Source organism: Dromiciops gliroides, chromosome 3 (assembly GCF_019393635.1).
Source record: "Dromiciops gliroides isolate mDroGli1 chromosome 3, mDroGli1.pri, whole genome shotgun sequence".
Lineage (NCBI taxonomy): Eukaryota > Metazoa > Chordata > Mammalia > Microbiotheria > Microbiotheriidae > Dromiciops > Dromiciops gliroides.
The window spans coordinates 332727160-332849055 of NC_057863.1; the positions used below are offsets into that span (position 1 = coordinate 332727160).

At 36.9% G+C, this 121896-nt stretch overlaps 2 protein-coding genes across 6 annotated transcripts; one reads left to right on the forward strand and one right to left on the reverse strand.

Annotated features, from left to right (window-relative positions):
- Positions 1–5068: 5068 nt before the first annotated feature.
- Positions 5069–51079, reverse strand: EAF2 (ELL associated factor 2). The gene is made up of 6 exons (XM_043990416.1): positions 50881–51079; positions 42598–42692; positions 35121–35257; positions 22086–22231; positions 16242–16502; positions 5069–5357 (listed from the first exon to the last, which is right to left on the reverse strand). Exons 1-6 carry the CDS (start codon positions 50984–50986, stop codon positions 5311–5313), a joined length of 792 nt encoding a protein of 263 aa, XP_043846351.1. The 5' UTR covers positions 50987–51079; the 3' UTR covers positions 5069–5310.
- A 109-nt stretch (positions 51080–51188) lies between these two features.
- IQCB1 (IQ motif containing B1) lies at positions 51189–121010 on the forward strand. Of its 5 annotated transcripts, none has more exons than XM_043990413.1 (15): positions 51189–51386; positions 53713–53794; positions 56724–56829; positions 57585–57747; positions 66903–67032; positions 70468–70561; positions 74731–74830; positions 76972–77144; positions 79477–79583; positions 83600–83709; positions 91342–91484; positions 99791–99939; positions 116617–116748; positions 118413–118569; positions 119997–121010. In XM_043990413.1, exons 3-15 carry the CDS (start codon positions 56730–56732, stop codon positions 120224–120226), a joined length of 1788 nt encoding a protein of 595 aa, XP_043846348.1. In that variant the 5' UTR covers positions 51189–51386; positions 53713–53794; positions 56724–56729; the 3' UTR covers positions 120227–121010. The 5 variants fall into 5 exon arrangements, with proteins under 5 accessions (XP_043846348.1, XP_043846346.1, XP_043846349.1 ...); XM_043990411.1 differs by having other exon boundaries at positions 51189–51374; XM_043990414.1 differs by lacking the exon at positions 53713–53794.
- Positions 121011–121896: the final 886 nt, after the last annotated feature.

Sequence of the window (121896 nt, forward strand, 5' to 3'; positions counted from 1 at the left end):
TTAAACTGAAACTAGTATTATAGAATATTGAAACACACATAGGTGACTATAGGTAAAATTCCTAATGAGTTACAATTACCTAAATATATGCATTATATATGTAAAAAAAGAAATAGCATAGCTGTTCTTTTTCTTGTAACAAAGACCTACAAACTAAAGGGGTACTCACAAAATAGGGAATGTACAAAAATATTGTATATGAATGGTATATGGATGCAATAGAAAATTATTGCACTAAAAGAAATACCAAAAGGAATGTTTTCAGAGAAACCTGGGAAGAATTGTATGAACTGATATAGAATGAAGTAAACAGAACCAATAGAACTATTCATACAGAAATAACCATATTATAAAAACAAACAAGGTATAAGACAATTTAAGATCAATGCAATGACCAACCACAACTGTAGAGGACCCATGATAAAGCATGAAGCCTGCCTCCTGAGCAAAGAATGATGGACCCAAGGTGCAGAATGAGACATGCATTTTTGGCCATAGCCGATATATGGATTTAGTTTTGCTTGAATAAAAGTAGATAAGTGGCACAATGGATAGAGCACTGGCCCTGGAGTCAAGAATAGCTGACTTCAGGGGACCGCTAGGTGGCACAGTGGATAAAACACTGGCTCTGGATTCAGGAGGACCTGAGTTCAAATCCGACCTGAGACACTTGACATTTACTGGCTATGTGACGCTGGGCAAGTCACTTAACCCTCATTGCCCCCCTTCCCCCCCAAAAAGAATAGCTGACTTCAAATCCCACAGCAGAAACTAATTAGATATAGGTGGGGCAAGTCACCTCTGTTTGCCTCACCTATAAAATGAGGATAATAATAGCACCTATCTCCCAGGGTTGTTGTGAGAATCAAATGAGATCATAATAAAAATTAAATAATTATAAAATAATAAAATAATTATACAAACACTATAACGTGCTTAGCACAATGCCTGGCACATGGTAAGCTCTATCTAAATGTTAACTAGGAAGAGAAGAAAGAGGAGGAAGGCTATGCTTTTCCTTGTTAAAATTTAGGTAGTAGTGAGGGAACTAGTGATGGCATTGCTCCCCCCCCCCCAAGATAAAATAAATAAAGGAAGGGCATTGAAGCATTCTTTAAGATGCATAGATAGGAAGGAAGAGAAAGAAAGTTCAAAGGGAAATACTGACATGTAAGCTTCGAAAGTAACATTGAATTAACTTTTTTAAAAGCAAGCGAAATATAAAAGACAAATATAATCTTTTTCTGTTCTATTTTCTATACAAAAATATTCTTTCTTTGGGAGGTGTATTTGTTAAACACAAAGTATTTTTTTTTTAATAAAGCAAATATTCTGTTTCTTATTAGCCATTTCAGCAAGTTGCTGAGAGGCTCGTGAGCTCTAGCTTTGGGAGTTCAAATTAAAGAATACCTTTAAACTAGGGTACTTGTACCCTTTGGGAAATCAATTTGCAAGCATGAGTTGGGATGGGTTTATCTTCACTTGGGGGTAAAGCAGAGGAGATAAAATAAGATTATATAGTAAAGTCATAAAGTACCATATAAATGTTAGCTTTTATTACTACCTCTTCCTCTTTCCAAATTCCTTACCCCAGCTCCCAAGGGAAAGAAAAAGTTCAGTTACAAAAGTCCAGCTTGTTTTCTGACTAAAGTATTAATGATTAAGTTAGAGACCATTGCTCCCAGAATTCTCGTTCTCTCTAACTTAGTTTGACGAACATCTCTTGGTGTGAGCAAATGGATGGTTAGAAATTATTAGCCAAGTTAGCCAGGGTCACTGCAGGTGTCCAGATGTTGTCTCATCTCATTGCCCCAGGCCTAGTGGATAGCCACTAGGGAGCTGAAGAAACATTTTTCTTTATTATGCTACTTCTCCCTCAAAATGAGAGAGATACTATAATATGGATGCCTCGGACCAGCATGAACATGTTGGTCAATTTCTGCAGGCTATCATGGAGCTGCTGTTCCTTCAGGAGTGAATGTCTATCCAATGGATGCATTGGCAAGTTTTTATTAAGTGCTTTCTTATGAGACAGGCACAATGCTAACTAATAGGGATGCAAATAAAGGCAAACAAAGCAAAAAATAAAGCAAAAAAAAAACGTCCCTGTTCTCAAGGAAGGAGCAGCTAGGTGGCACAGTGGATAAAGTGCCTGCTCTGGGAGTCAAGAAGACCTGAGTTCAAATCTAACCTCAGACACTTCCTAGTTGTGTGACCCTGGAAAAGTCACTTGACCATATTTGCCTCAGTTTCCTCATCTGTAAAATGAGCTGGAGAAGGAAATGGCAAACCGCTCCAGGATCTTTGCTAAGAAAACCCTAAATGGGGTCATGAAGAGTAGGACATGACTGAAAAATGACTGAGCAACAAGTCCTTAAGGAGCTTACATTTCAATGGAGGAGATACATCCAGTCTAAATGGGAGGCAGTCCCAGTGGGAAGGCACTAGCTTGGGTGAGGGTGGCAGTTGTTTGTGGGGGATCAAGTGGAAAGGGGGGAGTGGGAAGGGCCTCTTGCAAAAATGGGATTTAAGCTGAATCTTGAAGGAAGCCAGGAGGCAGAGGTGTGGATAGTAATAAACTAATAGTAATAACTACCACCCATATAGTGCTTACTATGGTCCAGGCACTGTACTAAGTGTTTTACAAGTATCTCATTTGATCCTCAAAACAACCCTGGGAGGTAGGTCCTATCATTATTCCTATTTTGCAGATTAGGAAACTAATTTGCTCAGGGTTGCACAGCAGTGTCTGCTGTGGGATTTAAATTCAGCGAAGATGGCCGGTATCATTGGACCATAAAGTTTATAGAGGGGAGAAAAGTATAAGAGGACTGGAAATGTAGGAAGGAAAGAGGTTGTAAAGACCAAGCTTCAGAATATATTGGCATTGCCTTCATGACCTCAGATATAGATGAAATGATTCCCAGTTGTCGTTTCCATGGGAATCAAACATTTTCACCCATCCTATATTGTTTAGATAAGGTCTTGAGAGTGTCCCTTCTTTCAACATCCTTCCCCATCTGGTCCTTGTGTTTGATAATGAGTAATAAGATTGGGCAGTTTCTAAGGTAATTCACAGCTTCATTTGTTATTTTAAGGATTATGACTACCTGGCTAAATTCTTGGTAAACCACCATTGCTACCGTTCCAAGTCCCATTAGATGTGGATGCAAAGTACCATTTTGGGTTGTGAATGTTCCCTACCCCTACTAATTCTCTTGATCTCCTTATATTGGAGATATATCCTGTTGTCTCAAAACCCCCAAAACTCAAACCATAGAGTTCCTTCTCCTTCCCCTTCCTTTCCCTATCTCAACAACTCTTAGGTAAAGGAAAGTTAATCCTGCTTGCAGGCCAGGCACTTTCCTATGCATTTCCCCACAAAGGCTAACTAATTGTCTAGTTGTCTGGAGAAACTTCTGCCTCAGGGCCCCCACAGTCCAGATTGGTGATTGGCTATCCTGGACCATTATTATAAGAAGTAGTGCTTCAGAAAAGACCCAGACAAGTTTCACTGAATTCCCCACAAGTAGGTCCAGTTCATGCAAATAATGGATCCCCTGAAGTGGTCTCATTATTTGAATTCATATTGCATATTTCCAAGGGGCTGGAAACAATTACCATAATTTATATAGTTGTAGCTTTGAATAGTGCGAGTTTGAATGCATAGGACCACTTTTGGGGATTTATTATTCAAACTATTTGAGATCCAAATGTACTCTTAACCTTTTTACTCTTTACTCCCCACTATCACACACACCTCTCCTTCATATCCCATGCAGCTCTGGAACCATGAACCATGATGAAATCAATTCTGCCATTGCTCCTAGGTAGAGTGCATCAATATACTACCCTATTCTTTTACCTCCACTCGCCATCAGTTCATCTTTCAAGGACCAAAGTGCTTTTCCCTAGCCATCACTCCCTTTCAGGTATTTTTTCATTAGTCTTTGATTTTGAATTGATATGCCTAGCCCTAGCTCAGTACTTGGCACATGGAAGGCAACAGGCTTCATCATTCATCATTAAAAGAGCTAGTTCTCAAAAGACTAGTGATCAGAATATACATTCATTTTCCAGACATAGCCAATGTGTGATTTGTTTTGAATGACTAAACTTGGTAGAAGTAGGGACTTTTATTTGAAGGGGAAAGGAGAATTCGGGAGGAGGTGAGAGGTAGTCTATAGTCAAATAGATGGAAGAGATATGGCCTGGAGGCTTTTTACCAGCTCTGGGATTCTACCAACCACTTTCTTCAACTGAATTAACATTCCATCCAAGAACCCACCCTATGGCCTATGACTCAGTGGCTCTAGCTCCTAGTGAGAAAGGGGCCGTGGCACTGGAAAAGGAGAGCAAACTTGAGATAGAGTTTGGGGAACTCCCAGAATGATCAGAAAACCCCAGATTTATCCTCCTTTCATTGGGAAATCTCATGATCTTTCAAGATTGAATCTCCCTGGCACTCACTTCTCCTTAGTACCCTCTGACTGGAAGACAAGGTGATGAGTTCCAGAGCCTCTATTTGAGGCTGGGGCTCAGCACAATATTTCTTCTCGTTTCCCACCAGCTACACTGCTTTGGGGCTTCTATGGAACTCTCCTTCATGCCCCTAACCTTCTTCCCCCATTAGATTGTGTAAAATCTTTGAGGGCAAGGACTGCTTTTGTTTTATTGTATTTGAATCCCTAGCACTTAGCACAGAACAGGTGGCTAATAAATATTAATCGATGATTTTGGAAGGACTGTGACTCTTGCCCTGAAGAAACAAGCTGTGGGTGAAAGAATTTCAAATAGAAACTTGAGGAGTCCAGGAGTCTCTGGGGCAATTGTTCCTGATGGTGAGGAACTTTGGAAGGCTAATGCTCATAAATGAAACATAATTTAAGCTTTTTGACATTAGGTTGTTTATTTTTTCATCTCATAAATCAAATAAGGAATTTATGTTGAATATGTAAGAAGAATGAACAAATTGTTTTCTGTGATCCATGTATTTTGTTTCACTTTAAATTTATGTACATTTATTTCATTATTACCAACCAAAATTTCAAAAATAAGAGATGGCAAATATAAAATACAATCTATAATTATAATATTTTACTATGAATCTAGTCCTTTAGAAAACAAAAACCCAAAATAGATTAAAGCAGTTTTTCCATATAACAGCAGAAAATTAAGAATCAAATTACATTTCCATTATCATCAAAATTGAGACAATTCTCAGTCTTGAGAAATTTTATTCTTAGTGCAAAACAAATTCTCTCATAGTCTAATATTTTAAAAATATTTATGTTGAGGTCCACAGTTTTTTCACTCATCACTGTCACTTCCTGATTCACTCAGCTGCAAATCGTTTCCTAAAATAAAAAAGAAATGGAAAAACTAATTTCATTGCAATTTTTTTAAAGATCAATTAAAAATAAATAAGATCAGATAAAATGTGAACTTATACCTCATTATTTTCAATGGATATTTTTCATAATAATAACACTAATATTTGCATAGTGCTTTATATTTTACAAAGTGATTTACATATATTATCACATTAAGAATGTTTGCTTATTTTAAAATTTGAAATTCAAATTTGCTACTGACAAATGTTAGTTTACACATATCACTTAACATTTTTTGTCATTTTAGTTTATCTACCAATATCATCAATGTATTGCAAAATAAAAATATTCTTCATGTATTATACATTTGATTCTTTTTCTCTGGGACTTTTTACTGAGAAACTATCAGGGAATCGAGAAAAACCTAGTTTAGATGACCACCTTACATTGTTTCGAAACTAAGACTGTTGTTTGAGGTTTTACTTGATGATAGATATTGAAGATACAGAGACTCATGCCAAGTGGTATTATCCTCTAGAGAGCAATGTGAGGCCTGGTAGCTTAGAAATGGTTTAGAAATGGGGTGCTACTACTGATCTTCATTATTATTGCCTATGAGGTCAGGAACGTGGCTTTGGAAAGCCACCTAATATAGTTCCCTGACACATTCTACATGAGGTTGTGTTAACCAGCTTTTAAAAAAAAGTGCTTTTACCCTTTAGTCGTCATATTCTTGGTCTTGAATTGTTTTGGTCATGTCAGGCTCTTCCTGACCCCTTTTGGGGTTCTCTTTGCAAACATCCTGGAGTGGTTTGTCATTTCCTTCTCCAGATCATTTGACAGATGAACTGAGACAAACAGGGTTAAGTGACTTCCCCAGGGTCACACAGCTAAGAAGTATCTCAGGCTGGATATATCCTGATCTCTTGTGAAATACCAGTTAAGGTCTCTAGAAAAGCATTGATCTTATGAGACCAGCAGGGAACTACACCAAGGAAGAAAAGAACTCCTATTGGTGCCAGAACTTGTAAGTTATCCTTTTGACATGTGTTCCCAACAAATGCAACTCACTACCACTGTGCTTTAATTTTGAGCTGATGCATATATAAACAGTTAGTATTTGATAAACCTATGCTTTAAAAACACTCTAAGGAGAACAGAAGATCAGAAGGGAACAAAAACAGGAAAACAGCTTTGAAAATGACATTGAATTTATTTGCTTTTTTAAAAAGCAAGCTGTAACGGAGAGATTTGTTGGTTTCACGTATATTCATTTTTATGCTGCTTTGCATTTGGAAGTGTTCTCTTTTTTTAGTGCTTAATAAATTTAAAATAAAATAAAATTTAATTTTAAAAAACATGGTGGAATCACTTTTAAACAAAAACTGCTGAGAAAATTGTGGCCAAAATAAATGTTTGGTTCCTACCATACTTTAAAATAAATTCTCACTTGTGTCAGCAATCTACATATTAAACACATGAATCCTAAAAAAAAAAATTAAGAAAAAGCAATGATATTTATTCCAATTGTAGAGAGGGGAGACATTTTAATAAAGCAAAGAGGGAAAAAATTGGAGGAAAAACTGATAAGCTTTATTATATGAAGATAATAGTATTTTGCCCAACAAAAATCAAAATATCTAAAATTGAAAGAAAAGAAACATATTGTGAGGGTGGGGATAGGGAGGAACTACTTGTGGTAAATATTAACTATAAGATTGGCTATCTAGAATTTCATAATAAATAGTCCTCAGTGAAGAAACGTCCCTGACAGACATGAACAGAACATTTTTTGTAGGAGAAAATACAAACCATTAATTACATGAAAAGATGTTTGGACTGTGAGTAAAGACAACTTTAAAGTGTGACCTTATAATCCTTAGAATGTTAAAAAATAGTAATAAATGTTGGAATTCAGTACCGAAGCTGTGAAAAAATAGTTCTACTATAATCAATTTCTAGAAATTTCTCCTAAAAACCCATTAAAGAATAAAAAGGCCTATCTGTACAAAAATATTCACAGTTGCTTTAGTTGTTAAAGCAAAACAATAGAAATAACCTGTTATCCCACATCCTCTCCTTTGTTCCAGCATTGGAAGATGAGGTGGCTCTCTTCCTTGATTTCACAAATTTTCCCATTTCTTTGAAGTTACCATATTTTTAGCCATTGCTCAACTATAGGGAACTACATTTTCTTTTTCCAGTTCTTTGCTATCACAACAAAGTAGTACTATGAATATTTTGGTATGTATTGCATGTTTGTTTCTTTTTTTGGTATGAATTGGACCTTCAACTTCGTTGGAAGTTATATCAAGTTGGGAGGTTTCTGGGTCAAGAGATGTGAACAATTTAATTTTGCATAATTCTAAATTGACATCTAGGATGTTTGAATCACTTCACAACTTCACCAATAGTGCATCAATATCCTTATCTTTCTATAGCCCCTCCAATTTAACCCTTCCTATATATTGTCATCTTTGACAATTTGCATGAAGGTGAAACCTCATTTGCTTTCCATTTTTGAAGAATGTTTTCATGTGGCCACATAGTTTGCAAATCTTTTGAGGACTATTTGTTCATACTTTTCACCACTTATCCATCTATTGGGAAATGACTCCTGGTGTATTTGTGTGAATTGCCTACATATTTTTGCTAACAGACTTAAATAAGTGATGTTTGATGCAAATCCTTTTCTTTTAATTGTTTTCATTGATTTCATATGTGTAGAAGATTTTTAATATTAGTCAAAGCTGACTATTTTATCTTTTATAATCTACTTTATAACTTATTTGGTTAGGAATTCTAACTTTCACTATAGTTGGGACAAGATACTTGATTTTGTTCTCTTCAATTAAAAAAATGTATGATGTCTTAAATTATGAGTCATGTATTCATTTAGAGCTTAGTGTGGCATGAGGTATACACTGCTTGTCTAACTTTAATATCTGCCAAAATTCTTTCCATTTTCCTACTGTTCTTGTCATAGATGGAGTCTTTCTTCCAGTATTTAATTATGTTGGATATATTAAATATACTAGTATTTTTGATTGCTTTTATCTCATATATCCAATCTGTTCCACAGATGTATTTTTAAAATTAATACTTATTTTTTGATGACTACTACTTTTTAGTAGAATTTAAAGTCTTACAATGATATGCCTCCTTCATTCATACTTTTTCTCATTACTTTCCTTGCTATTTTAAATTTTTTCTTCTTCTAAATGAATTTTCTTAGTATTTTACCTAGTTCCCCCCCCCCATTTTAGGGATCAACACTAGTAACAAAATTTGGTTGGTATAACAATATATCTGCAAATCAATTTTGGCAAAGTCTAACCATGAATTTCTCTTCAAATATTTAAATCTCCCTTTATATCTTTTTTTTTCCTTTTTTTTTCAGTGAGGCAATTGGGGTTAAGTGACTTGCCCAGAGTCACACAGCTAGTTAAGTGTTAAGTGTCTGAGGCCAGATTTGAACTTAGGTCCTCCTGGCTCCAGGGCCAGTGCTCTATCCACTGTGCCACCTAGCTGCCCCTTCCCTTTATATCTTTAAAGAGTTTTGGAATTGTATTTATATAAATTTTTTGTGTTTTGGTTGGTCAACACCTAGATAGTTTAGGATTTTCAGTTATTTTGAATGGATTTCTTTTACACTTGCTTCTTACTGGCTTTTAAGTATAGTATAGAAAAACATAATTATTTCTGTCAATTTTATTTTGCATCTTGCAACATTTCTGTAGCTATTAATCATTTCAGCTTGTTTCTAGGGTTTTCTAAATACATCACCATGTTTTCTGCCAAAAGGGATAGTTTGGGTTCCTTTTTTATTGATGCTTATACTTTCAATTTTGTATTGTTCCATTACCATAGTCAGGATTTATATAATTATTAAAATAATAGATGGGAGAAAAGGCATCCTTGTTTTACTCTTATTTGTATTGATTATTTTTCTCGGAATATTGCCAGCTTTTGGTTTTAAATATATTATATGAGTGGTCCTTTTTATACCTATGATTTTTAGGGTGTTTGACACATGAGGAATACATTTTGTCAAAAGCTTTTTTCTGTAAATATTGGAATATTCATGTGGTTATCTTTGTTGTCTATAAGAGCAGCTATGCTAATTATTTTCCTAACACTGAACCATCCTTGTATCACTGGCATGAATCCAATGTATAGCAAAATTATTTTCCAGTTATATTTCTGGCGAAATAATATTTTATTTTAAAATTTGCATGAATATTCATTAGTAATATTGGTCTATTACCACCCCTACCCCCCCCCACCCCAATTTGTTTCTTCCTGGTTTGGGTATCAGGACAATATTGGTCTCATAAAATGATTTTTATCAGGTGCTTTCTGTTTATTTTTGATAATTTTTTGGTAAAATTTGACAGTAATTATTCTTTAAATGTTTGATAAAATTCACTTATAACCCCATCTGACTCAAGACTTTTTTTTCTTTTGGCATTTATGACTTGTTTGATTTCTTTTTCTAAGAAAAAGTTGTTTAAGCTCTTTATTTCTTGTTTTGTTAGTTTGGGAATTTTATATTTTTGCAGATGTTAATCAATTTCCCTTGAAGTCTCAGTTTCACTGGCATACAATTGTGCATAGTAATTGTGATAGTTTTAGTTTTTTTCCTTTTCATGAATTTGCCTTGTTCACTTTTTTTTTTTTTTGTGAGGCAGTTGGGGTTAAGTGATTTGCCCAGGGTCACACAGGTAGTAAGTGTTCAGTGACTGAGGTCGGATTTGAACTCAGGTCCTCCTGAATCCAGGGCTGGTGCTCCATCCGCTGTGCCACCTAGCTGCCCACCTTGTTCACTTTTTATTTCAGTAATTTTGTTTTTTTTTCCTTGCTCATGTTACCTAATTTTACCTGAATTACCTAATTCTATTTTTTCAAAACAGCTCTTAGTTTTATCAGTTCTATATTTTCTTTTCAATTTCCTCTATTTTCAAGATTTTTTAAAAACCTATTTTTTGGTTCCTAATTTGTTTATTTTCTAGTTTCCAAAGATTGTATACTCAATTCATCAGTCCTCTATTTATTAATATAAGCTTTCAGAGATATTAATTTTGTCCTGAGAATTGCAAGAACTGGGTCCCAAAGGTTTTGTTATTTTGTTTGTTTCATTTTTATCATCACTTTAAAAATAATTGTTTATGTTAATGGTTTGTATGATTTATTCTTTTTATCGTTATTCAAAATGTCATTTGCTCTCTCTTCTCTAGGTGTTTATGATACTATTCTCTCTTCATTCTCTTCTACCTGTTTGAATCCTTAGTTTCTTTTGCTGGATCATCATCCACACACATACGTATCACACCCCTTAACTGTGGATATATACCAAAGCTCTATGCTGTGATTCTTTCTCTTCTCTTTGTATAGCATATTCCCTCTCTCTTGTAGGTTTCATCATCAAATTATATTTATTGATAAATAAATTGAGGGTTTATGATCTCTTTGTAGATGAATCCCCAAACTATACATTTATCCCAAGACTCTTTTTTTGATCTCCAGTCACAAATCTCTTACTACCTAATGGATATTTTATTCTTTTTTTTTTCTTCTTTTCAAGGCAATGGTGGTTAAGTGACTTGCCCAGGGTCACACAGCTAGCAAGTGTCAAGTGTCTGAGGTCACATTTGAATTCAGGTCTTCCTGAATCCAGGGCCAGTGCTTTATCCACTGCGCCACCTAGCTGCCCGCAATGGATACTTTAAATTATATGTCCCAAAGATATCTCTAACTAAATATATATTAAACTGAACTTCTTTTCCCAAAAACTTAGTCCCTTTCTGAACTTCCCTATTTATGTTAAGGGCAACACCGTCCTTCTAGGCTGCCAGGTTTGCAACCTTTCTATTATTCTTGACTCCACCCTCACCACACATATGGAATCAATTGCCAAATCTTATCAATTCTAACTCCATAATAATTCTCTATGTCCCCTTATCTTTACTAACAAGGTCACTATCCTAATTCAGGGCCTCTTACCTAGATTACTGCAATATCCTCTTACTTGGATTCCTTGCCGTAAAGTATCTTCTCTCACCAGTTCACCTTCCACACAATTTCCAAAGTGATTTTCCTAATGTGTAAGTTTCACCATATCATTCCTTGAGCTAAATATACTCAAATGACTCCCTATGGTTTCTATGATCAAACTTTTTTTAAAAACTCAAATCCATTCATAACCTGCCCTAACTTACTTTTCCAACCTTATTTCATTTTTTCTCACACTCCAGTCTGGCATTACTGTTATTCACATATGACATCCCACTCCCTAGCTTCATGACACTGCATCAACTTAGCCCTCATACCTGACTCCCACCTAGCGTTGGTCTCTTGGAATCTCTCATTTTCTTCAAAACTCTTCTCAAACATCACTTTCTACATGAAGACTTTCCTGTTACCCCCAGTTGCTAATGCTCTCCATTCCAAAATAGAAGGTAATTACAGAGGAAAGACACTGGTTTTGTAGAGGGGAAAGATCATTTAGGAAAGCACGCTAGACCTCCTGGGGAAGATTGTGCTTGACCTAAGTCTTGAAGGGAGTCGGAAGTAAGGAAAAAGCTTTCCAGACATGGGGAAAACCCTTGAAAAGGTGTGGATCCTAGGGAGCAGCTAGGTGACACAGTGGATAAAGCACTGGCCTTGGATTCAGGAGGACCTGAGTTCAAATCCAGCCTCAGACACTTGACACTAGCTGTGTGACCATGGGCAAGTCACTTAACCCTCATTGTCCCGAAAAAAAAAAAAGAAAGAAAGATTGTGGATCCAGGAGACGGAGAGTCCTGTTTGAGGAACAGCAAGCATACCATTGTAGTTATATGATAGAGAACGTGGTAGAAGACTGCAGAGGAAGAAAGGTGGAAAGTTATTAAGAATTTACAATGCCAAAAGCAAGACTTTATATTTGATATATCTGAGGTAATCCAAAGCCACTAGAGTTTATTGAATAGAGTGGTAGCAAGCTCAAACCTCCATTCTAGCAGAATCACTTAGGCAGGTGAGCCAATGATGGATCTAAATCAGACTTAAGGCAGGAAATAGAAGACTATTGCAATGGTCCAGGTGAGATGTGATGAGGACTGTACTCGGGTGGTAGCTATGTAATTAGATAGAAAGGAGTGAACAAAAGAGGTGTTGTGAGTGCAGAAATATGAATTGGATATGTGGGCTAAGTGTGAGTGAAGAGTCAAAGATATCAACTAGGTGAGTGGGAGGATAGCAGTGTTTTCAAAAGCAATATGAAAGTTGGAGAGTAGTGCCAGATAATGGAAGTAGTGAGAAAAGAAAATAAGATAAATGTTGTTTTCTCTATTGCCATTAGGATAAAATATAAATTCCTCTGACATTCAGAGCCATTCAGAATTTGATTCCAGCCCCTCTTTGTAGGATGATTATATATTACTCCCTCTAAATAAGACCAAACTCTAGCCAAACTGACCTACCTGTTCCTTATGCATTATTCTATCTTCCATCTCCATGCCTTTTGCAAAGGCTGTTCCCTGTGCCTGGAATTCTCTATTTCCCCATTGCCATCTCTTGGAACCTCAGATCCCTTCAAATAGTACTTCACCTGAGTACTACTTCCTTCTAAAGGCCTTTTCTGATTCTCTCAGTTGTTAGTTCTTCCATGCCCCATACATACACCATCAGTGTATATTTATTTTATAGAGATCATATATACTTATTCATCTGTCAAAATGTAAATATACCCTTCCCAGGCCACACTGCATCCTGCAACATTCCCTAATGCTGCACAAATCAGATTAAAAAGTAATTGGGGGGCAGCTAGGTGGTGCAGTGGTTAGAGCAGAAGTACCTGAGTTCAAATCTGGCCTCAGACACTTAACACTTACTAGCTGTGTGACCCTGGGCAAGTCACTTAACCCCAATTGCCTCACTAAAAAAAAAATTTTTTTAAGTAATTGGGATATATTTAACAAAATAAATTAGAAATACATTAGACCATAGATAATGTTAATAATTTCTAAGTTGATATGAAACAGGAAAGGATCCTCATATACATGGGTTTCTGAGTTTGACACTATTACCCTAGAGGTCAGTGACAGAATGCCTTCTGTCCTTATAGCTCCCACCAATGTCTCACACAGGATCTGACATACAGTAAGTGCTTAACAGATGCTTGTTGATTTACTAATTGATTCTATTCTGGATCTGATTATACTTAATAAATTGCTGGGGTAGAAATTCCAGAAACCTTGAAACAAACTGAGCATTCTATTTTAACATTTGTGGTAGTGGAAAGGAAAGATGTGCTTAGTTTTACATGTCCCATTCATTTTAGGAGAGCCGGTTTCAATGGGTTCAGGGAAGGGAAAGGTAGGTACTTAATGAAACAAAATTTTGCAAAGGAAGTCAGCTCTCCTAAATACTCTCCTTAAGGAAACTTTGAAGACACAAAGAAAAACAATACCACCAAAAGGAAAAGGGAGAATTATCAGATGTGGATGGAAAGAGACCTCACTACTCTTTTTTGGATTAAAAAACAATCTCATCCAGAAGAGGGAAACAAGTGGTAGAAATCCCAGGATGGATACAAAGTCATGGAATAGTCTTGTAAGACTAATGTCAGGAATGTTAAAGCTGAGCAAGCCAAGTTAACAACAATTCATGGTATTTTAAAGCAGTACTGAAGAAAAGAACAAAAGCATTGCTTGGAGTAAACATCAATGATAAGATAATGGAAGAGACAGAACTGCTCAAATCTTGTTTTGTATCTGTTTTCTATGCCAGAAAGAATAATCTGTCCTGGAAAGGATAGAAAGAAAATGGCTAATAGAAAATTGATGCCAAAACTAGTTATCCTTCATGTGGTATAATATCCACTGAAACATTCAGCTGAGAAATGTGGCTGCCTATAGTAATGAGTGTATAAAGCCATTAAAGAATAAATTAAAATAATTTCATAAGCATTATTATGATATTATGAAGAAAAAGTCACAGAACTGTATTTCCACAAGGCCATTAATTGTATTAGTATATGGCTCTTCTAAGCAAGAATGTAAACTGGTTTATGCTTAATTAAATGGTACAAATTCATATATAATCAATTTCTTTAATCATTCACATATGGGTTTATCCCAAAGCAACTTTTTTTCAAATGTTAGGTATAGTATCTTATCATATCTGTAATTTGGTAACATTAACAAAACTTCTGTTTACTCTAGTTCAATAGGTATAGGAAAACTAAACAAATATTACCTTTCTACCCCTGGGAAGGTCTGAAAAAGACACAGCAGGAATTTAGATAAGCTTCCTTTTTAAGCTCATACTCTCTATTGGTTTTAAGAAATGGGGGAACATAGAAGAAGCTGAAGGAGAAGGCAGTCACAGAAGCCTAACAGGATTCCAGCTCTTTCTAAGTCAAATTCTGCCACTGTAGTTTTATTATTTATGTTGCTGTTAATATAAAACTTAATTAATTTGAATTAGGTAATTTGAAATGTTGATAGCTTATTATCATGTAGGCTTTTTATAAAGAACAATATTGTAGTACCTATTTTTTTGGGGGGGTGAGGCAATTGGGGTTAAGTGACTTGCCCAAGGTCACACAGCTAGTAAGTGTTAAATGTCTGAGGCTGGCTTTGAACTCAGGTCCTCCTGATTCCAGGGCCAGTGCTCTATCCACTGCGCCACCTAGCTGTCCCCCATAGTACCTCATTTACTTATAAAGTTAGGTAAATAGATAGTCATAAATACAAGTTGTGCCTATAAAGTAATGCGTTCACATCCATAAGGTTTATGTGAAAGTCTAATTCACTGATTATAATGATTTTTCTCTTTCTACCTCACACCTCTTTCACCAGCTTCTTGCCATACAACATTTAGCATAGTGCTTGGCGCATAAGCCCTTAATAAGGTGCTTGTTAAATGACTAAAAGCTGGGCATTTATAGTCAAAACTCTGAATACAACGGAAGACAAGGATTGGACTAACTTAGTTTAAACCAAATTAACCCTATAACCTCCTCAGTGGTGCTTTATTGATACATGATATACTTAGGCTAGTTGCCTTAAGTGTTCTTAAAAGCTACTTTTATTACAAGCTGAAAGATGTATAAGAATACAAACTATAGGGGACAGCTAGGTGGTACAGTGGATAAAGCACCAACCCTGGATTCAGGAGGACCTGAGTTCAAATCCAGCCTCAGACACTTGAAACTTACTGGCTGTGTGACCCTGGACAAGTCACTTAACCTTCATTGCCCCCCCCCCCCCCAAAAAGAATACAAACTATATACAGGAAGAGTAAACAGAGTCCAACTTAGGCTCACTTTGGAGGTATCTTAGAGAGTCCCAGTGTTTTAAGTACCCCTCTTCAATGACCTAATCCTGCACCAATACACTGAAATCCAGCGTGTTCCATCAGGTCCCTTTTACCACAGTTTATCGAAAGCCTTCATTTTCTTTCTGTATCCATTCTTCTTTTCACCCTATCCAAACTGAGTTTTCCCATACTACCTGGGCCATATATGTTTTCTGACACCTCCAATTCCCAGTTCAGAGAGAATGGTATCTGAAGCCTGTCTTTCCTAAACCTCTAGCAAGTCCAACCTAATCCATAGCTACTAGAGAATTCTTTTTTCTCTCTTAGTTATGATTCTCTAACTTCTATCAATTTATTTAGATTTCACCAGTTTTATCTACTCCTAATTGCTTACTTATCAATATAAATCAGCATATAGTAACATAGCTACTTAAGACAGATATACCAAAAAAATAACATTTTCTCTTTCCTCAAAAAACATGCAAGCAGATCTATGTAACATGGACTTTTCACCACAGCCGTGTTAAATGTTGTTTTGTTTTGTTTTTTACCAAAAACATCCTGGGAGATTTTTCCCTTCACTCTTTTCTTTAGTGAACTTACTTAATGTATTCATCAGAAGGCCACTGCCATCCTGAGATCTGTTATGCATGATCTCCATGTCAGGAACCCATTGCTGTGCATAAGCAGATGAGGTTTGATGGCCTGTTGCATATTTTACTGAGCTAGAATGAGAGAGTTCACACCCATCGTCTTCTGAGTCAGTAGAACTATCTTCACTACTTGAAGATGAAGAACTCTGGGATTCTGAAGAGCTATCAGAACTAGTCATCTGGTCCATTATACTGGCTTCTGCCTTCAGTTCTGAAAATAAAATAAGAAATGAATCAATAAGCTGAAATTGAGAGCTAATGAAAATTTAAAGGTGGTAGCTATGAAATTATTCATGAAAAATGGGTGACTATCCATTACCAGGACACAAGGTATTATATAAACATAAGCCACTTTTTAATGTTGATTAGGATAATCAAAATTATAATCTAACATGGGCCATGAGCAATACAGAGATCTATATTCCATAGAACATAAATGTGTGCTTACATTAAAATGTTGACTCATATAAAACATAATGAGTGATATGAAAAAGAGATATAAAGATATACTTGAAAAACAGAGGATAGCTATATTATTTTCAGTAAAACAAGCCAGATTTATTTGTTATTTTTAAAACTATGCTTATTTTTAGGATTCATTTAAAAATTTTTGAATTCCAAATTCTCTCCCTCCCTGATGCTTCTCCCCCACCCACTGAGAAGGCAAACAATATGATACCCACTATATATATGAAGTCATGCAAAATATAATTCTGTAAAAGCCATGTTGCCCAAAAAAGGCAAGAAAAATAAAGTTTAAAAAATATGTTTCAATCTACACTGGAATCTCTCTGGAAGTGGATAGCATTTTTCATCATAAGTCCTTTGGAATTGTGATGGATCATTGTGTTAATCAGAGTAGTTAAGTCTCTCAGAGTTGATTATCATTACAATATTTTTTAGTGTACAATGTTCTCCTGGTTCTGCTCAATTCACTTTGGATTGGTTCATACAAGTCTTCTGAAGCCATCCCCTTCATCATTTCTTATAGCACAATAATATTCCATTACAACCATATACCACAACTTGTTCAACCATTCCCCAATGGATGGGCATCAACAGGGGATATAGTTTGCCTTAGTTTCTGTGTGACATGTACATATGATATGTTTAACTCTAATGCAAAAGCTTGAGAAGAGTGACAATTTTTTCAGTTCTTTTGCTCTTCATAAAGGACCTATGATACAGTATTAAATGTCTAACAAAGGCCAAACACACATAAAATATTAGTGCAGGAAGAGAACTTGGGGAATCATCATATCTAGTAGAATACCTTCATTTTTCACCTACAGGAACTGAAATTTAGAGTGATGAAGTACTGTCAGAAAGCTAGATCATGATAGAGGGAGAACAATTCCAAATTGAAGGCTCTTTGCACTAGATCATCCTGTCCCCAAAATATCTCTTATCCCTAAAATATGCTAAAATAATACAAAATTTTCTCCAGTGAAAAATTCTCACTAGAATTCCCTCTCTTATGCCAGATAGGTATTGCTTTGGCAATGACAGAACTATAGTATGAATGAATCAGAAAATAATTCAGTCAAAGAAATGGGAAACATACCCCAATAAAATTGTAAAATCAGATAGGTACAAGACTGAAATAAGAACAGTGGTAGGAGTGGTACTTTATGATTCTTAATTTCTCAGAAAAATTAACAATGGAAGAAATTTTATGACAATATTTTTGGCTTTGGATGTTTCTCTCCCCATGCATAGATATCAAACAAAATCAATAGGAGGTTTTAATCCAATAAAATTAATATGATTTCAGATGAGGATAAAAGGAGAAATATAAGTGATATCATTGTGGAAATACACAATAGATTTCCAGGTAAAAGAATATAGATAATGCACTGAAGCAAATTAGCAGTGATTGAGAACTTCAGCTACCTAGATGTATATCTCATTTTGTTCAACTTGAAGCATCCCCAAAATATATGAATTGCTAATAGCTGTTTCTCTCAGAAGCTTGGGGGAAAATGAGGGAACATGTTACATATGGAAGTGACAGGAAACAAATTCAATTCAATGACCAAAAATTATTAAGCACCTACTACATGCCCATCACTTCAGAGTAGCCAAATAAAGGAAAATTGAGTGTAGTTAGACATTTCCTCTAGTTTTAAAAATGGGGAAGGGTAAGGACCTATATATACAAAAATATTCACAATTTGTGGTGACAAAGAATTGGAAATTAAGGGGCTGACAATCAATTGGGGAAAGGTTGAACAAGTTGTAGTATATGACTGTAATAGAATATCACTGTTTCCATGGAATGGCTGTCTGGGAGGGAGAAAAGAAACTATGGTGATGTAAAAAAAAGGCATCAATAAAAACTTATTTTTATTTATTATTATTATTTTTTTTTTGCAGGGCAATGAGGGGTAAGTGACTTGCCCAGGGTCACACAGCTAGTAAGTGTCAGAGGCCGGATTTGAACTCAGGTACTCCTGAATCCAAGGCTGGTGCTTTATCCACTTCGCCACCTAGCTGCTCCCAATAAAAACTTATTTTAAAAAGATAAGAAAGGAAACATCCTTAATTCCTGAGACAATACCCAACTTATAGTCTAGGGGGAAAACTAAAGCCAGAAAGTACCAGGGAGTAAAGTTTTGGTCTTACATGGAAATTGATTCATTCAATGATTATATTCTCACAACATGAGAAATGGAGATTGGTTGTCAGAGGCAGGTCTAAGAGTGACCTACTACTAGGAATTGAAGAGATGTTAACGTCATATAGATTAAAAAACAAAAGCTTCCTTCAAAGGTGTTTAGTTATAAGGGAGAGAGAAAGAGGAAAAATGGATATGATTGTATGATTTAAAGCTGTCTCCTGACTACCTTTTTCTCCGGACTTACAAGACCATTAGAAATCCAATAGGTTAGAGGCTTAAAAAAGATAACTCAAACATTCTACAACATACAGTACAGAAGTATTCTTTAAAAATTGGCTAAATGGCCAATTTTGGTAAAATACTTTCCCATTAATTTCTGTCAAACTGTTGGAGGGTCAGAAGGTAGAGAGAAAGAACTTCTTCCACTAAATTCATCTACTGTCCATGGGTGAACTGAATCTGATTCAAGTGCCCCTTCACTCTAGATTGAGGAGGTAAATAGAGACAAAAATGATTCCTATATTCCTGGGAAAGAGGCAGCAGAATTAATGTCTCTGTGAAATCTTGGAAGAAATATACAGAAACTCATGCTGGAAGAGCTCTGATGTCTGAGGTATTAAAATAGTATATGATTACTGAAATGATTATGGGTGAGAGAATACATATATTGAGAAAGTATTGTGGTGTTTTAAAAGGGGGCAAATACAAATTATTAGCTGTGAAAAATAAAAGAAATAGTATGCAATCATGTCAGAAAAAACTCAAAAGCACTCTGTTATACAGAATTTTTATATTATATAAAAGTTCCTTAAAATTAAAGTAGGGAAGAATTTGGGATGTTGATACATCAATTCAGTTGGAGAGAATCAAAGAATTGTAACAAGCTGGTTATCTATTCCAAACTATACCCAAAGTATTAATACTATTGAATACTACTGATAACAGTATTCCCAACAAGGGACTGTATGTTAGCATATACACACATGTATAGTTATTTATAGACATATACAATATAATACATATATGCATATACATATATATTGTATATATGCATCATATATATGTATACTGACAGGGTTATCCTAGAATCTTTCTGAATTTTCAAAAATTTAATGATTTTAGACTATATGCTAATACATCTATTAATGGCAATTAAAGGTAGAATTATTGAAATTTAGGACAACTATATAATGTTCTAAAGAACACATATTCTTATTCCAAATCCTATAGTAAACAACAGATGCTATCATAGATGAGATGACAAACCATACCCTGTGACTGTCAGAGTGGAAGCCCATATTAGACATCAAAAGAAAAATTGAATGTGCCTTTTGATAATATTTATGGATTGTTACTATCATACTTATAAATTAATCCAATTTAAAAGGCAAACTTTTCAAGTTCAAAAGTGGCACAATTACTAAATGAAGACTTGTGTATCAGAACAAACTTGCATAGTGATTGGCACATAGTAGCACTTATCAATGTTTGTTGATTGACTGACTGAATATCCAGTTTTCTAGGGCACAAACTACATTTTGCTCAAAATTCCACGAAGGCACCTAAGATCATTCTGAGTTCAACAAAGGAGGAAAAATATTCCAACCTCAGAAATCAGTGTACTCTCTGGTGTTTATGTTTGTATTTACGCAACCATGTTACTTACTACACATGTGAAAAAGAGAGCACCTTCTACGAATTTAAGAAGAATTTGCTTATCTTCCAATGAACTGATTTTATCTACTTTTTCAGCAAGGTCTTTTTCCTATCCCACCTTCAAGTACAGAGCAAGTTGAAATACCTAGGTTAGGAACTATGAAAGGACAGGCATAAATAGTTTTTTAAAAAGAACTTTTCAGTTTCACCCTCCTTGGTAACAGGAAGGTTCATCTTGGCCAACTCTGGGGTAACAGGCAAAGATAAGAAAAATTTCTCTCAGTCCCTTCCACACCTGGATCCCCTGACTGTCTTCTTTTTACCCCTTGATTTTGTCTTGATGACACTTGGATCAGGTTAGAATCTAAGCAATGAAACTGTTAGTATAATTGTTTTTGTTGCCCTTGCTCTTGATAAATCCCAAATTCAGGATCCCACATGGAACTAAAAGCTCTGAGATCTGTTTGCCTTCCCAACTCTGCATGATCTGGAAGCAAGAGAGGTTTGAGGCTATGCAGGAATTTGGTCTCTCATGCCAAATGAGAATAAGTAAAGGGAAAAGAGGGGAGGGCAGAACATCATCCTATCTGAGACCAGGGAAGAAGCAGTTGCTAAATGCTTTGGGGTTACTGCCAAGTAAAGCAAAGGACATAAGCTGGAGAAAAGTGAAAGGCATGTTCTCTTGCTTCTGGCCAATGGGACTATCAACACCCTGAGGAGAGAGAAATGAAACATTCTATTGCTGATGATTGAGAAGAGGTCAATATTGGGAAAAAAAGCTGTACACTGCTCTGGTCTATTTGTTTTTGACTGAGAACACATCCCATTTATCTATTGTTGCCTTCCTAGTGAGTAACGTCTTACTCATCCTCCAGCCTTGAAGTGGATCCAGAACCCAGAAAAGATGTTCTTCAAACAAGACATGTGTATTCAACATTACTTCTTGAAAAAAGGAAACTGTACATTTCTCTGCCTTTGTCCACAATCACATATTTGCTCTCATACCCATAAACTTTGGGACTAAGAAACCTGTGGGGTGGCATAGTGGTGCATCAAAGAATATAGCATGTTTAACATGATTATAATGCCTATGTCAGAATGCCTGAGGGCTTCAGGAGGGGAGAGAGAAGGGAGGGTGGGGGGAAATTTTGGAACTCAAAATCTTACCAAAATGAATATTGAAAACTATCTTTACCTGTAATTGGAAAAAAAATCCAAAAATACTAAAAAAAAACGTGACTAAAACCAAACAACCCCCCCCCCCAGAATAAGCTAGAGACTAAATGATATCCTAATGAAAAGGCCAACCTTATTTTAAAGAATAAACTATTATGTATAATAATAAAAAAGAACATAGCTTAAAATTTATACCTAACACGATTCTATCATGGTTGGGAAAAAATATCCTGCATAGAACATAAATAAAAGTCCTACAATCTTTAAGTCAAAGCTACATTTTTTACTTGTAATGTTCACACACACACACACACAATTATACATGATGTGATTCAGTTTTACCTCTCTCGATATCATCCATAGGAGATTCTGGAGACATTTTTTCTTTTGGTGGAGACTGTTTCACATTGTTTGATATTTTAACTGCATTTCTCATTTGTTGTTGCTGTTGTTCAAGTCGAGACTGAATTTTACTGCTTCCTTCAGCTCTGCAAGTATGTGGAAGTTCCCCAAAAAGAAAATATTAACAATTCCAATGTAATATGACTCTTATGATATTCGTATAATTAAACACTATGTTTTTCCCTTAGAGGTTTTGAATATAGTATTCAAATATTAAAAGTTCTAAATAATTAAAATTACAAAAATAAAAGGTGAAGAACGCTCCGTCAAAATTCCTTTTAACATTAAGCTGTTTGAGTATCTAGAAGTCTAGGGAACAGAGGAAAATACTAGATTGGGGGGGAGAACCTACCTCTAAAGGAATAAGCATTTATTAAGCACCTACTACATGCCAGGCATTGTGCTAAGCACTTTTGCAAATATTACCTCATTTGCTTGTTCTTTTTTTTTTTTTTTTGGTCTTTTTGCAGGGAAATGAGGGTTAAGTGACTTGCCCAGGGTCACACAGCTAGTGTCAATTGTCTGAGGCCAGATTTGAACTAAGGTCCTCCTGAATCCAGGGCTGGTGTTTTATTCACTGCACCACCTAGCTGCCCCTTATTTGCTTCTTATAATAGCCCTGTGAGTTGTGTTATTATTATCCCCATTTTATGGTTAAGGAAACTGAGTAAGACAGAGGTTAAATTATTTGCCCAAGTCACACAGCTAGTAAGATTCTGAAGTCAGAGTTGAACTCCTATCTTCCTTTTAATGAGATAAACTTGCTAAGTGCTTAGCACATTATTTGGCATGTAGATACTCTATAAATGGTTTTTATTTTCCCCTTCCTTTCCCTGCTCTAGACCCAGCATCCTATCCACTATATTGCCTAGCTGCCAGAATCTTCCTTACTGGAAGATGACCTTGTGAACTTCAGAGCGTCAAAGGATTTGGACATTTTAATCAGTATCCTAACAGCATCCCTGATAGGATTGTTGGTAGCAGTGAGTCATTAGGAATCAAAGACAAACTACATGCACTGAGAAAAGGTAGCTTCAAGACTAAAAGGAGCCTAGCAGAAAGCTCCTTCATGCCTAAGGGGAACTTCATATATGCCTTCCCTCTGATAATTATCCCCAATTTATCCTTTACATGTCTTGGTTGTAAATAGTTGTTTTCACATTGTCTCCTCCATCAGACCATGAGCTCCTTGAGATTAGGGACTGTCTTTTGCCTTTCCGTGAATCCCCCCACACAGTATCTGGCACATAGTAGGGGTTTAATAAATGTTGAGTGACTCCATGAAGGGGAGCAAAAGAATCCTAGTAACCAGAACTTGTTAGTCACCTCTCTGCCACATGCACCCTATAAGACTGAGGGCACTTTCCTCTGGCCTGTGTGAATGAGGGCTGGAAATAGAATGTGCTAGGACATGACCTTGTGAGCTTAAAAAGACTGGAAGAGTCACTAAAGGTGCAAAAATTGGAGTCCATACCAGAAAATGCTGGAACTGAGCTCAGTGCTCTTGAAGAGGTCCTGAAGAGTTACCTGCTTCACCTAGCCCAGCAATGAATGGATCAAGCAGGAAGCTTAGGTGCTGTGCCCTACTAGGAACGGAGCTAATCTGCCCATCAGCTTTGTTGAATTCTAAAGTGAACTTGGTGGGGGCAAATGCTTCATAGCAAGCATGTTAAGTTTGAATCCACTCTCTACAGGGATCAAGGTGGGAGAGAGGAGAATAGCTCTGGTTCAAGAAGATACTATATCTTCTTTTTTTTTTTTTTAGCGAGGCAATTGGGGTTAAGTGACTTGCCCAGGGTCACACAGCTAGTAAGTGTTAAGTGTCTGAGGCCGGATTTGAACTCAGGTACTCCTGACTCTAGAGCCGGTGCTCTATCCACTGCGCCACCTAGCTGCCCCGATGCTATATCTTCTAAATAAATATCCTTTTGCAAAGTCTAATTGAGGTCAATTGGTTGAATGATATTGGGACAAAAATCGTTGGGGATTGATACTTGGGAGAACACACTGCAATGGGGTCTTGAGCTGAGAGCTTTTTTTCCAATGGAAGAACCTCACAGCAGTACCCATTGGACCTGGATGACTCTAAAGAAAGAGATGTAGCCAGCCATGCTTTGGGAACCCAACCTGCTAATATTTAGTCTAGAGACTATACTGGCTACACCTATTTATGATGAAAAGCTCTTGAATGGCAGAAACTGTTTCATATTTTGTCTCTACATCTGCAGCATCTTTTGGGGGTGGGGGACAGTGAGGGTTAAGTGACTAGCCCAGGGTCACACAGCTAGTAAGTGTTAAGTGTCTGAGGCCGGATTTGAACTCAGGTCCTCCCAAATCCAGGGCCGGTGCTTTATCCATTGTGCCACCTAGAAGCCCCCATCTGTAGCATCTTACACAGTGCCTGTAATATTTTGCACAGTGCCACACAACAGGCACATAATAAATTCCTGTGGATTAATTGGAAAAAAATCAGTTTGTTAATCTTCCATCTAGATCTTTAAATGAATCTATATCTTTAGTATATCAACAAAAATGGTTAATAGAATCTGTTGCAAATTTTTAAGGACTGATGAAAGAGTTAACCATGACCCCTTCCTTTTCCCACCTTCTTAAATCTAGTCAATCACTGGTTCCTTCCAGTGTAGTCTTTTTCCACACGTGTTTAGTTCTTTTCATTTCTATTGCTAATATTCTTAATAGAGCCTTTCATCACCTTGCAGCTAAGTAGCCCAGCAGATGGAGCCCTGGGCCTCAAGTCAGTAAACCTAAATTGAAATGCAACTTCAGATACTACCTATGTGACCCTGGGCAAATTATTTAACCTCCATTTGCCTCAGTTTTCTCATCTGTAAAATGGTAATAACAATAATAATAGCACCTATGTCCCAGGGTTGTTGTGAGGATCAGATAAGAGAATATTTATAAAACACTCAGTGCCCGGCACTGTCAGAGGAATGGGAACAAAGCTCAGCTCAAGTGCTACTTCCTACATGGGGTCTTTCCTAGTATGCCCCCAGTGATCCTCCCCTCCAAAAAAAAAAATCTTTTAATTTACCTGATATTTTTATTTATTTCTGCATGTACACATTGTTTCCCAAATTGTATATAGTAAGTACTATTGAAATGTTAACTATTCATTGTTATCATGACTTGATATAACCTGTCATCTGATCAATCGTTTCTAGCATCCTGCTTTGAATGTATGTATTACTCTACTCAAAGAGATTTAATAGCCCTTACTAGGATGCTAGGATGGTAGTTTTAGAGCTGGAAGGGAACTCAGATGCCGATTAGTCCAAACTCCTCATTTTATAGATAAGGAAACAGGGCCAGTGACATTAAGTCACTTGCCCAGAGCTATACAGATACTAAGTGGCAGAGCTGCAATTCAGACCTCAGGCCTCTGATGTGAAATCCAGGGTTCTTTCTACTGCACCATGTTATGCTCCTCACTACCTAGAGGATCAAATCCAAACTCCCTGGAGTGGCATTTAATGGACTCCATTAAGTGTTCTCTTCCTGAATGGAAGAAACACCTCAAGGAGAAAACACAGAAGAAAAAGATGCTAAAGAGAATTTGGAGAAACCGCTCTCCTTCACCCCTCATATTCCATCAGTTGCCAAGTCTTGCCAATTTTACTATGACAAAATTTCTTATAACCACCCTTTTTTCTCCAGTCACATATCCACCAGTCGAGTCCATATCCTTATTATCTCTTGCCTGGGCGATTACAATAGCCTCCAAATTGGTCTCCTTGCCTTCATTCACTTCCCTCTCTAATCTCTTCCACACAGCTAATAAATGAATATCCATAAAGCATAGATCTGATCAATCCACTTCCCTATTTGATAAGTTCAAAGGACAAAATATAAAGGTAGGCCGTAGCCTACCTTTCCAGACTTATTATTTCTTATTCCCCTCCATATACTCTTATCAAGTCATGCCGGACAACATGCCATCTCATGGGACCTTCCATTTCTTGTTTCTCTGTTTTTAGGACAGACTATTCCCCATGCCTGGAATGCACATCCTCCTTAATTTTTTGCCTTGTTGAATTCTGGCTTTCTTCAAAGCTCAGCTCAGATGCTACCTCCTACAAGGGCTCTTTACTATTATGTCCCCAGTTGTTAGTGACTCTCCCCCTCTGAAAAAAGTAACTTTTTTATTTACCTAGCATTTTATTTACTTCTGGACATTCTTCTCTAGCCTCATTAAATGGGCTCCATCCTTAGCCCAGAGTCCATTGTATTAATTCATTGTCCAAAAAGCCAAGTCCTATACTGACATGATCTTCTTAGCCAACTATTCACTTTCTGTATTTGTCTTCCTCTAATAAGTCCTTCTATTCATACACTAGTAATAATGAAGACACTACTTATGCCCCAGGTTATTCTGTTCCCTCCTCAGTATTTCATAATATTTAGAGATACTTTCCAGGTTACTTTATGTATAATCAATCATTTCTTCATGAACTCTAGAAGTACAATAGTTGTCCATTGGGTTTGACAAATCTCAACAAGCAAACATTTCCCAAGGAAACAGCAAGAACAAACCCTTAATGCTCTGTAATCACAATAGTCAAATTTGGCTCCAGAGAAAAGAAAATATATCTCCCACCCTGCTTTTTGGGTGAAGGGGAGTATGGAAAATACAAGTGTGGAATATTGTATATTTACTGTCAGGCTCGGAGTCAGTTGGTGGGTTGGTTTAGCTTTGTTGAAATGTCTTTTTTTTTTCCTATCCAGGTCATTCTTTATTCTCCTTAAGAGTTCAATATCTCGGGTCATGAAACTCTGAGGGTTTTCCCCTCCCAGACTGATTTCTTTAATGAAGGCAACCTAGGCCATCTTTTGCCTCAATTCTTACCTAGCCTTTAATCACTGAATGGGTGTTGTCTCACTGCATCCTGGGTCATCACCAGTCATCTTGACCTATGTCTTGCCACTGGACTCCAATAACTCTGGAGGAGAGAGTTGGGCTGATGACTTTGCACAGCCCTGCCTCCCTTAAATCTAACTCACTTGCAAATCAAGACATCATCCTTTTGATGTCATTGGTCCTCTTTGAGAATGAAGGATGAGCAACAATGAACAACATCTGGGCTCACAGTCTGTCTCTCTATCACAACCCCAGCCCTTACACTAAGAGCCTTTAATTTATGTGTTAATGTCCCTTTAAACACCCTTGCATCCCAAATTAAACAACACCAACCCCCATGATCTCATACCTTCATTCCACTTCAATCATACCCTTGAACTTGCCATCACCCACAAGTAATCTACCCAAGAATTCTGAAGTTCCTCTAAATAACTATAATTTCCTATCATTCTTATATCTTCCCATGTGCCACACACCTCCTAAACCCATTTTTTGTTTTCACTGTGACCATATTCCTCTGTCTCTGAGACCATCACTTCTACTGGCTTCACTTCTCCCTTCCTGATCTTAACCCATTAACCAGTCCAACACTATCCTGTCCTCTCCAATCCCTTGTCCTATCTTCATACATACTTTACCAAACCACAGTTCTGTGTTACTCCAATCCTTCCAATACTATGGGTCTTATTCACATGCTGCTGACCAGTATTTTTTAAAAAGCAGTGAAAGTCACCAACTGACTGTGCCCATTATCAATTCATGCCATCCTATCTCAACTAGGACCTCACTATAACAAAGCAATTCTTTTTACTAATTTACCTAATTCATTCTCTATTCCACTTCTCAGAGCAGTTGCTCCAAATGCTTACTTTTCTTTTCTCTTCAAGCCTCTCATATTATCATCCCATACAACTGAGGATCTTTTCTTATTGAGAAAACAGAGGCCATTGCCATGATCTACCTCTTCTTCCATTCCCTACGTTCTACTTGTCTATGCACCCATCACCCCTGCCCCAGACATTGTTACTCATTCTCTCCTCATTTATTCTGCTCTTTGATGTAGGGATATGCCTTTTCTTCTACAAGGCTAACCCCTCTACCTGTTGCCTTGATTCCATTCCTTCCCATCTCCTCTGGAAGATTTTCCCTACAGTCATCACTCCCATCTCACTCCCTCATATTCAAGTTCTCTCTCGTTAGTGACTCCTTCCCTGATGGTTACAAGTATTCCCAGGACACTCTTATCCTTAAAAACAAAACAAAACAAATCACAGTAACTCTACCATCCCCTCTGTCTTCCTTCTGACTTCCTGGTTTAAAGTCCTAGAAAGAGCTTTCTACACTTGTCTCCACTTCTTTTCATTTCCCTTCTCAACCCTTCTCATTTTGAAAATTCTATGGCTCTAGAATATTACAGAAAAAGATAACAGTAAGCATAAAAATATTATTAGCATGCCCTAACTGGTTTAAGTTTTGTAGAGCTCCTTATATTCAGTATAGTAGAGGCAATTGGGTAGAATCGTGAAGAGAGTGCTAAGCTTGAGGTCAGAAAAATCTGAGTTCATATCTGGCTTCATATGCTTATGTGACTCTGGGTGGGTCATTTAGCCCCTGACTCACTTTCCTCAACTGTAAAATGTGGACAATAATGACACCTACCTTCTAGGGTTGTTGTAAGGATCAAATGAGATAATAGTTGCAAAGCAGTGCCTAACATATAGTATATTACAGTGTCTGACATAGTAGATGCTTAATAAATGCTTGTTTCCTTCTTTCCTTCCTCCTTCCCTCCCTTTCTTCCTTCCTATATTTCATTAGTTCTTCATAACAATCCTATGAGGGAGGTATGGTTATTTTAGAGATGAGGAAACTGAGGCCAAGAAGAGTTAAGTAACCTGTCCAGGATCACAGAAATATCTACTGTAAGATCTGGGTTTCCCTAATATACCATGCTATCTTTCTTCATATAAGTATGTACTTTATTGGCCTATAAAGGATACAGGAAGCATGAAGGAGTTTAGGGATACCCAAGGTTTCTGTAAGACTGAATACACTTCATAGTATAAGAAATACTTTATTCTACAGGCAGTGAGTGTAAAGTGAGAAGAGTTAAGGACTAAGTCTTAGCTGATGTCTACATTTAGTAGTCAAGTTGAAAAAGAAGTGTCATTGGAGGAAACAGTGAAAGAGTAGTCATTGAGGCAGGAGGAGAGCTAAAATAGTGTAGATTTATAGAAAACAAAGGAGAAAGAAATTTCAAGAACAAGGGGGTAGTTAACAATCTTGAATGCTACAGAGAGCTCAAAGAGGATGAGGACTGAGAAAAAAGTTACTGAATTGGTACTGAATCTGGTGATTTGGAAGTCCTTGGGAATGCCATTTGCCATTTCTCTTTCTCCCTCTCTTGCTCTCTCTCTTTCCCCCACCTTTCTGGTCCTCTCCTTCTAGTTCCAGTTTCTTTCAGTAACCTCAACAATTTCCATAGGCCCAATTATTATCTCTATGAAGATAGATCCAGCCCTAGCCCTTATCCTGAGCTCCCTTCCTGTACCAATAACTGTTTTTTGTTTGTTTGTTTGTTTGTTTTAGTGAGGCAATTGGGGTTAAGTGACTTTCCCAGGGTCACACAGCTAGTAAGTGTTAAGTGTCTGAGGCTGGATTTGAACTCAGGTCCTCCTGACTCCAGGGCCGGTGCTCTATCCACTGCACCACCTAGCTGCCCCTCTGTTTTTGTTTGTTTGTTTTGTTTTTTACCAATAACTGTTAATTGGATATTTTGAACTGGATGATAGCCATCTCAAGCTCAATATGACCAAGCCAGAATTCATTATGGTTTCCTTAAAATCTACTCCCTTCCAAATAAATGTGGATATCACCCAAGACTTAATCCTTGATTCTTTCCAATTTACACTCCAACTTACACTCCAATTTACACTTTCCAATTTACACTCACTTACACAATTTACACTCTGTAAACTTGTCTTTCTTCTAAATTTCCCTATTTCTTAAGACTTCCAGGCACCCAGGTTTGCTGTCATCCTTTACTCCTCTCTCTCCATTATCAGATTAGTTGCCGAATCTTGTTAATATCACTTTCACACCATCTTTCACATCTCTCTCCATTAAATGGTTCTGATTCTAGTTTAGGCCCTAATTACCTCCTAAGGCACAGGTCTGACCATGTTAACTATCTCCCCTGCTTATTAAGTTCCAGTGGCTACCTATTGCCTCTAGGAGTAAATAATAACTTCTTCAAAGTCTTAGTTCCAGCCTACATTTCCAGACATATATTGTTATTTCTCTTCATAGTTTATGTTCTAAAGGAATTGGCTTATTGTCCTTTACATGATATTTCATCCCTCATCTTTGTACCTTTGCCTGAAATATACTCCCTCTTCACTTCTGTTGCTTAGAATCACTAGCTCTCATTCATTCAGCTCAAATGCTACCTCTTATGTGAGGCCTTTCCAAATAATCCCCTTCCCTAACTTCCTCCCCTCCCTTACCTTGAATACATTTTGTATCTACTGATATATGTACATGTTGTCTCTTTGTATGGTAGGCAAAATTCTTGCTGGCAAGGGCCAATTTGTTTTCATCTTTGTCTTTGTATCCCTATACATAAATAATACTTGATAAATGTTTCTATGTTAACTGATAGATTGTTAATGGATAGTGTAGCCGTGAGTTAAACTTTAGTTGACTTTCTGATACATTTCAGTTGACTAATGGGACATTTTTGGTAAGGGTGCGAGGTGAGAAGAGCTGAAATAAAAAAGGAAGTTCTAAGTGGATATTAAGTAGAATTGCAAAGGTATAACAGGATTTTCTGGGACTCTACTGATCTCAAGGAATACAGCAACCCACCTGGTTGATCACACAGGCCCAGCTGTTAAATCCATTGAGATTAACAGAAGGAACCACAAAATGCAGGTGGCATATCCTCAGTCGGACCCCCACCTTCCAGGAAGGGTCTGGAAAGAATTAAAGAAATAGTAAAGAGAGAGGTACAAAGGTCCGCCACAGAAATATACAGACATACAACTGTGGAAAGAATTGGAGGAAAAGTGTAAGGAGATGTTCCTTCTTACTCACTTTGCCTGCTACTCAACTACTTCAGTGAAGGGTTAAGACACCTATAAAATCAACTGCTACAGAAATTCAGTCAATTTGTACTTAATCCAAAGAGTATTAAGGACACCTTATTCATTTTACTTCTTCAAGGTGAAATAACTGGAACATTAAATTCTCCCACCACCAATGCTTTTTACTCAATCATGAGAGGACACCACAAAACTGAAATATATCTGACATTTTAATTTTACAAATAGTTTGCCACTTTGCTATTACTCCTAGGCCAGACACCAAAATTATTCAGAAGAGACTATAAAACTAGAAAACATGTAAATGCAGAGTTTTCTTTTCGGGGGTACCCTTGCTTGGCTCTAGGTTCATGTCTTTAAGGGTTATGTCTTGTTTTCCCTTTTAGGGAGTTCTATTATATTTCTTTTCTTTTTTTTTGCAGGGCAATGGGGGTTAAGTGACTTGCCCAGGGTCACACAGCTAGTAAGTGTCAAGTGTCTGAGGCTGGATTTGAACTCAGGTACTCCTGAATCCAGGGCCAATGCTTTATCCACTGTGACACCTAGCTGCCCCGAGTTCTATTATATTTCAATGTTTCAAAATCCAAGGTCATATTGGAGCTATTTTAATTTCAGTGTCTTCTCATCTTTATCCTTTCTTATAATTTGGTGTGTTGAATTTGACTGTTGTTCTAAGTAGCTGATGTTCTGAATAGCCATTGATAAATAATTTGATATTGACTTTCCTCATTGATAACCCGTCTTTTCCTGTCAATGTATATAGTCAATTTCATTTTTAGTGATGTTATTCAATCCTCCCTATTTCCAGCTAATATCTTCTTTTTTTATCTAATATCTTCTTACTCTCATCTTAAAGTATTTATGATATTCATGGATAATTTCGAGTAATCTACCAGATCTTGTATTTTTAATACCAAAGCATCTTTTCCAACATTTTTTGGCCATCCTACTCTTTGTTCACCTTCACTTTAAAGTCAGCAAATGTTGAGGTATACATTAATTTCTCTAGAAGAATGTAAAGTTTGTTATAGAATATTTCCTATCATGTGACAGTTGATAGTACACAAACTGCAATTTTCTTCATGGTAGTCTTTATTTTGGTTATCATAAGCATGAGATGAGATGATCAAACATTCCACAAAATTGAATTTAGAAAGAACAAAGGATGAAAACAACATCCAAATTAGAGCCTGGAAATAATCTTCCCATTTCATTGCAACATCTTTATGTGTTCTGGTTTAATTTATGGCAAGAATATTGATATGGTTCCTACTCTCCAGTAATATTTCAACTAGTTATTTGTCATTCAGTTGTTTCAGTTATGTCCAACTCTTTTTGACCCCATTTGGAGTTTTCTTTTGTTTGTTTTTGGTTTTTTGTGGGGCAATGAGGATTAAGTGACTTGCCCATGGTCACACAGCAAGTAAGTGTCTGAGGTTGGATTTGAACTCACATCCTCCTGAAAACGGCTGGTGCTCTATTCACTGCAACACCTAGCTGACCCCCTCTCCAATTTGGGATTTTCTTGTCAAAGATACCGGAGTGGTTTGCTACTTTCTTTTCAAGCTCATTTTACAGAAGAGAAAATTGAGGTAAACAGAGTTCAGTGATTTGCCCAGGGTTACACAATCAGTAAGTGTTTGAGTCCAAATTTGAAATCAAGTTTTCCTGACTCCAGGCCTGGGACTTTATCTACTGTGCCACCCAGCTGCCACAATATTTCTACTTACTGTTTAGAAACCATGATATTAGTTAACAAATTGATTACCTATTCACAAGAAATAGCTAATCACTTGTGTGGGGAGTCATTTCTGAATCAGCTGTCTGTGTGTAGTCAGATCACTGACTAGTTAAAGCAAAGATTGTCATGAACACCAAACTTGAAAAGAGAGAAGGTAAGTTGAAGTAATGAAAGGATGGGGAGGGGGGGGGCAGTTACTCATAGAAAAGGAAACAGAATGACAAATTATATATGGCTCACAACCCTTTACCATGGGAAGATCATAGATCCACTACAGTATTAAAAAATATTCTTGAATCATGACTCTGGGTCATGGAATGCAAATTTTGGTCCATCTCACCAAGGTAGAAAGATTTCAAGTGTGGGCATAGTCTAAAGAAGACTTATTTGTTGTCTAAGCAGCAACCTAGAGAAATTTAGAACTCTTCACCATGTTGGTCACAGGGTGAGAAATTAAGTGACAACGACAATCCTTGAAACCCATCTTCTAAGTTATAGTGAGGCTGAGATTTGTATCAATGGAGGGAGTGGCAAACAATAAAATGACCAACTCCTGAGGCATTCATTGATCATTACACATGCTAGATCCATCCTTCACATTAAAGCTCTGCTCCTAGGCTTCCACCGTGACCTATAATCAATCATGGATTCTTGATGGCCATGCCAAACAGCCATTAAGTTCAGAAAGGTCCTGGGGGGCAGCTAGATGGCGCACTGGTTAAAGCACCAGCCCTGGATTCAGGAGTACCTGAGTTCAAATCTGGCCTCAGACACTTGACACTTACTAGCTGTGTGACCCTGGGCAAGTCACTTAACCCCCATTGCCTTAAAAAAAAAAAAAAAAAAGAAAGGTCCTGGCAAACTAGAAAACATTTTAATATGGACCGTGTGCCTTTCATTCAATGTCCAGACGATAAGTTTAGAGAGTCTCATTACCAGAGGGATGGACTCTTGTTGATGAATTTTCTGGACTTGCAACTACCAGCCCAGTTGACTGGTGATAGTATGAATGCAAACTTTGCCCACTTAGCACACTATATTTCCTGGTGGCCCTAAAAACATGACCATGCTTCAATTTTCACATTACATAACATCTAGCCATCCTTCTAGTCCTGCCTCACTGCCTTACTCCATAATCTAGGCCCTCAGTACCTAGGTAAATGAATCCATTCATCTTTGGAATTCCTGCCCTAGGGTCCAACCTAATTAACTGGTGGCTCAGTGTGCAAACTAGCTCACTTAGCTGGCCCTACTCTCTGGAAAAGAGTAAAAAATAGTACTACTGTTAATTCTATTCACCAGGCCATGCTTTGCCTTTATATCTAGCCATAGAATCATCCATCCATACCCTTTAACCATCTACCTCCCTCCCATCCCAGTCTTCTACCTCGTACTCTGGACATGTAATCAAACTGATAGCACCATTACTATTACTTCTGGAAAGGATAGGCCAGTTAACATTATGCAATAATTCACTATCTCTGTGGCTTGTCAGACAAAAACTCCCTTTCCTGGCCACCACTACCTCGTAAGTACTGTCTTCCCCTACTAGAATGCAATCTTGAGTACAAGATCTGTCTGTTGTTTTTTTTTTTTAAATATCTGTATCTCTAACCCTTAGTACAATGCTTGGCACACAATTAGTACTTAACTACTTTTTTCATCCTTTCATTCATCTATTATAGTATCAAAACAATGAGACCTGTATCAATGGAGGAAACCCATCAATGATATCATGTATCTTTAAATAATAAAGTGTACTAGATAAATATACATTGGAGATATAAGGAGAACTTTGTGTTTAAGCTATTGGATGGTAATCATATTTTACAAACTAAAAATAAACACACATGGTCTTACAAAGGAAATATGCTCTGAAAACTACACTCTTCTAGAGATTGGGTTCCTTCCAGAAAATCTGAGACAAATGGTCTCAGCAGTTATTGGCTACTCTACCAAGACATACTAATTGCTATAGTCAAAAGATTCCGCATTCAAAATGTTCTTGAATTGTGTGAGTAAAAGTTATTTAGGGAAGGAAAACTATTAATAAGGTACATTACAAAATACAGGAGTATTTAAAAAAACAATCAAAAAAGAAAGTCATCCAGTATGATGGGGGAATAAAAAAACAAAACAAAACAAAAACTTTAGGTTCCAAAATTTGGAAATAAAACAAGAAAATTTTTCATAGAATACTTTCCTTAATAAATTTTAATAAAGGATATCTATTTCTTTATTAAAGTACTTACCTTGTTTTCTTTACAGTGATGTTGCTGCTGAGTTTTTCTAATCGACATTCTCCAGTATCATGGTTAATAATCAAAATACATTCTTTTAGGTAAGGTTTCTTTGAGCCTTTGAAAACAGATACTGGTGGTGTTGAGCCCTATTTGAAAATTTTTAACTAGTTAATGAACATTTACTTAGAATTTATCACTAATTTTAGAATTAGAAATAACCTTAAACATATCCCTCTTTTAATCATTTCCTATTTATCCTGTATATAGCTTGTTTTGTATATATTTGTTTGCATGTTGTCTCCCCATTTGATGGAAAGCTCCTTGAGGACAAGGACTATCTTTTGCTTCTTTTATTATCCTTAGAATTTAGCACAGTGCTTGGCACATGGTAGTTGCTTAATGTTCTTTGATCAATTGATTGGTCATATCTAGTTTGATCCCTGAATTCTAGAGATGAAAAAACTTTCAACTTTAAAGGCCCAGAATTTCACCAAACTTAACTCTTTCATGCATTTAAACTTTTTATTTTTCCTGTTTTTCTAAATTCTAGAGCCCCATGGTGAGAATCCATGACATTCATATAATTTAAATTGCAGGTAACCCAAAGGATAATGGAGAGATTATCATAGATATTAATAGGCTATAACATATTATCAACAATGGCATTAAGAAGTTAGGTAAAATATCACCAAGGGGAAAGTGACAAATAACATATTGAGAGCCCAAATATTTATTGGTACCCAAAGAATGTTAAAAAGCCTAAAAAGAAGATTTCTAGTATTTGGGGCAAATCTTCAATGAAGGATATATGGGAGGATATGATTAAGAATCTCATAGGATAAGAAGGCATATATGGGTTATGATCAGCACTGACAGAGAGAATATTCACATGGACAAGATCACTGACTTCATCTTACCAAGGGACTTTGTCAAATCATAAAAGAAATAATATTTTAGTTGTACAGATGAATAGAAATGGATGTCAAAATAAACTTGCGACAATGATAATAATTACTGATGACTATAACAGCACTATTAAAATCTAAGTTGGTGGACCTCCTTTACTGACAGAAATCAGAGGTCCTTGAAACATAAAATTCAAATAGGAAAAAGAGACATTATACAGATTATGCTACTGGGGAGGGGGGAGGATATATTAGTACAATGCCAATTATTACCAATAGGAAATAATATATTTATTTTAAGGTCCTTTGGATGCTTAAGTAGAACGAAATGATTTAAGAAGACAGTACAGGGCCAGCTAGGTGGCGCAATGGATAAAGCACCAGCCCTGGATTCAGGAGGACCTGAGTTCAAATCCAGCCTCAGACACTTGACACTTACTAGCTGTATGACCCTAGGCAAGTCACTTAGCCCTCATTGCCTTGCCCCCCCCCCACAAAAAAAAAACAGTTCAAAAGATGCTTGATTTCACTCATAAGGACAAGGTGAAGAAATAATTGTGAAACTTTATTTCTCTCATGTACATTCCATAGTCTTCTAAAAATGAATTTGCTTCCTTCCCTAAATTTAGTACCATTCTAAATCTTGAACATTGGCTACTGCCTATTTATTCTTTAAAGTAGCTGAATTAATACAAATGGAGAAATTACCCAGAGAACTCCTCCCAAACATATGGAAGTCAGGCCATGCTTCCATAATGACTCATTTCTAACTATAATATGGACTGCAGTTCTAGGATGGTAAGAATATTTTTCTAAAGTTTGTGGCAGACAATAGTTACAATTTTTAAAAATACATCGAATTCTCTGCCAAACTATATCAAAAGGCAACTGTGGCAAAGTGCTTTGACAAGGGGTAGACTAATGTTGTTCAGTTGTTTCCGTCATGTCTGACTTTTTATGAACCCATGTTCAGGGGGGTTTTCTTGGCAAAGATACTGGACTGGTTTTTGATTTCCTTCTCCAGTTCATTTTGTAAAATGATAATGAAACTGAAGCAAACAGGGTTAAGTGACTTGCTCAGGTTCACACAGCTGGTAAATATCTGAGTCAAAATTTGAACTCAGTTCTTCCTTATTCCAGACCTTACAGTCTTATCTACTACACCATCCAGCTGCTCCAGATGGACTAAATTTGCTTACTTTCCAAGTAATAGTAGGAATCATCTGGCTTCTGCAGGAGTAGGGGGGTGTGCAGGGGTGCTCTTCATTAAGGAGCTTTACAGGGTATGATATCTGATATCCAAATAGTGTTTTATACCATGCAACACTTTTATGCCTTTTATGACCATTATCCAACTTGATTCTCACTATTACCCTAGTGAGGAAGATAGGGCATCTACTATCAACAATAAAAAGCCTAGAGTTCAGGGGCAGCTAGGTGGTGCAGTGGATAGAGCACCGACCCTGGATTCAGAAGGACCTGAGTTCAAATCTGGCCTCAGACACTTGACACTTACTAGCTGTGTGACCCTGGGCAAGTCACTTAACCCCAGTTGCCTCAACAAAAAAAAAAAAAACAACAAAAAAAACATGAACCCACAAAACAAAACCAAGAGTTCACAACATGGGCTTATCCAAGGTCACACAACTTGAGTGAGAACTAGAACCATAATGTCTAATCCACCATATTTTCAATTATGGCAATCATATGAAAAAGGTTAACAATGATCTATTCATATTCCCTCACCTAGTATTCTCATTGTGATGAACAGTGAATGACCAGGATCACTAAGTAAGTAGTCTTCAGCTGGGCAAAACAGTGATACCCAGTGGCCTACATGGGGAACAAACCTGTAACATTTTTCTGACTAGTACAAATCTACAACACAGCAAACTATTGGAGAGGCTGTAAATGTGGCAAAATGAACTATAAGAGCATACCTGAAAGTACTGAATAGTATATACTATTATACTAATGTAAGGTAATACTGTTTAGGATGATTAAATTTTTAAAACTTCTGGGTCTTAGAAAATTACCAGCTCATGGGAAGATGCTCATTTTTTTTCCAGAAAGAATATCAATTCCTCACATTTTCTAGGGTGAATGAGGACTTTGGAAAGGGTTTATTTAAAGGGGTACTTTCATGATGGGGGGAAAATGCATCGACTATTGAAGAATATACCTTCTCTTCTTTATTTCTCATGACTGTCCTAGGACTGTCTCAAGGTATATTATTATTATTATTATTATTATTAATTTTTTTTTTAGTGAGGCAATTGGGGTTAAGTGACTTGCCCAGGGTCACACAGCTAGTAAGTGTTAAGTGTCTGAGGCCGGATTTGAACCCAGGTACTCCTGACTCCAGGGCCGGTGCTCTATCCACTGTGCCACCTAGCTGCCCCGCCAAGGTATATTATTAATATTTTACTAAGATGGCCTAGTCTGCATCTTCAAGAAATAGAAATGTGAATAAGTCTCCGATGTCTTGGCTAAACCTCTCACAAGACTTGATGCTTTATACTGAATTGGCTCCTATATGTCTACATCAGACCACAGTCTTGGAGTTTATATTAGAGGTTCCTATAGAGAAGTTGAAACAATGTTAGTAAGCTTAGCAAGTAATACAATGGAAGTAGAATAGTAGGTGAGAGGTGTATTAAGGAGGGTTTTCCAGAATTATGTGCTTCCATTCTTCTAACTATATCAACATACATATCAGCCTATGTTATTCAAATGATGATTATTCAGGATTCCTCAAAGGGCTGACTAAACTGTGGGATTCTTGAGGGAAAGGATCTAGTCTTAAATAATGGTCTATCTCCCCTAGCACTTAGTACACCACTTAATAAATGTATGCTGCAGTGTATTCCTGGGGTTATTTCCTTATTTCCACTGAAAATGGTCTATTTTTAAGTGTCTTTATACACACATACAGATCTATTCAGAAACACGCCAGTCATGTTAAACTCCCAAATGAATATATCCTAGCTGATAGAATCAATTACATTTAGCAGTTTGGTTTTTTTTTTGTTTTTTTTTGTTTTTTTTTAGGGAGGCAATTGGGGTTAAGTGACTTGCCTAGGGTCACACAGCTAGTAAGTGTCAAGTGTCTGAGGCCGGATTTGAACTCAGGTACTCCTGACTCCAGGGCCGGTGCTCTATCCACTGCGCCATCTAGCTGCCCCTACATTTAGCAGTTTTAACATAGATTTTTTTTTTTTTAAGTGAGGCAATCGGGGTTAAGTGACTTGCCCAAGGTCACACAGCTAGTAAGTGTTAAGTGTCTGAGGCCGGATTTGAACTCAGGTACTCCTGACTCCAGGGCCGGTGCTCTATCCACTGCGCCACCTAGCTGCCCCCTTAACATAGATTTTTAAAGCCTCTCCTCCATCCTTCCCATGGCTGACATGCTTGAAGATGTAGATGAGAAAAAGAAAGATAAAGAGAGAAAGGAGAGAAATGGAGAGAACTTCAGTAAGTCTAGAACAATAAAATTTTGTGTACATTTAAAGTGTGGTCATTTTAAATTAAAAGTCAGTTTTAACTGTGTTCATTTTAATTTGCAGACAATGTGGCATAGGGTGAAAAGATCTCCTTTTAGAGTCAGGCAAATCCAGTGTTATTCAAGGCAAGTTACAACTTGTCTGAGACTCAGTTTTTTCAACTGTAAATTGGGGATAAGAATATGCCTATAGTACCTCTATCATAGGGCTGTTGTGAAAACCAAACAAGAATATATATAAAGTACTTTGCAAACCTTAAAGCACTATGTTAAGTTATAAAGCACAACAAAAATCCTTAATGTTAGCTACTTAAATAGTTAAGTCTCTTCCAGTTACTTATTCATGTATTTTATTGAAAGCATTATTTTATATGGATGAAATAGCATTGCTTATCATTAATAGATATGCCATAATCACATTAGAAAATTCAAAATTATAAGTAAGAGGGTTTTTAATCCTTCCCCAGAAGTACAAATGACCCAGATTTTCACAACATGCTATGATGTCTTTCTATGCAAGTATGCTGATATATCTTTATCCCTCTAAAATGTACATTCACTTAAAAGGACAGTACCACTGTAAATCAGGAAGATTATATAGGTCTCTGGTTTGGAAGTGGGATTTACCACTGCAATGAACTATTTGATGCCCTAGAAACCCTGAATGCTTTCCACTAGGAGGCCTCAATCCCAAGATGGCACATTAAGTCCAGAGGACTATATAGAATCCTGGGAAGGTGGTGGAGAAGGAGGGAGCTGTTTATCTCGGCTGTTTATAGTTCTAGGCATAAGTCACTGTTGCTGATGTTGTTGAGTTAAATATAGCATCTTCTATTTTCAATATTTTGTTAGCCTGAGTGCTTGCCTGAGAACTAAAGGTTTTTCACTTTTCTTTGTCACAGAGATGTGGACAGGCTAAATTCTAGTGTTCTCAAGGGAAATTTCAGGCGAGTCAAAAAGATTTATGATTAATGAGAATTCTCCCCAGACTAAACTCATTCAGTATACATAAATGTTCAGTTCTGGGCCATGGGTTAAACTGTGCTACAGCCAGGTCTCCTAGACAGATGAATCTATTCATTTTTTGAGTACATTTCTGAATAAGCAAGGAAAAAAGCCTTTTCAGTATATGGAGAGAACAGACACAAAAGGCTTTCACTGAACATTCAGGAACATAACAGGAAATGAAATAAATACCTATTCTACTCTCAATCTATGTTAGCAGGTTTTATGCTCCTCCCTCAAGCAGTATCTGGAATCTACTGGGTTAGCAGGTCCTCATATGAAAAGAAAATAACACATTCTTGTGCGTAGTTGGAGGAAGAAGGGAAAAAACCTAGGAAACATCCTGTATCAGGTCTGTGGCTTCTCCTTGATCTCTGCTGCTTTAAGTTAGAGATAAAACTCTTAAGGAAAGTGAGGATACTTTACATCAAATAGACAATTTAGAAATATTTATTGGTTGGTATTTAGAAGAAATATTCTCAATATGGGAATCCTTGTTCTTCTGGTGGGGACAGTAAAGGACAATAATTCAATCTATATAAAATCTTTCTTCCTTTGTCTCTATCTCTATCTCTGTCTGTCTCTGTCTCTCTGTCTCTGTCTCTGTCTGTCTCTGTCTCTGTCTGTCTCTGTCTCTCTGTCTCTGTCTCTCTCTGTCTCTCTGTCTCTCTCTGTCTCTCTGTCTCTCTCTCACATACACACCCACACACACAGAGGAAGAATTTAAAAGAACAATCCATTGTCAAGAATACAATTTGAGACTAGTCTAGCATGGCAGGGGTTGTTACCAACTGAAGGCTTTTCAGTCACTGAAGAATTGGGTTGGTAGGCTCCGGACAATCTTTAATGGATATAATAAGATAATGACCTTTCCTTCTTTGCACCTTACACAGTACTTTGCTTATATATTTCTTATGTTTAGAGTTTATCTGCCTGTGCCATGTCCCCTTACAAGATTATAAGCCAAATGAGGTTAGAATTGGGAAATCACAGTGGGCACGCGATAAATATTTGCTGAATTAAACTAAATTGAAATAGTGTCATACTAATACACAAATTTCAACATTATATTTTCTTTTTTTTTTTTTTTAATTTTAGCAGGGCAATGAGGGTTAAGTGACTTGCCCAGGGTCACACAGCTAGTAAGTGTCTGAGGCCACATTTGAACTCAGGTACTCCTGAATCCAGGGCCGGTGCTTTATCCACTGCGCCACCTAGCTGCCCCCAACATTATATTTTCAATTTCTCCTTAGGACAACTTAAAAGGGAACACAAAGTAAAAAAAAAAAACAAAAACAAAAACCAACCAACAACCATGAAACATTAACTAAAGTTTTTTTTTTCTTTTTTTTTATCCATTGGGAAGACATTGAAATGGAGAGGGATCTAGGAATAGGATTGTCTCCCCGCCCCCATCAAAAAAAAAAAAGAAAGAAAAAGAAAGAAAAGAAAAGTGTCATTGAAGCAGTTTTTAATGCAGAGAAGGCCAAAAGAAATCACAGACAAGCAAGATAGTTTTGAAAATTACATGTTAAATTTATTATATACTTCAAAAAGAAAAGCATGGTATATATATATGAAATGGATACATAATTTCAAATACAATCTGCTTTTTTTTGTTCAACTGTGTATATGGATGTACACATTTTATTTGCTGTTAAATTCAGAATTTTTAAAAAGAAAAAAACCCTGAAATACAGGCAAACTATAGCCTATTCTTGGCTTTGCAGAATGCAACATTCTATCAAAAAATCTTCTTTAGCTATTTTTCAGAAAAAAGGTAAATGGATTTCTAGAAGGATTTAGGTACAGTTCTACCTGGCAACAACTAAATAGATTAAACTTTTAAGGATTCTTTTTACGCACAAGATTATATAATTATTTCAAACTAATACTATGTGCTGCTAAAAATCTTAGAACTATTAAACAGTTCATATTAAAGAGAACTAAAATTTTGTGTGTGTGAAATTTTTCAATCTCTTAGACTCAAAATTTTAATTTTCTTTAAGTTCTAATTCAGACTATACTTCCCCATTTAAACATTCTTTTATTTTAAGTGGATGACAATACTTACCTCTATATTTGGTAGTGTTATTGTCACCTGTTCACCTTTGCCAACTTCAAGATCTCCTTCACAAGAGGTATCAATAGATGCAGGTTTAAAGTCATCTAAAAATAAACAATAACACTGATTCGACAACTTGTAAAAACCAGTAACAATATCAAAAGGCAGACATGTTTCAGAAGTATTGAATAAGTTTTAATAACCTCAGGAATTAAAAAAACCTTCAATCTAACTTGTTTCTCTATATGCAGTTAAGAAAAGACTATATGAGGCATACCATTTTTAATATTTTAATTTAATATTCTAAATTATTTTATCTAGTTAAAGGTCAAACTTATGGTTTTGCGCTTCTAAAAATCATGGAAAATAATTTTATAATGTTTCCATTGCTTGGAAAAGTTGATATATGTAATACTTTATACACAATATAGCTAATCTGTAGCAAAGTCCCTATTTATTTATTTATTTATCCTAAGGGTAATAAGATTTATTATAGTTAAAATCTGTTATATTACTGCCACTTTTCCCCATTTATTTAGAATTTTATTTCTTCCCAAATTACATGTAAAAATTAATTTTAACATCGATTTTTAAAACTTTGTGTTCCAAATTCTCTTCCTTCCTCCCTTCCTACTCCCCTTAAGAACTCAAGCAATTCAATATAAGTTACACATGTGTAGTCATGAAAAACATTTCCAACTTAGGTTGTGAAAGAAAACAGACAAAAAAAACTTTAGAAAAAAGAATAAACAAAAAATTATGCTTCAGTCTGTATTCAGGTATTATCAGTTCTTTCTCTGTAGATGAAATGCATTTTTCATAAGCCCTACAGAGTTGTCTTGGATAATTGCATTGCTGAAAATAACTAAGTCCTTCATAGCAGATCATCTTATAATATTGCTGTTATTTTGTATACAGTAAATTTCACTTTGTATCAGCTCATGTAAGACTTTCCAGGTTTTTCTGATAGCATCTTGCTCATCATTTCTTATAGCACAATAGTGTTCCATCATAATCTCATCCCACAATTTGTTCAACAATTCCCCAATTGATAGGCATCTCCCCAATTTCAAATTCAACTTTTGGGGGGTTTTGCCTATTTTTGGATACCAACCTAGTAGTATATTACTAGATCAAAGAGGATGCATAGTTATATAGCCCTTTGGCCATAGCTCCAAATTGCTCTAGAGAATGTTTAAATCAGTTTACAACTTTACTAAGAGTGTATTAATGTCTCATTTTCCCCATATCCCCTACAACATTTATCATTTTCCTCTGCTGTCCTATTATCCAATCCAATAGGTATGAGGTAGTACCCAGAATTATTTTGATCTGAATCTCTCCAATCAATAGTGACTTAGAGAATTTTTTTTTCATATTGATATATGTAGCTTGGATTATTTCATCTGAAAACTTCATGTCTTTTGATCATTTATCAATTGGGGAATGGCTCTTATTTTAACAAATTTGACTCAGTTCTCTATGTGTTTGAGAAGTGAGGCCTATCAAAGAAACTTGCTTCAAATTTTTTTCCAGTTACTATTGCTAACTGTATTTCCCTCCATCCTATTCCCTCTTCATGACATTTACTCTATTTTCTATCTTTTTTCACCCTATCCCTCCTCCAAAGTGTTTTGTTCCTGGCTGCCCCCTCCCCCAATCTGTCCTCCCTTCTTTCACACCCCCTCCCCCCAATCTGCCCTCCCTTCTTTCACACGTCTCCATCCCCTTCCCCTCCTACTTTCCTGCAGGGTAAGATAGATGACTATACCCAATTGAATGTGTATGTTATTCCCTCTTTGAGTCAATTCTTATGAGAATAAGGCACCTCCCTCATCTTCCCCTCCACCCCATAAGCTTTTTCTTGCTTCTTTTATGTGAGATACTTTGCCCCATTCCACCTCTCCTTTTACCTTTCTCCTCTAGCTTGTTGGTCATGTGACCCAGATTTCATGGGGACTGGAAGAATAAGAGGTGGTGAAAGTTTCTTTTTTTGTTTGTTTGTTTTTTGAGGTTTTTTTTTTTTTTGCAAGGCAATGGGGGTTAAGTGACTTGCCCAGGGTCACATAGTTAGTAAGTGTCAAGTGTCTGAGGCCGGATTTGAACTAAGGTACTCCTGAATCCAGGGCCGATGCTTTATCCACTGTGCCACCTAGCTGCCCCTGTGGGAGTTTCTTAAGCAAGGACTTAAGCACATATCCTTAGGAATACTGGGAATTAACAATTATGTTTCAAGTGTTAGGGCATTATTACTGTTGGGCTGAGAGGTGGTAGGTTCATGACTAAGGTACAGGTCCTGAGTGAGTCCAGTAATTAAAAGAAGTGATAACTAATACGTACTTTGGGCAAATACTTATTTTGGACAAATCACTTAACATGAGAACTTTAGTTTCCCCATTTATAGTCCAGAGGAGAAACATGACTTACCTCATCAATATGACATGGAAACCTTAAAGCACCAAATAAATATAACAAGATGTATATCCTTCTGTCAGTCCTGCTTTTTATTTCCACTATAAACACATAAAGCTTTACACATCACACTGATGAAGTCACTTGCTTCTGCCCAGGTTATTTCTCCTCCTAATGTGTAACAAAATAGTCTACATCTTCTCCCCCATTGCCTAGTCCTTAAACATCAAAATCTTTTCATGTTTTCAAATAATTTTTTACTAGAAGTATGGAAGGGAAACAGCAGGTATAAATCCATTGCCTTCATTCTTACACATGTGCTGCTGAATGAAGCTGGAAAAAATTATGAAACCATCAGTCCACTACAAATTTAGGTTACCTAACCTAACTGATCCCTCACTGTTGCCAGGCAATTCTTTTACACACTCATTATTGCCTTCACCATAGCAGTTTCCCCAAACATTTTCATCTCTCTTCAAGCATTCCATGACTACCCCTTCCCCCACTTACTTAGCTAAGAGGAAAAAAATTTTCTTGAAGAAAAAATAATGAGGCTATTCACTGAGAGTTCCTTCTTTTTCCTTTCTCATTTCACATCACCCAAATGATTTCTGCTACCATCTTCCTTTTTACCCCTTTCTCACATGAAGACATGGCTCTTCTCCTTGCCAAGGAAAACCCCTCTACCTGTACAAGTGTTATATATTATCTTCTGCAGAAGACTGCCCCCTTTACCATTCCCATTCTCACTTATTTCTCTCTCAGTCTACTGGTTCCTTCCCTACTGCCTACAAACATGCCCATGTTTCTCTCATCCTAAAAACTCTTCACTTGATCCATCCATCCCCACTATCATCCCTTATGTCTCCTCCCTTTTTTTGCCTAAACTCCTTGAAAAAGCTGCCTATGGCAGGTGTGTCTTCTCCTTTCTTCTCACTCTCTTAACTCTCTATAGAATTAAACTCCTCTCTCCAAAGTTACTCACAATTTCTTAGCTGTCCAATCTAATGGCCTTTCCTCAAACCTTATTCTTGACTTCCCTGAAGCCTTTGATATGGATGATCACACTCTTTTCCTTGATACTTTCTTCTGTCTAAATTTCTATGACATTTCTCCAGGTTCTCTTCCTATGTGTTTGACCATTCTTCAGATTCCTTGCTGGATTTTCACACCTTTCAAGTCTAGGAATTCCCCCAGGGGCTTGTCCTGGGCCCTCTTTGCTTATTCCTTTATATTATTTCACTTAGTGATCTCCTCAGCTCTCATGTATTAAATTATCATCTCTATGTTGATGATTCTAAAATCTTATTCAGCCTTAACCTTCCTGATGACCTCCATGGAGTCTTGCATCTTAAACTTGCTATTAGACATCTCAGATTGGTTGCCTCATAGCCATCTTTAATTGAACTCCTTATGTCAAAAATTGAACTCCTTATCTTTCCCTCCAAAACCCCAACTCTTCCAAACTTCCCTATTACTGTTGAGAGCACCACCATCCTCTCCATCTGCCATGCTTGGAATCCAATTGCCATCCTCAATTCCTCACTCTCAGTCACTTCTCAAAACCCATCTTTTGCCGAGGCCTATTAATTTTACCTTCATGATGGCTCTCACATACAACACCTCTTTCTTCCTTCTGATACTGCCACCACCCTGGTGCAGGCTCTAATTACTTCATGCCAGGACTATTGCAATGGATAGCTTGATGGTTGGTCTCTCTGCCTCAAATTTCTCCTCATTCCATTAGATTCTCCACTTAAAATAGATCTTTCTAAAGCACAAGTCTGATTTTGTCACACACCACACCTCCCTCCCCCACCCCACGGACCAATTTAATAAACTCTGATGATTCCCTATTACCTCTAAGATCAAATATAAAATCCTTTGACAACATGCAAATAAATAACTATGTACAAACAAGCTATATACAGATTTTGACTTTTAATACCTTTTGTAACCTGGCCCCTTCCAACCTCTCCAGTTTTCTTACACCTTCCACCCCACCCCCTTCCACATACTTATCCATACTCTGTGACCAAGTGATATGGGCCTCTTTCCTGTTCCTTGAATGAGATACTCTTCTCTCAACACCTCTCTGGGAATTTTCACCAGCTATCTTCCACGGAAGGAATGCTCTCCCTCCTTACTTCTGCTTTCTGGCTTCCTTCAAGTTTCAGCTAAAATCCCACCTTCTACAGGAAATTTTTCCTGATCCCTCTTAATTCTAGTGCCTTCCTTATGCTGATTGTTTTTGATTTATCCTGTATATAGCTTGTTTGTACATAGTTATTTATTTGCATTTTGTCTCCCCCATTAGATTGGGAATCTGAGAACAAGGATTGCCTTTTGCCTTTCTTTGCATCCCCAGTGCTGAACCCAGTGCCCAGAACACAGTAGGTTCTTAGTAAATGTTTATTTACCTACAGACTGATTTTACTCTAATATAGCAGGTGACTTCTTTTTTCCTTTTATAGGTGCTAAGTAAGAAAGCTTCACATAGATGGTAATGTTACATCTATAAGGAATGTTCATCTATATTTTAGAGAAAATCAGAATTTATTCTAAATTATTTTATACAGATACCTAAGGTAGATCTGGAGGGAGGAATACTGGGAGAAGTGAAGCGAAGCGAAGTGAAGAGAAGGAAATAGATGGGGGCTTAGTTAATAGTAGTAGTACTAAAGGTATCTCATTGGGTGTCTGTACTCCCCTCTTCCTCATTCTTTATGCCTAGGCCTACCATTGCAGAATCCACCACACATGAGTATTTAACAAGGCAGGAAGCTAGGATGGGAGGACAATTCAGATGGTGCTCTTGTGCTTCCTGTGACTACATCTATTATGTGAACCACCAGAGCATTTAATACAATTCTATAATCAGTTGCTCAAATGTTGTGCAGTCCTAGTCTCTAATTGTTTCATACACTGTTCCTCTAATGAGATTACAGTTTTCAGCAGAGTATTTCTTCTTCCTTTTGTATCCTTCAAGTTGCTATGCTGACCATATATACTCAATAAGCATTTATCAACTAAAATGACACACTGGAAAGCTCACTATTTTTCTGATAATGGCCATGAGCCAATGTGAGAGAATAAAACTGTTTTCTTATGATGTTGAACTCAAAATGTCAGGGATATATTCAAATATCACTTGTTTTCCTTAATGCCCCATTCTAAGTTTATTAAAACCCTTCTGTTCTGAAGAAAAAGAGTTGTTTAAAGAGACATGTGGATTCACAGGGATTTGACCAACTTAGAATTTTAAATGATACCTATAGATAATGGGAAGGCAGGTTATAAAAGAGACATTCTTTTTAAGAAAAGTGTCAGGAGCACCAAAGTTTAGCTAATGGAAAACAAAATAATGCCTTTTAAAAGCCATTTTGGGGGCAGCTAGGTGGCGCAGTGGATAGAGCACTAGCCTTGGAGTCGGGAGTACCTGAGTTCAAATCCAGCCTCAGACACTTAACACTTACTAGCTGTGTGACCCTGGGCAAGTCACTTAACCCCAATTGCCTCACTAAAAAAAAAAGCCATTTTGGAAGCAAGAAAAAGGTCAAAGTAGTAATAAGATCATTATTAATGGCAAATGAGATAACAGATGACAGTAAAGAAAAATTCTTGATTCTATTAAAGGGATGATTTATGAACATAAAAAAAAAAAGTAGTGGGGGCAGCTAGGTGGCACAGTTGATAAAGCACTGGCCCTGGATTCAGAAGGACCCAAGTTCAAATCCAGCATCAGACACTTGACACTAGCTGTGTGACCCTGGGCAAGTCACTTAACCCTCATTGCCCTGCTAAAATTAAAAAAAAAAAAAAAAGTAGTAATTGGGGCAGCTAGGTGGCGAAGTGGATAGAGCACTGGCCCTGGATTCAGGAGGACCTGAGTTCAAATTCGGCCTCAGACACTTAATACTTACTAGCTGTGTGACCCTGGGCAAGTCACTTAACCCCAATTGCCTCACAAAAAAAGAAATTTTTTTAAAAAGTAGTAATTACCAAGAGCCAGTATGGCTTTAAAAAGAACAGGCCATGCCAAACTAATCTAATTTCCTTTTCTCCTAGTATTTCAAGGATGGTAGATTAGGGGTATGCATAAGATGCTAGGAGAATTCTGTAAATACAGAAGTAGTTGAATTACAGAGCCCAGAGAGGTGTTAATGAGTTGATAACAACTTGGAGAAGTATCTAGTGGATAACCCCATGGATTTGTCCTTGGCCCTGTGCAGTTCATTTCTATAGATGACAAGGATGAACACATGGAAGTGACATGAGTTGGCAGAAAACAAGAAGGAAGCATGGTTGTTTAGCACAGAATTTGTTCTCTCCATATTATAGAGAACAACACCTGACAGCTTGAAAAACTTGTCATATCAAAGAGAAATTGGATTTGTTCTGCTTGAACCTGGAGTGCACAATTAGGAATAGCAGATGTTTCTACTTTAGAAAGGAAGATGATACAGGTTCAGTGTAAGAAAACAAAATCTCCCTAAAAATTAGAGTTTAGGATTTATCTAGTAGAAGAATGAGCTGTGTGACTCCCTCTTCATTGGTTTTCAAGAAGAGGCTCAATGAATGACCAATTGTCAGGGACATTCTCAACTGGATTCCTATTCAAGTATAGTTTGGACTAGGTGACCTTAGAGATTCCTTCGAATTCTAGATTTCATGGTTCTATAACTTGTAATAAATCCTCTGAACCTACCTAACCTGTACTCTTCATCAACAACTTAATACTTTCTTTGGCTCTTGTACAAGGTGTACTTTTTATTTGATCTAAAACCACCTGCTCATGCCTACCATTCCAGTGTGTTATGATTTTATGAACTTCAATCATATCTCATGGTGAAACATTTCCAAACTAAAACGTTCTAAGTCCTTACCCTCAAACAGAAGTCCTATCACCCACCTGATTGTTTTGGTATCTTCTTCAGCTCTATTAAATTTTTTTCTTTCAGTTTGGCCACCATGCCTACACCTCCCTCATTTTCAAATAAGGGAAACCAAGAAAGAGGAAGAGAAAAGAGAAAAGGAAGATAAAGAGAAAGAAAAAGAAAACACCCAGTTTCTTGGGGGAGGCAAGAGCCACTCTAGTACCCAACAAACATAAAGCCCGTTCATTAGTGTTTCTGCCTCCTGTGCAGAAAGATTTCCAAGTATTTCTTTTTCATAGCAAATACTTTTGAATCAAGTTCCAAAATATGTGTATGTACTCTAGAACAGATAGTATTCATAAAGGCGATCTTTTTTAAACTCTTGAAATTCTACTTTCCACAAAGTGAACTCTTACTAAATATTGTTTATGAAGGAATACAAATGGAAATCTTTCGACTGTCCTTACAAGAGCCATCTGGTTGAGGTGGGGGGTGAGGGTGTTAGAGGGAGGGAAAAGAAAACAAGGCATGGACAAGAGGTCAAGAAGTGCGATTCCTCCTTCCACCCGCCGCATCCCCCCTCCCCCATACCAGCATGGCACCAGCTGCCTTGCAAACGGTTCCAGGTTCGCTTAATCTTTGATTAGATCCCTTCTTTCTATATCAGATAGACCTGTCTGTCCGTCGCACAACTGCCTCTTCATCCCTGGAACAGGCAGGAGCCTCCTCCTGTCACTCACCTGGGCTCTGTCAACTTGTCACCGCCTGTCACTCAACCCCTCCCCACCCCCTCGGCTTCTCTTATATTCCTCGGGCCTCTCAGCCTCAATAAATACCTTGGCCCCGGGCCCCACTGCGGGGTGGACGAGGCAGAGGAGGCAGGGGTGAGGTGGGGACATCTGTGAGAGAGACCCCGGGGATTGCGCAGAGCCACTTGTGAGGAGAAACCACAATGGGGCCGGTAGAGAAGGCGAGGTATATAGACCCTTCTTGCCCCACTCACAACGCACGGTGTGGAAGGCGCTGCGCGGATGCTTCTCGAAACTCTCTCCCAACTTCAGCACCCGCTCCCGGCTGTCAAAGTACGGCGCCCCCACCGGCCCATTCATCCTCCTCCGCCGCGATTAGACAGCACGCCACCTGCCACCTAGACCCGTAGCCGCAGCCTACCCGTCGCTTACTGCCGGCTCCCAGTTACACGCCGGTCTGGGCGCGGGGCGGAGCCCCTAACGGACCAATGGAGAGCCGCGGCGGCGCGGATTGGCTGTTGCTTGACAACCCGTGGGGCATGGGGGTGTGGCCGTGGGAGCTTTGAGTGGAACCGCCGTAGGGTTTTCGGTCCGGGAGCGCCCGCCTCTGGTTTGCGCAGCCGTCGTTCGCCAGTGAATCTTGGTGGGGGGAGGGATTCGTCATTGGGCCGCTGGGCCTGGCGCCCCTCGCTTTGACGTGAGCGACCGCAGGCGCAGCCGCTGCCGCAGGTGGTCGTCTCTTGGTGAGGTAACGGTCGCCGTAAGTTCTAAAGCTGGGGCGAGGGTGGGGGAAGGGGCGAGAGGCACGCGGAGGGATACCAGGAGCTACGTGATCTGACCCATCGGCGGAAGGATTTTCGGCTCGAATCCAGTGAAGGGGCTGTTTACGCCGCGTGGCATAGTTCTTACCCTGAGGGGGCCGAGGGATCCCTGACGCTAACTGCAAAGGCGGAGCTTGGAGCCCAGTGAGGGCCTTAATTACTCAGCTAATAGACAAATGGTGGACCTGGGGTTAGTACCCAGGTCTGGCTGGCCTTCCAGTGTCCCTTCCCACTTCAGCGCCAAATTTCCTCTCCTTCCCCGATTATGGAGCAGATTCCCTGGGAGTTTTGGAGGAGAGGCGCCTTGGTTACCTGGGCAACCCTTATCCCAGCACTTTGTGCGCTGAACAAAAGGGAAGGGGCGGGGCAGGAGAAACAAGCGTTTATTAAATGCCAACTGTATGCCAGGCACTTTATTAAAAGCTGCGGAGTAGGTGCTGTTATGTTCATTTTACAGTTTCGGAAACTGGTTAAGTGACTTGCCCAGGATCACACAGTTAGTGTCCGAGGCCGGATTTGAACTCAAGTATTTTTTGATTACGGGCCCAACCTTCTTTCAGTGTTGCCGTCTGACTAGCGTTTTAAGGACCTCCTTCCCTGTTCCTCTCTCCTTGTTTTTTCCCCCCATTCCACTTTTACTTCTCCTTTTCCTCCACCCTTCAGAAAACCGATATTTTATTTATTTATTTATTTTTTTAGTGAGGCAATTGGGGTTAAGTGACTTGCCCAGGGTCCCACAGCTAGTAAGTGTTAAGTGTCTGAGGCCGGATTTGAACTCAGGTACTCCTGATTCCAGGGCCGGTGCTCCATTCACTGCGCCACCTCACTGCCCCGAAAATTGATATTTTAAAGCTGGTAAATTAGTTTATTTGAACTATGGGCTGTCCTATGCGGTTGCAGTTAAGTGGGGCACTTGAGTCAGAAAGCCTCGCCTTCAAAACCAGTTCGCAGTCATTTAACCCTCTCTCAGCCTCAGTTTCCTTGATCTGTGAAATAGGTATAATGATAATAGCACCTACTTCTCAGGGTTGTGATGAAATATTTGTTAAGCACCCTTCAAACTTTAAAGCACCGTGTAAATGCTAAATGAATTCACAGAATTAAGTCACAGTAATCATATGGAGGCATCGGGGTCCATACTGTGGGGCATTAGTTTCTATAAAAAACAAAGGCGTGGACTTTTGAAGTAAATAATACTGGGTGCCAGGGGATGATGGTAAAAGTCTTTAATCCTAAAGAAACTAAAACATTTGCCCATCTTGAGATTGTGTCAGTAAGTCTTTTTTATAGCTTTATTCCCTTTGGAAGCACATATGATGGAAAGAGCACTGAATATGAAATCAGGAGACTCCAGTTCTAGGCCTAGCTACAGATATCCAGCAGTGTGATTTACAGGGAAATTTCTTTAATCTCTTGAAGGAGTCAGGTGGCAAAGTGGTAGAGAGCTGGAGTCCTAAAGATGTAGATTCAAATGTGGACTCACATACTAGAACATATCTAGTTCTTTGACCCTGGCCAAATCATTTAACTAATTTCTGCCTCAGTTTCTTTATCTGTAAAATAATAGCACCTACCTCCCTAGGTGGTTGTGAGGATAATATGAAATAATATTTGTAAATTTCTTTGTAAACCTTAAAAACCACACAAATGTTAGTTAGCATTTATTATCTCTTCTACCCCTCAGTGCCTTTATCAGTAAAATGAAAAGGCTGGACTGGATTAGCTCTATGGTCTCTTCCAGCAGCAAAATGTTTTTATTTTGTCATCGCTTTAGACCAGAGCAGATTAGAAACAGTAAATCAGAGGAGGTTCTGCTGCTGCAAAAGAGAGGCACCCTGACAAAAATAAAAACTAGTTGTAAGGGAAGAAACACACTACAAAAACTATAGTATTTCATTACAGGATAGTATAGCTGATACTTATAACAATGCTGAATCATAAATATTAGTTTGAATTATGTTTAATGTGTTATAAATGCTAAATTAAAATAAGTTTGGGGTACTTAAAAGGTATCTGGAAAATTCATTTACACAGAATACTTCATTTCCCACTTTTAATGTTAGGAAATGAAGTGTTTCAGTAAATAAGAGTTATACCTGTGGCACAATGGAGGTGGGGTGTGGGGGAAGTTTCAGCTATGGTAAGCTACCTAAAGTGGGGGGAAAGAGTTTGTATCTTGCTCAACAGTCATATACTTATAGGTATAGAAAAAAATTTAAACTATTCAAAATGTAGTTTCATATCTTAAATATTTACATTTAACAGTTTCAGATATTACTTCAGAGAACAGTCACATTCTCTTCAGATTTGTTTCAGAAAAAAGTCCTGAGGCTTTTTTCACTTCCTGGTGAGTTATGTTCCAGGTGATTTGAGGTAATTTGACCTCCTGATAAATGTGGATATTACTGTAGTTGGAAAAAAATGGTATCATATGAAACCTTTTTATTTTATGTGATTGTGCCAACTGTTTGCATTCTTTTAGGACTTTGTTTTTTTAACTGTGTTGTCTCCATGACCAAATAAAATATAAGGTGCTTAGTCTAATCACTTAATTGTCTGAACTTCAATTCAAAAGATCTATGGTGGACTAGAACATGGAATCTTACCATAAGCTGCTACTTAGTCCAAATATAGCTAGTTATTATGGGTTGTCTTTTGAAAGAAAAATGAAGTCTATGAAAGCATAACATTTAAATGTTATTTGAAATAACATGGAGAATGAGAAGAGATGGTAGATTTTATTGAATCCAACCAAGTTAAATTGTGGTTTTTATATCAGTAAATTGCCATGAGAATATTATAAGTAATATGATAAATTATATCATATCATTTTATATGATATAATTTTATATGAAGAGAGGGGGGAAGAGAACAAACACTATGGGCCAGGCACTGTACTAAATGTTTTAGAAATATTATTTGATCTTATCTAAAATCTGGTCAGCAATACTCAGTAATGTTTTCCCCCACAAAACTCATTGCCATTTGCTTAAACCCTCATATAGAGGTTTACATATGCATATATACTTTTCACAATTCAGTAATAAGTAGCTTTGATTTTTGATACAATATTCAAAAGAATTATTATTTTCCTAGATTGATTTTGTAGTTTCATCAGAGAGCTCAGTCACGAATTTTATTTGCCAAAGCTAATTCAAATCAACGTTTCTTGAATCGTTGAGAAATGAAGCATCCTTGTTCAGCAGACTAATAACTTTTGCTAGAAGGGTTGATTTCTCTATTAGAACAAATAATCATTGTCAAAAACAACTGATGTTCTGTTTGACACAATTAACATATATCAAAGCATCATAAGACTTAAAGCTAAAACGGTACTTAGAATTAATTTAGTTCATCCTCTTTTTAGGAAAGTAAGGCTTTCCCAAATTGAAGTGACTTGCTTTTACCTCTCTCTCTCCCCCTCCCCCTATACAAAGTAGTAAGTGGCAAGCCTGGAATTAGAACCCAGGTCATCTGACTCCAAGCACTTTTTCCATTTATAGGGTTTTTGTTCCCAGTATAAATTCTTTATTCATTAAAATGGCCTCTTTGACTGAAGGCTTTCCCATTTCATTACATTTATAAGGTTTCTTGTACCAATTCTCTAATGAAGAATAAGATTTCATTCTTGTTAAAGGCCTTCCCACATTTGTTACATTCATAAGGCTTCTTTTATGTATGAATTCTCTGATGATAAAAGATATCTTGTGGCTGGAACTCTTCCACATTTCCACAGATTAAGTGATATAAGGCAATATGGGAGATTGGAAATCTGATGACTTTATACAGAAAGACAAGGTGAACATACGTTTCCTTCTTTTGGTTTTAACTATAGTTGTGTCTGTTCTGAACTTGGTCAGTGGAACTATATGCGAGACCTGCTAAGCCATGTAGTGACCACTGCCTAAACCTGGCCAGGTGAACTACCTTATTCTTTTTTTTTTTTTTAGTGAGGCAATTGGGGTTAAGTGACTTGCCCAGGGTCACACAGCTAGTAAGTGTTTAAGTGTCTGAGGCCGGATTTGAACTCAGGTACTCCTGACTCCAGGGCCGGTACTCTATCCACTTGTAACGATTGGAATGACGCCACCTGCTGGATACTTACTGTAGAAGAGTTCTGCCCATGAAGCGAAGGTCTTTGAGGGCAAGACCAGGAGTCTTTTCTTTGGCGGGGAGGAAGTGACGCAGACTAGTGGGAGGAGGAAGGAAGAGACTGGCGCTGACTCTGGCTCTCTTTCCTGAGGACGCTGGCGGAGAAGGGAGCTAGAAATGTGCTCTCCCTTTAATAGATAGGAATCTAGGCCTTTCTCTCTCTCTTTACCAAATTCTTATTCTCCTTAATAAATGCTTAAAAGTCTAACTCTTGCTAAAGCTTGTAATTGATTGGCGACCACTCATTAGATATTTTAGACAGACTAGCAAGAATTTTAGCCCTTAACACACTGCACCACTTAGCTGCCCCGACTACCTTATTCTTAACAACCAATATGCTGAACTCCCCACTGGACGGTTCTGATTGGCCATCAGCCAATTAGGGAACCCCTGAACAATTGCATGTGACCTATATCACTCTCTAGGGCACATGACTAAGGGTAGTCTAAATAAAAAAGGACCTCCGTAGTTGACTGAGCATGTAATGCTGGAAGTTTCACATACCTATGGTTTCTAATTTGCAGGGACTTTAATAGGGATTCTCCTTACTAATGGAAACTTTAGTTATTTAGTGTTTATTATCTTTAATAAAGTTTTTTTTTTTGCTACCATGCCATACATGGTACTTGTCCAGATTCTTGCTCCCACAATTTCAATAGTATAGTTTTTCCCCAGCTGATACCTTCGGAATCACAGGGATAATAGATATCATGGAGATAATAGAACTAGAAGGTAATTAGAGCTCTGACTCTAGATCTGGCATTTTTCTACAATGCCAGTCTACATATGGACTTTTGAATTTTTAATTGTTGATGTTACAAATGTGAAATGTTAGTAAATACCTATCATCTCCATTTAAAATATTTTTTCTTTTTCTTTTTTTTCTTTCTTTCTTTTTTTTTTTGGTGAGGCATTTGGGGTTAAGTGACTTGCCCAGGGTCACACAGCTAGTAAGTGTTAAGTGTCTGAGGCCGGATTTGAATTCAGATCCTCCTGAATCCAGGGCCGGCGCTCTATCTACTGTGCCACCTAGCTGCCCCTCCATTTAAAATATTTTAATAATATAGTGTGATAAGTCTCTAACTGGCCTGTATTATTTATCTGTTTTATTAAAAATTAACTAGTGGGAAATGGAATCAATCACTATGGACCCAAGGATATTGTCTCTAGCTGCTGAGGTTACAGAAAGCCCTGAACAGAATGTTCCTGTTATACTGTTGAAATTAAAAGGTAAGGAAACTTTTCTATGGTCATTGTACAACATATATTTGATTGGTGAAAACATAGGATCAACTTCCAAAGATATTTTGGAAAGTTTTATTTTAATCATCTAATTTTGAACTGTAGATATATAGCTAACTCTGACAGTTGTTCCAGGGCACATTTGGATTTTCTTCCTTATAAATAACTCAGTGGCCGAACAAGGTACCAAACTATATATTTTTCTTCAAATCCTTATAATCTAGACCTTTCAAAACAGGGTTAATATTGTGTATCTTTGAACGAGCTATGATGTTTTCCAATATATTTTAAAGTTGTGTAACGATTGGAATGACGCCACTTGCTGGAGACTTACTGTAGAAGAGTTCCACCCATGAAGTGAAGGTCTTTGAGGGCAAGACCAGGAGTCTTTTCTTTGGCATCAGGAAGTGACGTTGGGTAGTGGGAGGAAGAAGGAAGAGAGTAGCGCTCGGTCTGACACTCTTTCCTTTGGACTCTGGTGGAGAGCGGAGCTAGAAATGTGCTCTCCCTTTAATAGATAGGAATCTAGGCCTTTTTCTCTCTCTTTACCAAATTCTTATTCTCCTTAATAAATGCTTAAAAGTCTAACTCTTGCTAAAGCTTATAATTTATTGGCGACCACTCATTAGATATTTTAGACAGTTTAGCTAGAATTTTAGCCCTTAACAGTTGTTATTATTAAACAGTTTAAAAAAAAAAAACTATGGTATAACTCAATATAGCTTTGTTTCCTTTTGCCTCAGAAATTTTAAACAGTGCCCCTTTGGGAAGCTCAGAGTTAAAGAAGATTAAGCAGAACATATATTGCTATGACCTCATTCAGTATTGCCTATTGGTCCTTAGAAAAGATGGAAGCAAAATCCAAGGTGGTTGGATGACTATTTCCCAACTTGCACATATATTAAGGTAAAGATGAAGAAATGAATCAAGAGTTAATTCTTATTCTTATTTCCCTTTTCATTTTGGAATCTTTGTTATATTTTTTCTTTAGTATTTTATTATCCCCTAATTACATGTAAAAAATTTTTAACATTAATTTTCAAAACTTTGAGTTCCAAATTTTTACCTCCCTTCACTACCACCCCAATTGAGAAGGCAAACATTTCCATATTAGTCATGTTGTAAAAGAAAACAGACAAAAAAAACCTCAAGAAAATTAAAGAAAGTTTAAAAAAGAATTATGCTTCTATCTGTATTCAGACACTTTCAGTTCTTTCTTTGGGAATGAATAGTATTTTTCATCATAAGTCCTTCTGAGTTCTTTTGGATCATTGTATTGCTGAGAATAGCTAAGTCATTCACATGGTATCATCTTACAATGTTGCTGTCACTTGGTACACAGTACATTTCACTTTGCATCATCTCATGTAAGTCTTTCCAGGTTTTTCTGAGAGCATCCTGCTCATCATTTCTTCTAGAACATATTACAATTTGTTCAGCCATTTCCCAATTGGTGGGTATCTTCTCAACTTCCAATTCTTTGTCACCAGAAAAGAGCTGTTATAAATATTTTCAGGTCCTTTTCCTTTTTGTTTTTCATTTCTTTTTGCATGCAGACCTAGTAGTGGTATTGCTAGGTTAAAGAGCATGCATGATTTTATAGCCCTTAGGATATATTTTCAAATTGCTCTTTAGAATGGTTGAATCAGTTTACAACTCCACCAACAGTGCATTAATGTCTTATTTTCTCCATATCCCCTCCAATATTTGTCATTTTCCTTTTCTGTTCCATTAGCCAATCTAATAAGGATTGAGGTATTACCCCAGAATTTTTTTGATTTGCATCTCTGCATCCAATAGTGAGTTAGAGCATTTTTTTCCATATGGCTATAGATACCTTTGATTGCTTCATCCTAAAACTGTTCATATTTTTTGGTCATATATCAACTGGGGAATGATTTGTATTCAGAGAAACTTGCTTCAAATTTTTTTTGACAGTTGCTATTGCCAAATGTATTTCCCTCTATTCTTCCCCACCCCTGTTTATTCTATTCTTGCTCTCCTTTTACTCTTTCCCTCCTCAAAAGTGTTTTACTTCTGACTATCTCTCTTCAATCTGCCCTCCCTTCTATCATTCCATCCCCACCATTCCCCCCCCCACTTTTCTTATTCCCTTCCCCTCCTACTTTCCTGCAGGATAAGATAGATTTCCATAACCAATTGAGTATGTATGCTATTCTCTCTTTGAGCCAGTTCTGATAAGAGTAAGGTTCATTCACTCCCCCTCCCTTTAAAAGCTTTTCCTTGCCTCTTTTATGTGAATTAATTTACCCCATTCTACCTCTCCCTTTCCTTCTCTCCCAGTGCATTCCTTTCTCATTTGTTTATTTGTATTTTACATATCATCCTTTTATTTTAAAAAAATTTAGATATCATCCCTTCATTTTCAACTCACACCTGTGCCTCTGTCTATATATATATACTCCTTCCAATTGTGCTAATAATGAGAAAGTTCTTAGGAGTTACAAGTATCATCTTCCTATGTAGGAATGTTAACAGTTTAACCTTATTAAATTCCCTTATGGTTTCCTTTTCTTAATTACTTTTTTATGCTTCTCTTGAGTCTTGCATTAAGTCAGATTTTCTATTCAGTTGTCATCTTTTCATTAAGGATGCCTGAAAGTCCTCTCTTTCACTGAATGCCCATTTTTTCCTCTAAAGGAATTATACACAGTTTTTCTGGGTAGGTGATTCTTGGTTGTAATCCCAGTTCCTTTGCCCTCTGGAATATCATGTTCCAAGCCCTCCATTCTTTTAATGTAGAAACTGCTAAATTTAATGTTATCCTGACTGTGGCTTCATGATACTTGAATTTTTATTTCTGGCTGCTTGTAATATTTTCTTCTTGACCTGGGAGCTCTGGAATTTGGCTATAATATTCCTGGGAGTTTTCATTTTGGGATCTCTTTCAGCAAGTGATCAGTACATTCTTTAATTGTCTATTTGACCCCCTGGTTCTAGAATATAAGGGCAGTTTTCCTTGATGATTTCTTTCTTTTCTTTTCTTTTTTTTTTTTTTTTTGGTGAGGCAATTGGGGTTAAGTGACTTGCCTAGGGTCACACAGCTAGTAAGTGTTAAAGTGATAAGTGTCTGAGGCCAGATTTGAACTCAGGTCCTCCTGACTCCAAGGCCAATACTCTATCCGTTGTGCCACCTAGCTGCCCCGATGATTTCTTGAAAGATGGTGTACAGGTTCTTTTTTTTTTTTTTTTTTGACCATGGCTTCCAGGTAGTCCAATAATTTTTAAATTATCTATCCTGGATCTATTTTCTAGGTCATTTTTCCAGTGAGATAGTTCACATTGTCTTCTATTTTTTCATTTTTTTTTTTGGTTTTGTTTTATTGCTTCTTGACTTCTCATAAAGTCACTAGCTTCCATTTGTTCATTTCTAATTGTTAAGGAATTATATTCTTCAGTGAGCTTTTGTACTTCCTTTTCCATTTGGCCAGTTCTACTTTTTTTTTTTTTTTAGTGAGGCAATTGGGTTTAAGTGACTTGCCCAGGGTCAGACAGCTAGTAAGTGTTAAATGTCTGAGGCCGGATTTGAACTCAGGTACTCCTGACTCCAGGGCCAGTGCTCTATCCACTGTGCCACCTAGCTGCCCCCAGTTCTACTTTTTAAGGAGTTATTTTTTCTTCAGTGAATTTTTTTCTCCTTTACTAAGTTGTTGACTTTTTTTTTCATGATTTCCCTACATCACTCTCATTTCTCTTCCCAATTTTTACTCTATCTTTCTTACTTGATTTTCAAAATCCTTTCTGAGTTCTTTCATAGCCTGAGACCAATTCATAGTTTTCTTGGAGGCTTTGGATGTAGAAGCTTTGACTTTGTTATCTTCTGCTGAGTGTATGTTTTGCTCTTCTTTGTCCCCATAGTAACTTTCTGTGGTCAGGATTTTTTATGTTGTTTGCTCATTTTCCCAGCCTATTTCTTGACTTTTAACTCTTTGCTAAAGTAGGGCTCTGCTTTCAGGGTGGAGGATGCACTGTCCCAAGATTTAGGGGTTTTATGCAGCTGTTTTCAGAGATACCTCTAGAAACCTTTCTGTTCTTCCAAGATGGTATGATCTAAGGAAAGGTTACTACTCTCCTGGCCTGTGCTGTGGTCTGTGAGAGAGACCACAAGTACTCTTTACTATCCTAGAACTGTGAGGAGGGTCCTCATTCCACTGAGGCTCCAAGCTTTGGTGTGCTAGCGTTCCTCCTCGCCCTGGGACTCCCTCTTCAGGACTGCAACCTGGAACCAAGTATGTGCAAAGCAAAACAATCCTGTCTCAGTACTAGCAAAGAGACCCCTGTAATCTTCTTCTGACCAGTAGTTCAACCCTCTTACCTTTTGTGGTCTGAGAGCTCCAGAAGCAGCAGCTGCTGCAACTGATTCAGTGGCTCCCAAGGCCTGCTTTTGGTTTCCTGAGGCCAAGTCTGTGCTGATGTGGCCTGTGCTGGACTGTGTTCCACTCTCACTCTTTTCTGCTGACCTAAGTTGTCTTTGGCTGGAACATTATTCCACCCTGTCCTTTTGTGGGTTCTGCTGCTCTAGGAATTGTCTTATGGCATTATTTAAAGGTATTTGGAGGAACTTTGGGGAGAGCTATGGGGAGATACTGCCTTTCTTCTGCCATCTTGGCTCTGCCCCACCCCTTATATTCTTATAAGAAAACTTCATTAGCTGGTGTGTTGGAGAATTGGGAGTTATTTGTACTGTGATTTTCCTTGTTTTCCTCCTGAGACTCATAAATGAATGAAAGAGTAGTGATTTAGATATGTAAATCAGTATTGCTTATAAAACCCTTAGGAAATCAGAGATCTAGCTAGCTCCTCTCCATCCCAAACAAAATAGGATGAAATGTTAAATATCTAACTTCCTATGCTAACTCCAGCATTCTGTTGTCTTTAACATCAATTCCTCTTACTAGGTTGAAGATGTACATGATAGGGGTCATCAGAAATGCCAATTTCTAGTGCTTTCTGGTTGGTAAAGTGCCAGCTAGCAGAGGGCAAGGTTTTTGTTTTGTTTTGAAGGGAGGGTTTAGAAAGCGGAAGCAGTAAACCCATTTGTTTAAAGAGACTTACAATGGAAGAGCCTATCAAAGCCCAGTGAATTTATCGTATTTACTTTTCTTTGTTTTCAAGAGCAGACTCATACTAGAAAAGGAATTCTATATCTTCACTGCATATAGGTATTCATTATGTAAATGTGACTAAAGTAATGAGATTAATTTTCTCTTCATTTTTTAAACAAACATCACAATTCATATATTTGTATGAATGTTGTCCATTGAAACAGTCACTTTGGAAGGCAGAACATTTATACTAATGGTGTCATTGCTAGCAACATCTTTAGAAATATTCTTTAGGAGTTCCCTTTTGGGGGCAGTAGTTTTTTCTTAATCATATTTTTTGAGTAGCTGCTATATGTAAAGTACAATGCTAAGCAAGATAGAGGATAAAGGAAAAATAAGCTTTAGTTCAAGACCAGATGTAACATTTTTGCTATTATCCTCCATATTTTCTAATCTTGTCTCCAAATGGCTTTTGGATATTTGCAGAAGCAAAATCTATCCTTAAACGTGAAAGATTTGCTACTGTTAAGGTTTATTTAGAAGAATGAGATATAGGTGATGAAGACAATTCCAAAAATGTTTGAGCACTGGTAGCATCATTAGAATGAACATATAGCCTAATAGAACAAAACTTATTTGAATGTTTATGTTTTTTATGTTTGTTTAAAATAAAATCAAACTCATGGTCACACCTTGTATGAGAAACAAGTTCATTTGCATGGAAGAGAGAAGCTTTATGGCAGGTAGGAAATTGGGGGAGAAAATCTTTTCTTTTGTGAGGAGAGGCAAGAGTTGAATATGCAAAAGGAATTAATCTTCTAAAAGAATAAAAAATAGTATTTTACCAACATTTGTGGTTCAGCCACATCACAACAACCAGAAAACATAAAAAAAGCATTGGATTATTTTCTATTTGAATTTCTTCAAAGTAAAAAATATCCTTCTGGCATTAGTTCATTTTGTAGGGCTCTTTTTCCTCCCCTAGTTTTATTCTTTCTGGTATATGAAGTACAGATGTTTTTGTGGGGGGAAATCCCCAGCATTTTTTTGATGTTTTTGCTTAACAGATATTTTCCCCCTTCCATAGGATAAAGCATATTTCTATAATTCTCTAGGCCACATTCCCTTCCCCCGCCCCCCCAAAAAATACACTAGAAGAATCATGTCCTACCATCCATCCTTTTTCTAAGCCCTTTAAAATTTGCCTTTTCCAAATTTAGGATGCATGTCATACTGTGCCTGGCTTTCCTCTACTCTATCACAAACTTTAGGAGGGAATTCTTGTGATTATATACAATCAAGACAATAATAGAATTTGTGGCTTTCACTTTCATTGGATTTTTGTCTGTGGATTTTTGTCCTGTGAACGTCTGGGTATTTCAGATGGTATTCTTCTTTCTTTACTGGAGTTATGGTCTATTATATCATTTGTTGGATATATGTAGGCAATTTCCTTCTTCCTCCATCCTTTTTAGTTTAAAGTCCTCTTGATTAGGTTTGTAAAACATCCAGAAAATATATTCTTATCAGTTTTTGCTAGATGTATTCAATTCCTAATCTGGAGTTTGTCATTTCTATATTTTAAGCCATGGCCCAGAAATCCAAACTCTATTCTCAGGTACCACCTTAGCCTAAGCAAATTTCACATCTTAAAGTAATTTTCCCTTCTGCATGGTTCTTTGTCTTCAAAAGACACCACTTAGAATAACACTAATCCCCCCCCCCAACACCATATTTGTTTATTTGTCTAAGACTTCATCATTGTTGGCTGTAATACCTGTTGGGTTCCTTGAGGGCAAGGAGCTCTTTTGTTTTTGTCTTTGCATTCTGAGTGTCCAAAAGAGGACACTGAGGTCCTACCTCAGGTGCAAGTGGGTTTTCCCTCATTGGAGGTCTTTTGGCATCCGTTTCATCTTCTCCAGCAGATTGTCTTTCCTACTATCTCTGCTCTGTTACTTATCTTAAAGTCTCTTACTATTAACTGGCTGCTTCCCTGCTGCCTATGAATGCTCCTATGTCTTTTCTATCCTCAAAAAACCTGCCCTTGATCCAGCCATCCTTGCTATCACCCTATATCTTTTTTTCCTTTTCTGGCTAAACTCCTTTTGAAAGCTGCTTATGGTATGTGCCTCCACTTCCTTTACTCTCACTCCCTTCTTAACTCTTTGCAGTTTGGCTTCTGATGTTGTTATTCAACTTAAACTGCTCTTTCCAAAGTTACCAATGATCTCTTAATTTCCAAATCTAATGACCATTTTTCATTCTCATACTTCTTGACTGCTCTGCAGCCTCTTACAATGTCGAGTCACCCTCTTTTTGATAAGTTTTTCTCTCTAGGTTTTTGTGACATTATTCTCTTCTGGTTCTTCTCTTATTTGGCTGAGTGCTTCTTCTCAGTCTTCATCACTAGGTATTCATCTGGGTCTTGCCCACTAGTACTGCATATTCTGCAAAGACCTATCCTTGTCTCTCTTTTCCCTCTATACTATTTCATTTGGTGATCTCATGAGCTCTTATGGATTGAATTATCATTATCTTCTAACGATTCTCAGATTTATTTGTCCTGCATCTTTAACTCTCTTGGACATCTCAAATTGAATGACTTGTAGCCATCTTAAACTCAATATATCCAAAATGGAACTCTTTAACTTCCCAAAAATCCTTCCCTCTTCCTTACTTCCTTATGAATTGTGAGAAAATAATGGGTTTGGGGGTCCCAGAGCCCCCCCCCCAACGCCAATTTGAGGGAGCCTTGCCTGATCTGTTTCAGAGCCAGCCCAGGGTCAGTAAAGTTGGACTTTGGAGTCTGAATAGAGACAATAGAGATTAAAACTACACCTACCTGAAAGCCTTTCCCCTCAGAGGGCCTGTCCTCTGGACTCTGACCTCAGTACATACTGCTTATTTTAATATGGACCACCCTTAAGTCCAATAAACCAATAGATTTGAATGATTCTGGCCAATTACCTTTGAGCAGTGTGTAAGGGCTGCCTCTCCTCCAGACCACAGGGAGTTTAAGCTCTCTCAGGGGCTCTCCTGTCTGGGATGCCAGAGGAGGCACCCATGCGGTCCCCTCAGTCTCTCTCTAATCTAGGTAATATAGGGCTTCTGAACTGTTGGAGCCGTGTGCTCTCTCTTTACTAATTTGTAATATGCTTTAATAAATGCTAATGCCAAATACTAGTGTTATAGGCTCTCATTTATAAGTAGCAATATATTAGAAACCCCAGCTAAATTCCCTAAAACTTAGGACAGAGATAGGCACCCCCATATATATATATTTTTTTAGTAAGGCAGTTGGGGTTAAGTGACTTGCCCAGGGTCACACAGCTAGTAAGTGTTAAGTGTCTGAGGCCAGATTTGAACTCAGGTACTCCTGACTCCAGGGCCGGTGCTCTATGCACTGAGCCATCTAGGTGTCCCTACCCCCATATAATTTTAAATGACACATACTGTAGAGAGCATCACCATCTTTCAGGTCACCCAGGCTCACAATGTAGGTGTCTTCCTCAGCTTTTCGCTCTTAGCACCCTTTATCCAATCTGTTGCCAAGGCCTATCTATTTTAACTTTGTAACATCTCTCTCATATGCTCCCTTTTCTGACACTACCACCACCCTGGTGCTAATTCTTATCACTTCAACTGGACTATTACAATAGATAGCCTCTAACTATTCTCCTTGCCTCAGGTCTCTCCCTATTCCTTTCCATTATTCACTCAGCTGTCATATTGATCTCCCTAAAGTTTAAGACTAATCATGTCCATCCCCATTCAGTAAACTCCAGTGGTTCCCTGTTACCTCCAGGATCAAGTATAAAATCCACTGTTTGGATTTTAAAGCCTTTCATAATTTGACCTCTTCAAGCTTTTTCAGTCCTTTTTCTCCTTACTCCTCCCCTCCTCTCTCACCCACCCACCCCAAAGTGTGCTTTGTGATCTAGTGACTGTGGCTTCCTTGCTGTTTCTCTAATTAGACTATCTTCAGACTTGGAACGTTTTCACTTGCTGTCCCCTATTCCAAGAACTCTCTACCTCTTCATCTCTGCCTTTCAGCTTCCTTCAAGTCTCAACTAAAGTTTTACCTTCTGTAATTCTCAATTTTCTTTAATCTTGGTGCCCCCTCCCCATATGGATTATTTCCAGTTTATTGGGTGGGTATGTGTGTGTTGCTTATATATAATTGTTTCCATGTTGTCTGTCCAAGTAGACTGTGAACTTCTTTAGAGGAAGGACTGTCTTTTACTTTTCTATGTATCCCTAGTGTTTAGCACAGTGCCTGGCTAGTAGACACTTAATGAATGCTTGTTAGTTCACAGAAGCTAGAAGACCACTGGTTGGGAATGTTCTGGAATGTAGTTAGGATCACGTGTGCATTAGACTAAATTGTTCCCTTATTGTGTTTCCAAATATTTAAGAAATTGTTTCTCTAAAGTGTATTAAAAACAGAGTTCTTTTCTTTTATGTCCCTTTCCCTTCGGACAAATAAAGGAATGAATAAAAGCAGAAATTTTGGAGGTGTAAGCACTACAAAGAAACATCAGTAGCCTAGTTGGAATTAAAACTCTTATTTTCCTGATTTCCCTTTGAGTTTAACTTCTTTGTATTTTTCAGATGTTAATTTTTTTCCAAAAAGAATTGATAAACACAGATATCACATATGATATATTTCTATTTTTGAATGACTCAGTGTTTCTCTTGTATGCTCCTTCAAGCCAGCTAAACCTCACATGATTGCTAGGTGCTCAGGACATCTAAATGCTAGATATAATTATTGGTATGATCTATACTTTCTTTATTTTTCCTAAGTAAGTTTACTTTTTCTGAAAGTTAACAGTCTGATATTGAAGGAAGAGCCCTTTGTCAGGCAGTCATGACAGAAAAAGGATGCTAAGGAACTGTGGCTAAAGAAGTTCAGTATTTATTACAGCTTTAGTGTTTAACATTTGTAATAAGTACAAACCAAATCACACACAAAACTATATATTCTTGTTTTAGCCAATGCTGTGTGGGCTTGGAGCCAACAGAAGATGCAGAAGAATTTTACGATAAATTACTTCCTTCAGCTGCAGAAAATTTCCTGATTTTAGGGAGGCGATTGCAAAAATGTTACATCAATGCAGTTGAGGTATGTGCATGTGTTCATCCCTCTGAAAACATTTCTGCTATCTATGAAAGAACATTATTTTTTTGTTGGCTATTTGATATAAAGTAAGACTAAAAAATAAAGCAGAAACTTCTAATGTTTTTTTGGTTGCAATCAAAGAAAAATGTTGGGAGAAGGTGACTTAGACTTGAAAGTTGTAAAATTTGGGTTGGAATGGAGTAAAAAGAAAGCTACAGCTATATTTTAAGGCTTCTGTCTCCCACTTGCCTTCAAAACTGTCCAAAGGAATATTTGTTTCCAATGTCTCCAACTCAGGATATAACTTCTCCTGGAACTGTAAGAGGAGGGAAGATTTTGATTTCTAAATCCATTACTTTGGTGGGGGGGCAATTGGGTTTAAGTGACTTGCCCAGGGTCACACAGCTAGTAAGTGTCAAGTGTCTGAGGCCGAATTTGAACTCAGGACCTCCTGAATCCAGGGCCGGTGCTTTATCCACTGTGCCACTTAGCTGCCCCTAAATCCATTACTTTTAACAGCCCCCTCTAGGGGTAGAGAATAAAAATCTCTGTGCTTCACTGTCCTCTATGCCTTATAAACTTGCAAAAGGTCTTAACATTTTAAAAACATAAATATTTAGTATTTTATTTTCAAGTAAAAATTAATAATTACATTTTCCACATTTCTATGGTACTTTATTCCTTTCAAAGCATTTTGGTGTAAAGTATTGCCATATAGGCTTAGTCATAAAAGATTTTTAATGTGTATATAAAATTAGCCAGAGGACTGTTGAGACCTTGATCATGTACAAAAGGAATGAAACAGCAACAGCAGAAAGATTGAGCAAGTGAATTATTTGCTTCTGAATACCAAGAAAACTTAGCGGTTTCCCAATCCCTCTTTTACTTTGGAAATCAGATGGTGGGAAGGATGCACAAGGATCTTTTTTGTACACTTAAACAGCAAGCTTACCAGGATGGGATGGCCTCTACTTGGGCATTTTTAGGGAACTTAAGGATGAGATTGAGAACTGTTGACCAGATTACCTAAACTATCATTATAAATAGACCCTGTACAAGCATACCTCATCTTACTGTATTTTGCTTTATTTTGCTTGGAAGATAATTGTATTTTTTACAAATTGAAGGTTTGTGGCAATTCTGCATCGAACAAGTCTTTGGTGATTTTTTTTAATAAACATTTTTATTTAGCGTTTTCTATTCTTCCCTCCCCTCTCCCTGAGGACGTAAGCAATCAGATATAGGTTATACATGTGAAATTATGTAAAACATTATTTGGTAATATTTTACAAACTGTATTGCTCACATTATGTCCCTGTGTCACATTTTGGTAATTCTTGCAACATTTCAAACTTTTTCATTATTATTTTATCTGTTATGGTGATCTTTGATGTTACCATTGTAATTGTTTTGGCGTGCCAGGAACCAAGCTCACATAAGATGGGAAACTTAATAGATAAATGTTGCATATGTTCTGATTACTCCACTGACTATTCCACAGTCTCTCTCCCTCTTCTCTGGCCTCCCTATTCCCTGAGAAACAACAGTTTTGAAGTTATGCCAGTTAATAACTACAATGGCCTTTATTGAAATGAAAGATGGAGTCAATGGGCAGATTTCATGGTTGTCTTATTTTAAGAAATTGCCACAGCCACCCCATCCTTCAGTGGCCACCACCCTGCTCAGTCTATAGTCATCAATATTGAGACAAGACCCTCCACTAGCAAAAAGATTATGATTCACTCAAGGCTCAGATTATGGTTAGCGTTTTTAGCAATAAAATATTTTTAATTAAGTCATATACATTGGGTTTTTTAGACATAATACTATTGTACACTTAATAGACTGTTACAGTATAGTGTAAACATAATTTTTATATGCACTGAGAAACCAAAAAAATTTTGTGACTTGCTTTTTTGCAATATTTGCTTTATTGCATGGTCTGGAACCAAACCTGCAGTATCTCCAAGGTATGGCTGTATTGGAGTTTTGTAGCAATCAGAATTAGTGAAGGGCTTTGATTTTATAGCATATGATGATTACTTGAAGATACCAAAGAAGTCTAAGATTCCTAAAGAAGAAAGAATTCTGTGGATTTCAATTTCAAGTATTATAAAGGCCATCATGTGGAAGAAGGATCAGCTAGATTTGTTCTCCTTATCTCTAGATGATAGAATTAAGAACAGTTGGTAGAAGAATTTAAGTTCGATGTAAAGAAAAACTTGCAGATACATAGAGAACTATGCAAAAATGGAAAAGCCTTTCTCTAAGTAGTGGCTTCTCTTTCATTGGAGATCTTCAAGCAAAGTTTAGATGACCATAGATGACCATTTATTAAGGACATTATAGATGGGATTTTTATTCAAGTATGAGTTGGATTAGATAGGCTCATAGGTCTCTTTCAACTCTTATAAGCTCTGATTTTTTGTGATCTTTTCAGTTCTCCTGTCATTAAGGAAAAAAATAATATAAAAAGTGGTTTCTTTTCTGGTATAGTGAAAAGATCATGAGATTTGTAATCAGAGAACCAGGATTCAAATAGCTACTGTTGGGGGCAGCTAGGTGGCGCAGTGTTAAAGCACTGGCCTTGGATTCAGGAGGACCTGAGTTCAAATCCAGCCTCAGACACTTGACACTTAACTAGCTGTGTGACCCTGGGCAAGTCACTTAACCCTCATTGCCCTGCAAAAATTAAAAACAAAAACAAAAAAAACCCCAAATAGTTACTGTTGTCCCCTCCAACTCTGAATTTCTGTGGTTCTTTGAACAGTGCCACTCTTATCAAAAAAAAGAATTCCAGAAGACACTTTGGTAATAAAAAACCAGTGAATCCCACATACAGGAATATATATATTCCCAGACTTTGTTGGAGGTGCTTTGGGAAATGCCATAAAAGTGGAAGATAACTACTTTGCAGGAAATGTTGTAGAAGGGATTCTGGTCTAGATGCAGGTTGAGTAGATGGTTGAGGTAATGTGGCACAGTGCAAAGATTATTGACTCAAGTTAGCACTTGAGTCTAAATCTTTCCTTACTTACTGCCTGTGTGACTTTGGGCAAGTCTTTGAGCCTCAGGTGAAAGGTTGGACTATATGGGCTCTGAAGGCCCTTCCAACTTTAGAGCTATTAATATTTATGATCCTATTCAATATTTTCAAATTTTGAGATCCTGCGATTCTAAAATTTTGTATTTTTCTGGCATTAGAAAGTTTTCACATAATTTTCATGTACATTATCTCTTTTTATCCTCTTAGCTACTATATATAAACCAGGTAGGTGGAATTAGTCCTATTTTATGGGGAAAAAAAGAAGCTAAGGCTAAAAAGTTGGGTTGCTTAAAGTCACATAACTAGTAAATGGTATAAATTGGACTAGAACTTATGTTCCCTGACTATAGGGTAGAGCTGTATTAAAGTTGCTACGTTTTCTTTACATTAAGGATGAAGAAAAAGATGAATTCTTGTGGCATTTCCAGAGTGTGATAGACTCTCTGTGCTGGCTACTAGGAGGGCATGTTCAGCTCACTAAATATGGTAAGAGAAGATTAGGCAGGTAAGCACAGAACAAAATAACAATTAAATGGTCATTATAGATTTTAATGCCATTATTAAGAGTCCAGACATCTTTTTTTAAAATATACATATGCATACACACATATGTATATACACACATTTATTTTTTTTCTGTAACTTAACAGATGCATAGTAAAGCTGCTTTAAAATAACCCTACTAAGAGAAATATGTCGGTGTGGATTACTCTCATGTTAAAATTTTTATTTATAGAACAAATATATTATGTTGGTTGGGGATGGTACCAAAATGATATTTTCTTGTGTCTACATTTTAGTCAGTCACTAAGCATTTATTAAGTGCTTACTATGTGCCAAACATTGTCCTAAACACAGGGGATGTGAAGAAAGCCAAAAAACAGCCCCTGCCCTCAAGGAGTTAATAGTAATTGGGGGTTGGCTCAACTTTAGAAAATGACTTGTCTTTCCTTTATCCTTCTTTGATTCTAGCAGGCAAGACTTTGGTTTGGGACTAAGACATTAAAAGAGCTAGTAATAGTTGAATCGTAATACAAAATAGACCCAATTTAGAAGATCTAAGGTTGACAGAATTTCAAAGAACTTGTCTTTGGTGTCCTGTTACCTCCCTTTCTACTTTTCCCAATCCTCATAAACACCAAGGACCCTTTAGCTGCCCAAAATCTCCACTGTAGTGTCTGACCTAGGCTGACCCTCTACATGAAATGTTTTCTGCTCAGAAATTTCTCTTTTCTCCTCTAACCTACAATGTAAGTAATCTTGGATAAATGTTTTGAGAAAGTTGTTTAATTTACGATAAAATATGAATGATTAATAGCTACTAAATACTGATTGGATTGGAATAGCTGCCTTAACCCTCCTATTTGCATTTTAATTTTAAGAGAGGAGGTGTTTACTCAATTCTCTAATTTAGACATTATGGGAGAAAAAACATTGAAAAGTTGGGAAAGGAAAAATATAATAACTGACATTTACATAGCACTTTAGTTTGTAATAGCATTTTACATGAATTATCTCATTTGAGCCACATAACTACCCTGTGAGGGCTTTTTTTTTTTTTTTTTTTACAGATAAGGCAGTTTAGGAGGGAAACAAGATTATTTCTGGATTTCTAGGCCCATTGCCCACTTAAGGGAAGAGTATAGGGCTACTTGAAAATTACTTCTTCCCAAACAAAACTTCAATTCCCGTAGTGCTAGATGATCTCAGTGGAAGTGCTAGGAGGTAAATAGTTTTTGTACTAAAGGGCAAATGGCTAACTTAGTTTTTCTATTCCCTTGGTCCCCTTCCCCTTCTCTCCCCACAAAAGTCTACCAACACATATTAAAAGAGGCTTATTTAGTGGGTGATTTGGGAGAGTTATTTTGGGACAGGGATCCTTTCTATTATCCTTAACTCATTTACTGAGGCAACAAGGTGGCAAAGTGGATAGAGTGCTGACCCTAGAGTCAAGAGGACCTGAAGTTCAAATCTTACCTCTGATACTGACTACCTGTGTGACCCTGGGCAAGTCACTTAACCCCAATTGCTCTCTCCAGTCATCCCAATGTATATTTTGCCACTGGCACAGATGGCTTTGGAGTAGAGAGTGAGGTTGGTGACCTTGCATAGTCCTCCCTCACTTAAATTCAATTCAGTGAAAATCATAACATCCCTTCCTGATGTCATGATCTTCTTTGAAAATGAAGAACAAACAACAACAAATTATTTGCCTAAGTTGCCTCCTAGAGGTAAGCCTTATACTTGAAGAAGAAGTAGATAGTGCTTTCCTTAGAAAAGAAGTAACCACTTTCTTTGTCTACATCTTTCTTATAGCTAACCTCTCCATCTCAATCTTCCCCCTCCTCCTTACAGTGCTCTTCAGACCCCAGGTCTTTTGAACCCAACTTCTAAAGTTCCTCTGTTCCCTTCCTAGATTCATCTCCTGGGTTTTCTTGACTTCAGGTCTCTGCTTTCCAAGCTGTAGATTGAGGTCTGGACCTTTGTTGTAAGATGAGAAATCTGAAGGAGACTTTATGCAGAAATACAGGGTGAACAAAAGGTCTCTCTTAACAACTGTAGTGGTCACTGCCTTCCAAATTTGGCCAACAGAACTCTCAGCATCTGACTCCAGGTATCTAGGTAGGGACTGCTTGATGGTGTGTAGGACTCATTGTTACATACCCATGTACAGTTTGGCTCTAAAGGATTTACCCCAATGGCACTTGTTTGAAGCTTCTAGCCATGTTGAGCCGGAGGCGCCAGAATATTTCCCCATAGGCCATTATTTCATGAGGATCTTTACTGGGGCTTCTTATGCTGTCAGAAACATGAGATCCCCATTGAATAAAAACATTTTTTGTCACGCTGTTGTGATTCTTACTGACCTCTTGCTCCCTTCATTTGAATCCAGGATCTTCATGCCCTAAAGCCTTCCCTACATATCCTTCACTAGTAGAAGTGTCATCATCAGTCCCAAGCTTGCCTAAGGTGAAATGGATCCTGACAAATAAGGGTGTATTCCCAGTAACTAACACAGTGCCTGGTACATGGTAGTCCCTTAATAAATACTTATTGATTGATTAGGAGATGCAGTGTGATCAAAGGAGCTGGGTTCAGCTTACTTTTTTTTTAATTATAAAAGTATTTTATTATTTTCCAGTTACATGTAGAGATAGTTTTCATCATTTGTTTTTATAAGATTTCTAGTTTCAAATTTTTTCCCTCCCTCCGCCCCCTCCCCAAGACAGCAAGTAATCTGATATAGGTTATATATGTACACTCACATTAATCAGCTTACATTTTTTATTGCTCATATAGTTTGGTAAAAAATTATACTAACCAAATAATATCACCAATTTTAGTGAGATTACCAAAGTACTAAAGAGATACTATATATCTCTCTCTATATATACATATATCTATCTATCTATATATATATAAAATCAGACAAAAAAAGTAAAGAATATAATTTTTTGTTAATACAGGAAAGGAGCAAGAAGTTTGGAACTGATTTTGAACAGAAAATAGAAAAGTAGAACAGACTAGATAAACTTAACCTAGAAACAAATGTGCACTAAAGTCCAGTGATCTTTCCATCCAAGAAAACAAACTACTGAGTTTATTTGACAAGAACTACTGGAAGAGCTAGAAAGGAGGTTGGGGGGAAAAAAACCTTTAGATTACCATTTTAGACATTGTACCACAAAAAGTAATCAATCAAATATCTGCACTAAATTTAGCATCAATATATATAGATTTTTTTTTTGTTATGAGAGTGGGACTTTTCTGTATGTTAATAGCTTCCTTGGGATATAGTCCTAGAAATGTAATCTCTGGGTCTAAAACTGAAAGATTTCACAATCCAATAAGTTGAAAATAAAAATTCAACTTATGTTATATTAGCAAAATTTAAAATTGCAACAAAGAAAAAAGCCTTCAAATCTTCCAGAAAAAAAATATATATCACTTACCAAAAGATCAAAAGAGAGCCATTAAATCTCAGAATAGTTTTATAATAATAAGAAATGACAGAAGCAGGAATAGCTTCTGTATAAAACTTTAAAACAGGTAGGCCTCAATCTCAGAATAATTTCCCCAGAAAATCAAGCATTATTTTGAAAAAAAAAATCATTATGAATTAGAAAATCAAACACATGAACATTCCCATATACAAAGCTAGTATTAGTTGAATCATAATACAAAGAAGACCAGAAAAAGGATAGTAAATGAAATGCTAAATCTATTACATATGGCTGTTTAAAAAAATGTATTAAGTTTTTAACATGGGAGTAGCAACATTGCCCTGCCTATTGTGGCACCCTTTGAAACTTCCTAAAGCATTTCTTTTTTAATGAAAGCAAATCATTTAAAAATCAAGAGCACTTTATACAATTCATGGAATTTTTAAAAACACGTCATAATGAAGTTCATTGGTTTGTGGTGGTTATGACTTTTTAAATTAGAGTTCATACAGTCACTAAAACTGATATCATTCATATTTATGATTATTGAAATGGTTGGCCTTTAGAAACCTTATTGTAGCATTTAAAGAGCAGGAAATACCGTATTTTGACACTGATTAAGTTTTAATGCTGAGGTCTCACTTGAAGCTTGATATTTGCTTTTTCAGTATTCACTTCTTTGATCTTTATTTTTTCCTTCTATTCCTACAGTACTACAAAGTGATCATTTTTTACATTTGTTGCTAACTGATGATGTTGAAACAGGATCTGCAATCATGACTGTACTACAGAACATCTTACAAGTCAAAAGGTGATTTGGTTTACATAATATTTTTCTCTGAAGATGTATTTAATTTATATTGATTTTTAGGAAGCAAAATATTCTATATTGTATTGCCTGACATGTGAGAAATAATAACAATATTTGGCATAGAAAAAAATTAAAAGGCAAACTCAGAGGGTACTGAAAACTTAATATGCAAATGGTGCTCTTTTTTCTTTTAGAGCCCAGAAGTGCCATCAATGAGTACTTCTCAAAACATGATCAGAACAGAAGGTGCCCATTTCCTTTCCCCTGAATGTGAAGGATAGTCAGGAGCGCTATGTAAAATCCTGCATCATACAATCCATTTAATAAATATTAATTGAGCACATGAAGTACTCAACAAAACAGTATTAGTTACTGTAGAGGAATACAGAGGAAAAGAGGGCTCAATTAGTTTGTTAGGTTGGTTGCAGTTTAGTTGGAGACACTAAGCATAGGAACTGCAAGACTTGTTGGGGGACAGTCAGGAGATTGGCTTGATGAGAAGCTCATCCCATAGTACTGGATTGCAAAAGATTAGGGATAGAGTAGATGGAAAAAAGTGGTGGTGGTTGTTTTAAGTAGTCATACAGTTGCCATGTTGATCAAATTTGTTAGTTTTATAGTCATTATCTTTACAGTTCATTTGGGAATTGTGTGCCTGCTTCGGGGCACAATCCCCCCCCCAATTCTCTTCTACCTCTCCCACAATCCCCTGGCCACCCAGACCTCATAGGGCAGCTGATCAGGAAGAGACATTGCTCTTGGTAGTGGGGAGAATCACCTGCTTTTAATACTTCCAATGAGATGGAGAACCACCAAGGCTTACCATCAGCTTAAGGCCCTCTGAATATTACCATCTGTCATGCCTCTTTGCCCTTCAAACCCTTAAGCACTGTCATCCAACCTGCTAATGTACCCTAAGGACTCCTGGGTCTTTCCATCCACCTTTTCACTGTATCCTTAGTACTTTAACCCACTTTGTAGCTGAAATTTATATGTTGTTGCCCCTAGTTATATTGTGAGTTAGTGAGATTAGGGACTCTCATTTTTTCTCTTTGTATCCCCATTAAATTTAGCTTAATAAATGTTTATTCATTCATTGTGGTCTGTGACATTTTCCTCTATTCAAGACAATGTCACAAGTGTGTCAAGATAATGAAATGTGATAGATGAGATTTAGCAGATACTCAGAGGCCCACCTGGAGACTGGTTTAAACTGATTGAATTGGATAAGGTAACTGACTGCAGACTGGATTACTGGCTTACTAGGTTGTAAGCACATCTGGCTGGTACTTAAGCGTACTTAAGAAAGTAATTGTTCTCAGAAGCTAACAACTTTGAACTTTCACCACCTTCAGGTCCAGTGAACCAATGAATTTGAATGACACTAGCCAATCATATTGAAGAACCTCTCATTTCTGGGAGGGGAACAGGAAAGAGGAAGTGGATGATGGCAAGAGAGCTCAGCCTCTTTGGCTGCAAGACATTGGCATGGTGGCAGAGAACTTCAGAAGTGGGAGATTAGGAAGGCTAGGATTGCCAGGTTATAGGAAATCTTTTCTCTATCTTTCTCTTTCTTTTACTATTTTTCAATAAACCCTTAAAAATCTAAACTCGTTTATCAGTGATTTTAGTTAATTTCCCCCCAAAAGTGGGGGGAAAGATTAGAACCCCCATTTAGAATTTTAAATTACACACAACATAGTGCACAATATAAGATAGCTAGATGAACTGTATAGATAACTGTAGGGCTTAAACAAGTTTGGTTAAAATAGTAAACAGTGTAATTTGAACTGACATGTCACAAGACAAAAAATAATTAATTGCCAAATATTTTATCATCATTTAAATTTTTTTCTTGTCTCCACCTAAATTACAGCCTCCTTGAAGGGATAGATATTGATTTATATACTTTTTATCATTAGCATTACCTAGCATAGTACTTTTCACATAGCAGTGAAAAAATACTTGCTGATAAGAGTTGATGTATCTTTAGTGCCAAACAGTGTGTTTCAGAATTGATAATCTTCATTGAATTAAGCCAGTTTTGTGATCAATTGTCAGAGAAATAGAACTTTTATGAAATTAATTTTAACATGTGCTTCAGCCACTAATGTTCTTTGAATTTCTTTTTGTTTTGTTAGTGGATACTTACTTGCAATAAAAGAAAAAGCTCTTCATTCAATTTTAGATGAACTCATTTTTAAGCTTTCATCTTCAACTAGTCTTGTCATTGGAAGTGTTGCCATAAAACTGTTGCTGTTGATGGCAAGATCACATCCAGAAATTATGATGCTGCTAAGAAGCCGCTATACAGGTAATTTATAAAATATATTTTTGTCTCAAGATTGGTAAAAATAAAAGCATTTTACTGATGGTTACTTAAGTAGAAGTGAAGCTATTATAAAGAAGGAAAGAATTGGGGTGTACCAGTAAAATACCAGTTCTTTGTCCCAACAGATAGCCTGCCTCTACTGCACTGTTGACATGATGGCGACAAATTCTTCATCCATATCATTATTTTCTTAAAAAGTGAGCCTGGAGTAATGATAGAGAGATGCCCTTAGAGTCAAGAGATCCTTCCGGATATAAATCCTGCTTTTGACACTTGCTAGATATGTGATTTTGAGCTAGTTACTGAACCACATAATGTTCCAGGCAAATCTTTAAGACTTTAAGTTGCTGAGGAGTTTCAGGTCTGCTTTGATAGAGGAAGTTTTTATGCTAGGAATTCTCTAGACAAATGAAATCACAAATCAGGTTGTGGAAGGGAATTTTAATGGTACCTGATTTGGTGGTGTTGACACAACAGGTAGACAGGAGGTATAGTTGAGCTTTTCAACATACTTTTTTCATCAAATAGCAGTTATCCTTCAACTTTCTTTGTCATTCTAGTCCTTTCCCTCTTACTCCCTCTCACCCTTGTTACAAAGAACAAAAGAAGAAAAAACAATTTAGTAAAATTAACCCACACACTAACCAAAACTGATATTATATACTATTAAGCCATAGATTTTGAAAACTGGAATACAGTATTTGTATTAGAATACAAATGTACTTAACACTTTATTTTTAATGATCCAGAAGGCACTTAAAGAGAGACACCAGAGTCATTATTATGAACATCATTTAGCTTTGGGTACTAAAGATATAAGGTAGCTAGGTGGCGAAGTGATTAGAGTGCCAAGTCTGGAGCTAGGAAGACATGAGTTAAAATTTGGCCTCAGTAGCTGTGTGATCCTAGGCAAGTCACTTAACCCTGTTTGCCTCAGTTTCCTCACATATAAAATGAGCTGGAGAATGAAATGGCAAAACACTCCAATATCTTTATGAAGAAAACCCCCAGAAAAGGGGGTCACAAAGATTCAGTCATGACTGAAAACAACTAACCATTAACAACTATAAGTATGAGGTTTGTATAGGTTGGGGGGTATAGCTAGAAGTTTGTATTATTATAATGCTGGGGAGAAAATGTTTGTTTACGTGAATGCTCCATGGAACTTCTTATAATAGAATTTGAACATAATAATTTATTTTGCTTTTCTGGACTAGTATCTGAGTAACAACATTAGTTGTTTATCCTACCCAGAATTTTTGGAATAATTATCAGCGTTGAAGACTTGTCCAATAAATAAATTATGAGGCTGAGAAAAGATTGCCTAGCTCAAAGGAAATGATACCAGCACTAGAAAACCAGACTTTGCCAATTGTGCATGTTTCACTAGAAAGGCACATTGTCTTTATCACCTGTGCCAAACACTAACATGTCTTGGCAATATGTACTGAATATCTCTTGGAGATATTAGAGAACTTACCATGGGTACTTTTCTGAGTTGAGAAAAGAGACACACAGTCAATATTACAATACCTCTTATCTAAAATTTTTGATGTTCTCAAGGAGCCTGTGGATTTGTTAAAAACTGTTCAGAACACTGTAACATCTTACTTAAGTTAGTCGCACCCTTCCTGTAGTACTAACCACAGGTTAATCACTTAGTACATTCTTCTTATTTCTTGTGTCCTCAAGCAGGGAGACATGTACCTGTTCTTTCTTTGTGCCTCTGCTTAGTGGTTTCCCCTGTATTCGAGTTCACTGATTGATTTAAATAGACTGTATGGTAACCCTCAAGTCAAAACCTGGAGAGTTTTTTTGTTGTTTGTCCTTCTTTCTCAATGAGGACCATGACATCAAGGTGATGTCATGACTTGCACTGAATTGGATTTAAGTGAGGGAAATCTGTGCAAAGTTACCGACCTCACTCTATCCTCCCAAGCCATCTGGGTCCAGTGGCAAGATATATATCAGGATGACTGGAGATGCCTCTGGATGTTTAAGGCAATTGGGGTTAACCGACTTGCCCAGAGTCACATAGTTAGTAAGTGTCTGAAGTGAGATGTGAACTCAGATCCATTTTGACTCCAGGGTCAAGTGCTCTATCCAATGTGACACCTAGCTGCCCCACCTTGAGTTTTATCAGGCTGAAGATAGAAAGAATCTCAGGCACTTTAATTTTGACACCGAGAAAGAAAAAACACAATGGCTTTTTTTTAAATTTAAAATTCAGACCTTTCATATCAATGCATTTCTGATAACTAGCTGAGGAACAGTCTGTTTTAATCTCAGAATGCCTTTGAAAATTAATTTTTAGGTCTTAAAAGTATGCTGAATAAGCAGTGGTCTGGGAAAGAAATTGACCAGGAACTTAAACAGCTTCTCAATCTGTTAAATTCTGAAGTCTACCAGGAAGAAGATCAGGTATTGAATAATTAACACAATATGTTGGTTAATTGACTTGACTTTTTTATTTTCCCTATTTCCCTTCTAATACTTTTTTTTTTGTTTTGTTTTTTGCTGGGCAATGGGGGTTAAGTGACTTGCCCAGGGTCACACAGCTAGTAAGTGTCTAGTGTCCGAGGCTAGATTTGAACTCAGGTACTCCTGAATCCAGGGCCGGTGCTTTATCCACTGCGCCCCCCTTCTAATACTTTTAGTAAATGTGCTTATCTTTGAGAAATGTTATGAGATTGGTGAGGTCTTTGCTTCTTTTGCTTCTTAGCCTTTGAATACATATCATCCTATTTATAATTAACTCCAAAATGTTAATATTTTGATTTCAAATTACTACAGTCTATTCAACTCTGCATTATGGTCTGTAGATACAACTGTATCTGCTATTTGTATCAAAATTTTTACTAAAACTATTATCCTTTTCTCCTTTCACTTAGGATGGTTTCATTATTCCTTTTGCCTTTTAATAGGCATTTTGCAAATATGCATACTTGTTATAACTTGCATTTATTATAACTTTTTAAAAAATGTTTTTAAATTTTGAACTTAACCCCTCTGAAAGAGTATTTCCATAGTTATAGCAGAAAATGAAAAGACTGTATATATAACCATGAATCTCTATTTCATACAACCTATACAATAAATTCCACACATTACTTTCACAACTGTCTTCCATGTTTCTACTTCCTTCTGAATGTCCCTTTGTTCTCTTCTGTTCATTTTTTTTTAAGTTGCAGTGGGTCTCTCTGGGGAGTCTGGCATCAATATTGCTAACTTCTTTTCTCCTTTCAACCCACACAACAATCTAAAGGATCTAAAGAAAGAAAAAATTCTTATAACAAATAAGCATAGTCAAGCAAAAGGGATCCACACAGTGGTCTTGTATGGTGTGTAATGGTCTTCACCATACATCAGTTCATGTAAGTCTTTCTGGGCCTTTCTGAAATCATCCTGCTTGTCATTTCTTATAGCATAATAATATTCCATTACAGTCATATGCCACAGCTTGTTTAGCCATTCCTCGATTATGGGCATTCTTTTGATTTCCAATTTTTAGCCACCACAAAAAGAGCTGCCATAAATATTTTTGTACAAATAGGTCTTTTTCTCTTTTGGGGGATGCCTTTGAGATATACACTTAGTGGTAGTATTGCTGGATCAAAGGGTATGCACTGTTCTGTAGCCCTTTAGGCATCGTTCCAAATTGCTCTCCAGAATGGTTGGATCTTTTCATAACTCCACCCACAGTGGATTAGCGTCCCAGCTTTCCCACATCCCCTCCAACATCCAATATTTTCCTTTTTTGTTATATTTGCCATTAAATAGATTCTCACTGGATTTCTTAATCATGAAACAGCCTGATGTGAACTTCAGGGTTTTTTGCTGGAATACGTATATGGAAGCTGGGCTTTTCACTGAGATACCAGTAGCTAAGTAGGAGCCCATCCAATGGGATTTAAAGGATAATTTTACATTTTAAATAATTTAAATGTCTCATGCTACCTGTAGCTTTGTTGTATGACATATTGACATATTTTTGGTCATATTTTATGATTTCTTTGATGTCAAATTCTTAAAAACACAGGTTTTAGAAACATCAGTCAATAAACATTTATTGAGCACTTATGATGTGCCAAGCACTGTCCTAATTGCTAGGGATACAAAAAGAGGCAAAAGACAGGCCCTGCCCTCAAGGAGATTACACTTTTGTTAAGATGTGTTAATTCCTTCTTTTAACATCATCAAAGCATTAAAAAAAATTCCAAAAGTCCTATGCTTTCCATATAATTAGACTCCTGAAAAGACAAATTTATCATCTTCCTATATTATTATTGGGGGTAGCTGGTAGCATAGTAGACAAAGTGCTGGGCCCAGAATCAGGAAGACCTGAATTCAAATTTGATCTATTTACTAGCTCTGTAACCCTGAGCAAGTCATTAACATTTGTTTGCCTCAGTTTCCTCAACTATAAAATGGGAATAATAATAGCACCTTCCTTGCAGGGTTGTTGTAAGGATCAAATGAGATAGAATTTGTAAAAAGTGCTTATTATAATGCTTGGCACATAGTAGGCACTATATAAATGCTTTGTCCTTTCCCTTTTCTTTTTCCACATTAGTCGGTCAGTAAGCATTTATTAAGCTCCTACTGTGTGCCAGGCACTATAAAATGTGGCAGGTCTATCCTTGTTTCGTTGCTTATGATTGCTTACTCATATTGACTTTTATGTTTCTCTTAATTCCCGGGTTTGAACTTCAAAGTTTCTACAAAGCCCTGATCTTTTCATCAGGATTACTTTCAAATCTTCCATTTCATTAAAGGTCCATTTTTCCCTAGTAGCATTATAATGAGTTTTGCAGGGTGGTTTATTCTTGGCTGTAAGCCTTATATCCTTTGTCTTTTGGAATATCATATTCTAAGCTCTCCCCTCCCTTATAGTATTGACTGATGAATTATGAATGATCCTTTAATTCTTTCTTTCTAGCTGCTTGCAGCATTTTTCCTTTGAATTTGAAGTTCTAGATTTTGACTATAATGTTCCTTGGAGTATTTATTTTGGAGTTTCATTCACACAGTAACCAGTGAATTATTTCCACTTTCACTTTGCCCTCTGGTTCAAAGGGGGATCTGGGCAGTTTTCTTTAAATTTCTTTAAGGCATATTTCTTTAAATATGATATTTTTTTTTGGTTATGGTATTCACGAGGTCCAAGGATTCTTAATTTTTTTCTCCTTGTTCTGTTTTCCAGGTTAGTAGTTTTTACTGGGAAATACCTTACATTTTTTCTGATTTTGTTCAGTCTTTTGACTTTGTTTTAATATTTCTTGTTATCTCCTGGAATCATAAAATTCTGTTTACTCCATTCTAATTTTCAAGCAGTCTGATTCTTGGGTAGGACTTTATACCTCTTGATTCAAGCTGTTAATTCTCTTTCTAATTTTTTTCCATACCTCTCTTTTGTTTTCCTTTTTTTCTGTAATGCACTCATTTAATTTACAAAATCATTTTAAGTTATTTTTTAAGACTCTTGCTTCATAATTCCCAAAAATTCTAGCTGAACTTGTAGCCAAGCTCTGATTTTCTTTAAGGCTTTGCTTAACATTCTCTTGGTTTATATCTTGAGCACATCTGAAGGCCTGGGATCATTCCTTGCCCTGGACAACCAGAGTCCTCTGCTCCATGTGCACTGGATCTGTCACCCAGCCTTGATGAGTGAGTGCTAGAGCTTTCAGCTGCCACCTGTCCCTCCTTCTTGCACAAGGTCAGGCCCCCTCTGAACCAGAAGTGGACCCTTTTCTAGTCCTAGGCATCGCTAGAGACAGGCCCTTCTTCAGATGTTCCTGGTGAAACACTATCCCCACTGTAGACAGAGCTTTCTCTCTTTCTCCCCATGATGATCTGGGCTAGAAATAGCACTCACTGGGACTATTTTTTCTTAGATTTCCTGATCAGAACTCAATCTGAAGTGCTGTCAGATCTTTGTGAAATATTTGTACGTGTGGAGAAAGCTCTCCATAATTGTACTTCTTGGTGCTATTCTGTCATATTGACTGGTCTTCTGGACATTTTTAATAGCAATTGGTGGAACCTTCTTCTGCCTGTTGTTGTTACTACTTCCTTCTGTCCATATGAGACATGAGACCCTGCTGCAAAAATTCTCAAATGATGTAAAGGCACAAGGAGTCAAGTATTAGCTGCGAAGTAAACAGAGGAGTAAAATTCACCAGAGAGAACAATAGCATATGTATAGTTAATCAAGGAAGACATTTTTGAGATGTTTTGAATTTGTACTTTACATTGCTGGTCATGCTGAATTAATCTCTTGAGATATTCTTAGGCTACCATATGCAGGGCTTATTATAATATAGGTTTAAAAGAGAAACCTTCCTTTCTGTGGTTTCTCTGAGTATGAGCAGCAATGCTCAGTATAAAGCAGATGTTACTCCATATCTTTAAATTCCTTTTCTGATATTAAATTTCAGAAATTTTATCAAGCAGCTTGCAAGATCCAGGCTGCATGGAAGGGTTTCCAGACTAGAAAGAGAATGAAGAAACTTCCATACGCAGTGACTACTTTGCAGAGGAATTTCAGGTAAAGGAATGTGAACAACAACAATAATAATGGTAACAATAATAACTAGCGTTATGGTTTTTTAGAGTACTTTACATGTCTTAGAATAGCATTATGGTTTTTTAGAGTGCTTTACATGTCTTAGAAAAGAGGAATGAAGAGCAGTCATTGGATAGAGATGTCAGAGATATGTAGTTGAAACTGAAGTTTTAGTAATTTTTTAAACCCTTTGTTTTGTTTGGTTGTTCCCACTAATTTCTGAAATAACTTCTTCAGTTCAAGTTAGGGCAAAAGATGGCAGAGACTTGATGTATTTCCTTGTATGAGACTCTAATGGGTTGGGCCTATATTTGCAGAGGGAGTTGGCTAGTAGATAATTCTCTGGCTAGTTCAGACCTTCATATCCATAAGAACAAAAATAAGACTATAATGCTAAAACTTGGGCAAATTTCTGGTATTACTGTCTTTCTCCACCTTACTGCCCAGTATGAAAACATAAATATATATACACACACACATTCTTTGAAACATTGGAAAGGATAGTAAAAAATAAGCTTTTGAGACATCTCTCTATTGGTGTTTAGATATTACTTTATTTGGCATGGACAGAAACTTGCAGGTGAAACTTCCCCATCAAGAGCAGTCAACAAATTATACATCTGAAACTATTCTGTTTTCAGTAACTTAAATCTACCAGTTACATTTCTCAGTTATGATAAGATTAAAATAATAATACTTCCTGGAGCTAGGCAACAAGTCATGTTATATTTAAAGCAAAGGGTTGAAATAATAAGCAAAAATTACCTTAGTATAAATATAAAGCATGTCATTGGATATTACATAAAATGATACAAAATATCAAGGCAAACACTTAAGAACATTAAAATATTTTCTCTCATTTCTCAAAGTATACTTTGAAGAAAAGGGGGTATGAAAGAAAAATGTGACAAAAATAAAGGGAAAAAAGTGTTAAAATACAGTGTAAAGAATTAGAGTTTATTCCATAGAAAATATTTAATTGCTCCTACTGTTTTCATTTCTTTTTTTTTCTTTCATCCATTGTTTTTGCTACACAACTCACCCACTTCTTTTCTGTTTATATATCCTTTGGATTATGTCTTTTACATAGCATCATGCACACACTTCAGTATCTGTGGTATGCCAGAGCCCATTTACACCTCGTACACATTTGGGTGACCCACAATTTTGATTCCTTGGAGACTTATATTCCATGAACTTGTCACTATAGCCAGAAAAATATTGATGCTCCAAAATGGGGGACTTTTTTTCAGAGAGAAGCTTGGGGTCTTTGATAGTGCTTTGTAATTTTCCAAATAAAATAAAGCCTTTGCTCTTGCACAGCTTCCACTAGCAGGATGCAGAGTGTCACTGATTCAGGCCTTACTGACTTTGTGGAGAATAGTAAGACAAGTGTTGTCCAGCTCCTGGTGGAAGAGGACTTAGCAGTGGTAGATGCATTTTTTTTGTTGTTGTTTGTCCTGAAATCTCCAAGAAGCCTATGACATTGGGAGGTGTTGTCATGACATGCAATGAATTGAATTGAAGTGAGGGAGGACTATGCAAAGTCACCAGCCTCACTCTCTCCTCCAGAGCCATCTGACTCTAATAGCAAGATATACATCAGGATCAATGGAGATGGCCCTAGATAGATGTATTTTAGTAGTTCCATTGTTATACATATTCTCCACAAAGTTTTTTGTTACTTTATCATGTTCCTTTTTCTCTACTACCATATTTCAGGTCTTTATCAAGTCTAACTTGGAGTATTACAGTATCCTCTTAGTTTGTCTCTGCTTCTGGCTTCTACAGTGTCCAATTCAGGCTTCAGATAGCTACTAGATGAATATTCCTAAAGCTCAGTTCTGACCATGTTACTCCCCTGTTCAAGAAGCTTTAGCAGTTTTATATAGACTCTGTTGCCTCTAAGATTATAATGTACCAGGAATTATACATAATACTCTAAGTGTGGTCTGACCAGGGCAGAATACGATGGGAGCTACCACCTGGATACTCTCTAAAATGCTCCCTAAAATCACAAGAGGTTTTTCTTTTTTTAGCTGCCATCTCACATTGTTCACTCATCATGAGCTTGCAGGCCAGTAAAAAGTAACCCAAATGCCTTTCACACAAATGGTTGTCTAACTATATTCCCCCATCCTGTTTTTGTGAAGGTGATTTTTGAATGTTTATCCTTATTAAATTTTACCTCATTAGATTCGACTTAATTTTCTCAAGATCTTTTAGAATCCAGAATCTGTCATTTAGTATTACTAATCCTTGTTAGTTTTGTGTCATTTACAAATTTGACAGACATTCCTCCTATATCTCATGCAAGTCTTTGATTAAAATATTAAATAGCACAAGGGTCAAACATAGATCCTTGAAGCATTCCACTAAGCTCTTTCCAAGTCAACATTGATTTATTATTGGCTATTCCTCAGTAATTCAACTGGCTCTCAATCAGCCTAACTACTCTTTAATAGCTCACATCTTTCTATCTTGTTCACAAGGATAACATGAGAGATTTCATCACGTGCTTTGCCTACAACACAAGGATAACAAACCTATCACATTCCTCTGATCTATTAGTCTAGTAACCCTGTCAGTGAAAGGAAATGAGGTGAATTTGGCATAACCTATTCTTGATGAAACTAAAATAAATCTTAATGACCAGTGCTTTCTTTTCATTTCAATAAATTTTATTGCTTCCTTCTTGTTTTTCCATCATGGTCATTTCTGAATATAATTCCTACCCCTAAAATTAAACTGTTCCTTGTAACACAGAAAATAGATAGGTAAAAACAACTGATAAACTGACCTTTATCTGCTAATGTTTGTAACATTATGTCCTGGTAATCCCCCTGCGTCTGCAAAGAGAAGGGGGGAAATATATTTTATTAGTTTTTCTCTAAGACCAACTATGATAAGTGAATGTAATGGAATATTACTGTGCAATAAGAAATAATTAATATGAATAATTTCAGTAAAGGATAGATTTATATTTACTGATGCAGAATGAAATAAAAAGAAAAAGAACAACCTATTCAGTGACTACAATAATGAAAAAAGTATTTTAGAGTATTACTGATCCCTTTATATTCTTGACTTTTATTCTTTCAGATGAATTCTGTTTTTATTTTTTCTCACATAAGGTAATTCATTGATAGTTAGTAAGGCACTGAATAAGTAAATTAAATTAGGTAATATGGTCATTTTATTATATTTGCTTGATATCCTGAGCACTTAATATTTCTTTACTTACTTAGATCTGTTTCTGTTTGTGTGGAGTGTTTTGTAATTGTGTTCATATAATTCCTGAATGTGTCTTGTTAGGAAGACGAGACTCCTAAGTATTTTAATACTGTGTGTAATTATTTTAAATGGAATTTCTCTTTCTATATTTTCCTGCTGGGTTTTTCTATTAATATAGAGAAATGCTGTTGATTTATGTGGATTTATTTTATATACATCAACTTTTCTAAATTTGTTGAATGTATCATTTAGCTTATTTTACTATCTAGGATTCTCTAAAATCATGTCATCTGTAAAAAGTAATAGTTTTCTTTCCTTATTGCTTATGCTTATTCCTATGGCTAGCATTTCTAATATAATATTGAATAATAATGGTAATAGATATGCGTGCTTCACCCCAGGCTTATTGGAAAGGCTTCTAGATTATCTCCATTACACATAATTCTTTCTTTTGGTTTTAAATAGAGACTTAAAGATACCTCTTATTTCTTTGCTTTCTAGTGTTTTTAACAGGAATGAGTGTTGTATTTGGTCAAAAAGCCTTTTCTGCATCAGTTGAAATTATATGATTTGTGTTATTGTTGTTGTTAATATTATCAATTATATTTCAGATTGTTCTGATATTGAATCAGCCCTGCATTTCTGGTATAAATATAGCCTAGTCATAATGAATGATCTTTGAGATATGTTGCTACGATATTCTTGTTAGTATTTTATTTAAAATTTTTGCATTAATATTTATTAGGGAAGTTGGTCTATAGTTTTCTTTCTCTGTGTTGACTCTTACTGGTCAAGACTATATTTGCATTATGGAAAGAATTTGTTAGGGCTCCTCTAGCTATTTTTTCAAATGATATATGTAGTATTGGTATAAATTGTTCTTTAAATGTTTTGTAGAATTTGCTTGTCAATCCATCTGATCCTGGGATTTTTTTTCTTCGTTCATTTATAACTCATTCAATTTCCTTTTCTAAGATAGTGGGTTTTTTAAGTGTTCTATTTCCTGTTCTGTTAATCTAGGCAATTTATATTTTTGTAAATATTCATACATTTCATTTAGATTGTCAGTTTTATTGGCGTATAATTGGGCAAATAGCTCCTAATAAATCACTTTATTCACTATTTCTACCCCTCTCTTTTTTATTTCAGCTGAAACATAATAGATTCTTCTCAAGTGCCTTATTTTAACTGTGTTTATTTTTCATTTCAAGTGTGTTTCTTGTAAACAACGTACTCTTGAAATCTGGTGTCTAATCCATGCTGTTCTCTTTTTCTGTTTTTATGGGTGAATTCATTCCATTCACATTCAGTCATGATTGCTAACTGTATTTTCCTCTATCCTATTTTCTTATATTTATCTTGTTCTTTTTTACCCTTTCCTGTCTTTGAGTCTGTTTTGCTCGGACCATTGCCTCCCTTAATCTTTGCTCCTTCCTAATATCTCCCCCCTCCTGCCCTTTCTCTTAACCCATTTTCCTCCTACTTCCTGTTGGATAAGATGAGTCTCTGTACCCAGTTGTATGTATATGTTTAGTCCTCCCTTCTTGAATCAATTCAGCTGAGAGTGAGGTTCAAGTGTTGTCTGCTTTCCTCAATGTCACCTCCATTTTATAAACTCTTCCTTCCATTCCTTTGTGTTTATTTTTGTGAGATAATTTATTAATTTTCTCTATTCTCCCTTCCCCCCTTTCGTAGTGCATCTCTAATCCCCACCCTTCTATTCTTCTTTTGAAATAAAACATAATAGAATCACACATAGGATTTCTGTCTAATTAAATTCTCTCTAAGACCCCTGGTGATGATAAACTAAACTTCTCAGGCATTACATATATCATTTCTCCATAGAAGAATGTAAACAGTTTTTTCTTGTTTAGTCCCTTATGATTTCTAAATCATGTTTATCTTTTTAAGTTTTTCTTGAATCCTGTATTTTAATGTGAAATTTTCTATTTAATTCTGGTCTTTCCAGGAATGCTTTAAAGTTCTTTATTTTATTATATGTTCATTCTCTCCTCCCCACATATGCTCAGTTTTTCTGAGTAGATTATTTTTTGTTATAATCCTAGATTCTTTGCCTTCTGAAATGTCATATTCTAAACCTTCCCTTTTTTGGTAATGATGATTTTGAACTTTTGTGTGGTTCTGACTGTGGCTCCACAGTACTTTGTTTCTTTCTTTCTGATTACTTGTAATGTTTTATCCTTGACCTCGGAATTCTGGATTTTGGTGTTTCTCTCTAGAAATGTCTATTGAGTTCTTTCAGTTTCTATTGTGCCCTCTGATTCTAAGATATCTGGGCAGTTTTCCTTTATAATACTTTGAAAAATGTATTTTGGCTCTTTTTGTTGTTGTTGTTCTTGGCTGTCAATTTAGTGATTCTTAAATTCTATCTTCAGTCTATTTTCATCTTATTTGTTTTTCCTATGAGATATTTCACATTTTTTCCTTTTTTTTTTTTTTTTTTTTTTTAGCATTTTGACTTGGTTATATTATTTCTTGGTGTCCAATAAAGGCATTAACTTCCATTTGGCTAATTATAGTTTTTAAGGAGTTAGTTTCTTCAGTGAGGCTTTGTACCTTCCTAACTAAGCTGTTAATTCTCTTTTCAAATGTAGTTTTTAAAAAATTTTAACTCCTTTCTTGACACTTCAACTTGTTGGACTTGTAGCCAGTCTGCCTTTTTCTTTAAGACTTTGCTTGTGCAAGAAATATAGCAGTTAGTGAAGTTTTAACTCTTCCAATATGATGTAATTTGAGCAGTTTCTAATATTTTGCTTGGCCCCAAATTCCTCACTTAACCTACATATACTCTGTTAGCAAGAATTTGTACATTAGTCCTTCCTTGTGGGGTAGCTAGGTGGCATAGTGGATAGAATATTGGGTCTGGAGTCAGGAAGACTCATCTTGATGAGTTCAAATCTGGCCTTGAACACTTAATAGCTGTATGACCCTGAGCAAGTCACTTAAACCTGTGTACTTCAGTTCCTCATCTGTAAAATGAACTAGAAAAGGAAAGGGCAAACTACTTCAATGGAGTGGTTTCTTTGCCAAGAAAACTGCAAATGTGATCACAAAGAGTCAGACATGACTGAAACAATTCAACAACAACAAAATCTTCCTTTGTGTTCAAGTATTTTAAAGTCCCTATTCAGATGAGACTGGGAGAAGGGATACAAGGGCAGCTAGGTGGTGCAGTGGATAACATACTAGCCCTGGCTTCAGGAGGACCTGAGTTCAAATCCAGCCTCAAACACTTGACACTTACTGTGTGACCTTGATTGAGTCACTTAAGCCTCAGTGCCCTGCAGAAAGAAAAAAAAAGAGAAGGGATACATTAAACTATTAGTATTTTAACACAAATTACTTTATCAAATTAATTCATTATTCATCTAACAAGGCTCTCCCTGAGGAAATGGGGGTGAGGAAAGAGAGGTAATTATAATTGAGAAAAGGTCAGAAAGGGCAAGTCACTGCAACTCTGCAATAGGGGCCTTTGGATACTGCAAACACCCCATGAGGTAGTCTGCCAAAGGGAAAGGAGGAGGCCACCAAAAGGGTAAAAATATATCTGAAAATTCAAGTATGGCTTCAGTGTTGTTTTGCCTATTTTACTCCCAGTGCTTTTTAAAATTAAATATATATATATATATATATATGAATCTTATATAATCATACAATTTTAGAGCTAGGAAGGCCTTTAAAGATTATCTTGTTCAATCTTAGCTCTCAACCTCCTCCTCCCACTGGGGTCCAGACTCCATAGTTTATAAAAGAAAAAACCAGGACACAAAGAGGACGTGACCCAGTTCAGTCAGTAAAACTACTTTCTCTAGACCTTGGACTAGAACTTGTTTTTGCTGTCCTCTGCTCTTTCTACCTCCATACTGAATTTGAAATAAAGTAGTGAGGGACTTGGGGGTGGGGGGTGGGAAGGTGAACTATGATTTTATTGTTGTAGGAAATAATCTCAAAGAACACAGGATCTTTTCTATAACTTCCAGCCTTAGTTGCCTGAGGCCTTGAATGGTTAAGCAACTTGATAAGTATTAGGCAAGTCTGGGCATTCAGATGATGAGATTTAAACCTGAGTATCACTCTTAAATTAGTGGAGTGTCCTAATTTCAAACATTATGCAAAGAAAAAAAAATAAACTTTTTGAGTGCTAACCAAATATAACCCTGTAAAGTGATATTTCATATCCTGGTTCTCTTTGCTAGGGATGTCAGAGGTGATAGAAAGGAGTAGGAAAGACTAAAAAGAATAGGTATTTTTATAAGTGTTGGCCAAGACAATGCAGATTTGGTTACTGAATGACTTTTTTATGGCCATATAACTTTTGAATGCTATTTTTAAGTCTCTGTTAATACTTCCTTCTACCAGAAATAAACGAGAAAAACAGCTGCTGAAACTAAAGAAGCAGAAGGAAGAAGAGGACCTCAGATTACAATTGCAACTTCAAAGACAAAGAGCCATGAGAATATCCCGGGAGAATCGGCTAAATTTACTACAAATAGTCCATCCAGGTAAGTGGTAACAGTATCAGTTGTGTAAGAGTAAAAGTTTACCATGAAATTGCCTATTACTGAAAAAGCATTCTTCCACCATTGCTTTTTTTTTTTTTTTAACAGAGACTTTAGTCATCCTCGTTGTTCCTTTTGAAGATGTTTAAGGACTCTTAGGTCTTTCCTATAATTAAGATAAATTAGTTAATATAGTCAACTAAACTAGGAACAATTAAAAGTCCATGTTTAAGCAAGTCAATATAGATAGGCAAAAACCTTATTTTAAGATTCCCACTAGTGATAGGATAGCAAAAGGGGAAGCAAGACTGACCATAAGGCATGTACATTTAAGCTTTAACAGTTTCTTCCATATCCATGAAAGAAATATTAAGAAAATGTGTTCATTCAGAAGAGTTCCATACAAAAACTTCTGTACTGAATCAGTCACTCTCTTTTATTTATAGTCTCTCACTTTCTAGCAACTCCCTTCCTGTTCCCTTCAAAACCTGCCCATGTCTTCATGACAACTAAAAAAACCTTTGCTTGATTTTACCATCCCTGCTAACTGTTATCTTATATTTGTTTTCCCTTTCCTGGCTGAATCCCTTGAGAAAGCCATTTGTACTTGGTACTTCCACTTCCTTTCCAATGTCTTGTGCAATTTGGCTTCCATCCTTATCAACTGAACAACTCTATCTAGAATTACCCAGTGATCTCTTAATTGGCAAATCTAATGACGTTTTTCTCAAACCTCATCCTTCTTGACCTCTCTGTGGCATTAATAATGTTGATCATCTTTTCTTCCTTAATGCTCTACTCCATCTAGGTTTTGGGGACATCGTTCTCTTCCTATCTGTTCAACTGTCCTCAATCTCCTTAGCTGATTTATCATCCATACCATTCCCATCAACTGTAGATGAGCTTTGTCTTGGGGCCTCATCTTTTTTTCCTTTATGTTATTTCACTTGATGATCACATCATATTTGAGGCTGAATTATCTCTATAAAGATGATTCCCTACTCTGTGTATTCAGTCCGAGTCTTTCTTCTAAACTCTGGTTCTGCATTACTTTTTTATTTTTTGCAGGGCAATGAGGGTTAAGTGACTTGCTCAGGGTCACACAGCTAGTAAGTGTCAAGTGTCTGAGGCTGGATTTGAACTCAGGTCCTCCTGAATCCAGGGCCGGTACTTTTATCCACTGTGCTACCTAGCTGCCCCACTCTGCATTAGTTTTTAGATATCTCAAACTGGAGTTACCTCAGACTCAACATGTATAAAACAAAAATCATTACCTTTCCCAAACTGTCTAAAAAGTAGAAACTGTCTTTCTTTTTTTGTCTGTTTGTATCCTCACTGCTTACTTAGTAAGCACTTAATAAATGCTTGTTAACTTGACTCTTCCTAAATTTTTTTATTACTGTGATGGGCACAACCATTCTCATAGACACCCAGGCTCAAAGCCTCAGTGTCATCCTTGATTCCTCACTTTCATTCACATGGTCTGTCATCAAATCCTGTCAGTTCTACCTTTACCATATCTCTTGTATATGTGCTCTTTTCTTCATTTACACAGCCACCACCTTTGTTTAGTCCCTTCTTATCACCTCTTGCCTAACCTGTTGAAATACCTTCAAAAAATTTTTATGAACCTGAGGACCAAATGGATTTATAAGTGAATTCTAAACATTTAAAGAATATTTTATTCTAATACTATAAAAACTATTTGGAAAAATAGGCAAAAAAGAAGTCCTACCAAATTCTTTTTACAATACAAATATGGTGCTTATACCTAAACTAAAAAGAGCAAAAAGAGAAAATAACTATAGTCCAGTTTCCGTAATGAATATTGATGCAAACAATTTAAATAAAATACGAGCAAAGGGGTCATAGCAATATATTGTAAGGATCATACACTGTGACCAAGTAGAATTTATACTGTGAGTACAGGGCTGCTGCAATATTGGAAAAGCTATCGGCATAATTTGACCATATCAATAACAAAAAACATTTGATTATCTCAATAGATGAAGAAAAAGCTTTTGAAAAAATATCACCAGGGGGCAGCTAGATGGCACAGTGGATAAAGCACTTGCCCTGGATTCAGGAGGGCCTGAGTTTAAATCCGGCCTCAGACACTTGACACTTACTAGCTGTGTGACCCTGGGCAAGTCATTTAACACTCATTGCCCCACCGGAAAAAAAAAAAAAGAAAAAATATCACCTATTCCTACTGAAAACACTAGAAAGCATAGGAATAAATGGTGCTTTTCTTAAAATGATTAGTAGAGTTTATCTAAAGCAAGATCAAGCATTTTCTGTAAGGGGGATAAAGTAGGAACCTTCCCAATAAGGTTAAAGATTGAGCAAGGTTATCCATTATTTCTCAGTATTATATTAGAAATACTAGTTATAGCAATATGACAAGAAAAAGAAATTAAAGGAATAAAAATAGACACCGAAGAAACAAAACTCTCTCTCTTTGCAATTATATGATGGTATGCTTAGAGAACCTCAGAGAATCACCTAAAAACTAGTTGAAAACAACATTAGCACAATTGCAGGATGTACAATAAAACCGCATAAATCATCAGCATTCCCATATATTACCAACAAAACTCAGCAGGAAGATATAGAGAAATTCCATTTAAAATAACTGTATATAATATAAAATACTCGAGAGTCTACCTGCCAAGATACATATAGGAACCATATGAACATAATTACAAAAACCTTTTCACACAAATGCAGATCTAAACAATTGGAGGGCAGCTGGGTGGAGCAGTGGATAGAGTGCCAGGCCTGGAGTCAGGAAGACTCATTTTTATGAGTTCAAATATGGCCTCAGACACTTACTAGCTGTGTGACCCTGGGTGAGTCACTTAACCCTTTGTGCCTCTGTTTCCTCATCTGTAAAATTAGCTGGAAAAAGACATGGCAAATCCTTCTATTCTCATTGGCAAGAAAACTTCAAATGGGGTCATGAAGAATCAGATACTAGTGAAACAACTGAACAACAAATTGGAGAAATATTAATTGATCATGGGCAGGTTAAACCAATATAATAAAAATTGATACTGTTGCCTAAACCAGTTTACTTATTCATTGCTATACCAATCCAACTACCAAATAATTATTTGCTAGAAAATATAATAACAAAATTCATCTTGAAAAATAACTGGTCAAGAATATCAAGGGAATCATTTTTTTCATAATGTCTGTTTTTAAAAATTTAAATAATAAACTTTTTATTTATAATTTTTTCATGATTTATAATCTTTAAATTTTTTTATTTTATTTTTTAGTAATAAGCATTTTATTTATAGTTTTGAGTTCCAATTTTTATCCCTCCTCCCTTCCTTCCTTCCTGAAATGGTAAGCAATTAGATATGGGTTATACATGTATGATTATGTAAAACATTACCATATTAGTAATTTTGTACAAGAAAACTTAAATAAAAGAAAAAAATGAAAGAAAGTTAAAAATAACAAGCTTCAGTTTGTTCCATCAATATCAGTTCTTTCTTTGGAGGTGGATAGTATGCTTCATTGTTAGTCCTTTGGGATTGTCTTAGATCATTGTATTGTTGAGAATAGTTAAGTCATTCACACTTCTTTATCAATCAGTATTGCTGTCTCTGTGCACAGTGTTCTTTTGGTTCTGCTCACTTCCCTATACATGAGTTCCTACAAGTCTTTCCAGGCCTTTCTGAAATCATCCTACTTGTCATTTCTTTTCTTTTTTTCTTTTCTTTTCTTTCTTTTTTTTTTTTTTGGTGAGGCAATTGGGGTTATGTGACTTGCCCAGGGTCACACAGCTAGTAAGTGTCAAGTGTCTTTTGAGGCTGGAGTTGAACTCAGGTCCTCCTGAATCCGGGGCCAGTGCTCTATCTACTATGCCATCTAGCTGCCCCTATCATTTCTTATAGCATAATAATATTCCATTATCACTATATACCACAGCTTGTTTAACCATTCTCCAATTGATGGGCATTCCTTTGATTTCCAATTCTTAGCCACTACAAAAAGAGATGCTGTGAATATTTTTGTGCAAATACGTCTTTTTCTCTTTTTTGGGATATCTTTGGGATATAAACCTAGCAGTGGTAATCAACTTATTTTTAAAAAGTGAAAGAAGGGAGCCTAGCAATACCAGAATTCAAACTATACTACAAAGCAGTAATCATCAAAACAATCTAGTACTGTATAAGAAATAGAGTGGTTGATCAATGAAAAAGATTAGGTACACAATTACCATAAATTACCACAATAATCTAATGTTTGATAAACCCAAAGAGTTTTAGGACGAGAACTCACTATTTGAGAAAAACTTGGGAAAATTGAGAAGCCGTCTAGCAGAAACTAGACAGAGACCAACATCTTATACCATATACAAGATAAGATCAAAATGGGTACATGTTTCGATATAAAGGATAATATCATAAGCAAATTAGGGAAGTATGGAAAAATTCCATATCAGATTAATGGTTAAGGGAGGAGTTTATGACCAAATGAGATATAGAGAACCATGGGAGGTTAAATGGATGATTTTGAATACATTAAATTAAAAGGAACAAACAAAACTAATGCAGTCAAAATTAGAAGGAAAGCAGGAAACTTGGAGAAAATTTTACACTAAGTTTCTATAGTAAAGGCCTTACTTCTCAAATATACAAGAATTTACAAGAATAAGAGTCATTCCCCAGTCGATAAAAGGTTAAAGGATATGAACAGTTTGCAGAAAAATAAATAAAAGCTATCAATAGTCATATAAAAAATGCTACTAATGATTAGAGAAGTGCAATTTTAAAGAACGCTGAGATACTATCTCACGCCTATTAGATTGGCTAACGTGACAGAAAAGAGAAATAACAAACACCAGGCAGATAACTGAGGGTAAATACAGAATAGTGAGTGGCATAGTCCTGTCACATTGTCAGGAAGGCTAAAAACCCAGGATGAGTTTGTAATAAATTCAAAGTACAACGAAGGGAAAATTTGTAAAGAACTGTCGAGATCAAGAGGGCTTCCTAAGAAAGTATATGATAATCACAGAAGACAAAAATACTCAACTTTTATTTTCTTCTTGTTTTATCTGTCAATGAGAATAAACTTTTAACTGAGGATTAAAAAAAAATAATCAGCAGGGAATTGAAACCCCCAAATAAGTGAGGAGATGGTAAGAGAATAACTTATCTACCCCTCAAAGCATTCAAGTCACCAGGCTGAAAGAAAATGACATTCCAAGCTATGAAGACAATAGCAATGATTACTGACATTCTATAGATGTAAGGTTTGCAGAGCATTTAATATACATTTTTATTATTTGATTTTCATTACAGTATAATGAGTTAGATTCTATAAGTATCATAATCTCCATTTTATGGATGTGAAACTGAGCATAGAGAAATAAAAGCAACTTTTTCATGGCCACAAAGTAGTAAATGTTGGAAGCAATTTTGAAACCAGATTTTCCCAACTTCAAATCCAGTACTTTATCCATTATGACACATTTGCTTAATGTTATTGCTGCAAAGTTTTTTGTGGTAATCTCTAAAAAGGTATCTAGACAGGAAGACATGTCACAGAATTTGAGGTGGGCAGATCTCAAGTTTTCAAAAAGGGGAAGATTTAGATTTTCTAAAGTATAAGCATATGAGCTTGACCTTTATTCTTGGCAAAAAATCATTAATAAGGAGATAATTTTAAAATAATTGACAAGGAAGGCAGTGGTCACTGTGAGCCAGCATGAATTAATCATGAACAGGTAAGGCTGTTGCTCATATCCTTACTTTACAGGGTTACTATACTAGTAGATTAGGAAGATGCCTTGGACATAATAAGTAAGGATTTTAGTAAAGCTTTTTACAGCTTTATGATAATAGTGAGATAGTTGTGAGCTAAATTATGGTGCTCACTGTAAAGAATTAATTGTTATTTGAGGTTTTTATGCCTCTGCGCACTGGCCTGGGACTCTGCAAACCGCACGGTGCTCTACCCACTGGTTGTAGCCACCAGGGCTCTGGCACCTCACATCATCACCACCCGCAGAGACCTACATGGGCCTGGCAAAATTATAATGATTGGAAGCCTAGTGAGGGCAGTTATGTGACCGTCAGAGCAGCCATCCCATTGGCTGGGACTGTGTGGGGTGTTTCTAGGTTTGGGGGAGGAGAATTGGGCATTCTAGGTGGAAGCTGGAAAGTGACAGGCATTCTGCTGCATATTTTCAGCTGATTCCTGGGTGGTGGTATTTTTTCAGGTATTATAATTTCCCTTTCCCCATTTTATTTCTTTTCCCTTGATCCTACTGATCCTGTTTGTGTTTTTTTTTTTTAAGTTCGTTCTTGTTAAAATAAATCTTGTTCTGTTTTGAGGGAGGCTGCTGGTCTCCTTCCTTGCCCCAATATTGCAGGATCTATGCAGGGGGTGAAACCTCAGAAGGCTGCTTCCTCTACTTTTTCAGGGAGTCATCACAGCAGCCATAAAAAAGAGGAAGAATAAAAACAGACACAGGATTGATCTGAAGCTAAACAAAAAGCCAAGAGCCGATTATTAGAAGACCCATTAGTAAAGAAGCTTACAGTTTGTAGAACCCTGCCCTCATAAACTTCACCATTAACCTCTGAGCTCCCAGACCTTTGAGTAGTTTGTTCTAAAGAGGGGTGAAAGAAAATCTTTTCTGTAAAACCATATCAAACCATTGTATCATTTTTAGCAACTGAACTGAAGGAAGAACAAGGCATGGTGCAGTCCTAGCTTGCCTACTTTCTGCATTTGTCCATTCTTGGGATTGATCACCATCAGATTCATCTAGGTTACCCATCGAGGGATGGCGTGGGGTTTTTTTGATGCTGAAACCAATGCCCAGTTGTATTTGTCATATGGAGGCTGTAAATATCAGGCATTTCCTCATTCTGCCTTATGTGTTGTTTGTTGTTACTGTCTTGTTTTCTTTGAGGGGTTTGTTGTCATATGGTTGTACAGCTTATGGCTTCCTGCTGATTTCTTTGGAATCTGATTATCTTTACTTGGCTTAGGGGCTGATATCCCAACACTGAATAATCTCTAGTAGCATAAATAAAATGGATGACTTATCCTATTTGTTTTTCTGCAGGGGGAAAGTAGAGGGTTATTTAATTTTTCCCCGTCTTCTGAGTTGAAAGCAATTTTAATGTACAGGCAAATGGTAAAGGCTAAAAACCATATGTTTGAATCCTTTTAAAAACATAAGTTTTTATCATTTTGTATAAAAAATAAAATTTCACAGGCTTCAGAAAAAAACCCCATCACTTCACACCTGTCATTTTGATTGCTGTCACTATTTTCATTGCTATAATTATTTAACACTCAGTGGGTAAATGCCACTAAAATAACAATCTGAACACTACCAAAGAAGGGCCAGTGTTCTTCAGATCAATTGTATTTGATGACTTACTCTTGATACAGAACCAGAACTAAATAGTTGGATAACCTGAGAAATCCCAAGAAGGAATTTATCTCTGAAAACTTGAGGCCAATATAGAACACAAAAGGAGATCAGAAAAAAAGAATGAAAACCATTCACAGTGCCTACTTGGCAGACTATTAATAAAGACTGATTGATTGGTTTTAATGACAAGTCTTAGTCCTGGGTAAGAAAGGATGAAACACACATCCTTCTTTGTGGAGAGGTAGAGGAATGTGGAGGGTTGTTGTTGTTGGGTGGTGGTGGTCCTTGCACTGAATTTGATTTTAATGAGGGAGGGCTGCGCCAGGTCACCAACTTCACTATCTCTTCCAGAGCCATCTGGGTCCAATGGCAAGGTATATCTCAAGATGACTAGAGATGACCCAAGATGTTCTTAGTGAGGAAACTTCCTTTACCAATTCAGATCTGCAGCTTTATAGCTGTAAAGGTTTGGTTGGGACACTTACTAAGTGATTTTGCTCAATATCGTTTAGCCAGAATGTGTCAGAGGCAGAACTTGAACCCAGATCATCCTGTCTCTGAGGTTGGTTTTTTCTCCACTATGTCATGATACTGCTCAATAATACTTAAAAAAAGAAAAATAGAAGTGTGAAGAATGAAAGAGCTAAAGAAATTCTTTTACCACATTTTTTTTTTTGTTTTTTTGTTTTGTGAGGCAATTGGGGTTAAGTGACTTGCCCAGGGTCACACAGCTAGTATTAAGTGTCTGAGGCGGGATTTGAACTCAGGTCTTCCTGACTCCAGGGCCGGTGCTCTATCCACTGTGCCACCTAGCTGCCCCTTTACCACATTTTTTATGACAAAATTTGGGAGAAGTAGACTTGAGTATGCTTTAATGTATCCTGTGTTTTTTTTATAGGTCAGGTGGGAAAACACATCCAAGAAATGGAGGAAAAATCAGCACTGATTATCCAGAAACACTGGAGGGGATACAGAGAGAGGAAAAACTTTTGTCAACAAAAGCAGTCTCTAAAAGAGTATAAGGCAGCTCTCATCCTTCAGAGAGCGGTGAGTCATTAAATTTGACCTTCTTATGTTTAAATAATTTTCATTTCATGCAGAGATGATACTCATGGCATAATTGCTAAACTACAATAGTTGTGCAATTATTAAATTAAAATTTTAGTTTTTATTGTGAGTTTAATAAACTGAACATTTCAATTTACAAAGAACAGAAAAGGAGGATTATATATGAAACTGTGAGTTTCTACAATAACATAATAAGGTTAATGCAATAGTAGCAAAACTGCCCAAATTGTCTTTCCCTGTCTGAACTTCCTTCTTATTTATTGTGTATTATTTTAAATGTTCTATTTTGGGGAGGGGATCACTATCACCGTCTACTAACTACCCCCACAACTCCACTTAACTAAGCTCTCCCTTAGAACAAATATACACAGAGTCAAGAAAAAGAAATCTACATACTGGATATTTTATTTTTTACCCTTAGTGCATCCCTCTCTGCCAAGAGATGCTAAGCATGTTTCTTTCATTATCAGATTTATGAAGTCATGATAAGTAACTGCATTATCTGCATTAAGTTCTTTAAAGTTACTTTTCTTCACATTGTTGTAGTCTTTGTATAAATTGTTCTCCTGGTTCAACTCAGTTTACTCCATATTAGTTCATACAAGTCTTTTTAAATGTCTCTGAATCCATCTCTTTCAACACTTCACATAGCATAACAATATTGAATCACATTCATATTACAAAATTTTGTTCAGTCATTTACCAATTTATGGGCATAACCCTTCTTTTTTCCAGTTCTTTATGAAAATGAAAAGTGCTACAAGTATGTTTCTATATATGGATTCTTTTCCTTTGTCTGTGGTCTCTTTTGAGTATAAGACTAGTAGTAGTATTGCTGGGTCAAAGGGTATATATATTTCAGTGCTTTTTATATAGTTCCAAGTTTCTTTCTTTTTAAAAAAATTATGTTTTATTTTTTTCAATCAGCAAAATTCTACCTTCTAAACTTCCAACCCAACCTCCCTCTCCCCACCCCCCATCTCCAGGTGAGGACAAAAGGAAAATAAAATCCTGTTACAAACACATATAGTAAAGGAAAATAAATTTCTGTATTGATGAAATACAAAACTATATATCTAATTCTTCGCTCTGAGTCCTTTACCTCTCTGTTAGGAAATTGGTAGCATGTTTCATAATTTGTCTTCTGGAATCATGGTTGGATATTACAATGATCAGAGTCCCTTATTCTTTCCAAGTTGTTTGTTTTTACCTTATTTTTGTCATTTTAGAAATTGTTCTGCTTCTGTTTATTTCAAAAATGAATTGTATCATTTCATATAAATGTTGTCAGGTTTCTCTGAGAAGATGGTGTCTCTATCATTTCTTACAGCACAATATTATATGCCTTGACTTGTTTAGCCATTCCTTGATTCTCACTCTTTGCCACCACAAAAAGATTTTTCTACATTAGAACTAATCCCTCCCTTAATCTTTGTTGTTCAGTCCTTCAATCCTATCTGACTCTTTGTGACCCTATTATGGGGTATTCTTGGCAAAAATACTGAAGTGGTTTGCCGTTTCCTTAAGTGACTTGTCCAAAATCACACAGCTAGTAAGTGCCAGATTTTAACTCAGATCTTCTTGACTGTAGGCCCTGTGCACCATACACTGAGCCATCTAGCTGCTTCCCTTAATCTACCTTCTCTCTAGTTCTCCCTTCTCTTTTCTTCCCTTTTCCTCCTATTTCTCTTTTGAGGGAAATTATTTTTATACCCAACTGTATGTAACTGTGAATTTATTCTTCCCTCCTTTGATCAATTCAGATGAGAGTCATTCAATAATCATTTATTAAGCACCTACTAAGTACCAGACATTGTGCTATGCATTTGCTGTTATTGTTGTTTGTCCTTCATTCTCAAAGAGGACCATGACATTGGGCAGGTAATGTCATGACTTGCAGTGAATTGGATTTAAGTGAGGGAGGCCTGTGCAAAGTCATTAGCCTCAATCTCTCCTCCAGAGCCATCTGGATCCAGTGACAAGATATATATCTGGACAGCTGGAGATGGCCCTTGCTAAGTACTAGGGTTACAAAAAAAGTCAAAAGACAATCCCTGCCCTTGAGGAATTTGTAGTCTAATGAAGAAGATAACATATAAACAACTATTAGGAATAAGCTGTGTATAGGATAAATAGAAAATAATGAATGGAGGGGAAGGTATTGTAATTAAGGGAAATTGAGAACAGCTTCTTGAATTAAGTGGGATTTTAGCTGGGACTTAAAGGAAGCCAGGGAAGCCAGGAAGGTGGATTTTTGTTTGTTTGTTTGTTTTTCTAGAGTACTTATTCTTCAATATTGTATATTGTTACCTGGATATATCTCTTATTCACATCCTAGACCCCCCCAGAACCCAGACCAGAGATTAGTCACAGCTCACTGTGGACACTTGAATGTATGTTCTATTGGTCTGGTTTCCTTTCCTAATATTCATAGACTCATATTTCTATTTAGCCCTTGCCTGTATCTCAAACAGCCAAATTAGGTCCATTCTGAACCAGAATTCAATTCAATTCAATTCAATTCAACTCAGTTTATGCTAACTCATATGTGGAAGGTTCTGTCTCTGTCTGGAATGAAGGCTTAAACGGGTGTGAGTGCATGATGAGTAGAAATAATGGTTCCTGGCAGCTCTTTGACAAAGAGAAGCCCCTTTCTGAAGAAGAAGGAGGAGGAGGAGGAGGAAGAAGAAGAAGAAGAAAGAGTGGAGAGGGAACACAGAAGCTCTTCTGCTTCTGGTAGCATGGCAGGAGGTAGAAAGCCTTTGTGTCAGAGAGGGGGTTGTTTGCCTTTATTTTTAAAAAAAAAATTTATTTAGAATCTTCCCCAAGTTACATGTAAAAAAAAAAAAAGAGAAAACATTTTTTCACATTGATTTTTTAAAAACTGTGTTCTAAATTTTCTTCCTCCCTCCCTCCTCAACCCTCCCTATGCAATCAAGCAATTCAACATAAGTCATACATGTGCAGCTATACAAAACATATTCACATTAGTCAAGTTGTGAAAGAAAATAGCCAAAATAGCTTTAGAAAGAGGAACTAACATAAAATTATATTTCAATCTGTATTGTAACGATTGGAATAACGCCACCTGCTGGATACTAACTGTAGAAGAGTTCTGCCCATGAAGCGAAGGTCTTTGAGGGCAAGACCAGGAGTCTTGTCTTTGGTATCAGGAAGTGACGCGGACTAGTGGGAGGAGGAAGGAAGAGACTGGCGCGGAGTCTCGGGCTTTTTTCCTGAGGACGCTGGCGGAGAAGGGAGCTAGAAATGTGCTCTCCCTTTAATAGATAGGAATCTAGGCCTTTCTCTCTCTCTTTACCAAATTCTTATTCTCCTTAATAAATGCTTAAAAGTCTAACTCTTGCTAAAGCTTGTAATTGATTGGCGACCACTCATTAAATATTTTAGACAGTTTAGCTAGAATTTTAACCCTTAACAGATGTCCCCCCTGTTGTTCCTCAAGAAACAAAATGTTTCCTTGACGGAACAGTAAAAAGAATATAATAACTATTGATAACTAATAATATGTGAACAACAATATAGAAAAGGAAGAGAGGAAAGTTTTGTCCAGAGGGGCGATTTTTTTTTGTCCTCATGAACTGACGCTTTGACATTAGTCTTGCAAAGGGAGGGCCTCTGCAGAGAATACATATTACAGATGGTGTATATTATAACAGAAAGAGAAAAAAAAAAACAAAAACAACAAATCAAAACTGTTCATTTAAAGTCTCTGAAAGTCTTTTCTTAGATGTCCTCTAGGTGTAGTCGTGGAATGGAAGTCTTTTCAGGGGTTGATGTGTGGATACTGGTAATCAGCCAGGAAATTTCCTACAAAATTGAGCTTAACACAACTTTAAAATAGCTTTGTCAATAATCAAATCAAACAATGAAAGTTCTCAAAAACATGTCTAAGGGAATTCAGAATCTTAGTTGTTACACATGAAACATATAATAAAACAAAAATTGAAACATTCTTTAAAATTATAATATTACTATAGTCCCCCCCTTATGGAGGGTAATTGAGAAGACAATTGCTGCGATATTAATTATTAAAAATAATTTTTTATCTTTGTTTCATAACTTTTTGCATCATCTGCCTAATTATCCTCATGCCATTATGAGAAATTAAAAAATCTAATATAATTGGTAACAGGTGTCAAGGCCAAATTCAACACTGTATTTATCATGACACCTGAGATAATTATGGGGGTTACCATAAAAGAACAGAGAAATGATGGGATATGAGCATTCCCACACTTGAGCAGTATGTACTGCCCATACAGTATGCCAGGCTTAAAAGAGGTGGATGGAATATATGTCCATGCCACCGAACATATTGGAAGAAACTGAGTCAGACTTAATCAGATGCATGGGATTGAGATGTCCATGGCATCAGGCATATAGAAGGGAGCATAGAAGCCAGGTGTAGAAGTGAGATGGGTGGGATCAATACTTCCAGCCATCTGTACAATATTGTGGGGAAAAATAAAATAAAATATTAAACCAAGAGAATCCAACCTCAACATTTGTCAAAAGCCGTTCCCTTGGCCATACCTTGACTTCATGCATGTCTCCCCTCATGTGACAGTTCAGTGTCTGCTCTTGCGTGTATTCCTCTTGTGATTGGATGGCATCTTGGCCAACTGGCATCTGATAACTCAGAATAAAGGCAATTAATGTCTTAAATGATAAGTTCCCATAATCCAAGTCTCATATGTATTTAAAAATTGAGGATAATAAATGATTGCAAAAAATGTGAATACATCTTGACTCAGAACACAATATATAATTATGCAACAATTTCAAATAATACCCCTTTTTTAAAAACTTAGTATACAATTACTTTTGTGAAAAATCTGAATATATTTAAATACAAGTTAAAGCATAACAGAATCTCAAAGAACTTTTTTTTTTTGAAAAAAGAAAACTTTTACAAATGTTCCCCTCTTTTTTTTTTTTTTTGGAATATGCTTATCAAAAATAATACTTCTAGAATCAATTTACACTTGCCATGGCAAACAATTTGCCAGGGAAATGCTTTAAAGAGTTTGATCAAATAATCAGTTGAGAAAAAAAAGCAAAAACAAATAACTCAGAATATGGGAGCACAATACTCCTAGAATTAACATTGTATAATAAAATCAAAACCATCTTGCAATGTTTCAAAATTAGATAGACAAATGAATAGAAGAAAATACACATGGAACAATAAAATACAGTGAAATTCAAACTAAGGAAATCTAAATGAATATGAACTTAATATCAATAAGAGTATTATAAAATATAAACTTGATCACATGACTATAAAAAGCTTTTACAAATATTCTCCTTGTTTTAGAAACTAAGTATAAGACACAATCTCAAAAGCATGAAAATCTCTATGAAAAGAAACCCATACCATTAATTTCAAAATGTATATGTAATAGCATAGAAATCCTATGTAACCTCTGAACTGATACTATTAATAATCTGAGTGAATTTAGAACACTTTTGATTCCGATATCTAAAATCCCCAATACTCATATCAATACCTTGCTGCTTACTTCTACATTTCTGTAAAATATATATCCTTCCATGGCAAAAGAAGCAGAGTCTTGAACTATGTTGATGATTGTCATTCTTATTCAACTTAAGTTTTTCTTCTTTAACCCCTCTATATTGTCTGTCAGTCTTTTCACCATACAAATGCTTTATAAGATTACTAATTAAAGACAAAAGCAGGTTAGCAAAATTATGAACAAAACGAGCATATCTAGAATTTAAAGAGTTTTCTAAGGTTGTCTTAGAAGCACAGCCAGGCTGGGGAAGGGCTGAGCCTGAAGCTGCAAATGCAGGTAGAAAAAGTTGAGCATGCGCATCAGATCTCTGGACTTCCCAGGCAGGGGAAGCAATGGGCTTGGCCATAGGAGGAGTAGAGGGTGGGGTCTGGAGAGGAGGGGAGGGACCAGAGCAATTTGAATCAGACTTGATTTTGAACTCAGGCCTGGATTCCTCTTCCCCCACTTTGCCTCCAGGTGCTAGGGGATTAAAAGCTTCTAGAGGGTGGGTCATTGCCTCCAGGCATGCAAAATTAAAGCAACAATTACTGTTAGAACTGGGAAAAGCTGCGGGAATCTCTTCAGGTTTCTCTGAAAAAGCATGGTTGGGAGAGGGAGAGATATTTCCTTGTGTGAGTAAGTTGCTGGCTCTTTTAACAAAAATAAAAAGAAAAATAGAAAATCCACAAAAACAAAGCATTAACATGATCTTATCTCCCATTTGTCTGGTTAAACAGACTAAAATCAAAAATAGGGTAATTAGGGAGTTTAAAAGGTCCATTCGAAAAAATTTAAAGGGAAAACACCTGGCAATTCAGCAGTACTTAAGATTTAGGTTAGGGTAGGGGAAATTTCTTACCCAACCAGAAGATCAGAAGACTGAGGTTTAGCTTTCCTCTTCGTGGTCAGCCATCTGTTAAGGGTTAAAATTCTAGCTAAACTGTCTAAAATATTTAATGAGTGGTCGCCAATCAATTACAAGCTTTAGCAAGAGTTAGACTTTTAAGCATTTATTAAGGAGAATAAGAATTTGGTAAAGAGAGAGAGAAAGGCCTAGATTCCTATCTATTAAAGGGAGAGCACATTTCTAGCTCCCTTCTCCGCCAGCGTCCTCAGGAAAAAAGCCCGAGACTCCGCGCCAGTCTCTTCCTTCCTCCTCCCACTAGTCCGCGTCACTTCCTGATACCAAAGACAAGACTCCTGGTCTTGCCCTCAAAGACCTTCGCTTCATGGGCAGAACTCTTCTACAGTTAGTATCCAGCAGGTGGCGTTATTCCAATCGTTACAGTATTCAAATACTATCAGTTCTTCTTTTGATGGTTTGCGTTTTTATACGTCCTTCTGATAGCATCCTGCTCATCATTTCTTTCATACTTACTACTGCTACCTGTATTACCCTCCATCCTATTCCTTCCCCTTGATATTTACTCTATTTTCTATCTTCTTTCACCCTATCCCTCCTTGAAAGTGTTTTGTTTTTTACTGCCCCCTCCCCGAATCTGTCCTTCCTTCCTTTGCTTCTCCCCCCCTTTTTCCCTTGCCCTCCCACTTTCCCTCAGGGCAAAATAGATGACTATACCCACTTGAGTGTATGTTATTCCCTCTTTGAACCAATTTTGATGAAAGTAAGGCTCACTCACTCCCCAGCTCCTTTGCCATCTTCCCCTCCACTCCATAACCTTTTTCTTGTTTCTTTTATGTGAGCTACTTTACCCCCTTCCACCTCTCCCTTTCCCTTTCTTCCAGTGCATTCCCCTTACCCTTTAACTTTATTTTAAAGATGTCATCATGGGTCAGCTAGGTGACACAGTCAACAATGCACCATCCCTGGACTCAGGAGGCCCTGAGCCCAAATCCAGCCCCAGACATAAGCCACCCCACCCTACCTGCCCCACAAAAACAAGGATAAACAAAAAATAAATGCATTACAGATATCATCCCTTCATATTCAATTCACTCCTGTGCCCTCTGTCTAAGTATATTCCTTTCAGCCGCTCTAATACTAAGAAAATTTTTATGAGTTAGAAGTATTAGCTTCCCATGTAGGAATGTAATCAGTTTAACCTTTTAATGTCCCTCATGATTTCTTTTACCTGTTTACCTTTTTATGCTTCTCTAGGGACTTGTATTTGAAAGTCACATTTTCTATTCAGTTTAGGTCTTTTCATCACAAATGCCTGAAAGTGTTCTCTTTTTCATTGAAGTCCCATTTTTCCTCTGAAAGATTATACCCAGTTTTGCTGGGTAGGTGATTTTTTTGTTGTAGTCCCAGTTCCTTTGCCCTCCAGAATATCATATTCCATGCCCTCCGGTCCTTTAATGTAGAAGCTGCTAGATCTTGTGTTATCCTGACTGTAGCTCCACAGTATTTTAATTCCTTTTTTCTAGATGCTTACAATATTTTCTTTTTCACCTGAGATCTCTAGAATTTGGCTCTAATACTCCTGGAAGTTCTCCTTTTAGGATCTCTTTCTGGAGGTGATCGGTGGGTTCTTTCAATTTCTATTTTATCTTCTGATTTTAGAATATCAGGGCAATTTTCCCTGACAATTTCTTGGAAGATAATGTCTAAACTAATATTTTGATCATGGTTTTTAGGTAGTCCAATGATTTTCAAATAATTCCTCCTGGATCTATTTTCCAGGTCAGATGTTTTTCCAAGGAAATATTTCATATTGCCCTCTATTTTTTTATTCATTTGGATTTGCTTTATTGTGTCTTGCTTTCTCATAAAGTCACTAGCTTCCATTTGTTCAATCCTAATTCTTAGGTAATTATTTTCTCCAGAGAGCTTTTGTATCTCCTTTTCCATCTGGCTTTTCAAGCTGTTGACTTTTGTCATGGCTTTCCTGCATTGCTCTCATTTCTCTTTCCATTTTTTCCTCTACCTCTCTAAATCTTCCCTCTATCTTTCTTACTTTCTCTTCAAAGTTCTTTTTGAGTGCTTCCAAGGCTCTTCTTCTGAGGGTGTATTCTGGTCTACCTTTCCCCCAAAGAAGCTTTCTATGGTCTGCTATTTTCTCCCCCTATTCATCTTGACCATCTATTTCTTAGCTTTTAACTCCTTATTAACATGTAGAGCTGCTTCCAGGACTGACTGTCCTGAGCTACAGCATGGCCTAGGGGGTGATTAGGCTTGTTCTCAGCCTGCTTGGCCTGTAATTAACCATGGCCCACTTTCTCTTTGACCTGGAAACAGATGTCTGATTGAAATCTGATTCTCTATGGTCAGAGGCTTGGAGTGCCATGCCCCTCCCCCACTGCATGACTGCTGTACTAGTTTGCTTGCTGGTTCAGAACATGGGCACCCCACCCCAATTTTAGCAGAGACTGCAGCTATTCCCCCCAACCACTGAACCCCCTCACCAGTCCACAAGCCGATCTTCAGAAGAAGCAGCTGAAGATTCTGAGGCTCTTGAAGGCATGGCCTGACCAAGGCTGGTTCTGCTCCTCATTGCACTCTTCTCTCAGCTGGAACAGCACGTGATCCCAGTTACCTGATTAAGCCATTTTGGGCTGGAAAATAGTCTCATTCTTCTTTTCTGGGTTATGCTGCTCCAGGAGTTGTCTTATGGCATTATTCTTGGAGTGTGTGGACAGGTTTGTTGGGAGCAGGGAGAGTCACAGCCTTTCCTCTGCCATTTTGGTTCTGTCCCGCACCCCCCCCCCACCCTCTCCTGCCCAGGTTGCTTCCACAAGGTGGATTTGAAGAGAGAGAGCATTCCAGGTTTGGGAGATAAAGTGTCTTGCTCGGGGAACATTCAGGAGGCCAGCATTATTTGATCAAAGAGTACCTGGGAAGGTTTAAGGTATAAAAACACTGAAAAAGTGGAAGGGGTAGGTAGGAGATAAGCCAAGGAAAGAGCCAGACAAAAAGGAAGGGAAGAAGGAAGTTGAGCCAAAAAGAAAAACTACAACAAAAACAGGCTTTACATCGAACTCTGTTTCTGAAGAGGAGGGTGAATATCAAGAAGGTGAAAAGAAGAGAAAAGGAGGAAATTTTCAGGCTACTCATAGAAGGAATATAATAAAAGGTCAACATGAGAAGGAAGCAACAGACAGAAAACATAAGCAAGAAGAACAAATGGAAGCTGAAACCCAAACAGCTTGTAATCTATAATAAAAAATGGGGGCTGAAACCATTAATCCAGTTTCTACAAAGAGAATGCAAGTAGAGCACAAGAGATGAAGATCTTACTTCTGACTTTATCCCCCAATGGAAGAATTTTGTTCCAGATTTCTGTGATGAAATAATGAGATTTAGCAGATACTCAAAGACCCACCTGGAGATTAATCTAGACTGATTGAATCAAGTGAGAGTGATTAACTGCTGATTAGCCTACTTTAAGTTAACTGGATTGTAATCACACCTTGAGAACACCTTCAGAACCAATGGATTTGGATGACGCCAACCAATCAGTTTGAAGCAGTGTGTAAGGACCGCCTCTGTTCCAGACCTATAAAAAGCTTCCACAATCAGTTTGCTGGAGAGAGTTCATGATTGAAGCAGGCTTATGGCAGAGGACTTGAGGAAGGAGCAGACCAGGCTGGAACTCTAGGCTAAAAGACTTTTTTCTTAATTTTCTGAACTCCATGGGAATATCTGTATGCTTTAATAAATGTTTAATGCCCAAGGACTGGTGCTAAAGCTTCTAATTTAAGGTGACCACAATTTAGATTTTAAACATCACATTGCTAAATTTAAAAACAAGTTGAGGACTTGATTAATGGGAATTACCATTTTGTTGAATTAAAATTGTCACAATTTTTCTTAGGGTACACAACACTATACATTAAGGAGAACGTAGGTATTGAACTCAGCTCTAGTACCCCTTAATGTTTTTTTCTGTTGAAATCTTTTAGCATGTTAGCAGTTGTGCTCTTTTTTATATTTGTATAATGATAATGTTCAAGTACTTTAAATAAAGATTTTTTTAAGCTGTTAAAAAAGTGGGAGGGGTTAGATTATGAAAGACTTTTAATGCCAAACTGTAGGCTTAGCACAGGAGACAGTTGGTGATATGATAAAGGTTCAAGAGACTCAAAAGGACAGAATTGAATTAGTTCACCAATGTAATGGGTCAAGATGAGGAAAGCTGGAGTGTGTGGCTAGTGAAAGAGTGATGGAGAAAACTGAGGGTTCTAAGTATTGGAGGTCACGGTATGGATGAAATGCAGGGTTTGGTATTGGAAGGGGGAGGTAGAAAGCCAATAAACGGTGATCAAAGAAGGCATGAACATAAGGTGGTGCATTTGTGCAAGATCAAGGGAGTGGAATTCAAGTGTTAGTCACTTCCCCCAACTCCCTTCTTGTTTGTATAAATGTTTACTTGTGTACCTTGATCATATGAGATAATTTTCCTTAATCTTATTTTGTCTTCCCTGACCCTTCATGTATTTCTCTTCTTTCTATTCTTAAGATCAACTCAGCAGAACAACTCGAGGTTCTTATCTCATTACACTTCCTCTATGACCCTTGTTGAAGATAGGATTTAGAGAAGACATATATATCATCTCCCTATAGTTAAATGTAAGCAGTTTATCCTTTTTGGTGCCTTTATGTTATCTACCTATATTTACCTTTTTAAAAAAATATTTCTTATAATGCTGATGAAATTCAGAGTTTCTACATGGCTCTGTTCTTTTCAGCAATAATACTTGGAAATCTATTTCATCAAAGATCCATTTTTCCCCCTGTAGCATCATAAGACAGTTCTCTCCTTAAGTAAATTCTACTTCCCAGTGAGTGACTCCAGTTCAAGGGTCCTGAAGGAGGCCAGACACTGAAGATATTCTGCCAGGGAGGGCATTATCTGCAGTATGGTCCACTTACATTAATTGAGAACTGACTGCATTCTCTTTTGCTGAGTAAAGTATTCCTCACTGTAAAACTATACCCTTTTCCTTCTGAAAAAATGTATTCCAACCTCTCCACTGCTTATTAGTGTTGACTGCTAAATCATATATGATCCTTACTGTGGCTGCTCGGTACTTGCATTTCTTCTTTCTGGCTGCTTGCACTTTTTTTTTTTTTTAACCTGGAAGCTCTGAATTTTGACTGCAATGTTTATTGGAGTGTTCATTTTGGGGTTTCATTTATGAGTGGATTCACCAGTGGATTATATCTGTTTATATTTTGCCCTCTGATTCAGTGATCTAGATAGTTTTCCTTTAAGATTTCTTGAAATATAATACCTAGGCTTATGTTTTGATGATGGCATAGTCCAATGATTCTTAAATTGTCTTCTATCTTTTCAGTCTTTTGATTTTGTTTTAATGTTTCTTGTTGCCTTATAGAAGTCATTGTCTTCTGTTTGGTCCATTCTGATTTGCAGGGAGTTTGTTGCTTGGGCAAGGTTTTATACCTCTTGTGCCAAGTTGTTAATTTGCTTCCAGTTCTTTTTTCCATAGATCTCATTTCTTTTCCCTTTCTTTTCTTCAGCTCTATAATTTCAGGGAGGACCTGAGTTCAAATCTGACCTAAGAACTTACTAGCTGTGTAACCTTGGACAAGTCACTTAACCCCAATTGCCTTAAATGTCTGGTGCTATCTCCAGTTATCTTCACATATATCTTGTCACTGGACCCAAACTTTGCACAGCCCTCCCTCACTTAAATCCAATTCACTGCGAGTCATGGTATCTTCAAGAAAGGACAAACAATAATAACAGTCATTTCATTTATAAAAATATATTTAACCCCTTTAAAAAGAACTGGTTCATCTCTTCATTGGATTTGTGCCCAAGTTGTGTTTTTCTTTGAGACTTTGCTTATACATGTTTTGGAGGTGTTGTGATCTTCTGGATTTGTGTCTTGAACTCCTTATTGCCATAATATCTTTTTATGATGAGATTCTTATTTTATTTGCTCATTCTTGTAGTTTACTTCCTGACTTTGGACTTAATGTTAAGGTCAGGCTCAGAATACTTGTGAAGGGAATGTCTGGGCTGGTTCTGTTGCTGTTTTCTTGGGATGTTAAGCATTGTGCTATTCCAGGATCTCAGGAATGGTTCAGGCTTGGGACCTGCAAGCTTTCAGTTCTCCCACAGTAGTGTAATCCAGAGCAAAGTTTGATCACTGCCTTTTCTGATACAAATTCTGCAATTCCTGACCTGGATTTGAGTCTTGAGCAGCAGTAGCATGATGCTGGACTCAGTTCCTATAATGCACCTGGGCAGTTCTGCTGTTTCAGAACGATCGACCTGAAGGTTCCCCTTGATCTGGAATACCTGCCCTAGTTATTTTTCTCCAGCCTTTAGACTAGACTAGAAGCTAAAATGAAACCCTTCCCACTCCTGGCGTCTGAGTTATACCACTGCTTCTAGCTTTTAAACTTGCTCTTTTCTTGGTACACAGCCCAGGGCCTCCCAATGCTTCCTACCAGGGAACACTTCCCCTGGGTTCAGCTTCCCTTTATCCACCTTACCCATGTCCAGGCCTGGGTAGTAGGCAACAAAACTGCCAATTTTCCCCTTTTCCCATCATAGCACCATGACATCGGTCTGGAACCTTCTCTTTCCCTGGTACACATTGGTGCTGGAGTGCTCTATGGCTGTGCTTCTGGCCAGACTCTGTACCCAGTTTCCATAAACTTCTCTGTCTTCCTATGCTGATCTGAGCTAGAAAAATTACTTCCTGTTACTTTTTCTTGGCTTTTCCCATCACAGTTCAGTCTGGTGCATTTTCTAGATCTGTTTTGAGGTGCTCTGAGTGGGAATTGGCTTCTAGCTATTCTGCCACTATGACTCCTTCTGACTCTCAAATTGCTTTCCAGAAAGGCTAGATCAATTTATATCTCTGCCAAAAGTTTTTTAATTTGCCTGTCTTTCTATATCCCTTCCCATTACCACTATTTTCCTTTTTTTTAAAAAATATTTCACAATCTGATGGGTGTAACGTAGAACTCAGTTGTTTTCAATGTTCATTTCTATTACTAGTGGTTTGTAGAACTTTTTTTATATAGCTAATGATAGCTTTCATTTCTTCTTTTGAGAACTGCCTGTACTATCCTTTGACTTTATTTGTTGAGAAATGACTCTTTTCTTATATATTGAATCAGTTCCCTATGTATCTTGGATAGTAAAACTTTATTGATGAAATTGGTTGTGAACATATTTTCCCCAGTTGACTTTCCCTTCGAGTTCTAATTGTATGATTTTGCTTATATGATTAAGCTCCAAATGTATACATAACATAAATACAAAAGAGCGTATGAACAAATTAGAAAAGATAAAGAGTTACCTTTCACCACTGTAAATAGTGGGGCAATTCTTGACCAGACAATAAATGGAGATGACCTTAAGATTGGAAAACTTTTACACAAACAAAATTGTACTGTCTTGAATATTATCTTCAACCCAAAGTACCACATTTTAAGAAGGACATAAATATATTATACATCCAGATAAGGGTAACATCATGATGAAGCACCTTGAGATCATCATGCCAAATGAAAACGCATAAGAGTCACTGCCCTGGCTGGCACACCACTAAGAGTAAGATAAAGAAGGATCTCTGGTAAGCCCTACATCTTCTCCACCCAGGGTTTCCTTAGCGCCCAAAGTAACTTGAATCACCATTTCCCCTGTTGGGGGAAGAGTGGAAAACTGGGAAGTTGCATTGATACTTTCTCCTGCCCACTGCTTAGGAGCTAAGTCATAAGGCAGGCAGCTGTTAATTACTGTCCTACACTATGATAGAAGAGAAAAGAAAATGGATTAATTAATAATAGAATTCAGTTGGAATGAACATCAGAGGGCATCTACATGCCTTCTACATCATCCCCTGCAAATAGCCATAAGCCACTGAAGGCTTGCTGAGACCTGCAAATCATAACCCTCTTGGTCCCCAACCTCAGAGGCAGAAGGAAGAGGAAGGGGAAAAAATAGAAGATACAGAGACGAAAGGGCAACAGAACAAAAGTACGAGGAGTTTACAATTAAAAGGATAGAAGAGGAAGAAGAAGGCAGGACAGCATGGAGCAGTATATAGCATATTTAAGGTGGAATCAGGAAGACCTGACTTCAAATCCCTTGGGCATGTCATATAACTTCTCTGTTCTTCAGTTTCTGTAGAATCAGGGGGTTGGACTCGATGGCATAAGATCCTTTCTAGCTCTAAATCTATGATCCTATGTTATAATGGTAGCCAGTGGTCACTAAGCCAGTTTTGCCACCATTTTAAAATATCCTATCCTCAGTAATACAGGTTGTTTCATTGGTAGGCACAGCTCTTTCCTTAAAACTGACCATAACTAATACTCATAAACAACCTAATTAAATTCCTTTTTAATTCAGTATTTATTGAACACCTATTATGTCCAAGGCATAGCTTGTCAAGAGTTGAATGGAGAGTAAGAACTGGACTAGTACCTTCCTGAGTTCTAGTTTTAGCTCTGAACTTTCTACATATGTTACTTTAGAATGTTTTGTTTGTTTTTACCATCTTTGTGTTTCTCAGGAAGGTGTGTGTTGATTCCCACCCCCTCCACTATTAAAGAATTAGAGATTCCTCTTGGCATAGCTTAAAGTTAATAAATTGCACCCCATCCAAGCTCATCAGTTTGATGCCACATATCTTTATCCTTAAAGATAAGCAAAATCTGTACTGCTACGAAGTGGGGAAGTTTTGAAATGATTGACTTTCCTTTTTTAATTCCCTCTTTTTCTCTTGCTCTTGCCCACATTTAAGAAAAAAAATACACAGGGCAGTCTGCATTGTGTTTGATTGTCAGTGTCATCACAATGAGCAGGAATGTCTTTATCACTGTAGAAAATTAGTGCCACCAACATGGCCTATAGCCTGCCAAATAAGTAATGTGAGAGAAGGCTAGAGAAAAAGGAGAAAAAGGAAAAAAGAAATGTTTGTGTATGTTCTCCAGTTCCACCTAGGCACAGATTTAATGTCTTCTCTGTCCTGTTCCTCCTCCCCCACCAACAGTCACAGTCAGTCCTATACCCTACAACCCAAGGCAGTGCTATGACTGTAACTGAAACTTAAATAAAAAGGATATGAAGAACAAAAATAGAAGGAAGTGAAGAAGATAGGAAAAACAAAAAAAAATTTAAAAGAGAGAACAGAAAGATCAGGTTGAAGGAAAGAGGGTAGAACAAAGGGATACAAAACAAGGCAAAAATATCAGGATCTATTTTACCTTCATTATTATTTGTTGGTTTTGGGTTTGGTTTGATTTGGTTTGGTTTGTGGGGCAATGAGGGTTAAGTGACTTGCCCGAAGTCTCACAGCTAGTAAGTGTCAAGTGGCTGAGGTTGGATTTGAACTCAGGTCTTCCTTAATCCAGGGTCAGTGCTTTATTCACTGTGCTACCTAGCTGCCCTATTATTATTGATAATGGAATCCTGCCTGGCCTTGTGAAGCAGGGCAAGGTCTTTAACTTCTCAGAATCCAAGGCAACACTCTAAAATTCTAAGTAGCTAAGAAAGCATCAGCTTTGATAGAGGGAGTTTGTTACCAGGAGTTTTCTGCACCAATGAAAGCACAGGTCTGATAAAAGAAAATATCAAGATAATTATTAAGATAAAAGAAAAAGTAAAATAAATTTAATAAAAATTAAAAGATAAAAGAAAAATTATGTGCTATGGTTCTATTTATATCATGTCATGGTCAAATGTCCTCATAAAGAAAATGGGACAGAACATTCAGAAAATAGTGTTGCCTAGTTTTCATCATCATCATCATATTAGCTTTATATAGTGCTTTTCAATTTACAAAATGCTTTTACATACATTATCTCATTAATATTTGTAAACCTTTAAGTTCTATTTGAGTGTTAATTGCTATTAGTATTATTGATCCTAGCAATTATATAGGAGGCAGGGCAGTTATTATTTCCTTATTACAAATGAAGAAACAGAAGTTTCCAAATTACCTGGCTAATAATTGTGGAGCCAGGACTAGAGCTTACTACTTTTAATTTCCTAATCAACTGGTTTTTTTCCTACCGTGTGTTGCTGTCTCTCCTATAAGAAAGAAATACAGAGCTTTTGTGGATCAAGAAACATAATTTATTGTGATAATATATCAGTATTCTTAGAAGCTTCATAAGTAACTGTTACAAGGAAAGGAGAAGAATACAAACTTTCCTTTTGTTCACCTTTAGGCTCTTAACTTCTTAAGAAAATGCCACAAGAAAAAGAAAATGTCTTATTCTTGGCGAGGACTCCCGGAACTTACTGATGCACGTAGAATGGAACTGAAGCAACAAGTGGACAATTACATCAAACGGCACTCAGTAAGTGGGTTCCTCTCATGGGAAGTTTTATTTCTATTGATACTTTATGTTGTAGATAGCAAGAATAAAAAGATCATACATACCATGTTTCACAGCTAAAAGAATAGAAACAGAGTGTGTACAAGGTGGGTCAAAAGTCACAATGTTTTAATAACTTTTTGAAACTTATTTTTTCCATTTTTAAGATTTGATTTTTTGCATGTGATGTAAATTCACTACCTATATATATCTATATATATTATATATGGTATTGTAAATTAAAAACAAAAAATAAAGGCGTTATTAAATATTGAAACCCCTTTGTGACTTTTGGTCTACCTTGTATATGGCATAATTAAAAAGTGTATTTATGTATTTCTTGTGAATGTGGATTACATTTTGCTACTTTATCCTCTGCATGGATATTGTTTAATCTTCACCAGTGGAGGAAAGCATTAATTCCAATAATTTAAAACCATTATTTATGGTCATCTCATCTATTCCAATTACATGTTCCCATTCCCCATGGCATGAAAAAATGCCTAATAAAACAGGACTGTGGTTGCAAACCAGTCATAGAGGGTACAGCATCTTGGTAAAAAAAAATCCATTGCAGAAAGTATCCTTGCTTCACCCACCAAAGAACCTTTCCTGGGGGTAACTGTCCCCAGGAAAAGTCACTAGTCCTGTTCTCAGTTTGGCTTATTTGGGAGAATTTGACCAGAAAGTATGTCTGATTTCTCTTCCAGGTATGTAAAGATAATCAAAGAACACAGATGAGTTGTGAGTTGGGTGTCTTTAGAAAGTCAATCAGTGCAAAAATTTTATGTGTTATTGGCCATATATAGAAATATCCATCTGAAGAGAGGCATACCTATCAGCCTCCACTTCTCAGCTTATTAAATTCAGTATCCTCTGTGTAAGAAGGCAATTACATATACAGTTTATTTTAGAAACATTTCCATTTGAAAATCAGATTAAATAAGAAAGTTCTGACCCTTTAAGGATTACTCCTCAGAGAACTGGAAAACCAAGCCAGCCAAAATAACACAGTGGTCAAGGATTCTAAATAGCCATGGTTTTCCTGTACTATTGCAAACAACCAATCCCCAAATTGTGCTGATGATTACATGGGAAATAATAACTAAAGTATTATTTTTCTGAAAGTCAGATACATATAAATGTCAAGCTCTGTTATCTAGCACTTTACCAATGGCAATAAACATTGACTCTATTATTGTTAGTCTAGATCTTTTATGATTTCTGCTTTCCTCCTTTAACTTCATCCCCTTACCTTCCTGATATGCTTTTTTCTTTTTTTCTTTCTTTTTTTGGTGGGGCAATGAGGGTTAAGTGACTCATCCAGAGTCACAGAGCTAGTAAGTGTCAAGTGTCTGAGCCCGGATTTGAACTCAGGTCCTCCTGAATCCAGGGCTGGTGCTTTATCCACTGCGCCACCTAGCTGCCCCTTCCTTCCTGCTATGCTACAGTTGCTTGTAAGCTCCCCTTACATCAGTCCAAATTTTCATCCTGAAGGTAAGCTTAGAAAACCAAGATGGAAATAAAATTAGGACATTGAATTTGCAGGTATTAGAGAAAAACAGCTGTTCTATGACCTTTATGGTTAGAGGAGAGAGAAATTAGTGCATATACTGTCATGATAACTATTTTGTATCTCTCTTAAGGGCTCTGAAATGTCAGATGTGGCCAGCAGGGAACTCCACACCCAGGCTCAAGAGCGGCTGGGGCACTACTTCCTAGGGAGGGCTATAGAAGAGCGTGCCCAGCAGCGAAGGGAGGCTTTGCAAGCTCAGATCCGCACCAACATTGAGCAGCTAATGAGTAAGTGCTGAATTCCATGTGTGCTTTCTGTAGTCAACAAATTGTATAATATAAAGCTAAAATTCTAGCTAGTCTGTCTAAAATATCTAATGAATGGTTGCCAATAAAATATAAGCTTTATCAAGAGTTAGACTTTTAAGCATTTATTAAGAATAAGAATTTGGTAAAGAGAGAGAGAAAGGCCTACATTCATCTATCTATTAAAGGGAGAGCCCATTTCTAGCCCCGCTCTCCACCAGCGTCCTCAGGAAAGAGCGTGAGTCAGAGCACCAGGCTCCCCCTTCTTCCTCCTACTAGCAAATGTCACTTCCTGACGCCAAAGAAAAGATGCATGGTCTTGCCCTCAGAGACCTTCACCTCATGGAGGAGCTTTTCTACAGTAAGTCTCCAGCAGGTGGCGTCATTCCAATCGTTGGTGTCATTCCAGTCATTACAATAAGACACATCAGGTCAAAAAAATCATAGAGAGGGACCATATACTAATGACCTGTCTAGTCCAACCACCTGTCTCCAAGTATGCTTTTACTTAGAACAATACCTTCAGGAAGGAAGATTCCACATCCCTAATCCCTCTCTATTCCCTGTCATCTGTCATTTAAGCATATTCATTCTCCCTCAGTGATACTGAAGACTGTTGACTCTCTAAGGCTTTTCCCCTTTTAGTTTCAGTTGCCTTTTTGTTATTTCTAAGTAGTGAATAATGTTAATAATATCATCTTAAATTTATTAGCATTTTATGGCTTTCAAGCCACATTTACAGGTGCCTTCTCATTTGATCATCATGACAACACTGTTTGAATAGATAGCACAAATGAGCTATTTGGTGAGTGAACCAATCTGTGAGCTACAATGTTTCAACCCCACTCTAGGAACTGTGCTTTTAGTATGTGTGGTGGAAATCTCCATTGTCTGCTACTTAATGCCTCTTGCTTATTGTTTTGATGTATTGGGATTAAGGTTTTCATGGATCTTTTCCCAAAAAGGTGGGTTGTATTTTCCTTTTTAGCAGTTACTGTTCTTAAAAGAAATAAACTTTTTTTAAAAATCTACACAATTCCATAATCCTTCTAAGTAGGGCCTAGGTCATTTTTTGAAAAAGCAGATATCATCCATAAGTGAGAGTGTTGGTCACTTGGTACATTGTTGTAGTCTGCATAGAATTCAGACCATTGGTCTCCTAAGTTCTTAGTTGATGGAAACAAGATTCTTGGAGACTCATAGATCTGGAGCAGAAAGGGGACCTTAGAGTTCATAAAGTCCAATCAACCCTTACCCCCATTCTCCCATTTTGTAGATAAAGAAATTGAGGTTTGGGGAGTGGGGTGAGTGATTTGCCCAGGATCAAACCGGATCGGAACCCAGGACCTCTTGATTCCAATTCCAAGGTCCTATCCACTATACTGTGTGCCTCTCTTCTTTTATTATAGGTGCGCCAAATCTGAAGGAGACTGCAGGACAGGAGCCTGAACTCTTCATAAGCAGGTCTCGGCCTGTGGCCACCAGAGCCAAGCAAGCCCATCTTGCCACACTAACAGAGAAACAAGCACCTTGGTGGAAGAAACTTGGGGATGAGTTTGGAGATGAAGAAGTTATCCCAAAAGAAGCTCTAAATATAGATTTGGGAACCTTATTTATTGGTGGAAGCAAATCTCCTTAGGAACCTAGCCTGGGCACCAGTCCTAGAGGTGTCCCATTATAAGAACAGTATTCTAATTAGGACTATCACTCATCACTACTGGAAACGCCAAGAGGTTTGGGTAATCCATGGGTCTCCATGACCTCAATTCCCTGCTCCCCCTCCAATAAGGCGGTTTCTGTATTTTAAGGGGATAGTTAATTTCTACCTCTAGACCCCTTCCTTCCTCTCCCTTTTCATTCAAATATCCACTAGCTGTTTGCTAAAAGTTCTGAGATACAAAAATAAATAAGATGTGATTACTGCCCTCAAAAAACTTAAAATCCTGAAACAAATGTCAGTAAGGTCTGTGCTCAAAAATGGGAGCATTCATTTTTTCTAAAAATTTTATCTAAACGAATTCTCTGATGTCTTCTAGGACATACACTGCAACTTACTTTAAAACTTCTTCCCTTCAAAAGTCTTTTAAGTCAGGAATGACTGACCTTGATCTTTCTGTGCCTCAAATCATCACAGTTTATATTAGAGCTAAAGTAAAGAATTACAGTCTTTACCAAGCAGAGTTAAAAATACACTTGTAGCTATCACAGAAGGAAACCATGGAATCCAGGTAAAGCGCCTATAGGCTTTTAGGATTCTGACTCCCAAAATATAGGGTGGGTTAAAAGCTGTTAATTATTGAAAGGAGGTCAGGTTAATTGATGATCTGTAACAGGTAAGGATCAAAAAGAAAGATTCTGAATTATATCCTGGTGTTTGTTTTCTGTAAAACCCTACTCTTATGGGTTTTTTCATCCTTTAATGTTTGTGCTTAGCTATTTTAATAAAGAATTTTATTTTTTATAATAAAAACATATTTGAGTGACCATTCTATGCCAATAGGAAGTTTGGCTTTATGGACCATCATGCTATCACCAAGACACCACTCCTCACCTTCAGACAGTGAATCTTAGTCAAAATAGCTAAAAGGAATAAATTGTCACTTAGGTGCTGAGCTTCTAAATGTAAATATTAACATGACGTTACATCTAATTAATACTTTTGTGTTCCTCTTTCCTGAAAAGTTCGATTCAGATGTAAGTAGAAACTGCACACAACACAACTTACCTGGCCATGCCCTTCACAGAATTTGCCAGAGTGAAATGGTACAAAACTGAGATGTGTTCCCACAGATGAGATATGGAAGAGAGAAAGATTGTAAGAAAGAGCAAGTACTCATTAGGAGGAGGCAGCAGAAACATGGGGCAGAATTATACTATAGTGCTTATTGCATATAGCTATATATTTCTCTAATTTCCCTCATTTAAATACTTAACAAAACCTCACTAAAATGGGATCCTCATGGCACAGAGGCTAATAGACACTCATTTTATCTGTGAGCTTAGTAAGTAAACTTCACCTAAAAGGAGAACTGATGTAAAGACTATACATCACATCAATAAAGACTAAGCTTGAGGTTAATCCTTTTACATAAACCACACAGTGTCCTGTTAAAAACAGGACTAGACAAAATTACACAATACACAATCACTGGGCCCAGGGAGCAACACTGCTTGCTTTCCCTTTCTCTCTCTCTCCACAAAGGGGTCCTTCTCAGCTTCTATATCTGGACTGGGTTCAAACTTGGGGGAACCTCAAAGAGAGGGGTCAGATTCTTCTGTCTTCCTCTTTATGCCTCTCACCCTGGAGCC

Excerpts from the sequence above, each read along its gene's own strand:
- EAF2 (XM_043990416.1), bottom strand. The coding sequence starts at position 50,986 with ATGAATGGGCCGGTGGGGGCGCCGTACTTTGACAGCCGGGAGCGGGTG. Across the intron at positions 42,693-50,880 it reads CGCCTTCCACACCGTGCGTT|ATGACTTTAAACCTGCATCT; the intron begins GTGAGTGGGGCA and ends GTTTATTTTTAG. Across the intron at positions 22,232-35,120 it reads ATCACTGTAAAGAAAACAAG|AGCTGAAGGAAGCAGTAAAA; the intron begins GTAAGTACTTTA and ends ACATACTTGCAG.
- IQCB1 (XM_043990413.1), top strand. The coding sequence starts at position 56,730 with ATGGAATCAATCACTATGGACCCAAGGATATTGTCTCTAGCTGCTGAG. Across the intron at positions 67,033-70,467 it reads GTTACATCAATGCAGTTGAG|GATGAAGAAAAAGATGAATT; the intron begins GTATGTGCATGT and ends CTTTACATTAAG. Across the intron at positions 70,562-74,730 it reads TGTTCAGCTCACTAAATATG|TACTACAAAGTGATCATTTT; the intron begins GTAAGAGAAGAT and ends CTATTCCTACAG.